Source organism: Amaranthus tricolor, chromosome 1 (genome assembly GCF_026212465.1).
Source record: "Amaranthus tricolor cultivar Red isolate AtriRed21 chromosome 1, ASM2621246v1, whole genome shotgun sequence".
Taxonomy (NCBI): Eukaryota; Viridiplantae; Streptophyta; class Magnoliopsida; order Caryophyllales; family Amaranthaceae; genus Amaranthus; species Amaranthus tricolor.
The window spans coordinates 43,467,172-43,611,350 of record NC_080047.1 but is presented as its reverse complement, the minus strand read 5'-3'; the positions used below and the strand labels follow the sequence as shown (position 1 = coordinate 43,611,350).

General features: G+C 31.4%; 13 protein-coding genes across 20 annotated transcripts; 3 read left to right on the top strand and 10 right to left on the bottom strand.

Moving 5' to 3' along the window:
- Positions 1-9,682: 9,682 nt before the first annotated feature.
- Positions 9,683-13,740, bottom strand: LOC130827831 (exocyst complex component SEC15A). Of its 2 annotated transcripts, none has more exons than XM_057693706.1 (2): positions 13,576-13,740; positions 9,683-13,187 (listed from the first exon to the last, which is right to left on the bottom strand). In XM_057693706.1, the coding sequence occupies exon 2, from the start codon at positions 12,396-12,398 to the stop codon at positions 10,032-10,034; it is 2,367 nt and encodes a 788-aa protein (XP_057549689.1). In that variant the 5' UTR covers positions 12,399-13,187; positions 13,576-13,740; the 3' UTR covers positions 9,683-10,031. The 2 variants fall into 2 exon arrangements, with proteins under 2 accessions (XP_057549689.1, XP_057549680.1); XM_057693697.1 differs by having other exon boundaries at positions 9,683-12,420.
- Positions 13,741-14,438: 698 nt separating this feature from the next.
- LOC130827824 (psbP domain-containing protein 6, chloroplastic) lies at positions 14,439-16,808 on the top strand. Its single transcript, XM_057693686.1, has 3 exons — positions 14,439-14,894; positions 15,839-16,155; positions 16,487-16,808. Exons 1-3 carry the CDS (start codon positions 14,522-14,524, stop codon positions 16,655-16,657), a joined length of 861 nt encoding a protein of 286 aa, XP_057549669.1. The 5' UTR covers positions 14,439-14,521; the 3' UTR covers positions 16,658-16,808.
- Positions 16,809-16,997: 189 nt separating this feature from the next.
- Positions 16,998-20,241, bottom strand: LOC130827813 (bZIP transcription factor 17-like). Its single transcript, XM_057693674.1, has 2 exons — positions 18,475-20,241; positions 16,998-17,571 (listed from the first exon to the last, which is right to left on the bottom strand). The coding sequence occupies exons 1-2, from the start codon at positions 20,153-20,155 to the stop codon at positions 17,132-17,134; spliced, it is 2,121 nt and encodes a 706-aa protein (XP_057549657.1). The 5' UTR covers positions 20,156-20,241; the 3' UTR covers positions 16,998-17,131.
- A 1,627-nt stretch (positions 20,242-21,868) lies between these two features.
- Positions 21,869-29,058, top strand: LOC130827806 (uncharacterized). Its single transcript, XM_057693663.1, has 4 exons — positions 21,869-22,326; positions 26,181-26,808; positions 27,472-27,751; positions 28,757-29,058. Exons 1-4 carry the CDS (start codon positions 22,194-22,196, stop codon positions 28,805-28,807), a joined length of 1,092 nt encoding a protein of 363 aa, XP_057549646.1. The 5' UTR covers positions 21,869-22,193; the 3' UTR covers positions 28,808-29,058.
- A 10,037-nt stretch (positions 29,059-39,095) lies between these two features.
- LOC130827796 (transcription factor MYBC1-like) lies at positions 39,096-41,703 on the bottom strand. The gene has a single exon (XM_057693651.1). It carries the CDS (start codon positions 41,280-41,282, stop codon positions 40,242-40,244), a length of 1,041 nt encoding a protein of 346 aa, XP_057549634.1. The 5' UTR covers positions 41,283-41,703; the 3' UTR covers positions 39,096-40,241.
- A 12,716-nt stretch (positions 41,704-54,419) lies between these two features.
- Positions 54,420-67,331, bottom strand: LOC130827775 (calmodulin-interacting protein 111). 3 transcript variants are annotated; one of them, XM_057693632.1, is made up of 12 exons: positions 66,840-67,313; positions 63,256-63,414; positions 62,014-62,885; positions 60,888-61,092; positions 60,551-60,758; positions 59,775-60,274; positions 58,825-59,251; positions 58,160-58,240; positions 57,775-57,965; positions 57,504-57,691; positions 55,479-55,556; positions 54,420-55,110 (listed from the first exon to the last, which is right to left on the bottom strand). In XM_057693632.1, exons 1-12 carry the CDS (start codon positions 67,161-67,163, stop codon positions 55,107-55,109), a joined length of 3,237 nt encoding a protein of 1,078 aa, XP_057549615.1. In that variant the 5' UTR covers positions 67,164-67,313; the 3' UTR covers positions 54,420-55,106. The 3 variants fall into 3 exon arrangements, with proteins under 3 accessions (XP_057549615.1, XP_057549606.1, XP_057549623.1); XM_057693623.1 differs by lacking the exon at positions 54,420-55,110 and having other exon boundaries at positions 55,173-55,556; positions 66,840-67,331; XM_057693640.1 differs by lacking the exon at positions 54,420-55,110 and having other exon boundaries at positions 55,173-55,556; positions 63,261-63,414; positions 66,840-66,976.
- A 1,827-nt stretch (positions 67,332-69,158) lies between these two features.
- On the bottom strand, positions 69,159-73,862 carry LOC130827764 (G2/mitotic-specific cyclin S13-7-like). The gene is made up of 9 exons (XM_057693613.1): positions 73,573-73,862; positions 72,777-72,912; positions 72,611-72,668; positions 71,643-71,864; positions 71,132-71,257; positions 70,780-71,028; positions 70,122-70,280; positions 69,843-70,024; positions 69,159-69,511 (listed from the first exon to the last, which is right to left on the bottom strand). The coding sequence occupies exons 1-9, from the start codon at positions 73,607-73,609 to the stop codon at positions 69,361-69,363; spliced, it is 1,320 nt and encodes a 439-aa protein (XP_057549596.1). The 5' UTR covers positions 73,610-73,862; the 3' UTR covers positions 69,159-69,360.
- Positions 73,863-76,486: 2,624 nt separating this feature from the next.
- Positions 76,487-84,233, bottom strand: LOC130827735 (stomatal closure-related actin-binding protein 3-like). 4 transcript variants are annotated; one of them, XM_057693594.1, is made up of 14 exons: positions 83,749-84,233; positions 83,042-83,107; positions 82,109-82,407; positions 81,869-81,997; positions 80,826-80,918; positions 80,408-80,548; positions 79,733-79,801; positions 79,502-79,585; positions 78,772-78,952; positions 78,203-78,319; positions 78,025-78,083; positions 77,651-77,785; positions 77,418-77,564; positions 76,487-76,821 (listed from the first exon to the last, which is right to left on the bottom strand). In XM_057693594.1, the coding sequence occupies exons 3-14, from the start codon at positions 82,391-82,393 to the stop codon at positions 76,795-76,797; spliced, it is 1,467 nt and encodes a 488-aa protein (XP_057549577.1). In that variant the 5' UTR covers positions 82,394-82,407; positions 83,042-83,107; positions 83,749-84,233; the 3' UTR covers positions 76,487-76,794. The 4 variants fall into 4 exon arrangements, with proteins under 4 accessions (XP_057549577.1, XP_057549570.1, XP_057549585.1 ...); XM_057693587.1 differs by lacking the exon at positions 83,042-83,107; XM_057693602.1 differs by having other exon boundaries at positions 82,542-84,134.
- A 15,643-nt stretch (positions 84,234-99,876) lies between these two features.
- On the bottom strand, positions 99,877-101,249 carry LOC130811141 (NAD(P)H-quinone oxidoreductase subunit J, chloroplastic-like). The gene is made up of 3 exons (XM_057677325.1): positions 101,186-101,249; positions 100,105-100,175; positions 99,877-100,047 (listed from the first exon to the last, which is right to left on the bottom strand). Exons 1-3 carry the CDS (start codon positions 101,247-101,249, stop codon positions 99,877-99,879), a joined length of 306 nt encoding a protein of 101 aa, XP_057533308.1.
- Positions 101,250-113,873: 12,624 nt separating this feature from the next.
- LOC130827709 (tubulin beta-5 chain) lies at positions 113,874-117,829 on the top strand. Of its 2 annotated transcripts, none has more exons than XM_057693544.1 (4): positions 113,874-114,052; positions 115,597-116,006; positions 116,138-116,407; positions 116,892-117,829. In XM_057693544.1, the coding sequence occupies exons 2-4, from the start codon at positions 115,613-115,615 to the stop codon at positions 117,566-117,568; spliced, it is 1,341 nt and encodes a 446-aa protein (XP_057549527.1). In that variant the 5' UTR covers positions 113,874-114,052; positions 115,597-115,612; the 3' UTR covers positions 117,569-117,829. The 2 variants fall into 2 exon arrangements, with proteins under 2 accessions (XP_057549527.1, XP_057549519.1); XM_057693536.1 differs by having other exon boundaries at positions 113,938-114,052; positions 115,608-116,006.
- Positions 117,830-119,114: 1,285 nt separating this feature from the next.
- On the bottom strand, positions 119,115-120,534 carry LOC130827726 (uncharacterized). Its single transcript, XM_057693568.1, has 2 exons — positions 120,177-120,534; positions 119,115-120,073 (listed from the first exon to the last, which is right to left on the bottom strand). The coding sequence occupies exons 1-2, from the start codon at positions 120,522-120,524 to the stop codon at positions 119,483-119,485; spliced, it is 939 nt and encodes a 312-aa protein (XP_057549551.1). The 5' UTR covers positions 120,525-120,534; the 3' UTR covers positions 119,115-119,482.
- Positions 120,535-120,566: 32 nt separating this feature from the next.
- LOC130827718 (protein ANTAGONIST OF LIKE HETEROCHROMATIN PROTEIN 1-like) lies at positions 120,567-123,189 on the bottom strand. The gene is made up of 4 exons (XM_057693557.1): positions 122,889-123,189; positions 121,584-122,108; positions 121,277-121,502; positions 120,567-121,199 (listed from the first exon to the last, which is right to left on the bottom strand). Exons 2-4 carry the CDS (start codon positions 122,103-122,105, stop codon positions 120,697-120,699), a joined length of 1,251 nt encoding a protein of 416 aa, XP_057549540.1. The 5' UTR covers positions 122,106-122,108; positions 122,889-123,189; the 3' UTR covers positions 120,567-120,696.
- A 10,697-nt stretch (positions 123,190-133,886) lies between these two features.
- Positions 133,887-138,518, bottom strand: LOC130827701 (probable mediator of RNA polymerase II transcription subunit 26b). Its single transcript, XM_057693524.1, has 9 exons — positions 137,026-138,518; positions 136,534-136,602; positions 136,342-136,424; positions 135,512-135,570; positions 135,250-135,365; positions 135,124-135,151; positions 134,688-135,004; positions 134,503-134,593; positions 133,887-134,418 (listed from the first exon to the last, which is right to left on the bottom strand). The coding sequence occupies exons 1-9, from the start codon at positions 137,548-137,550 to the stop codon at positions 134,294-134,296; spliced, it is 1,413 nt and encodes a 470-aa protein (XP_057549507.1). The 5' UTR covers positions 137,551-138,518; the 3' UTR covers positions 133,887-134,293.
- Between the last annotated feature and the right edge of the window lie 5,661 nt (positions 138,519-144,179).

Genomic DNA, 144,179 nt, shown 5'->3' with positions numbered 1-144,179 from the left:
TCACTCAAAAACTATCCAAGGACTTAAACCTAAAGCTCTAACACCAGTTGTTGAGCGACAACGGAAGTAAGGATCGACGAACAATAATGAAATAATAAAGAAATTCAAACAAAACAATAAGAAAAATGACAGAAGAGATTTAACGTAGTTCACTATCAATGTGATAGCTACGTCCACCGACACCGAGATTAAATAATTTCACTATGAACGCAAAGAATTTACAAGATGAATTACAATCACACTTACAAATTATGATGGTTTTCTTGTGATCTCTTTCAATTTGTGAATCATGAAACCCTAGCACTAATAGAAGGAGATATATATACTAAAACCTAACTGAATGATACTTGGGCTCCAAGAAAATCCAAATAATCGTCTAAACCCACGTGAAAATAAGATAAAACGCATAACCGTCAAAAGCGACGAGTCGTCTTCAGTGAGCAACGACTCGTTGTAACAAGCGACGAGTCGTCCCCGAGAATGACACGACTCGTGGCAAACTTTCTGACCCAAACATGCGACTTCAGAGAGGAATCCACGAATCGTCACTTTCTATACTCCAGAAGCGACGAGTCGTCGCCTAGCTCCTGACCCTCATCTTCAACCACGATCAAGACGCGATTTGAGTCACCAATCATCAACAGTGTCAACGATGTAAAATGACGTCACTTAAATTTTGGGGAAAAAAATAGTTAAAAAGCTATGTTGGATCATTTGGTGGGGTAATGCACATTTAAATCCCATTAAATCTTTTTTCTTTTTACTCCACATTTCTATTCCTTGTTTCATAATTTGTTTACTGATTTCTCTATTCCATTTCCTCTTTCATTTTACTTGTCTGCATAAATGGATTTCAAGAACTCAAAAGTTTTCTTCCTAGGGTCTACATAACTCATTGATCGAGATCATATATATTTATTGAAGTTTTAACCATTTTTCCAATTTTATGATAGTTTATAGTTTTAATGTAAATGAATTATTGAAGATTTCTATATTTCGGGCATAAATAATATTTTTCCATTCCCTTGTCCCCAATCATCCACTTAAAAATTTGGTAAAGTCGTAGTTCTTTTCATTGCTCATCAATCATCTACTTCTCTTTAGTTCTTTTTTCCTCTTCCCTTGTCCCCGATTCTCCTTCTCTGCTTAGTTTTTAGGTAAATTTGGGTTTTTTAAAAAATTAGGTAAATTAGGGTTTTTTTTAATTTGTTTATCTAATTAGGAATTTTGATTAATGATTATATTTACAGTTTAAAATTTATCCAACGATAACATTATATGCTTTTTTAAAATATGAAAACTCGGTGTGGACAATTGCCTTAATTAGTCGTTGTTGAATGCAATTTATTTACCATTCTTGATTGTATTTTTTAATTAAGGAATAAGGTGATTTAATTTTGGTAGAAATTATTTCATACTCCCTCCTATTCACCTTAGGTATCCTATTTACTTTTGAGACACTATTTATTTATCACTCTTAAATTGCATTTTATTATTAATCTATAAGTTAAAACATAGTCATGTGGAATCTTATTTGATTCGTTTTGATGTAAAGATTATTAATATTAACTTTTTATAATTTTTAATTATACATAATTCGATATATTAAGGATTAAATAAGTGCATTGGATAAAGTGCATAAAGTAAATGGGACACTTAAGATGAATAGGAGGGAGTATAACAAATCACTTTTACAGTCTTTTTATTAGATTGTATGATTAGAGAGGCTCATTCTTATGTGAGACTGTCGTATTGTGAAAAAAGCTAATTATAAAATAGTCCAAAAAAAATAAGTATATTAAATATCAAATAGTAAAATATTAAAAATTTATTTTTTAAATACGAAAACAAATATATTAATTAATTGGTGAATTTTTGCATCACGTATCTATTGTAATTTTATTTAATAATTTAATTAACTTCCCATAAAAAGCAAAAGCCCTATGTAAATATACCTCACCAAAATGGCAATGTCGTTTTCCTTTTGCAATTTTCTAAAGATTCTTTTGCCTTTTTAGCTATACTGATCCAAAAATTAATAATTTAGAATTGGTTAAACTTATTTACTTTCTCTATCGCATTGAAATTACAATATAAATGATTACTTTATCATTATAATTAATTATTTTGAGATTAATTATAAGTGATCATTTTAAAGTTACAAGTATGTATTCTAAACATATAAGTGTATATTGAATTAACCTTATAAAAATATGTCATCGTGAGGTTGTTTCATTTATTTTAATACTAAAACACGCACTTTTTGGAACATTGACTTCTTATATGATATTTTTCACCGTTGTACGATCTTATTATACAAGAGTTGCTTTGTTTCATTTAACCCTATTTTTAGTTGAATTGAATTTGTTTCACCGTCAAATAAATTCTTCTTTATGATTAAAATTAATTTTCAAAAAAAATCAAAATTTACTTTTACTGATTTAAATTTTTTATTGATAAACTATTATTTTTGTTCTAAAACTTACTAATTTTATTTTTTGTTTGAAACTTAATGATTTTACTTATTGAATAAAATAATTAAAATTTCCTAATTAAAATTAATTTTTATTTAATTAAATTATTTCTACATATTTAAAATTATTTATATTTAATATAATTTTAAAATAAATCAAACAGTAAATTTATTGCATTTCTCAAAATCTCCTTACACATCAATAATGAATTTTTGAACCTTTTTTAGGTAGTGTGGATTATGATTTTATGACTCCTTTACTAATATGACTGCTGCCAACTACCAAATGTCTGGACAATTGTTTGCAAGAGTTCAAATTCATCATGAACTTCTCTCTCATCCCTTTCCCTATAACTATTTTTAGGCTTTTTTTCACTGTTGTCATGTATATAAATTTATTTAAAACTATTATTTTATTTTCATAATTAACTTTTTTTTTAATTAATTTTCATAATCAGCTTATATATGTTTTCTATAGATATTAGGTAGCATGTATGCTAAAAATGTAAGTGAGACGAGCTGGCACGCAGTCTGCCTAATTGACAGCGACAAGACCTAACATACTATTATTCATTAATTTGACACGAGTCATAGCATATGGGCTCTCCAACACGAAATTATTTTCATGATAAATATTATTTTTGGGTGGTCAAGCAAGACACAACATGAAATTGTTTACGATACCAATTAACACGATACAATTTAAAGTGATATATGATAAGCACAACAGGCATATAAACAATAAATAAACGCTCTAATATGAGACGATTTCCATAATTAGGGCTACCCTTGTGGATATAAAGGGTGTGCATTGCCATTGAAATTAAAAGGAAGGAAGGTTTAAACTCAAAACCTATTGTTTTCAAAATGTTGAGGGTCTTCAGTCTTCACCTTCCATAAGAGTAACAATTAAAAAGTGAATTATTTTGATTTGTCTAATTGTTACCCACGTATAAATTATCCCATATTGTAAAAAAATAGACGTTCAGATTGGATTAAAAAACTGAAGAACATTCAGAAATACAGAAAAGTGGATTATACAAATACCATGAGCTAATTATTATTCAGCTCACAATTAAAATTAAAATGTCATTAATTTGGATTTTAATGTCGGTACTATTAAGAATGTGAATTTGTAATTTGGAATTTAAGGACAAATTAGTTAAGGATTATTACAAGAATAACCTTAGGGAGGAATCTAGTGTCTCCATTTTCTTACAATATTTTGTCACTGTCCATTTCTTTAATGCAATTTGTAGTAACATGTTGTAATTTTTACTATATCTATTTTTTTACTAGTTTTCTGAGAGGTTTTTAATTGTTCAATTGAAACCAATTTTTTACATCTGAATTTAACCAAAGGAAAATAATTTTTTATTAATTAATTCAGTTTTAGATTTATCAATCAAAATTGAGATTTGAGATAATCGTTAAAATTTTAAATGCCTTGAGTCAAAGAGACTCTTATTTTGAACATGTTGATATATTGAGGATGTGTCTTCTACATTAATGGGCCCTTTGTAATGTTAGTTAAAGAGATAGAAAAGTCGGTGGAAATGGTCCTGAAGTAAATTTTCGATAAACCATTGGCTAACTCAGCTTTGTTTAAAAGATCAGTAGTTGTGTGTCAGCAGCTAGGTATTTATAGTCGACTCGGCTTTCCTGAATAGCCGACTCTGCTTTTTTTTTTTTTTTTTTTTTTTGTATTGATTGTCTATGAGTGTATCAAGCTATAATAGGGTAATTACACATTAGATTAGTGTATATCTTATACTTCAATTGTGATCTTAAACATTTAGGTTAGGTGTCGACATAGTTTACATTAGGTGAATCTCGTTAATTCTTTTGTATTGCTTTATTGTTGATTAATTTTGCATAATTGCATAGTTTTGAAATTACTGTTTTTATTTGCATTTATCCCCAATTCAATTGAAGACTCTATTTATTAGTCCAAAACTAAATTAGATGTTCTAAACCACTTATATCATCTTGTACTTTTTCCGTTTTGGACATGTGAAAATAGATTGAGGTGGTTTGGAAATGTGCGGAGAAAGATTTTCGCCGCCCCGATGAAGAGGGTAGAAAGCATTATAGTAGAGGGTAAAAGGAGTCGGGGAAGACCCAAGAGAACTTGGGATGAGCAAATAAGAGTTGATTTACATGAGTTAAACCTCTCTGAGGGCCTGACTAGGAATAGGGGTAGTTAGAGGCATCATATCCATGTTTTAAACTACTGATGTCCCCTTAGGTTACCTTTGGGTGTTCTTGCCATCTTGCTTCTCTCGTTTCTTTTATTATTAGTTTTGTTTTCTTCTATAGTTGGTTCTACTTATTTATTTTATTTATATGCACTTTATTTATCTTTTCCGTGTAGCTACGCCTTATTATCTTTCTCGAGCAGGGGACTCCTTTGGTCGCGCTCTCCTATTTGAGTATGAGTTACCGTCGTCCTTCCCTCTCCATACCCTGTTCATAGTTTTTCTATGAGCGTGATACACTGGGTAGGATGATGATAACTTTCTCTGTTTTGATTTAGTTGATGTAATATCATTTACTTATTTACGGACACACAACTTTAATTATTACTTTCTTTATTGATATCTTTATTACGTAGATTCAAAAGATAGCGAGTTATTAATTATTATAATTATATATTTTTAAAATAAATTATAAATATAAAATATAAGTTAATTATAACTATATAGGAGTTTTCAAATTTAATATTACTTTTAAATAATATAGTTAGTAATTATATAATTCAAATTTTAATATATATTTTAATTTTAATATTTAAAATTAATTTATATTCTCTTTAATAAACGTTCATCTATGACTTATTTGAATCATTTATGATTCACCGATTGAAAGAAAATTTCGCTCTTGTCAATGATTATTGATAAGAGCACTGTTTTTAAGAAAAAACTGTGCACTCTTACTAACTCTTTGAATTCGTATCAGATCATATTTAAAATTTAAATATGTGAATATTTTGTAAGTGATATGAGACGGAGGAGATTTATTGTGTGGCTTTCATTTTCAGAGAGCACTAAAAGCTAAAAATGTCATGCTTCGAGAGATACGGATGAAACTATGTGTGGCCTTCAATTATTCCAACTTCACGCCTAAGTCAACCAAACAAACTTAGATATATGATAAGGATTTAGGGCGATCATTTAGCAAGTTTCTTAACAATTTCAATCATTCGCCTCATCATAACCTTAATTATTAATTAAGCCGTTGAAATTTGACCATTAAAGAAAAAGATCACAAATTTCAATATAGTCCACTTTAAATCAATCATGTTGATGTTGACAGGTTGAAAACAGATCTAACTTAATATTTATCCAACTTTGTATAACCGTTCGGATTTTGATCCAACTTTAAAATGGTTTTACATTGATGTAAAGAGCAACGTTAATATAAGATCTGATTTTAAACCAACCTAAAATACCTAATAGGAAATCTATATGATAACTTGAATTAGCACCTCTTAATGACTAATATTTCTATAAAAGAATTATGGTTCGATCTACTCCAACTAGCTTTATTAATAATGTTTTTTTATTATAAATATATATATATGTTTTTGCTTTTTTATTGGTCAATAGTCAGAAAAAGTGTTTGGGAATGTTAATAAGCCGTTAAAAAGTTAGCTTTTAACCATAATTAAGTTTATTGATTTTTTAATTTTTGCCTACTTTTTTTCTAAAAAATAATCAATAGCCAGCGAAAATCAACCTAGCCAACAATTGCCAGACAAACACTAAGTGTAGTCAAACTCTTCCCCAACATAAGCAATGAGCAACAACCATATAAGTTTATTGTGCTACTTCATCTATTATCAATGGATTTATAAATATTAATACAAAAGTCGTTACAAACCAAACTAGTTACCACATACTTTCTGTTAGTATAGGGTAGGCTGATAACGTGAGAATCGAACTTAGAATCTATCTGAAAAAAATGGATACATGCTGTAAGTGAAACAAAATTAGATTAACTGGTAACCATATACTTAAATGGTGCTTACATTGTAATTAGTTAGCAGTACATTAAATCAAAATGGATCACATTGGACCATGCACAAAAAGCAACCAAAGTGAACACTATATAAATTGATCTGGCCACAATAAAACCATAACCAAACAAGATCAAACCAAAGTTACTGGACCAGACTGTTTCAAAGTTCAAACAGACCCAAAAGTGTGCACTGTGCACCATAAAAACCCATGAGTCTCAATCCGATTTGCGGTCCGAATAATTGATCGAACTGCAAGATGAACACACGTATGTATGGTTGATGTTTCTGTGCGATATCAAGCTTAGTGTAGGCTGTAAGGTTGTCGTTATCGCAAGATAACAGAGGGGGAATGTGGGCACAGATTTCACACTACTAAGAAAAATGGTAACTTAGATGACGTAAACACTTACGCAAAACATAGAATCGAAGGACAAATTTAAACACTGATATCTTAATGTTGGGTATAAAGCTATCTAGGTGTTTATAACAGATCCGACAATCTGAAATTCATCTGATATTGTAACTGAACTTGATTTAACTCGAATTAGAAATAGATTTGCAATTTTGTAAAAATCAATGTGGAAACAAGATCCGAGTTTAAACCCACCCGAAAAACCTGAATTGAAATCGACCCGATGACCCGAATGAATATTTGTGCAACAGTTGCAGATTTAGGTTTTCAAAAGGCAGATATAGACAGTGGTCCATGACTCAATTATATTACTCAGGATTGCCCACTAATTTCAACTCTTTTCTCTTCTACTTCTAATCTACCCAACGCATTGTCTGATTGTCACATGTCAATGTTTCTCCCTAAACCAAGGTAATTGCTTGATTGAGTCGGGCTAACCGGTGGCGAAGGCTGCAAAGCCACACCGGAGCTAGGAGAGACAAGTCGAGACACGCTTCTGTTGTAATTTTTATCTCATCAACTTTATTATTTATACTATACAAGTATAACAGCTGATTAAATATCACAAAATCAAGTGACGTTCAGAATTATAGTAGTAGAACTTATCTTTAGGTTTATGGTTTAAAATTTTTGTACAAGTTATAAATTTAATATTTTGATATAATTTAATAGAATTTTGTCATTTATTATAGATAGTTGAAAATATTAGATTTTGACTTGTTTTTATATAATTATTTTGCTAGAGTTCGACTATTTAAACATGTATTATTAGTTTAAAATCCTATGAGGCTAACCCGATGCTTAGTGATTAGGACTATACTTGTACCCTTAGTTTTAAAAGTCACAATGTTCTCTAACGCCTAAAAATGTCATAAACTAAATAATAGACATAAGATGTAAGAACACAGTCCCACAAAATACATTAAAAACCTACAATAAACAAAAAAACACGAAAGAAGAAGAGATATAAATAAAAATAGAGTAGAGAGATAAAGAAAAAAAATAGAAAACACAATTAGCCATGCCCACAATGAGCTCTTGTGAGGCTAACACAAAAGGTGATTAAAGGTGCTACTACACTATAAGGCGTTCCCTTTGAAAATCAAGGAGCCTAGCACATTACTCACGCCTTGACAAAAATAGTCAACAAATTAACTAAAAAAGCCAACAGTCAATAAACATTTGTCAAAACACCCCGATACATTATAAGTATTTGGAATTAAGAAGGTTCCCACATTTCATTGAGTCCTCATGAACCCCTATGCAATACTTTGTGGCCAACGAAATTCAATTGATGTTTTAAGACAAGCTTCAAGACAAGATCTCTTAATCAGGCTGGGTCGGGCCGGTCAAAATTTTAACAGGTTGGGTGGCTCAAAGCCCATTTAGACTAGAGCAATATACTTTGAAAATTTGAAAAAAATAAGACAATTGAACAACCTTTTTCCCAAAATAAGCTCCGTAAAAACTTAATTCCCAAAATAAGCGTCCGTACATCCAAGCCTAACCTCGGGATCATTCGTTGTTACTAACAGCGACTTAAAAAATAATAATAATAATAATAATTTTTTTTAAGTTGTTAGTAACAGCGACTTAATGCGTTTTAAGTTTTCAGTTCTCAGTTACTTCCTTATTCCAGCCGACGAGATGAAGGAGTTACCAATTAACCTTAAAGTCGCCGTTACTAACAGCGACTTAAGGAGTTGACTGAATGCTAATGTAATATCTGACTATCTGTGCCGACAGAATGTATTCAAATAAGTTGAGAAGATTTACATACCATATCTCCTTCATAAGGAAACGAGGAGCATAAAGACAGTAATCAGAGTACAGAAGAAATATGTAGATGAGATAAAGATAGAGAATGAGTTTGTATATAAGATAGAGAGAATGTAAGACCAGTACCAAAAACAGAAATGGGTTTGCCGATGGAAAAACAACTAGCTTCTTGGGCTAAATTTATTGATCCTTTACAGCTTAGTGACATCTCGATTTTTCGTATGTCACCAAATTAAAAGTCAAAAAACAAACAAAGAAAGGACTATAGGGGGGCAATCCCTAACAATTCCAGTAAGGATTACATTGCGGAGCCACCAGTACAATTCTTCAAGACCATTTGCTACAAACTAAAACCTCCAGTTACTTGGTAGCATTTCTGCTTAGTGACCGGTTCCTATAGCCCACATCAAGCTTTACTTGGAGGCCTCAAAGCTTTACTCAAAACTCGAGAAAAAGTGTAACTTCAATAAAATTTAAAATCGGAAGAATACAATAGATGGTAAAGGAGATTTTCTCAAAGCTGCTGCAGAATGGGTTCAGAAAGAACTCGTGATCAAAGCATGCTTAGATCACATGGAAACTACAAAAGATGTTTACTACATCAATGACTTCCAGAATAATATCATATATCGTATTGAACATCAGATGAAACATTTTTATGAACCACGCAGACACAAGCCAAATCTCTCTTGATGTAGCTTCTATCAGACAGTAACAGATGTATGCACTGGAATATCCTTGTAATAGTCTAAAGTTGAAAAACTAGATAGGCACACATTAATATCCTTCCCTTGTCGGACCGAAAGAGGGAGCCCAACAAAACCAAACTTCAAGTTCTAAACATAGTTCATATGTCAATTTAGCACAGTAGCAAACTTCGGAAAATCCAATGCAAAGAACGAGAGAGAAAAGCATGAACCTTGAAGAGAATATTGATAAAACAAAAAGCTACACAACTAATCTAAATGTTTTCTAATGTTCAACAAACAGAAACTTATTAAATGTTCAAACATGATCCTTGTTGGGAATTTTCATTGTTGTCATATAATGATATAACAGTTTGTTACAAGAAGATATCATCTGAAGCTATTCTAAATTTGATAGGCATCAAAGATTAAGAAACGAGTCAAATGAATCTAATAAGCCTCTAATCTTTCAAAATCCACATTAACAGAACTAAATTCAATTAGAAAGGTTAAGAAAAACAAAACTGAACAGAGAGCATATAGGAATACTACTGCAGGGAGAATGGTACCTATTTCTGAGCTACAGACAAGGGGATGTATGTTGAAACATAAGAAGCTGAAAACCTTTCCGGGTCACAGAATAAGGAGCAGCCTGCTGCCTTAAGTGAAGTCACGTAATCTTCTTTTCAAAACGTCCATAGATTTCTTCCTGGAACTTTGATTTCGATTCGAAAGACTTCCAAACAGAGTATCCGCAGAATCCTTATATTTGTCGCAGATAACAGCAATCTTCCTAATGTCCAACGTATTGTAATTCTTTTGCCGGATAACAGGGTTCATAAAGTTTTCTGGTTGACTGCTCAACAGAAGGTTTACTAGTTGGCGTGCCTCAATCAGGTAACATCTAAAATTATCCTTGTAAGCTTCACTCAAACCAGTACTTACAAACCGCTCATCAGCAAAGTTCTCTAAAATCTTCAGATCATTGTTAATAGCCATAACTGCATTAGCATTGAACCTTTTGACACTATCACTGAGAAATGCACCTGTGATAGAATTGGAAATATGCTCAAGAGCCCCACTGCCAACCTTGTATAAAGCATCCATAGGTAAAATTTGCTGGGCAGTTGACAAAAGAGTGTCAAGATAAATTGTCACCTCATTCATAAAATCATGTCCATTCTCGGGCACTTCCTCTGGTATCCAATTAAAATTCTCATTAAGCGACATAAAATCATCCAGCTGAGAGTTGACCAAACTCAACATAGCAATATACGCTGCATCTCGTGATGTTTTTAGGACCACCTTAGCTGTTAAAGTAGCTTGAGGATAGTTCCTTGAATGTGCGGGAACTCCACAAAGTTGTGCTGCAATTTTGACAAAAAAATCGCAAGCTTTTTCGAGGAAAGCTACATTTGCAGCAACCTGCATTGCTTTAGATACACCAATAGTAGTACCACTAATTTTATTAAGTATGACTTCATTAAGCACATCAATTAATAGTGTATCCAGACATTTCTTCACACCATCAAAGAGGTTCAAATCTCCACCAGAAGATAAGTAATTTACGAAGTCCTTTATGAATGATTTAATAACACGGCAAGTTTCGGGAACCATGGAGGAAAATGGTGCAACATATGGAAAGGCAGGCATAATATCTGATGTCTGCAGCTGAAAGGAGAGAACGTTTGCCTGGTAGTCAGAATCCTTTTTCAATATCATTTGCTCATAGGTATCATTCGAAACTATATCATACATCTGCTTGCGACACTCATCCATAAGAAGCTTACTATACCTATCCTTGGTACCATTAATAGTCTCCAGAAAGGAAGTCACTTCATACCCATGATGTCTCAGAGTTGTGCCAAAAAGTGTCATGTAATCTTTGATGAGTAAAAAATGCATGGTATTAGTCATCTGGGAAAATTGACCCCCAACCACTGCAGTGAGCCTAGATACAGCAGTTTCTAACATTGTCTCAACCTGACTTTCTTCCAATAAACCTCCAGCAGTCCTGAGAACACGATCTTCCACAATAAAATAGCCAGCAACCTGACCCAAAAAGGCTTGATGAGATTCAACAAATGGTTGCGACGAGAAAATCTGCAAGTCCGAATTGAGCTGTGCCAGCCGATTATTATAGTAATATTCTCGAAATCGTTCCCCAATACCAAGACATTTATGGATGTGATATGCCCTGTAAATAGGAGTAAGATCAATCTTAAAACTCAAATCCTCCTCAACCTCTTCTACATCTAAACTGTATGCAACCTCTGGTAGCTGCGAATGATTGTTTTCTTCAAATTCCCTCTGACGGGACTTCATTTTTTCATCCCTCTGACAAACCAATGCAGTATGTGCTATCGCTGACTGTCCGATTTCCTTGGCCAAGCTTCGGATATGAACTAGCCATTCATTAACTTGACTGCACACTTTCTTCTCAATATGCAACTTGATGGCTGGAATTTTGTGCTCCACTACCATTCTTAGCTTTCTGACAGGGATGTTCTTCAAAAAATCCTTCTCAATTAGCTCAATAGTCTTCAGGGCAGGATAAAATTTCCCCTCAGACACAAGGGAATTACATTTTGCACAAAGCTCCAACAATTGAACACACATCCTAGACATCTTAATTGCTTCATTTATATTCTTCCTTATCGAATAAGATTCCAAAAGCTCATCCAGTTTAGACAAGAGAGAAGTCCCAACCTCTTGCAATTTGAAGTTGTCAGTTTGAAGCTCAGCTTTCAGCTCCTCTGCATCAACAAGCACTCCACGGAGCTCATCAACTGCAATAATGAATTCCTCATAGTGCAGCCTACATAAATCCTCAATCTCTGCTTCCTTCTTCTTCGAAACATTTCTCAACTGGTATAGAAGTGGCTCCGGACGCCCCGTTTCAAAGGCATGCCGAACAAGAGGACCCAAATCCTCCCCATTCCCTATCAATGTAGCAAGGACCAAATCCTCAGCTGTCCCAGTGTCACCATTTTCTGCAACAGTTCTCCTTTTCATTTTAGCATTCATGGTTCGTTCTACAACATGAAACCTGTCCAAAATTCAAACATGGGCTTGTGTAAAAATGCAAGGCAATGTTCAAAGGCTTCTTAAGGGCCAATCTATCGACTCCAAATTCAAATTTTTCCTTCTTATTTTCCAATAATATATAATCAAAACATTTCACGCCACAACATTTTGACAATTTATTCTAAAGAGATTTTATGACTGATGACTGTACTACTAATTAATGGAGTAATCACAAGCAGATCATCAAATCTAGTCAACTATGGTCAAATATTAAATATGAGATCTTGTGCAAAGCATCTTTTTCTATTATTATTCATTTTAATAACAGAATGTCCTTGGACTTCATATAATAGCAACAACAATAATATAGTCAAGGTAACCATTTGATTCCAATCACTCAACATTAACACTATTCTTTTCTCTCATTCATTCTTCCTGCTCTCCCCATCCCCACAATCAATTATTTTTTTGTATATCTCAAGAACAATGTAATGGGGGCAGTTTTTCGTATTTGTCTAATAAGATTGCAATAATGCAATACACTATCTTCTTATAAAAGAAACGTACAAAGGTTTGTTACATGCAAACATTCATATCAAATATTTTCCAGCAAGTTAGATTTTAACAAAATGATGACAAAAATACAACCAATAAACAATTCCCTGGACAACAGTCCGTTGCTCCAATGCGGATCCCAAATAAGCGGATTTGACTTTTGAGTAGTCGAATGTAAGCAACCTTACTATTATTATTAATGAAAAGAGGTTGTTCACGTATTAACCCTTGATACTGCATAAATACAAACATAAATATTATCCATCAATCAAAATCACAAGATCGTTTCACAATTATGAATAAACCCATGTTCGTATAATCAAAATATACGATTTCACCTTCAATTCAGCGTGCCAACGATTACACAATCAATACAAATTACTCTCCGAAACAAATTTCATACATAATGCATGGAAAAATTATCAAACATATAATTTAGCATACCCAATAAATTATTAAATCAAAAACATATCATTGAGTGATTCCCTTGATTCAAAACCCTAGATTCCTCCATCGAAAAAACTAAAACAATGCAATTCCGTTTTCACAATTAAATAACCTAGAAAACTTTAAAGCTAATGTGAAATTAAGAAGTAAAAATGAGGATAAAAAGAAGACGAACCTGAATCAATGGAAAGATCACAGTGGCGGTAGAGAGGAATAACGCCGGGCAGGAAACTCCGGAAGACGGTTGGCGAAAAGGAAAGTGTGTTTTGTGAGTGGAAGTGCAGAGAGAGAGAGAGAGGAAAATGGTATTTCAGAATTTGCTAAAAGTAGAAGTCATTTTTTGGCTTTTTGCCTATTTCATGGGATATCAAATTAGAGTAATAATAATAATAATAATTTCAATTACTTTGAAAATAATTTGATCAATGATCCTTAATATAGTGGTTTTGAATCATTTTTTCAATAAATAAGAAAATCACATTTTATTCTAATATTCAGCTCGTTTATAGAAATGGTAAAATAAAACAAATCGATAGTCTGTATGTATTAAGAATTTAGACATTAATCAAAGTTATCGTAAGAGTTGAAATGATAAGTCGATAATAAAAGTTACTTCAACAGTTTAGACGATAACAAGAGCTACCTTTATAATTTAGACGATGACAGCATTTATCTTAACAATTTAGTCGATAACAACGGTTACCTCATTTCCTTTATAATTCTAATTCGGTACGAACACATTGTATAGGCAAACTGGTTCACACACGAGTACACGACTCGTAGCGAGACATAACTCAACTTGACAGTCACTACAGTGAGCCACGGCCCACGGGCGATCCACGTTCAATATTCTTTAAAAGTGGCACAAGCACAACACGTCACAACTCACATATTTTGCATTTTTGTCTGTCATTTTATAACCAATTTTAATTAGAAAAAAGTTTTAATTAGATCATACCACCATGAATAGTCCACGTGTAAATGAAAAATCAAAATGCCACATCTCATTAGCAAAACCTTTTAATCTAAATTTCTCTAAACCAACCAATCCCAATTGTATTTCAGACCTCATCCAAAAACCTTCAATTTTTTTTCTTTGTCTCTTCTTCTGCAACACAAAAATGGCGACTGCTTCATTAGCCAAACTTCCCTTAACTCCATCATCATCATCCTCCTCCCAATCATCATCATCATCATCAACCTCCATCAAATCCAACCACGCACAAAAAATCTCCTACTTTTCCCTTCACAGATCTTCTGTAAAGAACCCTACATTGTTACAGCAATCAAATACCCAGAAACAAGAACAGCAAGGAAAGGTAATTATAAGAAGAGATTTATTGTTGGGAATTTCTGTTCTTCCATTTGTTCTAGAAGTTTCTCCTTCAGAAAGTAAGGAAGTTGAAGTGGGTTCTTATTTACCACCTTCATCTACTGATCCATCTTTTGTTTTCTTCAAAGCTTCTACCAAAGATACCCCTGCTCTTCGTGCTGGTCAGTCTGTTAAATTGCTTTTTATTTGATGGTTAGAATTATTTTTGTGTACATTTTATTTTGTTTTTCAAATGGAATATTTATCGCCCATAATACCATATCATGATTCTAGCTTAAAGGTCTGTTGTGTGGGTGCGTTATGGAGTATATAAAATATTACGAGGATAAATCATGTTAAAGTTTTGGTTGAGTTTAATTCATGTCAACAAGGAATAATTGGCAATTTGTCAATGGAGTTAAAAGAATTATTGTTCTCTAGTTTTAAAAATTGGATGACTATAGTAAACTATTCATTAGAATATATATGTACCGTGCCCGTGTGCAGTTTTATGTATATAAACGCTACAAAATAGGTAAAGGGCGACGGCACATGACATTGCCATTTTGTTGCTAAAATGAAAGAAGGCAATGGGGGATGGCCAGGAGACTGAATTAGAGGTCGACTTTAAAGATTTGGACGTTAAAAACAAAACAAACGTCAGCCCGTCGCCATATCCACTTCTTACTTGGAGACGACACGGGTAATATATGATCCACTAACACACTAACACCCGCTTGAATAGGAGCCATTTGGCATAGGGTAAGGCATATTTTAATGTGTAAATTTTACTTAGGTGAAAATTGATAACTTAGTTGAATTTGACAAATTAGTAAAAGTGGAACAATAAGGAAATATATTAAAACTTAGGAGTATCAAGCAACATTTGTTAAATTTCAAAGATTCAAGGGATATGGATTGATCCTCTTATTTTTATTTTACGAACCGAGAGATGAATGAATCCGATCTTGATGAATTTGATTCATAAACTCAAATTTTGAGGACTTGTTTCAAGTTATAGGTAAATACTATCATATTGAGTGATTTTGCATATGTAGAGACAATTTAAGAGAAATGTATGTTGAGTAGTAGCATTGAAAGCAAAAATATAGTGATGGTTTTGCAGGTAATGTGGCACCTTACCAGTTTATATTACCACCAACATGGAAGCAGTTGAGAATAGCCAACATACTGTCTGGGAATTACTGTCAACCAAAGTGTGCTGAACCATGGGTTGAGGTCAAATTCGAAGACGAGAAACAAGGGAAGATTCAAGTCATAGCTTCCCCGCTTATCCGCCTCACCAACAAGCCTAATGCAACCATCGAAGAAATTGGCAGTCCGGAGAAATTGATTGCTTCCCTTGGTCCTTTTGTTACCGGAAACTCTTATGATCCTGATGAATTGCTCGAGAATTCTATCGAGAAAGTTGGTGATCAGACGGTATAATAATTTCTTGTACTCTTGCGTTGCTTATCTTTTGATGTTGCTAGATTCAAATTTTCGAGTAGTGGGGTGAAAACTATTTAAGAATCGAGCCAAGATCAAGCTAAGAGTCTAAGACCTAGCTCAACTCGGGTCGCCTATGCTCATACACGAGCCAAGATCTAGCTAGGACCTTTCATTCAATTAGAACTACATTGTCATATTGCCATGCTTGAGCTCGAGCTTAGTTTTGACTGAAACAAGTTTGAGTTTTTAAAGCTTAATAGGCTTACTATTATCGACTCCTTTTTGTTAAGTAACTAAATCCTCTGTTTATGGTGCCTTGCAGTACTACAGATATGTGTTGGAGACACCATATGCCCTAACAGGAACGCACAATCTTGCTAAGGCAACAGCGAAGGGGAGCACAGTCATTTTGTTTGTCGCCAGTGCAAATGATAAACAATGGCAGACGTCACAGAAAACTCTGCAAACCATAGTAGATTCTTTCCAAGTTTAGTTAGTTCCTCTGTCATGTTATGTTAGTATATGTCCATTCTCTATGGAGTATAAGATTTCTTATTTTTAGTTTTAAATGTAATACATCTATCCGACTTTGTATGTTAAAGTCACACATTGAGATAATAGAATATCATTGTATGTTCTCTCAATTTGATTATAACGCGTTGCAAAAGGCGGAATCCTCGATTAGCCATTCGATCCAAGTACATCAAACAATATATTCTATCATATAGTACAAGGTATCAATAAATAGGTAAAGGTTCCCAAGGTTCTGTAAAATAAAACATTCTCGAGATAGGCCAATGATGTATGTTAGGCTTGTTAGCACACCCAACATGAAGACAAGAACTCACTTTACAGATGTTTCTTGGTGTAATTACAGAGTTTTAGTACATAACTATTAGAGTTTAGAACTGTACAAAACTGTGGAGGAAATGTATATTTTCACTCTGCTATTCTTATCTCGATTTGCTCAGGTGGTCATCAGATGATTGCCTGAACCTAAAAAAGGAAGCATACAAGAGTACGTAACGTACTTGATGCTGTCGATTAGAACCACCACAAAGATCCGAGACGTGGTCTTTGATCCAATCACCCTTTCTCCATCATCACCAGCTTCCCTGGGATCAATGAGAACAGAAACAACCATTGACCTACTAGATACATTGCCCCGAAGTCCATCATTCTGTCCATGTGACACGTGCTCTTCAGTAGAGTTTAGTTTATGGCCGTCAAGGGGAATAGTATGATCATGAAGAATCCTTCTATTCCTCGATTTGCTAGTATGAGTAGAATTCTGGTGGCGCTCTGAGGTCATATCAACAATGGATGAAGCTGGAACTATTGCTCCAGGGGTGGGTGAGACATCAAATTGGAAGACTTCAGTGCACATTCCAGAACTCAACATAGGCCCTGCACAAAAACAGACATAAACTATCTGAGATAGATAAGAGTTTCACCATACAGATTTACGCACACAAGACTTGACGCAATAATAACGCTATATACAACACACTCTGATACAGCCTTTCAAGCCCTAGTGCTCAAAGCATGCATGTTCACCAGCTATTCTGGCCTGCACTATTATATCATGCACTACCCTTAGGCTCTTCGATCCCTAGCAGACAAGCTGTATAGTGAATAAAAACTTTGCTTCCACCTCAGACATCAAACAGAACACTAACTCTAGCCTTCTTCACCAACCAACAGAACACTAACTGTGTTGTCCTCATTGCAGGTGTAACACCATCATAAGATCCCTCATCAAAGTGTTGACTATACAGCGGTTAACAAATAAACCAAACTTCTACACAATTACACACATGCACAAAAAATACTCAGGTCAAACATAGCACCACACACCAGTCAGAGTGTCAGACTACAACTCACACAGAAAATGATGATTAAGATTCAAATAATTATATCCTATAACGACTTGAACAAACAGCAGCTCAAGTTTAGCCCAAACTTTTGTTCGATGATCCATACACATGATACATATCCATTTCCCAAGAGAAATACTTTTCGGTTTCAAAAAATCAAAGTTTAATCCACCCAATCTAATTAATAAGTTGGACAATAGTCCATATGAAGTCAAATACAGAGCCATGAACAGGAAAACAAATCAAATCCCTTTCCAAAATGCCTTTAATTTATCATCATGATTAGTCTTGACTATGGTAGTGAACAAAAGTTGAAAAGGTAAATCAGCACCATCAAACAAATATAATTGAAAATTCTTAGATCTGCATGCTCTTCAACAACAAAACTAAACAGCAGAATAGTCCTGGAACAACATGAATTCAAAATGATTACCTGCAAGTCCCTCACGAAACCATTGTTGAAGCTTGCCATCAGATTCAGCTGGTGTAAACTCATAAGAACCAGAACCAAGAGCCCGTTGCCTTCCATTTTGATTTGTGTTTAGGTGAGGGCATCTCCAATTATCACACCCAGGTCCAGGAGTAGGATAAGGTGGATAACTACCATGGATAGCCAGGCTTGTTTCATCAGTAGGACTAACTCCCTCAACCGTTTTGAACGCTATAGCCTTCTCACTGGAAAGAACCGAATGAATAATCAAGTTCCCATCAATCTTCACCAACTTATCATTCCTCGGAACATACAGTGACGCAACCAGCTGCTCACTCAAATTACCATTTGGACCAAACCCCTCTAAACTATTTGACTGCTGAAATCCTCCCTCGTGACTATTACTAACTCTACCCTCTGAAACCCCCACATGCTTATCAACCATAAAAGCACTTCCCTTTTGTACATGATTAAACCCATTTCCAACTCCACCATATTTAAAATTGACCAAAGGCACAAGCCCTCCAAAGAGCAACATGAAAAACAACAATCCCAAAAAGCTAACACTCGCCACCTTCTTCGCCTTCCCCTCACCTTTCTTCCCATCCAATTTTTTCTTATTAAGCTTTGGAGCCGGAACAGGTTGTTTAGGCTTATTTAGTCTAGGTATCGGAACCAACGGAACATGAGATCCTTGAGGCTTAACCATATAAGGTGTATAAGGCATCCATGGATAAGGCATAGGAGGCATGGGATACATCCCCAGAGGCGGTGGAGGGGTCGGACAAACCCCAACACCAACCAATTGCTGCCTCAAACTCGCATTTTCAGCCATCATAAACGAAATCTTCCCATTCAAATCCGTAATCATCGAATTCATTGATCTAACCTTCTCCTCAAGCTCCTCAACATACTGTTTTTTCCTCTGCCTAGAAAGATGTGCACTTTCTCTATTCCTCATTAGCCTAGCTTGCCTCTTATCATCTTCATCATAACCACCCACATCAATACTTCCATTTTCCACCATTGATGACGATGATTTCCTAAACTTATTAGTTCTACCATCTTCAACTTGTTCATTTTCATGCTCATATTCTTTCTTTCTCTTAGATATTCCACATTTTTTATTACTATTGTTACTCTTTCCAACTAATTCTTCCACATTAATATTCCTATCTTGCGATAAATTATTATTATTATTATCAACAAAAGAACTCGAAGAAACATCATGATCATTAGAATTACGAAAACACTGCGAACCCGCAGAATTACCAGAATCCGAAGGACAACTCAATTTCGCCAAAATATTCGACTCTTCTGATGAAATTGGACCTTGATTAGCCTCCGAAGACGAACAATCGTAAACCCTAAGATCTGGATTATCATCAGAATCGCCGCAATTGGGATTCTCTAAAACTTCAGAAAGACCTGAATTATGGTTTTCTAAAGGCGATGTATCCAAGAGAATGTCGTCGCCGAAAGAGAGATCGTCAAGATCGAAGTCGAAGTCAATGTCGAAAGCGAAGTCATCGCCGGTGATTGCAAAATTTTCCTGAAAGAAATCGCTAGATAAGAGATGCAATTCGTCAATTGGAGGTGTGAGAAGAGGATTAAAATTAGGGTTAGGGTTAGGGTTAGGGTTAGGGTTGGGTTTAGGATCGAAGGCAATTGGATCTTCTTCCATTGATGAGGTTTGAAGAGAACATAGAAAATTAGAAGAAATTTAAGGAACGGAAAATTGTTACTCTAAAGTCCAAACAAAACAATGAGTTATTTTAGGCCAAATCTTTGCCTTATTTTTTCCATGTGCTTGAAAAGATTGGTCAATAAAAGTAACTCTTTGGCTCTTGAAATTTATTTATTTTTTCTCTATTTTGATTACAATAAAGTTAGAAAATTCGTGAATATAAAAGATGAAAATCTTTTTTCTATATATTATGAGAATTATTATGAAGGTAGTTGTTTAAGTAAGTGAGAGTTCTTAATATTAAGTTTCTAAACTAATATGAATGTATTTAATGTAACAGTTTAAGTAGTTATTATTGATTTAATAAACCAAAACATTACTTTACTTTATAAAAAATATTAGATGTCTACTATATTATTTGATATACATGATTAAAAAATTATCAAACAAAATTTAATAAGAAATTATTATTTTTTTTAAACTACATTTTAAAAAGTTAAATTTATTACTCCTATCTTTTATAAAATACTACCCCAAAACGGTAAAAGTATTACAAGAGAAATATATATATATATATATATATATATATATATATATATATATATATATATATATATATATATAAATAAAAGTTAATTTCCAAAGAAGAGAAATAACTATACTACTCTTAATTACTTATGTTTCCAAAGTAGCTAAAATTGATTTTTAATGAAAATTCTCTTATATCATTTGTTATACACAGCCCTAAGCCATTACTTGATATTCTCTAAGTAAGTATATAAGTATAAGTATCACGTTTTTATAGTATGACAATAGGTTTAAATTAAACCCTTAATTATTCAATAAGCTTGCGTTTAAAGCCTAGTCATTCGTATCATCAGTGGCTCAGTGCTGACCCCTGGAAGATATTGTCTTATTAATATTGTGCAAATATTATGAGATCATTGTATAGTTGAGATTGTTCGGTGAATATTATGAGTTCATTAGCTATGAAATATATTGTCTTACTAATAATGTGTAAATATTGTGAGATTATTATGTAGCCGAGATTATTCACTGATATTGGCTTACTTTCATATCAATTATGAATAATAATTTAAAAATAAATGGCAAGTCGCACATTTTTGTGCTATTTAGACATTTTTCTTTCTTTTTATTTTTCAAATTAATTCATAATTAAATTGATCGACATTTTTAGATTTGTTCCACTATTGAGAGTACTTTGATCAAAAACAAAAAATATAGTTTTTTCATTTTTTTATAATTGAATCGAAATTATACGTTTATTCAAGTAATTTTTTATAAAAATTCACTAATATTTTAGATTTGTGGCCTTTATACGTTTTTATTAATCAATCAATATTAATAAAAAGGAAATCCATTGTAATACATTCACGTTCAATAAACTCATGATTTTTCTCGAGTTGGGGGATTTATTGACCGTGTTTTAGAGTTGTCACTGTCATTTTCTCTCCAGACTTTGCTCATAGTTTTATGAGCGGAATATGTAAGATGATGATGCTGATGACATTCACATTCAATAATTGTTTATTTGAGAAATTTAGAGAGATAGATAAGTTTAGAGAATTTTTGAAAATTAGGGATAAAATTTGAAATTAAAATAAAAACGACGAAAAAAAAGGCAACAAATAATAATAATCCTAATGCCCTAAAAAAAGCACATAAATAGAGGCAAATCACCAAAATTGCTGATCCTTTTTATGGGTGGGGAGATAACAAGAGAGTTTTTCTCTTTCTCTCACCATCTCTATTTACTCTCTTCTCACCTAGATTCTTTGACACCCAAGTTTCTTCTTCGTAAACCCTCAAATCTTTCAATTTACCCATTATCCACAATCAAACAATTTCCATTCAAGAGGAAGAAAACTTATATCTTCAGCATCTACAGTTTGTAGAGAGATAAATTGAGATCGTATATTTCTGTAATTTTTTTGGGTAATAACAAGAAACATCAATTTCTTGTTGCGGGAATTGTTGTTCATTTGTTTGTTTTTCAATCTAAGTTTTTTTTGTAATGGAATCTACTCAAGTTTCATCTAATGGGTTGTTAGAGAAGGAAAAAGAGATGGTATTGGTCAACAATGGCGTCTCTTTGGTTGACCCTTTTCTTATTGAAGCTCTTCAAAACCCTCGTCATCGTCTTACCAGTTGAGTTTCCCTCTTTTTTGCTTGTTATTGTTTAGTTTTGCATTTATTAGTGTAATTTCGATTGATTTATGTAATTTGGGGTTGTGGGTGGTTGTTGAACTTTGATTTGATTCTTGTTGTTTTTGTGTTAAATTAAGTTTGAATTTTGGTGGGTAGTTTAGGTTTACCTTAGATCTGATTGATTTGCTAGGGTTTGAAGCAGACACTTGGGTATTGAGGAAAAATTGCACTCCTATATGTTTTGATTTGTTTCTGTGTGATGTTGGTATGCTTAATGTTTTAAAGATTCGTGCTGATTTTCGTGAATTATGTCTGTAATGCGGCCGATGAGCTTATAGATTTCTGATGGACTTGATAGGTTGCATCTGATAAGGTATGGGCATGAGGGTGGAAATTAGCAAATCTGAAAATTATTGTGGAGCTGTACGAGACATTATTATGTAATGTAAGTACTGGAGATGTATCAAGTAGGAGACTGGGAATCAAGTGAAGTAGGGAAGGCTTAATCTAATAAGGTATGTTGATGAGGATGGGGAATGGGAAAATTGGAAAATTATTATAGAGATGCTATGGCACACGATTATGTTAAGTTCTAGGGGCGCATTAGGTAGGGGAACGGGCATCAAGTGAAGAACTCATGCTATATAGTACCTTGCTAGGCTATTGGTGTCGGTGTCATGTCATAGTTCAGTGATTGTAGACGGGCTGATTTTGACTCTTTGAATAGGAGTGATGTTTATGTGGAATCATCAATGGATGAATCAATCTTCCAGTGAAGATCGTGTTTGACTAAGGATATTGATCTTGTGGTTTCATATTCATTTTAATTTTTTTGAATTCATTGAATTTTAGTGCTGCATTATGATGCGTTAGGACTTGTGACTGGTGAGGGGTTAGGCTATGCACATCTACATGAGTTATGAAGTCAGGCCTGTTTGTCTTTCACAGCTGTATATTAATGCTTTTTGTAAAGAAGATGGTCACTGCATGTGCTTTTGTTATAAAGTAATCTGCGTTTCTGTTGGAAAAAGGAACATGAGCTTAAAAGTTTTCTTTTCCAAGCTCTTCTCCTTGGCAGAATAGATAATGAGGGGTCCTGATGGCTTATACCTGTGCATCAAGCGGCTATCATTCTTATATGATAGAAGGGAGCGAATTTCTTATTATATCTAAGTAGAGTTGACGTTAACTTACGATGTGTGTTATTGGTGATAAATGAACACTTATAATTATCCTCAGAAAACTCTCAGAGTTGCATTCTTGATACTTGTGGTACTTGAGGAAATTAGGATTGTGGAAGCCTTTCCATTTATTCTCAGAGAATACTTCAGAGTTTACAATTTCGTGAGTTTTGGTACTTGAGGAAATTAGATAAGTGTCCTTCTCTATGTGAGGTTTCTCTTATGTCATTTGGCTGAAATAATGTTCTTGGAGTTCAGAGGCTGTCGTCTGTAGTAGCTGAACTTGGCAGAGATATCAATTTTAGTGATGAAAATGTGTTGTAGAGTGTAATGGTGCTAATTACTTATTAAAGATTCAATGGTGCTTTATGGCAGAGCCTATGTCAGATAGAAAGTCATTGGATGATCCTCAATGGGCTTAAGTTTTGGAGCTAGAAGTTGGGGCAAATAGTTTCGAAGACTTAAAGTGCTGAATTTTGAATAAAAATCCAGATTAGTTAACTTCTATTCACATTATGACGTGCTTTATATTTCAGATTAAAAAAGGATTATGTATTTTATATCCTATAAAAACTTGCAGTCAAGTAACCTTAGTCTTAGAAGGGGTGAGGCTCCCTAAGGCACTTAGTTTCTTCACATTGCGAATACGCTCTTAGATGTTAAACTATGGTTTGCATTATTTTAATAGTAAACTGTCTACATTCATGCTTCATTTTCTTATAATTTTAAAGGACCAATCAGTGTTTCTTTTATCTTTTTTTTTCCTATTATGTTTACTAACATTTTAGGGGGCTGTGAGACTGTGTAGGGCTTGTAGAACCCATAACTCTTTTATGGAATTTTTATATAGGTAGAAGTAATAGACAATTCATTTTAATTTCCCCATCATTTATTTTGATATTTTACCAAATTTTTTTTTTCCTGACTTGGATATTTAAGAGTATTTTACATATTAAATGTGGTTGTTATACTTTTGATGCGTATCTTGAACTCAAATTTTGTGGAGGTAATGTTAGGGTGGGGGAGAAACCGGGGGAATGATTTTTGTGATAGTATCCCGACTTTGTTGATTGTGCAACTGGGGATGTAATTGATGCTTATTTCTCTAGTACCCTTGATCTATTCTTTCTTATAGGCTGATTAGGAGTAGGCATTCACTATTCTTATGCTTATAATTTCTGCTTCCGTTTGCTTGTATTGTTATAAAGAAAATTTATTGCCAGATCATGGACAATGATTTTTAAAAACTATTTTTCACTTTAGTTTTATTGGTATATCATGATTTGAACGGGAATGTGTGTACTAAGAGATCATTCTAACATTTGTGACACAGTCATCATACCTTGATGATTCTCCTTTACATTTTTCTCGTAGCAGTGAAGTCTTTTATTCTCCAATGAGATGATGATTTTCAATATTTTTGCATATCCCTTTCTGGTGAATGAAAAGTATGCTTTTTACTTCATTCTTATCAATCAAGCTTTACTATGGCTGTTGATATGCCTTGACGTTTTAGCAATCTTGTTTCCCTACTTATTTGGATTTTGGGGATTTCATCTTCTTTATCACCATATATGAGTCCGTTGAATTTGCCTGCAAAGTAATTTTTTAAGTCGACAATCTTTCAGAATATCTTAGAACCGTTAGCAAAACTTGCTTGAGTGTTTAAAGGCCTTGTATCACTGGACTGTGGAGCAAGTATTTTTTATTTATAAATATATTATTAGATAAATGGAGATTTCTTTTCTTTTGTGGATTTTTAATAGATGGCCTATCATTTACATTTAAATCCGCTTATGGGTTCTTATTATGTGGTCTGATATGTGATTTTCCTTGTGAATTGATATTGATCGGATATACTTTAAACTGGAAACTGAATCTTTGTAGTGTTCCTTTTTTTAGAAAATAAATATTTCTAGTTACTACTTTTCTATGATATTGGTCTATTAGCTTGTTTTTGCCTTTGCACTGTGCTTCTTGATTTACTTCATATTATAGGTCTTCAATAAAGAATCGAACCTGAATTTGACAACCTTTAAAAATAGATTTACAATGGAATATAAACCAATGTGTACACAAGACCCAATATTAAACCGACTCAAAACTCACGATTGGACTCGAAAAGGCCAATCTGATTGCCAGAATTAACACCTCAAATGTTTACTATTTGGATCAATCTGCCTTATTATATTTTTAGACAATCTCGACTTGGCTCATTTCAAAGGATTGCTGTAGAAAGGCCTTTAAGTCTACTTTTGTTCATGCTCTATTCACCAACATTTTTTTAGTTTAGCTGATAGCATGTCTCCATGGATAGTCCTAAGCCAACTAGCCAAATAAGGAAATTAGATTCACTCCTTTGTCCCACTTGTTTTGCATCATTTTGGATTATGGTGTGAGCTTTTTCACGCAACATGACTGTGACAGAAGAGTACATTCAAAGTGATGAATTGGACTTTTGACTCTCTTGTTGCCCTTGCTTTAAATTTAAAAGCTAGTGATTTTCTTGCCTCTTGCCTCTTGACTATTTCCTGTTCTTTTCTATTGTTTCTGGTTTTAACGGGATATTGTTGGTTTTGAATCGTATGATGAATCACGTGGTATGTTTTTTCTGCATAATGTGGTTGTATTATTCATTTGAATAACAAGTTCTGTTTTGATTGTCATTTTAGTCCTGCGAATGGAACTTGATATTCAGAAGTTCTTGCAAAATCATGAGCAGCTGCAATTTGAGTTTCAACACTTCCCTACTTCTTATCTACGACTTGCAGCTCACCGGGTTGCTCAACATTATGGCCTGCAAACCATGGTGTTGGACAACCTCACTGATGGGGCTGGATCAAAGATTATGGTTATGAAAACAGCGGAGACTAAGTATCCATCTGTTTGTTTATCAGACATACCTGCTAAGCAGCCAGAGAACAGCAAACCTGAGCAGGTTAAAATTGCTATAAGGCGTAGACCTTGCAGGACATCTTCTGGTGACGGATCTGACATGGGTCTTAAACGAAACTCTGTGAGGAGTGTAGAGGAGAGGAAGGAAGAGTATGATAAAGCAAGAGCCCGCATCTTTAGTAGTCCAAGCAGTCCTACATCAGATGAGACAATGTCTCAGGTCTCGGCGGAAGGAAAAGGGTTGTGTCCAGGCAAGGATGAAAATGGAGGTTGTAGCAATTTCGTCAATGAATTAGAAAAGAATCTTGCTGTCAGGGACGCAGGGAATTCTTCTCGAGTTGCTGCTATATTCAAAGACAGAGAAAAAGATCGTTCTGATCCAGATTATGACCGTAGTTATGACAGGTACACTTCACTGCTGGTTGCTATGATTCTTACACTTTTCCTCTTATCATTTCCCCTAAGCTTTTTACTCTTGAGATAGAGGAGTATATCTCGAGTTTTTCTTTGTTTGGATAATGTTGTTTAGAAAATATGAAAGCAGAGGTTGAACATTCTTCATTGTGGGTTCTGAATTGAGCTTAGTTTTCTTAAAGTTAGATGAATTCTGTTAGGTTGTTAGGTGGTATTTGGGAATAGGTAATTCATTTCAAATTATAGCTTTCAATTATTTAAACATAAATAAAGAATTCGAGAATGACGAGTTATGGGTACTCAAGTTCAAATTCTCAATTTTAACTACTTTAAAAATAAGAATGGAATTGGCTCAAATATAATTTGAAATCTTTTTGATTTGTCTAACATTGAATTTGAGCCTTTTTTTAAATTTTCAAATGAAAGTTATAGTTTCTAAGTACAACATTAGCTAAACATATCATTTATTAATCCTATCCATCTGTTGGATTATGACTATAGGCAAGTTCTTTAGTCCTTGTTCTCCGGTGCAATACCCTATACAACATAGGGCAAAAACAAGTCCGCATCATATTGTATGGTTGTATCGTAAAGGTTTTCAACTTTACCGAACTAGTATGAGTTCAATTGTTAATATTTTGGTGAAATCTGTAGGTATGTTAAGAGCATTCCCGCTGGTCAGAGGTTTTTACCACCTTTCAGTATGCCCAAGTTTCAACCTCCCTTTGTGCAGTACGATGCTGCTTTTCCACAGATGGGTCAGATTCCCAGAGCACAGACTGCCCTCAATTATGCTCCTTCAAACCCAAACATGAATCATTATTGTGCCATGGGATTGAATCAAGCTTCAAGAGATGCTATATATATGCAGTGGCCTAGTCCTACTATGATGTATGCACACTCGTATGAGCAATTCAGGCATTCTGTTTTCCAGGTACGCTGCAATTCTGATGTTCAGCTCTTTTTATGTCCAATCTGCCTTTTTTTTAGCTTGAAACTTTTTGCTGGTGATAACTTAGAACTGTTGGGTTAGAACCATCAACTTCTTAGCAAATGCACAGTATTTTTGAGTTCTGTCGGGTTAGAACTCGTAAGTCGTAAATGCTACTATCTTAGTTTTAAGATACATGAGGAACCCTAAAGCTGTAAAGGGTCCTTGGTGAGACTCTAGAACACCCTAAAAAAATTAAACCCTAAAAAAATAAATGTAGACAGAGAATTCAAGAAAAATAAGAACAAAAGAGAATTTAAGAAGAGAAAACATATATGGTGAGTGCGCACATTAAATGGTCTTCGAAGGCTTGAACAAAAGGCGCTTTAGAGCGCTCATAGGCACTTGTCTCTAGGTGCTTTGAGGTGCTCGACTCAAGGAATAGCCGCGCCTAGTCCAATCGAGGAGCTCTACCCATTGCCCGGTGCTTGGCGTTAGGTGCTCCTAGGCAAGCTTTTTAAAACTAAGCTACAATACATAGTACTTTTTGGTAGAAATAAAATTTTAATAATTAGCTATTCATAGATCTTGTTTGATATTTCTCATCATATTTTTTAGTTAAGGAGATATGTATTTTCTTATTCATAGGAAATTAGTCGGGGATCTTTATTATAAAGAGGTCATAGATCAAATACAGAAACGCAAGCAATAATATAAATTGTAAGTAGGAACTTGCATATCGTTGGTTCGCCATTTTTCATGATTGTTCATATTAATCTCATCAATACATTTGTCATTGTGTAAGCATACACTCCTATCCAGTATTTTGGTTAAGATCTTCTGTTTTACCCATACATCATCCATCCCTATTCTTTATCGTTTTTCGTATATATATCTACAAAACAAACATAATACGTTGTATGGGTTTATTTATTTTTCCCCAGTTCCGTAATTTAATTTTAATACGGCTATTTCTGACGTTGGGAATGTGTGAACTCTTCGTTTCAGGCTCCATTCTGTCAGCAGCCTTTGAGCTTCGACTACTCTCAGAACCTCTGACCGGTATTGCGTGATGGGTGTATGGCTGTTTCGATTAGGTCTATATCATTTACTACTATGTGTTTAGGGTCATTGTATTTGTTGAAATTTACGTGAAAAACATGGTGTCTGTTGTACTGGTTGAAGAATAGGAACTTGCCTAGTTTCTTTTGGTTGATACTGCCTACTCAGCCATCTCTTAGTAATATCTTGTCTAAACTCGTTTTAGACTTTTATAGCATCAACAACAACTCCAATTTGTTCTTCGCCCATTGCTTGCCCCTTTGTTGCTTTGGATTCTATTTTGATTCCTTGACGATTTTCTCTGTCCTTATTTTGCATTATTTTTCATTTTGGGTTACACTCTTTTAAATTTATCTATACAATTCATCTTCTCTTTTTAATTTTTATCAAATATTCTATATTTTTAAATAACATTAATTTTCTCTCTTAAAATTTTGCTTCACAACCTTTAGGGCGATTTGTTTTTGATCAAAATGACGCCTTTATAGTTCATATGTAGTAATTAGTAAAATGATTGCAATTGAGGTAATGAAAAGAATGACCTACTCATAAACTTGTTAGTTTGTGCTAAATTGTTTGTAATATAAATGTTTTCTGTAAATTGAAATAAATAACTGTTCTTTTTTCAAAAAATAATTCTCAGATTGAACTTGAAAAAAAATTTGATTCTTAAAATAAACGTCTTTAGTTTAGACTAAAGGTTAAAAGTAATAATTTTAAGATGATCAATTTTTACATTTTAATGATTACTTTAACATTATAACTGAGTATTTTAAGGTAAAAACTAATTACTTTAAAACTATAAGTAAATATGTGTACGTTTCTTTGAAGAAATTGCTAATAATTAAGGACTAGGTAATTAAAACATTTTGTAGATTAGAAGTTGGTTTCATGATCCACTTCCTGAGTCGGGTTAGACCAATAGACACCTCAACTCACTAGTTCTATAGAACATAAAATAAAAGCTTTCAACCATTAAATTTCAACTTCAACTTGAAAGATTTATTTTTTTTATTATGCTCGTGCTTTTATTAGATAAGAATCATATATTAATCTAGTTGTAGAAACTATATTTCTTTCATTCTCGTTAATAGTTTATTTTCTCTACACGTAGAAAGATTAATTCTTCCTTTCCTCAAACTCATAATAAATTTTTTTCCGTCAAAAATATATTAAAAAAAAATAATAAAGTAATGGATGATTGTGAGTTATGAATTGTGATATTGGCCATGATGACATTACCCAAAAAGTGCCAACATAAGTTGCTAAAGATTCTGTTTTAAGGCAAAAGAGTTTCCTATAAGTTGAAGTAATTGGTGATACATGAAGCCACTTTTTCTCTGTTTGATCTTGGAGATCTAAAATTGTTCCCTTCAGGTTAAGGGTAGTCAAACCCCTCTTTTTAAACTTATTGCCCTTCTTTGAAGTGACAAACACTTCATGCCAAATGAGTGCACTTTTATTATCACATGCAAAGGAACTTGTAAAGTTACACCATCAAAGTGAATGTTAAAGTTATCTTCATTATTCTTTGTCTTATTGGTTTCATATTGTTTTTAATCTCTTTTAGATTAATTGAAAAGGTAAAAATCAAATTATATTTTTTGATTTTTTTTAAGTTGAATACAAAGATCTAAATCTAAGGATGTGTTCAGCGTAACGTTTTAATTAGCAGTCTATTTAATAAAAAATTATTAATGTTCAGCATTAGTAGCTATGTAATATTTTTCTAGCGATACTCAATTCACTTGGTCATATAACTATTGAAATTTGATAAAAAAAAAAACTAATATTTTAGGTTGCAAGTTAGACATTTATTGCTATCCATCCATAGCTACCTAGACAGAAACTGCTTCCCACATCTAACCAGAATGCTAATAACTATTCACAATTATTTTAGGCCGAACAAACCCTAAATGGAGGTGATATTTTCCAAATTCCAATGCAAACTTAAAAGTAAATTAACTTTGATCGTGGGAATTTAGAAGTATAAAAAGTTAATATCTAGAAAATACATATTGAGATAAATCCATCAAGATCCCACAAATATATGTTTCCGATATAGATGGATGAAAATTTCTTGACAGAAATATTTAAAGATTTTATCTGAGAATAGCATATGAAAATAAAAAGAGTAATTATCCATATAAAGAAGGGTAACTTGGGTACTAAAGTATGGGCTAATTATTAGTTTAGAAGTGATTAGCCAGGTTGTCCTAATTAATGTAATAAATACCCAAGAATAAGGCCATAACAAAGATTACATTATTCCTTATCCCATAACTTAATTTATTAATTTGCATGGATGGTGGAGCTTTCATAACTTATTATTTATTAATTTGCATGCTTAGTGGAGGTTTCGTGCGTCCCAACTTCTGAGCTGTCTAAACCAAGCAACGGTTTGTTCCATGTTGGGGTTAGATCCAACTTATATTGTACTTTTATTTGGGTGGGATCTAAATTATTTTATGAGAGGGTGTTGCTTTGCGATACTATTTATATATTAGTTATATAGTTTAATTAATAAATTATGAGAATATGAATTTTTTTTTTAGAAATCGTATCATAAAAAGGATAATATTATATAAGCTTTTCACTTTGATGATAAGGATATGAATTTGATTATTTAATCATCAAATACTTCACTTTTCAAATTACTAAAATTTTATCATATAAATAGTAAGTTTAAAGAAGAATATGGAGAAGAGCTAGGAATTACATATAGCAAACATGGGTCATATATGATATATTAAAATATAGAGTAAGCAGAATATTTATCTCTAAAAGTTTACCTTTAGTGATGATGTAATAGATGCGGCAATTTTGATACATAATTAATGTATATTTAATAATAATGTTTAATACAAAAATATTGTGGAACTCTCAAAATGCCGAATTGTTAAGACCTTTAAATCATAAAAACTGAAACTGTTTAAAATAAAAGTAAAATTTTACATCTGATAAGAAATATTGTTTGCTCAAAATGAAAAAAAATACATCATCATCAAGTCATCAATAAAAGCAGCTAAGTTCTCGATAAATAGTAAATGTTGTGGTCTGGATCGAAACCTGAAACCTGCAAAATGCTGTCATCCATGATACGGATGACAACCGATTGAATTCATCAGCGTTTAACGCCAAGCATAACTTCCTATCCAGCTCAAAGCTATATTTACAATATAATAATTTAAGTACAAACTTATAATTAATTGACACCACTGTATACTTTTACTATATTCTTTTACTATTCCATACTTTTAAGTCATTAAGATACCATTCTCAATCCTGACAGAAGTACGTTACTTCCACTTATACAATTCGGTAATCTTAACACTTAAGAAAGTTCATTTGGTTAATACTCATAACCATACTGTGATTCATAGCATCAACACTAATCAAGTTCATCACTGATCAACAAGCACAACAATATGACACATGATATATGTAACGGTCTGGTTAAGTGAGGACCGTAGTCCTAAACTCTAATTGTTGAGGGAGTCGTCACCCCTTCAATACAATTTAAACTTGAGCTCTACAGGATAGGTAGCTAACCCCCTGTCTTACACTGCATTTTATGTGCCGGCTAACACGGGCGCCGGAATTTTATATGCCGGTTCATGGTTCGATATTACCTTACTATCAAGATCGTTCAATCAATATTTATTCACACAAGTACATCACATTTTTATTACTACAATATGACATTGACTTTAACTTTGATCAACTTAGGTGATAACCTCTTTTATTTAATAAAGTTCTTAATCATTATGTTAAATTAACCTTTATGTCTTTATATATTCATTATTAAATTTTTACACATTAAATTTTCTTTATAACTTTATTTTTAATAGTTCGCTTAACTAACACTAATAACTTAATATTCTATTAATAGTCTCCAAATTAATATTTTTCATAAGTAACTACTAAAATCTATTTCTCTTTAAATAAGTTCCCAAAATCAACACTTCCAACTTTACAAGAAATAAAATTTTATTCTCTTCAAAATAAAATCAAATATTCTAATTAAAATTCAATTTAAAATTGCATCATTTGGATAAGTTTACAAAATTCTACAAGTTCACCAAAAATCAATATTTCAAGTTTAGAAAAATAAGTAAACTTATTAGGTTTGCAAAAATCAACATTTTAGTTATAAAACAAATAAAACTTATAATTTCTCAAAAATCAATATTTCTCGTTTTAAAACAAGTCAAACTTATAATATTCACAAAAGTCAATATTTCTAATTGTAATCTCACAAAAATCAATATTTCACACATAGTTTGAGCGGCAAGTATACTAAAAATATTTTTACATCATTTTACTTCAAATTTGGTCAAAATAATTAAATCTAAACTCCAAAATAACCCAATAATGCTCCATAACGATGATGATTTAAGCTAAATAAAGAGTGTTCTAAGCTCCATGTTCTTGAATTTCTTCAACTAATAATAAACGTATTAATGTAGTAAGATTTTAATACAGTGAAAATATAAGAAAGAATGTTAGAAAGATTTGATGATGGTGGTGTAAGTGATCTCATGGCTAAGGGGAGTATTTATAATGGGTTTGGGCAACTTTATAATTCATTAGATTGTATGAAAAAGAATATTAGGAGTATAGAAGAAGGTTAACTTGTGTAAGTGATTTAGAGTGTGTAAGTGAATGTGTAAGATCAGTTTGAGTGTGTAAGTGAATGTGTAAGAGTTTGGAGTGTAGAAGAAAGTTAGCTTGTGTAAGGAAATGGTGATAGCTTGTGTAAGTGATGAACATCATGGGTTACTATAGAAAGGATTTTAGTTCATCAAATTTTTGTTCTAATATGTACAAGTAAATATACTTTAAAATAATGGGTAAATTTGATCATGAAAATATGTAGTTTACTTAGAAAATTTTGCTTAAACTATAGTTAATGTTAATAAAAAAATACGACTCATTTTTATATATAAATTAATTAAATCAAAGTTATAATGTTAAAATAATAAGTAGTAATGTTAGTTCAAGAAAGAAAGTTAAAACGTAACGTTTTACAAAATCGTGAATATAATAATAAAATTTTACTTTTTGTATTATAAAATAATAAAATAATATTTTAGTGCTTATAAAAAGATTTTAAACAAAATAATATTTTTAAGTTTAGTATTTTAAAGAAATTACAAAATCAGAAAAAGTTTAGGATTTAAAGATGATTTAAAATGGATAACCAAAGAATTAGAAATTTGAATTGAAAATTCGAAATAATTAATCGAAATATTAAGATTAAGAATTTTGAGTCTACTACAGATCAGAATTTAAATCTTCTCGAGTTTTGCTATTAGTCTGTAGTTAGAAAGGTCTTATAAGGGGAGCGTACACAATATATTGCGAACTGTCAAACTCTTAATTGCTAATTTATGTGAAGCTGTTGTGTTCTTCTAGTCCTGTTCAAATCTTTATCATTTCAAATTGTGATGGATCAATCCCTTTGTTATTTCTATTTATTACAAGTGATTAGACTTATATATTATATTTTAAAAGACGATCTTTTATTTATTTGTACTTCTAAAAAATAAACATAACATGTTATATCACTTACAAATACAATTTTACAATTTAACGTATATCAAATATCTATATTATATAGTTCGAATCTTTTAAACTCAGGGCTAACTCTAAGCAATTTCTTATTGTGTACACATCTCTGCCTTTTAAACCTATCTATTTTTAACATAACCTTGTTTAAGAGGGGTGATTTTAATCATGGTCCCAATTGAGTGGCTTGATTTTGTTACAAAATATAGTAATTATCCCATAAGATTCCCCATTAAAACAAACATAATTGGAGACAAAATAATAGAAAATTAAAGGAAGTGAGTATAATATTTAAGATTGCTTTCTTGGAACCTTCTTTATCCCTCTTGATCAGATTTGATTCAGTGAATCCTAACCCTTGGAGATTAGTAAATGATTAAGATTTAAGATTTCTTAGAACATTATTGTAGTACTCTTTTATTAATTTTTATTATTTTCCTTAACTTTATTTATTATATTTTAATTTATTTATGTTGGGTGGTAGGGTTACCATTGTCTATCTGTTCCATGATCATCCATTGGCTAATCAAGATTTTAAAATAAAATTATGCCCAAAGAAAACATAAACTAATCAGTTTGATTAGTAGTTTAGTGTGATGTATCATGTATGGGTGAATTGTATAGGTGGATTTTGATGATTATGAGACAATGTGGATGGGGGTCATGGACTTAGACATATCATGGAAAATGGTGTTTCTTCAAATGAGTTGGAAATAATCCTATTTCATTTAATATAATTCAATTATTGTGTATTTTTTACAGGTAGTCGATACTTACGAAACACACATTAACTGTTTTAGGAGTAATTTTCTGGAGAATGACACTCCTAAAGCAGTTAACGTGTGTTTTGTATGTATTGACCACCAATAAATTAAATATCTTCATTTCAATTGGAAAATATATAATTAAACACGATAACTGCTTTAGGTGTTGTGATAGAGACTAAAATTAATAACGTGTAGTTGCGGAAAACTTGAGTTGTGTGTGTTTTGAGGAGAATGAATTGGTTTTTGTCAAATTGTTGGCGTGATAATGCCTTACGATATTATTCCAATAGTGTATGTAAAGCTTGAGTTGTAGTTATATTATATATATTTGAGTTAAAAAGATGTCACCTGATGCCTATAGCTTATAAGCACTCAATTGTTCAATTTTCTTGTGAGTTGTGATTAGTGTAAATTTAATCATAATCCGAAAATTTTAAAATTTTCAGTATCAAGTTAAAAACATCAAAATCAAAAATAAATCATGATACTTAAATGAACAATTGTAAAGCCTTTTAATTATTTTGATGGAATAATTCTTTCTCTACTCTCAAATCCAGATGAGATACAAAACACACGAGGCCAACTTTAAAGTCATGAAATATAAGATATAGTGGAAGTATAAGAATAAGACCTAAAATTCCTTGTGGCCTGTTTGGTCCCAAGCTTAAGGGTGGTTAAATGTGAGATATTATATTTGGATCATAATGGGGGGAGTGGGGACCCTCCAAACAATCCTTAACCCTAAATAATATAGAAGTATATAACAAAAATATAATTATAAAAAAAAAGGTGATATCCTAAGTTAAGACTTGAGTGTCCTTTCATGCCTTTGTAAATTGTCCCTTTTCTAGACTCCCATGTGAAAATTCCCAGCCCTACTCTTGAGTCCTACCATATGTAGTATCTGTCCCTTTTCATCTTGTTTGCTTCTTGCTAACTTTCTCATTGCCTTCATCATTTGGTTCAACCATGATTTATAACATTATTATTATGATATTTAATGAATGGATGATTCATTCCGGTCATCAAGTCGATTTTGAGTTAGGTGTTTCGAGTCGTTTTAAACTCAATCTTGTATCCATGTCGATTTTTACATAATTTTAAATTCATTTGAAAACCAAGTTAAGTCGGATTTGGATACGAAGTAGGGTAAATATCGGATTATCTGGTCTGTTTTGAACACTTCTAGAATGAACGAACTTAAGATACTATTATATAGTTATTGAACACTTATTTTTATTTGTATTAAATCAAGTTGATTGTCATTTTTCTGTATTATATGTTACATAAATTAACATTAGTATGTTTATTATATAGTTAGCGAACACTTATTATCATTTTTCTATGTGTATTATTTGACTTAAAAAAATTTCATATACTTAAGTGATATAATGTAAATTCAAAAGGACAAACCAATTATACCATGTTAACATATGCTACATGCTATATAGGGACAATTACTTTAGTGAGGCATGTTTGGTAATGAACTAAGATTACTACCTAAGGCAAGCTTGTACGGTTGGCTAGTTATATTAAAGGCTAACAACTTTTCAACAAAGATTAATTTCCACACTTACTTAAAATTGCTATATAATCAATTTGTTTAACTATTTGTATAAAGTAGTAGCTTATTAAGCGAAAGGATATAAAATAAATGGATGATATAAGTGTGTAAATGAAATTAATGAAATAGTTATAATTTTGTATCAAAGACTAAAAGAGAATATAAATTTATTAAAAAAATTTAAAGTGTAACAAAAAAAGACATGATTTATTACTCTGTCTATATTATTTTATTAATTACATTTACTTTTGCGCAATTTTTAGGTATAATTTAAGTCTCAATATTTATACATGTGTTTCATAAAAAATTTAAAATTTATATACTAAAATGCTACACAAGACAAATAAAACAACAACACACATATATATTTTTATATATATTAAATTTTTTTGTATTTATAAAATCTCATGAAAATGTAATGTAAGTAGCAAAATGAAATGGAATTATAGTGTAAAGAATTGAAGAGACAGATGGAGTATTAAGAGTTAAGACAAGCAAACCAAGGACATCCACAATATGTTGTTTTTTCGGAAAATGCTGAAACATTAATGTTTTGTGTGTGATATTCCTAGTGTCTTCCCTCATGCTAAATTCATTAATAATAATACAAAAATTACCCATTTAAAATTAATTTTAAATTTCAAAATTATAATTTAGAATTTAAAACCTGCATCAACATCGGAGCGTCCACATTTTTTAAGATGATGGTTCATCATCACTTATGAATGAGTGATATTTCAGAAATAAGATTAGTAAGATTTTAATCAAAGTAACATCCCTTGATTATATAATTTAATTTATATACTAATATACTTTCCTTGCTTTTCACTTTTATTGGAAAAAGTAATTTAGTTTTCACAAATTCCATTCTCACGTTAGTAAGTTAAGATAACTATCAATAAAAGGTTAAAAATCGGATTTTATCTTCGTTTCAGCAAATATCACATTTATCGGTTAAGATCCTGGGATCGATTATCATCTTAATGTCAATAAAGTTCGTTATAATTTAATAGAGAAAGCTAAAACATATTTTCTTCCGTTAAAACTAATTTTTTTAGGTTCGCCCTTCAACCTTTAAGAATATTATAATAACAATAATAATTAAGATATATACCATCTTAAGAGTTGTATATGAAAAAAAAAATCTTGTACTTTATTAATGTAATTTAATGTTATTTTTTCTTTAGAAATATAAGAATTTAATTATATTCTAATAATTTAGCATTTATTCTTTATTGGAAATTTAAAAATAATAAAAAATATTAACTATTTTTTAATTTTTAGATTAGATTCTCTTGAAAAGTTAAAATTATTGATAATAAAGAGAAATTTGTTAACTTTTATGTACAGCTAGCCCCTAAGAGTCGTAAATATAATTACCCAAAAAGCGAAGCAACGCAAAAACTCATCATCGTCATTTCTATTTAATACAATAAACAAACGTATAATTAGCATATAATATATATATATATATATATATATATATATATATATATATATATATATATATATATATATATATATATATATATATGTCACCCCACACAAACGATATTCAGTTCCTGATTCCAAGGACAGGGGAAGTTGGAACTGATACTATCGAACAGAAATGATCAGACAATCCAGTTAATTAGTTAGATTAACCATCGAGAATTGAATTTTGTCTCAATTTAGTAAAACTAAAATCGAATCTTATTTCGTTTTCGCCTTCACTCGGCCTACGATCTAAAATAATACACAATTTGCCAGATCCTAACACCATGAACTTGTCTGTCTGTCTAAAAAACTGTTTAATATATAATGCAATTAATTGTATGATTCAAACTAAGTTTTATTTTAAGATTGCTACAAAACACGAAATAGATCCATGGATCTAAATTTAGATACATAAATATACTAGATAATAATACTATTACAACATTAACTGTTGGGAAAATATGTTTATTTTAATGCGATTAGATTCACATTGTCTGAATATGTATCTTATAAAATCCAATACTAAAATGTTAGAGAAGTAGAAATTCTTAGTAGATCAATTCAACTAAGGCGTTATAGTGATGGTTGTACTTTATCACGCGTTTTTACATAAGATGCTATTGTCTGGCCCCTATAGACCAATACAAGACCTTTTTAGCGCACTTTGGCCTCACTCATGCACACTCGGGAAAACTTCTTTCCCATGAGGTTATCCACCCTAACACTGCTCCCCACCAAGCACGCTTAACTGTGGAGTTCTAAGTAAATAAACTGGAGATGCACTTTGTTGATATAATTAGTCTATCAATCATTTTTAAAACTAACTCGTGTATCACAAATCAGGTGGAGTACATGAACCAAAGATTAAAATCAACATAAAACTGCAAGTATAACAGCAAGGTACGAATACAGAATACAGAATGAATATATGATCATGAACTAGTACATAAGTACACATTAGTACAGAACATAATACTATAAGTTATGAACATTAGAGGTTTAAAATATGTTGGAATGGTAGACATAATTTACAAATTACAACACAAGAAAAACAACATCTACATTGGCCAAAAACTACACTTATACTGTTACAATACACTAAATGAAGGCTGTTGAAGCACCCTGCACTGATGCGCACATTGTCGGAAATAGTCGGGATTAAGACTTTGACATTATCAGAACAAAACCCGCATTTGTTTCTGGTGCATCGTAATAATTGGGATTAAGACTTCGACATTATCGAGCAAAACCCGCATTTCTTTCTAGTGCGTCGGAAATAATTGGGATTAAGACTTTGGCATTATCGAGCAAAACCCACATTTCTTTCTGGTGCGTCGGAAATAACTGGGATTAAGACTTTGACATTATCGGAGCAAAACCCGCATTTGTTTCTGGTGCATCGGAAATAATTGGGATTAAGACTTTGACATTATCGAGCAAAACCCCCATTTGTTTCTGATGGGCCCAGACAAAGATGCCATGATCAAGATATCAAGAAAAAAAGAATCTTGATATAATTGAATTCCATTATGTGATACTTCTTCAATGTTGAATGATAATAATAGAAAGTCTCAGATAAGAAAAATCAGAACATGATCATCACACACTCAAAAACCACAAGAATGATTGCAGGTTGCCTATAAAAGTGACATCATGATCAATTTACTCAGTCACTAGAAATGCCCAATAAAAAGGGGTCAAAAAGATTTTCGGTTTCACCCTTAGTAACAAAAGTTCGATTTTCTTACTGACCTCAACTCGAAAATGATCTTAACAACTCTATAAGATTACCTTAAATTTTACCACCAATAATAACAATAATTATAATAGAAGTTTAATTATGTTCGGGGATGACAATTTAATTCGAATCCGACCCTGATTGGACTAATTAAACACTAATTTGGCCATAATTAGAAACAACAATTAACAATTAACAATAATGAAAAACACCCTTTTCCCCAAGTTAATCATAAAAACTATAATTCAAATTTTTTTCCTATTTTTGGGAATTGTTTGATGAAATATTTTGTCAATATTTTTTTTATAAAAAATATTAATCATCTCCAGTAGGAAAGAGAGTAAGGACTTTCCTGCCATTGTTGGCTGTTGCAGACTCCAAATCTTCAACATACCCTGAATTATTCTGCATCATTCCATTTCTGTTTGGGCCCAATTGGGCTTGTCTTGACAAAAATGGATGCTCAAATTGCCCATGCCCACCACTTTGGGCTGACCCGAAATGGCCCATTTGTCTATGATGTTGAAATTGGGCTTGAATCTGTGGGTGACCCGCCACAGCAGCCGCCATATGATGGTGGTTTAGGGCCGTAACCGGCATGTAAGGCATAAAATGATCCGAACTCGCTCTACCACCACCACCACCCCCGGGCCCACCTTGGTGTAACAAATGGGCCGGAACCGGTGAACTAGCAAATAAATGATCAGTAGCAGGATCACCGGATCCTCCAAGCCCAGCAACAGACCCGTTACCAGGCCCACCACCATTTCCAGGCCCACCACCATTATTCAAACTCTGCATCCTTTTAAGATACAATCTATACTTCTGTAAATGACTAGCAACATTTTCTCTTGTTAACCCATCAACACTCATCAACTGCATTATAGTCTTGGGTACAGCATTTTTGATACCCAAGTGGGCCACAGCATCAACAAATCTTTTGTGAAGTTGTGGGGTCCACACAAGGCGTGGCCGTTTTAGAGTCCTAGCTGGCTCATCTGCCCCACCACCACCCCCACCTGAAGAAGCTCCACCACCACAACCACCACCCAACTCGGCTGAAGATGAGTCAAACTCGGACGAGTTAGGCTGAGGAGGAGGCCCTAAAGGGGCTGAACTGCTCTGTTGTTGCTGGTTCTGATGATGGTAATGGCTAAACAACTGTGGGGAAGATGAAGAATGAAGATGAAGAAGAGACGTTGGTGTATTATTTCCATTACTACTTCCATGGTTTTGAATATCAAAAGCAGAAGCAAGATCAGGTGTAATTAAACTCTGAGAAATAGAGATTAATTCATCAGGTGTTGGAAGTTCTTCTTCCCACTTTGAAAACCAATTTGAATCTTCTTCTCTCATTATTTTTTTTCACACTTTTCAAAAATTCAAGTCTTACCCAACAAAATTAAGGCACTTTTCTCAAATGGGTATGTTTCAAATTTTAATTTTGATGAAAAAATTTGTGTATTTAGGATAATTGAAGGAGAATTATATTCTATAAATGGTACTTTTATTTCTTAATAAACCCATAAATAGGAAAAGATAATTATCCATGAAAAATGGTTGATTTATTGGGGGATTTTTTGAGGAAGAAGAGAGAGAAGTAGAGAGAATGTAGTGAAAGGGTGGTGGATGGTGGATGAGGGGTGTTCGAGGTGGATCTTGTTGGTGCTAATTTTCAGCTTTTTAATATGGGGCACTGTTTCAGAACTATAACATGAAAATTAACGAAAATGAAAGAATTTGAGGAGACTTTTCTTTTGAGTTTTTGAGTACAGTTATACTAGTATCAAGTGAAATACATCCCACTTGTAAATTAGAGAAAATCTTCTAATTAGCTTGATTCACAATATTTTAGTATGTATTAATTAATGTTAAAAAGTATCAAGTAAGTATTTTTATTTGACAAGTATAATTATTGGAAAATATTTGTTATTATTAGGTTGATACACATTATTAAAATAGTGTGAACCAAGTCTATACAAGACTTTTACGCAAATTTGAGCGTCGAATCCTTTTTGTAAGAGCAAAGAAAATTTACAGTGTAATCCTTTTTAATTTACACTGATAATTAAAAAGATCGATTTGATTGATTGGCTGACTTAAACATGCAACTGTGCTGAAATAAGATAAAATTGTCCAACAAATGATTTTGACAAACACTCCCATTGACTAGCATAAGCTTGGTGTGGGCTACTCTTACCATCATATGGCTTTGGAAACAAACACTCATTAAGTTCGTGTATAGTCAACACCCTTCTCATATACACTTATACATACAAATCCGCTAGTAATTATGGGCTTGTCTACACAAGACGATAGTAATTTATCAAAAAGGAAAAACTTTAAATCACAAGATCAACTCATTATTCTCAACTTCATCGATTTCTAATTACTAATTAGGCTAAAAAAAGTTAGAAAAAGAATTTTCTTAGTTTTGAAAAAAAAAAGGGGGGGTATTATAGTCTTTTTGGGTTTGAGTTGAGCTCTTGAGGAACAGGTTTTTAACGTTTAAAATTTTGGAAAATTGATAGATCGTAGATGTATACTTCTAACTGTAAGAGTACATACATGGATATTTAGACAAAATTGATTAGTTAGTGTAACTATTACCTGTGCATAGCATTGAATACAAGAGTTACAATCTAATTATAAATTGAAGAGTTTGAGAATTATGGTTTAATTTTGTGATATTGCATAAAAGTTTAATTATTATTATTATTTATTAGAAGGATTAATTTCATTTTTTCCTAATAAAAAAATTCATTTTTTTGTCTGTAAAAAAAACAAGCTAAGAACAATGAACCCCATCTTATTTTTAATACCCCTTAATTTTAGCAACAACTTTCTATTTTTATTGTTAGGTTTCATTTTTATTTGGATAATTTTTTTTTTACCATGTTGGATCAACTTATTCTACATTGGAGTCACTATTAATGTGGTTTCCATACTTATCTCTCAATTAACTCTTCATCAAAAGTGCATGAGATTACTATTTATGTGATCCCCACATTTTTCCGAAAACAAAATTTAACGATAAAATAATAGTGAAGTGAAGAGCTATACTCCTCAGTCATTTTGTCCCACTTATTTTATATTATTTAGGTGAAAAATTTTTATATTATAAGCCATGTAATAATGCAAATTGAGTGAAAAAGAAAAATATATTACTAGGTCCATTTCAATAACATCTTTCCATTTGATTTTTTTTTTTGGTTCCAAATTCCAATCGTCAATCAAAATCTCAATTTATGAAGTATATTACTTTTATTTTGTTGGATTTGTTTTAATTTAAAAAAATTTAAATTGTTCACATATACTAATATTAATATTAAATGATATAGTACATTGTAAAAGCAAAGGAGAAAACAAAACTGAAATACTAGAGTTTGTATTATATTACTAGTATTACTCTTGTATCATTATACTTGTAATTAATAGTAAAATTTATCATATGATATATTACAATTAATTATAAGTCTTCTTAACAAAACTATTATAATATCTACACACAAACCAAAGAGCGCGTGAGACTGACACTCAACCAAACACCTGGATCAGATTCTAATCTGCTATGCGGTGTCAAGTACTGACCTTAGCTCTTAACCAATAAGGCCATAAGGGTCATCAAGGGTCTTTATCTTTCTACCAAACATGTGAAAAAAAATTCATACTGAATTCTCTTTGGGTTTAATTTGGTTAATACTGAATTTGTATTAATTATTCAATGAGAAGAACACTTCTATTTATACATTATTTGACCATTTAATAAGAAATTTAAATATTACGAAATATTAAGATTAAGGAAATTAAATTAGAATAATATAAAATATAAAATAAAACATTCTACTAATACTTCTACGTTCCTACAACATGGCTAGATAAATTTAGTTTGTCTCGGTTATTTGGTCTCATTTACTTTATTATAAAAACTAATAAATTTAATATAGTGAGTTAAAATAATAAAATAAAAGTACCGAGATCATATCTGCAATTTAAAATGAAACAATTAATTCTTGTAAGAGACGATCTTACCCTGAGATATATTATCTATACATAGGTTGAATGATCCAACAAATAAAAATGTTAGCATATAAACTTCTTGTTTTGAGGTTGTCTCATCGAGACACAGTCTCTCACACAAAAATTAAGAAACGATCCCTCAAGAGAATTGTTCATGAAAGAACTAAAGTAGAAAATATGACAAATTTAATGGAGTAGAAGAATAAACAACAAGAGGCGCGTGTAAATCATGTAATTGTTGAGTGAATGGTACGGAATTATGATGAGATCTAAGGACAAAGAAAGCTTTGGTTTATAATTTGTACTAAGAAATTTAAAAGAGTGGGGATAAAGGGGTTGGGGGGATTGGGATTAGGGAAGACTTTCAAGAAAGTTTGTATGAGTGTATGATTGACAAAAAAGATGTGTGAAATTTTATAAGAAAATCTAAAGAATTTGCAAAGTTAGGTCACTTTGAGAGTGTTTTTTTCTTTTGAGTTTGGTGTTTGGAGAATCAAGTGGGAAGTTGTTCCATTTTTAATCTTAAAAATACAACTTTTTTATATTACAATTGGATTCTTCGAACAATTGTGTATTCATAAACTCTCTAAAATTATTAATGCAAAGATTTTTATTTTAAGGGATAAAATTTAAAACAAACATATAATTAGGAGTCAAAATTATGAGGAAAACATAACAGAAAATAATCATTTAAATGGTCTGAACATGTGCAACGATATGGTCATAGCGATAAAAGATAAAAAATCGAAACTCATAATAAGAGTAAAAAAATATATGAATAATTTAGATTTAGGGGTTTAAATGGTAGAAAGTTAAAACTAATGGAGAATGAGATTTCAGGTGGATAAATACTGAAAATCTGAAACTGATTTTATAAAAACGAATTGAAAAACCTTATAACTTTAGCAATTTTACTTTTAATAATATATATTTTTTCTTTCTATATGAGAAAATTGTGTTTGATATTATACGCTATGTTAAATTAGGCTGGACTTATTGTGAATGCCAGCATATTAACGGGGGACACAAGTGCACACATTTCATAAGCCAAAGAGATATATACCATCCCAAAACCATATGGCTATGGGAAGAAGGTCTCTAATAGCTTATAAAGCGTGCACACCATTTTCAATTTATCGATGTGGGATAACTCATCCCAACACACTATTCATTTACACTAAATATTAATTATAGATATAGGGTTGATTGAATTTTTGCATGATTTTATTTTTCCTCATTTATCTTTTAAAATGTATATTGGTTGTGTATAGTGTTGAGCCACTTTGCTTGAGAAGGAATCATTTTGTGTGCTCAAGGTGTGATTATAGATGAATGGGGGCCATTTTTGTCTTTTTGCTTCCCATTGTAAGTGCTTTGACTAAGATAATATTGATTCCAAACTTTTCAAGCTTGATTTGTGTTTAAATAGAGCTTTCTAGATTCGATTTGTTGCCATGTGCCTAAACATAAAATTCACTATTAAAAAAAGGGATTCATAGAATATAAGAGCTAATTTACCTAACTATGAGTAAGATTACCCAAGTGATAAGTGTCTGTCCAATGAACAAATTACAAACTAATTTACACATTAATTAATTTAAAAATTTATCCAATAATTAAACTTGTTAGTGGTGGAATAATATTGCATGTGGAGTCCAACCAATCACATAATTATTTAATGTAAAATAATAATAATAATAATAATAATAATAATAATAATAATAATAGATAGATAGGATAAAAAATCTTACAGGCAAAAGAAAAAGAAAATTAATCCTTTATATAAGCGATGAAATAAAGCAAATCCTTATCATAAAATAAATAACAAAACTCTACATCACTAAATCAACTTATAATTCTCAATAATTTACTCTATACAAGTGTTTGAAATTTAATAAAAAATATAAAAGTAAAATAATTATAAAGAGTTTATGTAAGTTCATAGTATCATCCTTCAACATAAAATAATATGTTCCTAGAGTCATTATTGGTGATAGCAAACTGTGACTTGTATAACACAAATTCCTCATTTTAAATTTTGCTTGATTCGTAATGGATCAATATATTAATAAAATCGTTAAACCTAGTAATAAAAAAACAATAATAAAATTCTCCTAAAGTTATATTTCACTTTCATTTTACACAGTTTTTTTAACATACAAGTAAATTATGTAAAGTCCTTATATAAAAAATAAAATATCAATAAAAATCCAAAATAATAAAGAAAGTAGATTATATACTCATTACTCATATAATATTGATAAAATAATAACAAATATACACATTTAATTTATTTATAATCTTTAATGCTAAGAAAAATTCTTTTTGAAAGAACACAAACGATATCCGCTAAGCAGTACCCCAAAATCAATTATTATAAAATAGTAATCATTAACAAGATGATAAACGATTATTAACTATGAAAATATGTTGACATGGATTATAACGACAATGACTTACGGCATATTGCTTTTCTAATCTAAATGCAGTTTAATTTATTCATTTATAATTTAAAGATTTAAAAATATATTTTTCCAACTTGAATATGATTTTTTTAAGTAATTTTAAATTTATTTTAGACCGTTTCACTCTATAATATAATATTGTTTAATTAAGTTATATAACACTTAATTTTATGTTGAAAGCAACTCAATTAGATTAGTTAAATGGAGTTGAACTAAATTAAATGAAACTAAACTAATTTGGACGAATATTTATGAATTAGTTTAGTATATGGGGAGCTTTCTTTTTCGGTTCAACTACAAATAACAACAACGTGTCAACGTGACAATTTATAATTTTCCAATTCTATTTTGTTTGATATTTGTTATTTATTTTATTTACGAATTTAATTATTTGTTATATTGATCTCCTTCATATGTAATTATTAATTCTAAGTAATAAGTTATATTAATATTTTTACGTTGACAAGTAGAATTTTAGTAATAATTAAATAGAAATAACACAAATATCCATTATTTATAAACATGTAAAATTTTCAAACTTTTTAGTAAATTGTATAATATAATTATTAATTACTCTTATGATTGCAATGAATTTATAAGATGCCATGTACTAATTTTTTTTTTTTTTTTCATTATGAGCATTGGAAAGTATTATTGAGTTGACTCTGAGTCGTTGTCAACCTTCTAAATTACGACATAATTACCAGCAGAAATCGTTGGCAAAACATGATGTAATTTTAATGTTGGTTACTTTAGTCTCAATCTTTCTGAATTATTTGACTTTAAATATTTGAAATTATTTTGAGCGATAAATCATTCCTCTGGATCTATCAAATGCAATACTTGATTTTTTTTTACGGTATTCATTTTGTTAATATATATTCTTAACTAATTTGTTCTACTTCTAAGAAATTGTATAATTAAGTGAGATTTTATTCGATTTATCTATAAATTGACAACTACGAGTTAAATAATATATCTTTGTGAGATTTTATTAAATTTATTTTAATGTGTATATTTTATTCTATATTTCTACCTTTTATAATTTTATAAAATTGACAGAAGTGTGTGATTAAATATAGTAATAATTAAAGCATTACATATTAAATTTACGTGAAAACAATAATGTTACATGTTTTTATGTCCGGCGTAAGTATTTGTTAACAAAGTTAATAAGCGAGATAAAAGAAATAAAAACTTTAGCAGTTAAATGATTTTGCTTAATTTATAAATTTAACATAGCAAACGAAGATTCTAATATATAGCCGTCTCCCTCTCTTTTTCTCTATTCTCTCCTTAAAAAAATCCTAATCACTATAGTTGGTTTGGAGCTATCATTAACCTTTTGATTGATGGTAAGTCTTTAATTTCTCCGTTTTAAACTTTTTAATATGATTAGAGTAATATTTGCCCTCTCTGTACAAGAGAGTTATTTTACCCATTCATTGGATTGATTTTACCTATATATTGAATTTTGATCTTTCTCTTCGTGAGAGTTTGAGGTTATGAATTTTGGTTTCTAATTGATCTGTTGATAGAAATTAATGCGATAATGGAGTAGACACTAAAATTAAAATTAACATCAACTACATCAAATTATTCTATCTCAAGACCACAATAGATCAAAAGGCCCCATCGTAGAATGTTGTATCAAACAGTAATGTGGAAGAGAATATTCAAAATTCTCAGATTTTCATACACGATTGTAGTTTTGTTAATTTTGAATTATATTTGTTTTAAGTTATTATGTATTTGCTAATTTCAATCTATAATATAAATATCGTATAACTCTTTATTAATAAATTAGGTATTATTCAAATAAAAAAAGGAAGATTCTAACCTCATAAATTTTATTCGTTTGCACTTCTTTTAATTTGACCGTTCTTATTGTTTGTAATATCTTTTTGGTATAGATAACTTTTGCTAACTTCATTAATTTCGTACTAATGCGATATATAGAAGCTACTTTTACTACTTTTATTACAAAAAAATTTAATGATACTTTTCATATTTTTATTTAAATTTATCTCTTTTTATGCCCTACTATATCATTTGATGTCATTTTAAGCAAGTTTAAAAATTGAAATATTTCAGCATTTTCTTCGCTACTTTAATTTGTGCGTAATTTTATGTCTAATTGCACTCAAGTGCAAAAACAGACTAGTGAAATAACACATTTACAATTAGAAATTTGGACGACAAAACACTAATACTGCCATTTTATAACCAATTTTGAAAAATAATTTTTAAAAAATAAATTATGATATGGGAATGTGGCCGCAACACTATTTGTGTGCTCTATATTGTGTAATGAGTCATCGTTTAAGAGTGATCATGTCACAAATTATTTTAATTTATATTATGTTTCATAAAAGCACCGAGGTACTACCCACTAAATACTTAGCTCACTTTGGTATTTATTGACACAATACAAACAATTCAACACGATACAAATTTCATATCTAAAAGAAAAGAAAATAACAATAATAAGAGCAGTAAAAAAATTACTTCCTTCATTTCATATTAGTTGCAACATTAGGATATATGACACTATTCATTCATCATTTTTAATTTGTGATTAATTTGTAATCTATAAATTAAAAATAGTCAAGTGAGATCTTATTTGATTCGTTTTGTTGTAAAAATTATTTATATCAAATTTATATAATTTTTTATTATATATAATTAGAGATATTAAAATTTAAATTTATATATTAAACAAATGTCGAGAGGAAATATGAAAGCAACGATCACTTTACTTTAGGGATGGTTGAGAAGGATTGATTGGACATGCAAGTGCCAACAATACTATTCAGTCTTCACTCTCACAAATATCAAACTTCAAAGGTTGTTATACACTTGCATTTTCAAGATTCTTTCTCCACAAATGACACACCACAACATTATTTAATACTCCATCTATTCCAAAAGTTTAGCAATATATTTGTATTTTCATGTTTCTTAATGTATAATTCCAATTATTAATATTTTAATTGTATATAACTAAAAGTTATAAAATTTTTTTAATAAAATATATATTTTAAGTCAAATTAAATTAAATTTCATTTAATTATATATTAACTTATAAATTAAAAATAAAATATAAATCAGATAAATCGATGAACACTAACCAAAACCTAAATGGGACTAAAATTATGGGACATAGGCTATTTATTTCTATTTTTTCTAGTCTTTTTCGCTTCAATTTAATACAACTTTTATTTTGTTTCCATTTAATTTTGTATTGTGGCCTGTGGGCCCCACACTATGGGATCAATTTTATACTTTGGCTTCCTTATTTTTTCGTACGGACTTCTTTTTTATTTCATTCCTATATAAAGAAAATAACATTTTAGATTTTACTTTATTTACTATGACTTATAAAGTACATCATAAAATCATTATATTATTAATTGAGTGAGAAAAGTACAATATATTTATATTTTTTGACTCTTATTTAAACTTACTTATATTTCTTATCTTAACTTACTAGTTTTTATTTAAATTTATATTTTTAAAAACTTCATATAAGATAGAATTTACAATAAGTTTAGATGATATGGTTTAAGGTTTTTAATTTTAAACAAAGGGTGTGAGGTTGGTCTCATTAATCACTAAGTTTGCTCTTAGCCTTGGAAGATTCCTTTATCGCTCTATAACTCTTCGCAGAAGTGAGACCCATAATTAGAAGAGTGGTACGATCAAAATTAATTGGATACGGAACCAAATCATATAATATAGAGCTATGTGAGCTTATTTTTTCCAACAACAAATCATTTTGTTTAGTTTTTTGGGTTTAATTTAGCTCATCAGATTTTCTTGCATTATTTGTACTCTAAAAAAATTTAATCTGATCAACCATCATTAATTGTCTTTAAAAAAATATCTTATTTAATTTTATTCTTATCTTGATGTATACTATCAACAATTTAAATTTGTTCGATAATGAATCAACTTTAAAAAATTTAATTGATAAGAAAATTTAGGTAAAACTCATACAACTTAAATTAAATTAAACCCAATTAAAGAAGGACAATGATTCTAACTTCCAAATGGCCCAAATCTGATCCAACTTAGTCCATTCAATCACTTCAAACTTTTCAAAAGACACACGCATATATCACATTTCAATATTATTATTATTATTATTATTATTATTATTATTATTATTGTTATTATTATTGGAGTATTACATACTTGGCTTTAATAGTATATTTATTTATAAATGGGATCCTCTTTATACGCATGAATATTGGAGGGGGAGGGAGGAGTTGTTTCTTTGGCACATCAATATTCGCATGGCGGAAAATGTATTAGACATGTCAAATTGGTTTGATGGGTTGGTTTTGAATCCGTGTCGTTTTTTGATATTTTATAGATTTTAGGTAAAATGAAAAAAATGAATGATTTCGGTAAAATGTTGATTTTGGTTTTTAATATGATTTTGGAAAAATAAAAAAGACAGACCTTTATATATTATAATAATTATTATTATTATTATAATTGTACATAGACATGTTATATAGAAGTATTTCTTAATTGATAAAAGAACTAACAATAAATACAAAATTTTTAAGTGTCTATTTTATCAACCAAAGTTTTCTGTTAATATCAGGATAAACAAAGTGTCACGTAAATGTAAAAATTATCAATGGTTCATACTTATGGCATATGGACACAATCTAAAACGAATATTATCGTCTTATTTTTACTTTAATAATAATTATTATTTTGTGTATGTCTTGCATATTCTTTGCTTTAAATATTATACTTGGTAAAATGTATATAGCATATTATGATCACATGAAAATAATATTTTTACTTTACGCAATAATAATAAAATTTACATATAATCAATTTAAAATAATATTTTTACGTTGAGTAAGGACTTATTATTCCTTATTAGTGAAATGGAGGGAATATAAGAATGTTTCTGAGCAATAGTAGATGCACAAAGTAAAAATAAGAAAGACAAGACATTATAAATTATTTCAAAATGTAATAATGATTTTGGTGTCATGAATTAAAAAAAGTTTAATTCAATAATTTTTATTATCATAATTTATCTTAAATGTTCACATATATTCCATATTTATTGATATATCAAATTAAAAATTTGCATCTATGTTTCAAAAAATTAACCTTTTAAATTAGTGGTTTAGGAGGTAGGTAATATTGTCAAAGTTCCAACCAAACAATTGGTGTTTGGCTAAAATAAGAAAAAGCAAAAAAAAAAAAAATAATTATAGAGAAACCCATAAATAATCATGAAAGCCAGCATATCATTTGTCTTTTACAAAAACAAGCATATGGCCATTTGGATGACTTGACATCATAATTCAAAGATTATTGCTCCTAATCAAGTAAACTATGATTTCTTAGGGTTTCACAACGTAAAGTATTTTTGTCAAATTTGAGCAATCTTATCTTTTATTTCATCATTGTATTCTAAACTACTAGATCAAAGTAGACATAATTATTAGGGATTATCTCATAATCTTGAATAAAATCTTAATTATTGGTGTTGAAATAGTCGCTCTCTTCGTTCCACAAAATTTACCTATTTTTTAATTTATTTCATTAAATTTATCTTATTTTTATTTTCTTTATCATAATTTATTTTCTTTCTTTAGCTTACTTTTTCATTTTAATGCCACATTCTGTCACCTCACAACAGAATTTATTGGAGGTATATATTTTTAGATGAGATAAGTTGAATGGATGAATGAAAATTAAAAAATAGAGTGTAAATTATGACATAAAATAGAAATAGATAAATTTAATAAAAATAATTAAAAAGAAAAATGAAGGAAATTTTGTGTTAAAGAGTAATACACATGTTCATCAACTTGATTATATTCTCCTAAGTTGGATTGGATTTTATATTGTGTCAATATCCATAAAGAACATTCTCTATTTGTTTAGATAATAACGCCAATCTGTTTTCATATTTCATGTGTTGCATTTGGATCATCCAATTTGTCCTCATAGACAAGGGTGCCAAAATGTAGATCCTTTGTTTAGAGACAAATAATAATGTATTGTTAGGAGTAGCTTGTTGGATGTTTGTAATATTTGTTGGCAATTTCTTATAAGTGATATCATAATATATTAAATGAATGGAGAAACAATATTGAAATTGATTAATTGATTCATATTTTAGCATTTCAGTTCATCAGACCGCCATTGACTATCCATGTATTGAGGTCGTAGACTGATCCCACAGACTAACACAAATTCTTTCAGCACACTTTCGCCTCACTTGTGCGCTCTGTCGATATGTGCAATCTACAATCCTTTTAAAGCTCACTTAGATATCGCACATATAACTCTTTTCAACCTTTTGGGATTAAAAAATTTTACCTTCTTGTTGTTCTAATAGATTAATGAGGTATGAAGTATGACATTATAAAAAAAGTACATAAATCTTGAATTTCGATATAATGTAACTTGAATTCTCATAATTAATTCAATCTCTATTTTTCATTTTTAAAAACACGAGTTTATAAAAAGACATTACTTTATTAGTTATCAATTATCAATATGATGTTAAGAGAAATAAAGGTGGTGGGAGCCAAGAAGGGTACAACACAACACAAGTACACAAAATTTGATCATGTTTATTAACAAGTTGATTAAACCTTGGCCATACAATAGTCATAGGATGCATGTTAGCAATTGCAAATAGCAATTTGGTAAGGAAAGTTTTGAAATTCAGAGGTAAATGAATCATTGCATTTTGATCCCACCACCATCAATCCAACTTTATTATTTTTAAATGGACCCTCATTATACCTCTTATTTGTAAGTCATGCATTTTTTTGAAAATTTAAAATAATTAAGACAAACTATCAATAAAATAAATTAAATAAGATAAGTTTCAACTTATTTTCAAAAGTAAGCGTGAAATTCTCAAACATGTAATTTGAGGCTGTTTGCAGTTACTAATTGCGAACAGGTTAAAAAAGTCAAAGTTGTTCGCAGTTACAAACTGCGAACAACTTTGACTTTTTTTTGACCTGTTCAACTGCGAACAGCTAGCTTCACAAATACGCACAACAGCTTCCACCGTGAATAGGTCAAACTGCGAACAGGTTAAAAAAAACTCAAAGTTGTTCGCAGTTAGTAACTGCGAACAATTATTGTGTTTTTTTTATTAGCAGTTACTAACTGCGAACAGTCCCAAACTACAGGTTAGGGAATTTCACGCTTACTTTTGAAAATAAATTGAAACTTATCTTATTTGGTTCATTTTGTTGATAATTTATCTTAATCATTTCAAATTTTCCATTTTTTTATAAAATAAAATAAATACAAAACAAGCAATTAATTATTATATTTATTTTCACAAGACTAAAATTTTAGAAATGCAAAGCAAAGTTCAACAACTAACGTAGTTTTTCACTCATATTTATGACAAATATTATCCATATAAGATAGTACAAAAAATATAAAAAGTATTTCTATATATAAACATTACCCATTAATTTATTAACATTTTCTTGTATGCTAAGCCTATTCGATGCAAGGTAGAGAGGTAAGCAACTTCTAATTGTCCAAATAATCTTAAAGTGATGATATAAGCGGAATGCTCTGGATATGATGATAATGAGTCTTAAAAAATTACTAATAATCTTAAAATGATCACTTACAATTTTAAAGTGATCAATTAAAAAATTAACTAATTATATAAAACCATCTCATAGTGAGACGATTTCATATAAAACTTGCAAAAATAGTTGTCGTGAAAAGATATAGATATAGAGCTATAGTTATAAGACATTTGACTATTTAATTACGTGGATAAATAATATTATTTGATAAAAATAAAAATGATAACTATTTGAATATAATTTATATTAAAATACTAGTTATAGTTTTAGAATACGACAATTTGTAACATTTTAAAAATAACTACCTACACTAATTACTATATAAACACTTACTTTGTCGAATAATAAGATTTTAAATAAAAAAAACTGGTACGCCAAACATGTTAACCATAAAAAATAGCCAAATGTAAATTAGTAAAAGTATAACATTATTCATTTTACCATGAATATGAAATAATGAGTGCATGATTGTTATATATTCTTTTATCTTTATTTACTGTAGGAAGAGATTGATAAATAGAAAAATGGCAGCTTTTAATCGGAACCGTACACGAGACATGAAATATGGTTAAATGATTCCTTGATAGTTGATCCCCTAAACACTAGAAAAACAGATATTGAATGATGAGGATTTTGAAAAATGTGAAAATAAAGCTACAAATTCCAAATATGTGAATATTGACAATAGGGACCCTACAAATAGACCATCCTAGCTGTAGGACAAATCAATCCAAATTCACTCTCAAGCTTAACATCAATCACCCACATAGGGATTCGAGCGTCACTCGATTCTAGCCATGGAAATCATGTCATGTTACACGTCAAAACGTATCCTGCTATGCAGTGTCATGTTGTGTTTTGTCGAGAATTGCGTCGCGTTGGGATGCTCATTAGCCATGTCTGTAGTGCCTCGTGACAAATTGTGTTGTGTTAAGTGAATTAGTAAAATACGAGCGTCGGGCCGAGTCGGGTCAGGGCAGTTGCATGCCAGTCCGACCCTAATCATCTAAGCTTGCTTCTTAAATTCCGTTCGTATGAGTTTGCCTCGCCCCAGACAAGACATATTGTGAGGAAAAATATCGTTATCTGAGTGCAAAGGAGTATCTATCAATTTCTTAGCTAGGCTAAAAGTATGTGCACAAAATAAAATAAAAACATACTCATGTCTTGGATTTATACATTATACAGTCCCCACCAAATATAACAAACTACATTTCATTTTCTGTATTTGTCATAGTATCTGTTTGTTTCCTACTCTTAGGAATATGTCATACATTTAATTCCCATATCTACTAGTATTTTGCTATGATTGGAAATTGTAAACTGCACAATTCCAGAAACAGAACTGTCGGGTTTGTGTCTTACGTGCAATATCAGCAGTAACAAACCTGTGTTATGAGCCGGGAAAGAACATTTTCATGCGTATGGTTGCGGAATAATTTAGCTCCGCTTACCTGTCAGAAGATGTGCTCCGCCATGGAAAGCCAGTGTGGAACCAAGAAGCGAGCCGGTGAATCCACATCATCGGGTTCCTGTTTATCCATGTGAATGCAGATTAGTTCATTAATTATTTACTAATCATGTCGTGCTGCTGATTAGGACAACTTCATATAAGACAAAATTTTTGTTACGGCTGATATATTATATAGTCAAGCAAAGCATCTGCAAAGTTTATTCTCCTCTATCATAACACTTTTTTTCATGCTTTGTTTTTAATATTCTCAAATTTAATGTTATCCTTGAGTCAAGACAACGGATACCCGGTAACAGGTCGGTACAGAAACCGCAGCAAGGAAAAACACTTGGTATAACTCGACCACTAGAAAAAATAAAAACAAGGGTTGAAGAAGATCGCATTCCGACCCATGTTTGTGAAAAGTGGGATCTACTAGTAAGCTCAATCAAGTCATAGTGCAAAACATATTTCCGATGGCAATTGAGGTAAAAGTCATAGTCATGCAGTAACAAGAGTGATGCAGTTTTCATACCACCAGATATCGTCCGAGAAAACAAGATATCCCTCAAACTTGCCGAAAACACTTTTTTTGAACTTTTACAACTCGGCCGATATGATATGATACAATCCATGCTTGTTTTTACGGTATGTGACTCAAGATGACACAACATAATAAAAGAGTAAAAAGGTCATAACTAGAAGAAACAAGCCAATCCTCATTCAGTTGTGATTCAACAAAATCAATAATTTTTATATATTACTCGAAATCAACACCATAAAGGATGAGAACAGACCCATAATGTCCACTTTAATCACAAAAGGAAGCAATAACCACGACAAACAGTACGATTATATTCACATCGAAGGCAGTCTATAAGTTTAATAAGATAATCGCATGACAATAATATTTTGTTATCAACACGTCCTTGTCAAATAGCCGATAACAGCCTTTTAAAATCTAACTCAAATGTGATAGATCTCCACTCAGTTAAGGGTCAACCGGATATTGTGAGGTAACAGGCCAAATACCAGTTTTAAATTCTACAATTTCACAATCAATGACGACAGAATTCCATTCGGTAGCGACTTGCAAATATAGATTAAAATAGGCGTACCAAACAAACAGTCAAGACACAGCTTAGATAATGCTATAATGCTTATTATCAAGTAAGCAATGAACCTGTAAAATCTAGACGGATCAGTGAATAGGGAAGATCAGTTCCGTAAAACGATTACACTAAACAATATTCTGATGCATGAATAGATTGTTTTCTAAAGAAAATCAAGCGACTTAAACTCCACCCAATTTCAACAAAGAACAAGTCTTCTTCAGTATAGCACACCAAGAACATTCAATTGAGCAAACATGCGATCATGAAATATGTGGTCTTAAAGTACCAAATTACAAGGTGATTGTTAAGAGCTCTTATCATAAGACAAAAACAAGGTTGTATCGCATTGCATTGGTTGCATTGTAAAGGTTTTCAAAAAAACAAACCGATATTTCCTATGTTGTAAAAGCGTTAAAAATGCATTTTGACTGTTTCGAATGAATCCCATGTTTTGTAGGTAGATGTTTGATGTTATGATAAATCATGTTACCACATCACTGCTCCGTGACCGTGATCGTGACTGTTACTGCATTTTTGCACTATGGCTCATATCCTACCAAGAACTACCTATTACAACTGGATTCAAAAAACAACTTGCCCTTATAAAATAACAATTTCCTTAACATTACAGCATTCCTAAAAGAACGGCTAATGAATAATAAATTGACATGATTCTGGAACCATACCAACTTGCATCCTGATTAGGTAACACCACATTATGCACCAGATTCCCTAAAACTATATAAATATTTGACGAGAAAAACAAAAGATTGTTTATTCGGGCAACAGAGAGCATATATGGAAGCAATAGCAGGTGAAACCTTGGGTCAAAAGCAAACAAAACTCCAAAAGAGCATCACAAGTAATGAGGACAATTTAAAGCGGGTTGAGTTGGCATAGTAGAACATTACCAGGATGATGTCACGTTGGGTCCATTCAGCTGCCGTTGGATTGCAATGTTATCTGATTGAGACTTGGAACATACAAGCCGTTGAAACCGGTCTGACAAATCTTGATACGGTTGAATCTCAGATGGTCGTACATGAAGGATTGCGTTCTTCAAATGTTCCATTTTAATCTCTGAAGCGTTTAGATTTTCCTGGTTCCAAAAAAATTCGCACATAAAAATTGCAGCTCAAAATGACTGAATTTCTATAACAAGAAAGGTATAGAATAACGTACTGCAATCGCTGAGATTGCAGCTTCTCTGCAAATCAATGATATATCAGCACCAGTGCATCCTTCGGTGAGACCTGCTAGCTCTCTGACATTGATATCGGAAGCGCAAAGCATTTTACGCAAATGAATATGGAATATATCAACACGATCAGATGTACTAGGGGGTCCAACATATAGCAGCCGATCAAACCGCCCTATCAAAAAATAAGAGGAGGATCATCACATATATATTCCGAAGGGAAATTAAATTATCGATAGTATCCTAGTGTTTTTGCACTTTATCAATGGTACTCCTAATTTTTTGGATTCTTGGTGGTACACCCCCTATTCTGAAATTAGAAACATGGGATAGAAAGCTATATAAGTTTATAACCATCAGGAGGATCACCTGGTCTAAGCAGTGCAGAATCAATCTTGTCAGGACGGTTTGTCGCAGCAATAACAGTAACTGCAACTCTTTCATGCAATCCTAAATGAAAACCAGTTTTATTAAGATCCCAACCATCATATAACATTAAAAACAGCTCACATTTGCAAAGACAATTACAGGCAAGCTTGATTCAGTCTTCCATGCACAAAAACATCATTTATTACACAAACAAGAAGTGAGGACATTGTTATTTCTAACGTCGTTTAAATTTGCAAAAAAAAAAAACAGACAAAAATAAATAAATAAATAAAATTGCAACTTGTTCCTGTTCCAAATGTAGAAGCTATGTTACTCGGACTTTTCATTTTACTTCACGTACCTGTGTCCGACCATTTATGCTCTGACATTGGTATGGCACTTGGACACTTCATTTTAGGCGTAAAATTGAATATTTAGATGTATCTGACACTTGGACACGTACCAGTATCCGACATCAGTACCCGAGTCCAAGTAACATAGTGTAGAAGTAAATTAGGATGGACATAATTGAGGTGCATAAGAATATAGGGGAAAGCATAAAAGAAAGGACAGAGAACACGACAAAATAATGAGAATATAATGATAGGGGAGTAATTCAAATAACCTTCAAGTCATTTGAAAAATAACACTACTAAAACACTCACCGTCCAATTCAACCAGCAGTTGACTCATGACCCTATCTGCAACTGAAACACCATCACTTTCCCTTCCACGAATCACAGCAAGACTGTCTATTTCATCGAAAAATATTATCGATGGGGCATTTGCCCTTGCTTTAGCAAACAGAGATCTTACAGCCTTCTCTGATTCACCAACCCACTTGCTAAATAGTTCAGGCCCCTTGACAGCCAGAAAATTCAGTCCAGCCTCAGAAGCTACAGCACGAGCCATCAAAGTTTTGCTGCATCCTGGAGGGCCGAACATCAACACTCCCGTAGGTGGGCGAGTCCCGATTCGCTTGAATGCATCCTGGTGCTTCTGAGGCCATTCAACAGCTTCCATCAGTTGTGCCTTAACCTCGTCCTGCCCGCCTACATCTTCCCACTTGACCTTAGGAACCTCAAGAATAACCTGCAGAAGCAAGTTTACCAAAAAAGAAAAAAAGAATCTTAAGAGTTCCCATTTGCCATTTTGGGTATTTTATTTGTTGTTCCCATGAAGAATCTTTCTATATTATCACAAATTTGGGACAAAATACCTTGTATATCCTCATTTTAATATTTTAATAATGCTAATGGTCCCCACATATATTCCATTAACTTCATTTTAACATTTTTATGTGACATTGCTTAGGATTAGCAAAACAGATAAAAAAAAGGGCTTCAAAATAGCTCAGCAACATAGTAAAACATGGCACAACCAGTAAAATGGAAAAAGAAACATAAATAATTTATATGCCGCAACACTAACAGAGATACTTGATAAAAATCTCAAAACTAATCAAATAATCAGCAAGCCGGATTCTAAAACTTCATTTTGATTCAAATAAACAATCTGAAAATCTACTGGAAGTGGTACTGTCATAAAAGTCAAGAGCCTGACGCATTTAGCCCATGACTTTAACTGAACGACAAATAAAAAATAAGCAGCATACCTCACGCATAGCACTAGGACGTATCTTCATTCTTGCCCTTTCAAAATCTTCAATGGTTATTTTCAACATATAATCTGTTGTGGAACAACACTCATAGCTATCTGATGTCGGTTTCCCGTTGTCATGTCCAAGTGCTTCTCCAGAGCTATGGAATTGCACAGAATTGGTTGAGACATTTGACTTCAGATCTTCTGAAGACGAAGAACTTTCATGATCCTTAGTAAACAATTCTGTGTCATCTCTTGCATGATTACCTCCCTTCATCACATTAGATCGATCATGAGTAGAGTTAGAATGCGGATCACCTAGAAATTTCTCTGCTTGGATACAACGCCTTAAGCAGACCATAGCTGCTTCATTCGATAGTGCTGCCAAATCAGCGCCGACAAAGCCATGTGTAACCACAGCAAGATTCTGGATTTGAGAAGATGAAAGGGAGTGTTCCATTTTATCGAGAAGAGTCGTCAATATATCAAGTCGTTGATCTGGTGATGGGACACCTGCATACATACATTCAGTCATAGTAAGCAAGTTACCAATATTTTATTTTACACTAATTCTTTATTGAGGCTGTCTCACCGTGAGACAACTTTAATTGGGTCAGCCCAAACTATTTTTAAAAAAAACTGCTTCCTGTACAAGTGCGAATTTAAATTTCATTTTTTTTATGTTTTTTTTTTACTAATGGACTGCTTGTATGGGCTAGTCTCACGATGAGACGGTCTCATAGAAAATTTTTGACGTTGCAGCATTAGAATAAAGAGCAAACAACTGACCGATTTCAACTTCTCTATCTAGTCTTCCGGGCCGTCTAAGGGCGGGCTCAATGCACTCAAGCCTGTTAGTAGCAGCAATAACAAGAACAGCATTTGTTCTACTTATTCCGTCCATTAAATTCAGTAGTGTTGCAACCATCCTCTGAGATAGCTCTTCACCGCCTTGTTTCCTGGCTGGTGCAATGGCATCCAGTTCATCAATAAAAACCTATGCAGAGTAATTTCAAGCACATATCATGTAAGTAAGTCAAGATTTAATATCATACAAATTTCAAACGATTCATTAGCTAGTCATCAAAAATCTCTACAAAACCATAAGTCGGGAAACAGATCTAACCACAGCTGGGGAAGCTTCACTGGCTGTCTTAAAAACATCATGGAGTGCCTGTTCACTCTCCCCATGATGTTGGCTGACAATCTCAGGCCCATTCACTTTAAAGAGGTTAACCCCAGCATCATGAGCACAGAGTTGAGCCAAGGACGTCTTTCCTGTTCCTGGTGGTCCATGAAGCAGCACTCCTTTTGTAGTTCGTAAACCGAGACTAAAATAGTTAAATGCTTATTAAGATACAATATTGACTATAGGAAAGGTAAACAAAATGAAGGGTCTGTAGTTTAGAGTTTATACAAATGAATCCACAAGGAAGCATCTAAAAACATGATTTCATAATATAAGCAGAACATGAAAGTGCCACAAAAAACATGCATACAATGGAAAAACAGATATTTTCGTTAAGGTAGACATATACGAGGTGATCACAGTAGAAAAAGCACACAACAAATAATCATACAGCAATCAGATCAGATAGTCAGCATTTAAACAGATTTTCTTTTCTAGACTCGATTATCTAGAATTTTGAATGTCATATACTCTTGTACCTCATTTTATCCACCTGTTCTGGAAATATGCCAACATTTTGTATAGAACTTACCGAAAGCTGAAAAATTTTAACTATTTCGACACCATTCAAACAAATTTAGATCAAGTGCTCCGTGTTCTTGTTATGTTATTAGCTACAAGATAGTGAGCTGTGTTAATCAATGAATGGGGTTCAATTGGTAGGTCGGGGCAGGTCGGGTCCGGAAGGGTCAAAGCCTGTTTAATCCGACCGACTTTGACCCGTTTTTAAAAAGTTCATATAATAGTTTTTTATTCTACTTTATGACCCGTTGGGTCGACTCACCTATGTATATAATAATATCATATAAAGATATAAAAAAGTGGTAAATTTTCAAAACCAATTCCTATGATTATCCGACCCGGCCTAACCCGACCCTTTACACCAAGACCCGTTAATGAACCGACCCACTAATGACCCATTTTGACCTGAACCTTGACCCGTTGGGTCGACCCGCCCTGTTAAACACCTCTATACATTATAAGAGCATGTGCCACCATTAAAAGTTGCAAGTGGGCCGAACGAAAACTGGACAAAGATCACTAGGCTGAGAAGTAATAACACCTTGACAAAGCATTCTTCACTGAAGCAGAAATTATGTCTCGCAGAAGTGAGTATTCCTTCAATAGTCCACCCAACTTTGAAATTTCATCACCCCTTTTGAAGTTAGCTTCCTTGGATTTGATTTCACCACTAATCAATATACTATCATTTGGAGTCCGGAGTGGCAAATCTGACTGTAAACGAATATTTATTTTTGTTGAACGGTCTATGATGAATGCCTCATCATTACAATGAACTAAAGAAGTTGGGGTAGAATCTTTGTCTATGCTGTCAGTAGTATCAGATGACAGCCGTTTCAAACCTACCACTTCAAAAAGGTATAGTCTGGAGAGTACTGGAACCGTCACAAGATTTCCGAACAGTAAAACACGAGAACATAACCAGGAAATAGCAGTACGCTGCAGAAGTTTACTCGCATCTTTATCTCCTAGGATTTCTTGCATCTCAACTGCATCAAAAAAGGGTCGTTTAATGCTATTATCATGAGAAATAGATTCTTCAGATCCCAGCAAACTGAATTTGCCGGGACTTGGAGAGCACAGCCTTGAGCGTTCCAATGCGGGTGTCCGAGGGGAAGAATCGCTGCCATTTTCACAACAATTCAGGTTAATGTCTGTCGAAATTTTTGATGGGAAAGTCGTATTCATACTCAATGCTGAGGAACTTTTAACAGGTAGCAATCTAATGTCTAATTCCTGGCAGCGTATTACGGAAGGGCAATCCAGAGGAGAGCTATGAAGCTTTCTGTTGCTATGTGCTAAACTAGTCAATGATCCACCCGGAATAGGTTGCACAAACACAAATCTCCCTGCGGCCGGACAACCCAGCGAGTACAATAGATAGGACGAGATTCGAACTCCATTCTTTACAAGCTGCAAGGACAATACAAGATAGAGTTAATAAAGCGTAATAGTTTCTGATTCAACTATTCAAGTACATCATAGATTTGAAGAATACAAATATGAAAGTACATCATAGATTTGAAGAATACAAATATGAATGAAATAATCTCTACAGGTGTCAAAAAATTCACCCCCCATCCCTGAAATGATGGCTAGCATCGAGTACAATCCTTTTTCAGATGATCTTTTCTTTGTCAAATTCAACAACAGTAATGACAGAGCCTATTGGGGTCGGCTACATAAATCATTTTTGATCTTGGTCGAATTCCACAAATCCCAACAAACCAAAACTTAGAATGAATTTCAGATGCAATCCCATCAAAATATTCTCAGTAATGACCTTACTGGAAGGAAACGCTGTTGCAAAGGCAAAATAATTCCCTGCTTTGGTGTCCAAGTCCCCATCCCAATCAACTCCAAACTGTTCACAGCATTCTACGGCCAATGGTCTCAGAGGGAAGCCACTCATCAAATTTTGACCAACAGGAGTAAGTGATACCTGCAGGATGATCCAAAAGAACAATTACAATCAAAATAAACATAGACAATGCTAAACAATAATTAAAATCAACAACAGACTAAATTAAACCACACCCTCCCTTTCTCTCCTGCCACACACATACACATGCACTCATGAAAGGAGAACTGAAGATAAAAACAAGATTTCAAAAGTACTTGACAAAAAATGACGCATCATACAAAAATCACTAGATCTAAAAAATATAAGTACAGAATTGCACCAACATATGACCAATCTAAACTGTAGATTTTATCCTTTTTATAAGTTACAAAATTTCAGTTTTCACCATTTTTGACACACAACTTTGACCATAACTATCCCTGCATTTTTTTAGTAAAAAAATTATGAAAAGCCAAAGATTCTAAACAATAATTATAAATTCTATAAGTTTATGATGGCGAGCCAAAGATTAAGAAAAGCCACACGAGAATACTTCTACACCTATGACAAAATAGGAAGAAATATGTAGAGCTTAACACAAAAATTCATAGAAAGTATAAAAAAGTACTTCAAGTGAGACATCATATCTTATTTCGTCAATATAAAAATAAATACACTTCAAATAAAAAAAATAAGGGAGTAATAAAATTCATTTAAGAGGAATAGGGGTTGAAATAATGGCTATAAGAGGTGATTTTAATTGTACTTAATGGAAGAATAGGCACCTCTATTCTCCATTGTAAAGTAAGTGATCCCTTAAGAAGGGGTAAAGAAACTTATTACCCCATTATAGAGGTGATCTAATACAAAAGCTAAATACTTTACTTGGTAGTTAACTCACTCATCACCTTGGTCAGGAGACTTCATGAGCTTTATCTTTTTAAGGGGGAAGGGGGCAAGTAGAAGAAAGATATGTATTCAAATATTTGGAATTTGGATAGAAACCAAAAGGGCGTCATGTCATCCATGTTCAAAAGGAGGGCCAAGGAAAAAACATCCATGTCCTTGACATATAGCATTTTATCTACAAAATCAAGGAAATTCTAGGTATCAATTCAAAGTCAACACTTGACTTCAACTACCCAATAGCTTATGAAAGAACTTTCCAAACCTCAACAGAAAAATATTATACCATCAAGAATATGTTGGTTAATTTATGAAAAAGTACACCATAATGCCACCATATTGATTACAAAACCATATCCAACAATTCAGAGACGCAATCTTATTTGTTTTTTTTTTTTTTTTTTTGAAATAGACGCAATCTTACTTCATCCTTCTTTTCCAAGCTACAAGAGCATAAAAAAACTTAATCCAGCTCATCCTTCCAAAAGAAAATAACCTAGAAAGTATATAGAAAAAAATCTAAGACTCTTACTCAACTGAACAACTACACAGTCCAAAATGGAAAAAAAAAAAAAAAAAAAAAAAAAAAAAAAAAAAAAAAAAAACCATCAATAGAGATCTTTTCTTTGACAGCCAACCACGCAAAGAAACGAGTCGAAGAGCTTTCAACTTCAAATCAACAATAGCAGGGAAGATCAAGGATTATTTCTATCTAGTAGATTACAAAAGATCTTGGCTGAAAAAGAGGCACTATTAACTTGCAGTGAGAGTTCATTCGATAACAAAGACATTCCAACACAATATCCAATCATCATCTTCAACACAAGGACATGGTAAAACCTTGGTACTGTTGATTTTTAAGCCATTGTTAAGCCTTGCAGAAGCAAAGTTCCAAAGCTTCAAGTTACCCTTCCATACTGACACGTTGAAGACCGTAATCTCCTTATATAAAGAAAATTATGAGCATATCTAGACATGGAGCATCAAGAGATTTAAGCCCACACTAAATGGCTTACCAAAACAAAGACATTTACCTAAAGTTACTATGAGACTAGCCAAGAACTAGGAAACCTAAAGCATGTGAGAATGGCTTTATCTATGCTATAGAATGAAAAAGTGATATTTTTTCTTCATCATTAAAGGTTTTTCAACAGTAGCTCCTTACTCATAATCCCCAAGAACCACTTAAGTTTAAGCGCTTCATCAACTCAACCGAAAAGACAAGACGTCCAACATATGCTTATGGCAACAAAAATCTTCCTATTTAACCCAATGAAAACCCATACCAAAATCAATTTTCTTTAGCTTTGAAGCCACAAAGCAGAATTCAAAAGGTTAATAGACATGCTCGAAGTATCATGTTCCATTCTACGGTCATGGGCATTGGTGGACAGTGGGCACATTTGAAGCTCCCCACATCACCTCTCTCCTTCCATCTTATTTGCTATTTCCTCCACCTTAATTTTCACTAATAATACAACTAAACTTCCCCAGTTAATAAATCAAAGGCTAGCATGATCCTTGCCACCATCAATGGGGAGCCCCTAACCAAGAGTGCTAGCTTTTGGTAAAGTAATCTCCCCACCATTGCCATTGCTCTAAGATAAATATCAAAGGAAACCACAGCTAAAAGTCCAGGAAAAACATACAACTTCCTAAATGGGAACGTTTTGTTTAGCTATCACCAAATGCATAAACAAAGATTGAATGATAAGAGGTAGCAAAGGCCTAATCTAACTAAAAGTCTAAAATAAATAAGTAAAATTGTGTAACCCCATTGAATAGATTAGCTCAATGTGAATTGCTTCATGATAGCGGAATGCTTATATCAACAAAACATGTTTTCCAATTATGAACTTATTGTCAAGAATTAACAACGCGTCATAACCCCATTGCCAAGAAGCTCTCGTGAGGCTAAGGTTTAGGGGGTCAAAATACTTGCAACTTTACTCTTGTAAGAGCAAAGAGGTTGTTTCCAACCATTCATTGCAAATCATCTCTAACTTCACATAGATAAAAAGCATAAATAATTTGATGCGCTATTATATTATATTTCATTATAAGCTTAAACCTACAAAAACAAAGAGTACCTAGAATACTAAAAAAAACCAATAGAGTACTCCCTCTATCCCACCAGTTTTGCTCCATATTCTTATATATGTCCCATAAGTTTTAGTACTACTTTTCATTTTATGGTCATGACTCAGTCTTTTTTCTCAATTCTCATCCACACATTTTAACTTCAAATTTTATCTCATCCGTATATTTCTCCCACTTCCTCCTAAAACACTCCAAAAACATTTCTTTTCCTCCCTGCTCACATGTTATACTTATAGCAAAAATAATGGGATGGAAGGAGTACTTCATAAGCATTTCACAAGCCTAATGTATCATTAAACAGTCCCTGAAAATTTGAACAACCAGCAATTTAACAATAGAGCAATAAATACTAACAAAACCAATCAGATAACCGAAACCCAAAAAAAAAAAAAAGACCAAGAATACCAAAAAGAACAGTACTTCAAATGCATTTCACAAGGCCATCAAACCCTCCAAAAGACCAAAAAACTGAGCATAAAGTGGAACTAAAATAAAAATAGTAGCAGAAATATAATTACCGAAACAAGGGAACCGGGAGAAATGGAAGAAGAAAGCATGGAGGATTCAGATAGCCAGATTTTGCACCCTTTTTGGTGGGTTGAAGAATCAAACTCAGAAATTTGAGCAATAAGAGCAGATTTAGTAATGAAAGATGGGAACTTTGAGGAAGCTTGTAGAAGAATATCCTGGAAATCATTTTCTGAAAACGGGGGATTAGTAAACGATTGAGAAGAAAATGATGGAGAAGGAGAATTGTTGTTATTGTTACAGTTTTGAAGTTGAGATGATTTAAGGTTTGACAATGGAGTTTTGGATGATTTCTTTTTTGACTTTGAAGACATTTTTTAGAAAAGAAGGAAGCTTTTTAAGGTGAATTAATGGTGATTTTTTTCAGTATGTACGAGAATGAGAAAGGGGGAGTTGTGTAAAGGAGATGGCGGGGATTTAATTTGGGGTTTTTGAGTTAAACCCTACAATTTTTTGTTATTAGAAGGAAAATGAAAATTTTGATTAGAATAGTGGAATAATGGAGATATTGACTTGATTTAAAATTGACTGGAAATTTGATTTAAATTTTAAAAGAAAACTTTAACCTTAGGTCTTTCGATGATGGAATTTTAACCTTTACTGTTTCATTGAAAATTAGAGGTATAAATAATTTGGTGAAAAATCAAACACCGAACCAAACCAAACCAAATTGAATAAGTAATTTGATTTGACTATATTTTAAATTTGGTTTGGTTTGGACTGAATTTTAATTATAATTCGGTGTTTAGTTTGAACTCGGTCTAGGGTCTAACAAAATCGAAATGTTAAAGGCATGTTATATCTTCCATTTGATTTGTTTGAATTTTTGCCCTTATTTTTAGATTTTTGTAAAAAGTTTTTTACTTGTTCAAATTAAAAACCCTAAAATTATTAATATCTATTTAAGAGCTTTAAAAAGAATAAGTTTGAAACAATACACGCAAAAATGATTTTCGGTGCAAAATATACAAATATGTGCAATTCGGTCTATTCGGTTCAATTTGGATTGGTATTTTAAAATTCGGTTTGGTTCAATTTGGATTATAAATATTATAATTTGAATTTGAACTGAAAATATCAAAACCAAATTTTATTCAATTTGATTTAAATTTATATCAAATCCAAACTAAAAATCAAACTTTCACCCCTACTTAAAAATCCCTATTTTTTGTGCTACTCGTTGTAAGGATATTGAATAGGGTGTCCAAAAAATCCGTTAAAGCATGTCATGTGGAAGACAATGGTCTAGTATAATATTTACAACTAACAAATAAACAAAATGAATATTAAATAATTTAATTAAGTAAATTATGAATGATTAGAGAAATAATAAATCAAGAGATAATTACATTATTTTATTAGTTAGCAAATAATTAAATTAACTCAAATAAATAAAATGACTAATTGATTAAAATAATAGACATATTATTTAATTAATTAAATTAAATAATTTAATTATTTAATTATTTGATTTTAAAAATAATTCATATACATTATTTAAACTTATCATTAGTAAAAAAGTTTAATAAATAAATTATGAGTCGGAGTAAGAAATAGGTTATGCCATTAAACATGAAAGAATTTGATATATCTAAGCATTGCATAGAGGTGACAAAAATTTCGGAAGATGGAAAAAGTTAGTAGAAAATATGAGAAAAATTTAAGAGTTGATAATACATAGATCCGGTTGAATGATTTCCTTTTCACCCTTGTGGTAAAGATTCTTTTATTTTTTTCTTTTCTCACTTGACAAAAAAAGTTGTTAGTTAATCCAAAAAATTATGCGTTAATAATAAAAGTTCAATGAATAATCATCATTTTCAACAATAATGAAAGTTATAATATTTTAAGGGTCTGTTTGACAAATAATCATAGTTACTAGAAACCCAAAACTTGCATAGATCAAGTTTCAGAACCTTCGTCTTCAAAATTCTATATTAACTTTTTTTAAATTTCCCTTTATATATATAACCCCAAATTATGAGACGGTTTCACCGTAAGACGTGCCTCATATTTGGGTTAAATAGCCCAATAATAGAAACTTTTAACATATTAGAGCTTTTGTATAAACTCGTCTCACGATAAGACGATCTCATACAAGAGGAGCTGTATTTACAAAACCCTTCTTTTCTACCCTTTTCTTTTTTCTTATCTTCCTTTTTAATCATTTTCATTTTACTTATCTACTCATTTATTTCTTATGGTATTCAAATTTTCTAAGTTTTTAAAACTCTAAAATTAACATTTAAAATTAACATTTCTAGTTTCCATTTCAAGTGAATTGTATTTGTAGCCTTTGAATGAGTTAATGAGCATAATAATAATCTTCTCTAATTCATCCAATAATGAACCAATCAATCGACATGAATTTTCTTCAACCATACAAACAAATGAGTTGATTTGAAAAATTATTATACACTGATGAATTATGAACATTCATCAACAGAAGTAATAAACATACTTCACTAAATTGTTTTTTGTGTCATCGGCAATGACAAAAATCCAAACCCATCATCCATTAAAAGAGATTGAATTCAAACTTAAAGCTGGTGAACACAAAGCCACTGCATATTTCTCAGCCTGAGAGTATTTCTTATACACAGTCTGCAGCTTGTGTCCTGGTGCAGTTTCATGCAGGCTCACCAACATCTTTGCACATTTACTGAAAAATATCAACAATAATACCAAAATTAATCATACTTAAGCTTAAGCTGATGGTTGAGGCCCGATAACCAACTCTAACACGTCCTCTCACACAAGAGCTCATAGAGAAGGGTGATAGATTCAAACCCGTCTTGTCATGTTGGCATCTGATACATCTGATACCATGTCGAGAAACCAACTCAACCAAAAACTTAAGCTGATGGTTGAAGTTCCAGGATATGTTATATACTCTAACACGCACAGGTTAGGGTATTGGGGGGGAGGATAAATCAAAATTATAGTTGTACTAGCAAAATATCCGATGTATTTTTGTGACTAAGATTAATTACTTGAGTTGTGACTCGGAAAACCCGGTGTGGATCCTCAAAGTTTCGGTCCAAGCAGGCGTCTTGAACAAGGTATGGCGAGCTACAAGGACTGCGGAAGCAGCGATCATGGATGGCGAAAAGGAGATGGAGCAATGATAGTTCATCAAAGCAAGCTCAGCTAGGAAATAGACTAAGTTCTCCATCTGCCGGTTTGTGCACAACATTTTACACAAATCAGATCAAGTATGTAACATTTTCGGTATAAACTGTAGTGTAACGAAACTCGTGATCAATACTCACATCATTTTCAGGAATGGAAGCCTTGATGTAGCGCGAGAGGAAAACATATGGTGTAGGAACTGTAATGTACCATTCTAATTTGCCTAATATGGCCTTCTCCATCTTCAGAATTTGTTCGTTGTTGTATGCCCTTTCACATATTGCTACAAAATCATTAACCTGAAAATTTGGAAGAATTAATTATTTGAAGAATTTATCATATGACCTATTCGATTAAAACAACGAGGAAAACATACTCGTCTGAGCCTGTTTTCATTTTCATAAAATCCGTTCCGTTTGAGTCTATTTTCCGGTTTCACAAAATCCGTTTTAAACCCATCGAATTATAGTGCATAAAGAAGTATTATAATACACTGAGGTCTGGGTTAGTGCATATGGTGTGACTCGTTTGAGCCTGTTTTCATTTTCATAAATCCGACTCAAGAGTCTATTTTCCGATTTCACAAAATCTGTCTAGACCCATCAAGCCTCTTGAGGATTATAGTGCATAAAAGAAGTATACAATACACTGAGGTCTAGGGATCATATGGCTCGACTCGTTTGAGTCTGTTTTCATTTTCACAAAATCTGACCCATTTGAGTCTATTTTCCGATTTCACAGAATCCATTTTGACTCATACTTGCATAAAAGAAGCATATAATACAGTTGTGCAAGTACCTCAGGAGCCCAGATTTCTTCATACTTGCAGGCAATTAACATAGCACCGATACCCACAAGCTGCAATTCTCTTCTTGGGATAGCTTTTATTGAAAGAAACCGATCGACCAAGTTAATGGTGAGATAGAGGGCTTCAGGCACAAGTTCAAATCTGCTGTGTACTTCAATCAACCAATCAACTAGAATTGCCCTCATTTTCTCATTGATATCGGGTTGTGAATCCATATACTCGCGAGGCCGACACTCATCCTACAATCCAGCAGAAGAAACAAGACAACACAAGATATATTCATTAGTCCCTTTTTCTACCCTTCATCCTACATGATTTATTAGTGTTGAAAGTAGATTAAACCTCTGCCTCCTTGTAATACTTGTAGATATCTTCGACATATTCAACCACAGCTAATTCATTATCAATATCAGAAGCATCAATGTCAGCTATCTCTTCCTTTGGCTTGTTGGACAACCCACAAGCAGCCTAATGAACACATCAAAATTAGAAAGACGCGGAGCAAAATTATACAATAATTTATAGGGGTGCACCATTAACTTCTGAAAAATATGCGAATTAAGTTTAGCACTTTGTGAATTATTATAGTCTCAATGTTTATTTTTTGAAAATTACAGCCACCAAAGGTATCAAAGTTTATAGGTTCAGGCCAAAAATACAACTCTGACCACTTAACCTTAAATTTCGACCACCAAAATGGTTGAAATTCCGTGTTTTATCAACCTGTAAACTTTGATACTTTAGTGGATGTAATTAGCAAAAATTAAACATTGAGCATGCAATTCGCAAATTATTCTTAACTTTAAGAACTATGAACATAAAAGAAAATTTAGAGAAATAATAAGCTTTATACCTTGCTCCTAGCAGTGAGGAGAGCAGTCATAGAAGGAACCTTCTTCTTTTTCTTCTTATAACCAGCTGAATTTTCATTTTGGGGCACCAATTTTTCCTTCTGTTTCTCATTTTTGACTTCCTCAGTATCAGGACTTATTTCAATCACTTCCACTGATGCTTTTGCTTTTGTTGGAACTGCCCTCTTTGCCGGTGGTTTTGGCACTCCTGCCACTTGCAATTTCTGAAAAGCCCAATCAGCATCAAAATTAATAACACAAAAAAAAAAAATTAAACAAACCAAATCAGAAGACTTTATCAATTAAAAATAGCATCTGGGTAAAATTGCACGGGTTTTGCACTACACCTGCCCGGATACAGTATGATTTTCTTGGGACATGGTTATGAAAACGCCTTACCCACACCTGCATTGCCATGGGTAATGGGTAGGCGGTGGGTAGGTAGCCGAAATGCGTGGTATACACACCACGAGTGGTGGTGGGATATGGGGGAGGGTTACCTGCACCCGACCGCCCATTTTGAAATCCCTAATCCAAGACTCCTAGTTATAAAGAGTAGTGGATAAGGCGGTGGGTAGGTAGCTGACATGCATGGTATACACTCCACGAGTGGTGGTGGGGATATGGGCGAGGGTGACCTGCACCCGCCCGCCTATTTTGAAATCCCTAATCCAAGACTCCTAGTTATAAAGAGTAGTGGATAAGGTGGTGGGTAGGTAGCTGATATGCATGGTATACACTCCACGAGTGGTGGTGGGGATATGGGCGAGGGTGACCTGCACCCGCCCGCCTATTTTGAAATCCCTAATCCAAGACTCCTAGTTATAAAGAGTAGTGGATAGGCAGGTAGCCGATATGCATGGTATACACACCACGAGTGGTGGTGGGGATATGGGTGAGGGGTATCTGCACCCACCCGCCCATTTAATCCCTAATCCTAGACTCCTAGTTATAAAGAGTAGTGTACAACCTTCTTGTTATCTCCTGCTACTTGTGCATTAGCAGCAAGTAATCTGGCACCAAAACTCCTGTAATTTAATCAAACAACAAGAACAAAAGTGTCATAATCACAAATTTTGGGAACAATCAAAGAAAATTACCAATATCATTGAGAAATTTCAAGAATTAAGAAAAACCTTGTGATGGGTCTTTGTGGTTTGGTTTCAACATCTCTGACTGTAACTAGATTACCAATATCATTGAGTGCTTTCCTGTTTCTTCCCTGTCCTGCTGCTACATTCTTTTGTTTGATCCCTCCATCATTACCTTCAACTGTAAAATTTAAATTCCAATTTTTACATTGTAATTTGTAGTGAGTGAAAAAAATCTTGATTGTTGATTGTAGTTTTATACATTATGCACACATCAAACCAGATAATTAACAATCAAATACTAAACAACCCACATAAAATTTGGGTGAAATAGTTGAAACCCAGAAATTCTTTTCACATAAAACTATTTAAAGATCAAAAATTTTCTCTAAGATGCAAAAAGTGGCTGAATAATTCATTAATAGTTTCATGAAATTAATAAAACCCATAAAATCTTTTAGACAAAACTAATTAAAGATCATAGCTTTTCATTAAGAAGGAAAAGAAAATGAATCTCAGAAAGAATAAAATTACCTGCTTTTGCACCCAAAAAAACCTAGATCATTCACTAATATACCCAATAATCAATGAAATGTATGAAAAACAGAAGAAAAATAAGTGAAAAAAGTATCATTGTTATGATTAAAACCCAGATGCTAATAGGAGTAGATAAGTAAAATGAACCCAAAAAAAAGTCAAATCTTTACTGAAAAAAGTTATGAATATTCTATTGAGAGTCAAGAAATAATCAAGATTAACTGTGATTTTATGAAAGATCTAGGTACATAAACCCAAATGAAATTGCAGAAAATGTAAGAATTGATTGAGATGAGAAAAAAACCTTTATCAACTTGAGGAACATTTGCTATGGAAGCCATGGATTTTGATTGTTTGAAAAAAGATTGACAGAGAAAGGAAATGCAAAAATTAGGGATTATTTCTCACTTTCCTTGATTTTTTTCTTGTATCGTCTACGTCTGTTGAAAGAAAAAGAAAGATTTGGAAAGAAAAATTAGGAATGAATTTCATACTGAGAAGCGCCGTGTTTTGTAAGAGAAAGAAGGGTTTTTTGCTTCTCTCTAACGGTCAAAATATTTCAAAATCCAGCCGTTGGGCAGCTTTCTTCAAGATATCCTAATTTTTTAATTCAAAAAAAAAATTACACAAATCCGACACCGTTTCATGGTGAGAGCATTTTTATCGGGCGATATAGTGTAAAATCTAACCTATAAATAAAGGAGAAATGGAAAAAATTCTTATTTTAGGCTATAGGGAGGGAAAATTGAAATTGTGCTAACAAGAGTAAAAGAGAAATACCTTAACCACTAGGCTTACTCATAATTCAAATGTCAAAAATCATAACTATGGGGGAAATCATTAAAAAATTATATGTGCCAATTGCCATTATTAAACAAGCCACCAATGAGGTAATTTTAAGTAAGAATAAAATAAAATAAATTTTAAATTATTGCATAATTGTTTTAAGAATTATTTGCCTAAACAATGTTGGAAAAGGAGATATTAGAGGTGTCGATGGGGAAACCAAAAGTGTACTAAGAGTCGTAGTGGTGGAACGAAGAAGTGAAAATGAAGATAAGGGACAAAAACAGGAGATTCAAGGAGCTCATGACTTGCATAGAGGAGGAGGATAGGACAAATAAGGAGAGGTACAAAAAAGCAAAACGGGCGGCAAATAAAGTAGTAACAGAGGCAAAAGATTGCGTGTTTGAAGCCTTTTATCAAAAGCTTGATACCAAAGAGGGGGAAAAGTATATTTTAAAGTTGGCAAAAGCAAGATCTAGGCAGATAAGGACATAGGGACAGTGAAGTTCATTAAGGATGAAGGTGGACGAGTACTCCTTAAACAAGAGGACATCAAAATAAGATGGCATCAATATTTTTCTCAACTGTTCAATGAGACTAGGGATCCAACGGAGGAAATTTGACAAACTTCGGACATCCAAAGAACACAGGATCATGGGTCGATTATTGATATTACCACAACGGAGTAGTAGGAGAAGCTCTCAAAAAAATTGGGGGGATCAAAGGCGGTTGGACTTAGTAGTAAATTGGAAGAGTGCAAGGAAGCCTTGAAGGGTAAAGGGTTGCGCATAAGCCGTACGAAGACATAATACTTGCGATGCAATTTCAAAGGGACAGAATCGACAGGGGAGCTAGAGGTGACCATAGGGGGAGAAGTTCAAGTTTAAATATTCGGGATCGCTGATTCAGAGTAATGGGGAGATTGATGGAGACGTTACTAATCGTATATAAGCGGGTTGCGCGTAAGTTCAAGTTCAAGTTTCCTTTTGATGAATTGGAACAAGTAGAAATTTAATTGAGAATTATTTTATAATGCAATGGAGGTATGTTTAACGTTCTCGGGTTTTTCATCTCAATTTTAGTTGTTCTTAAATTAACAATAACCTTGTATGTTGATTTCAATTGGTTCGGAGTTTGTGTTGTTACTTAATTGACATAATTCAACCAAATTATGAACTTTTAAAATGCATTCAGTTTTAATAAGTTAGAGATTTTCATATGAATACTTATATCTTAATGGTTGATAAAAAATTCAACCTTACTTATGATAAAACTAAGGAAATGAATAATTATTTTTAATTGTGTTTTTTTTTTGTTTCAAGTACATTTGCATCAACTAAATCTGAAAACTTAAGTTTAGAATTTTCAAAGCCCAATCAAATAGCTTGGTTTAATTATTTTTCTAAATAAATACTAGTTTAGGAAATAAGTTTCAGTGAACATCAAAATGAATTTTCTTTTCTAATACTAATTAGGCAAATCATTCTGTTTAATTAGGATTAATCCTTTAGTTCAAAACAGGAATTATAATTGATACATAAGCAAAAAAAAATATGTAGTTAATAATAAGTTAGCAAAATAATTATTAAAACTAGTTTATATTTTACATATTTTATAATTTAGGTCAAAAAGTATGTTATGATAAAAATTTGTATAGCTCGTAAAATTATTTTATCCACAAAAGAAATATTTTATATCCACAACTTTTGACCACTGAACTTTACTTGATTTTATGATATTCAATTAGCTTTATATCATGTATTATAAATTAGGATTCCTAGTCTCTAAAAATGATTTAAATTAACAACGTATTCAAAATCATTTGGTTAAACCTATTGATAAACCAGTTAATCAAATCAATAATTCCAATCAAGTACTAAATATCAAATATTTGCAGAACACTCATTCTTCTCCAATTTAAATTTACTTAGGTATGTCATCTTTGCACAAATAAGTTCAAGTTTCAATTTAGACAACTATACAATTCACCTTTTATACAATTTAAAAATTTTGTATAGATTGAGTCCACACTATTTTTTAGTATGTTTATATCTTTTAATGTTGTTGCACGCTAAAATATATAAAACGTTCAAAAAAATAATAATATTATAAACCAAGTTCATATAAGACTTTTTCTAAAACAATAGAAATAGTATTTAGAATTACATCCAATCCAATTCCATAAAAATATATCTAGTTCAATGTCCTGAGAGACGGCTCTCAAAGAGACGGTCTCTTCTCAAGAGATTCAACTAGAAGATGATAATAGGTTGAGCACATTAAGAATGGTATCTCAAAGAGACCGTCTTTTACCACAATTTGTGTTAGATAATGGTGTAAAAAATAAAGATCAAAAACAGTTAATAAAGTTTAGTTTTAAAAAATCAATGTAATTGGACCTTTAAATTGCATAGGTATTCAAATTAAGCAAATTGTGAAAAGGGCCTCTTGATTCATATTCATTCATAAAAAGACTAATTCATCTCATAGGAAAGGTTACAACCAGAAATCAGGCAAATAAAAAACACTGCCCAAGTTAAGATTGCAGCCCGACTAGTCGTACCAATCGATACAAGCCATTCATCTATACTTCATCTAAAAGGACACAAATATACAACAAAAAATGATCACACCACGAAGGAAAGCCATAACAAAAAACTCGAGAAAAAAATCAGGTTAAACTCGCATTCGATTCAATAAAGGCTTCAGATTCAGTTAGGCTTGCTATCAGTTTCTGTCATCACTCGTCAGGCCCAGCGAGTACAACCTGTTACAAAGGAAAACAGTCATAAGAGGAAAGAATGAACGTTACAGTTCGTTTGGTCTTTTTCGTATGGGGAAGCCGGAAAGTGATGAGGTGTTTAACGGGGTGGATCGAACAACGGGTCAACGGTCGGATCACATTTTAATGTGTCATTAGCAGGCCGGGTCAATGACGCGCCGGGCCATTAACGGGCCTTGGAGTAAAGGGTAGGGCCGGATAATTATAGGAACTGGTTGCTAAAAAATTTTACCACTTTTTCTTTATATTTTTATGATATTATTATATACATAGGTGGGTCAATCCAACGGACCATTAAGTAGAATAAAAAAACTATTATATGAATTTTAAAAAAACAGCTGAAAGTGGGTCGGATTTAAGCAGGATTTGACCCACACAAACCCGTTTAAATTTGACATGACCCACCCCGATTCGACCCGTTGAACACCTCTACTCATGTGCACTTATTCATTTGAAGTTGTAAAAGATGGCGTACATCCGAACACTCCAAACCCCAGCTAGGTGGGGTCCAACAGAAAGTCACTTAATGGTGTTGAAGTAATCGAATGTTGCATTAGCTTAAATAGACGGGAAAGACTTACATGGCAATCGAGAGCATATTTTCTGGCGATCATAATGGCAGCGTTTCTATCTCTTTCTGATTCGAACGTCAAAACATAGGAAAGTCCCTTCCTTGCTTGCCAAAACAAGGATTTTGAAGCAGCGTTACCTCCTCTTACACCGCATAGCTGTCCACAGAAATTATTACGACCAAATGATTAGCAGTAGTTACCCAGTGATGGTAAAGAATGGAAAGTAACTGTCAGTGATGTACCTGCATTGAGTTAGAATAAGACTCTCTGGTCTTATTTATCCATCCTCTACTGAGTTTTAGTCTTGATTTCCCCACGTGAAACACGTGAACAGAATGTGACGGATAATCTTGTCCATTCATCTGTGAAATCACCACCTGCATATGTTCAAACATGTGTTCAAAACAGGGCCGATGACCCGATATTCGCACGACCTTGTAATTGAACCTGATTTGATCCGACTTAAAAATAAATTTACAGTTACGTAAAAACCAATACGGACACAAGATTCGATTTTGTACCGACCCGAAACAGTTAACCCGAAATCAACCCAATGCCCCGATTAAACACCTCTAACTGCTACCAACAGAGGTAAATAGCGTAAGATATAACATACATGAAAATCAGCATTGGATCTTCGTTGAAGTGATTGCACGTAGCTTGTTAATCCAGGAGCTGTCACAAAACGAGAAGAATCTTATGGGTGAGGGATTAAACACTCCGGTGTGTGCAAGTAGTGTATTATGATTTGGTATAATGTGCATGTGTGCGTGTAAGGGAGGAGGAATACAAACCAGGATCAATGGCAGAAACTGTTGTCACGGAAATTGTGTGAGTATCGGAAACAACATCAGCTTGCAAAATTTTGCCCACGTCTAAGGGTTCAGGTGCATAAATTGGTTTATTGGCACCTAGAAACGAGAGAAGTAGTTAACTCAGCAAAATGACCTACAAGATAGAGCGCTTCAGACGACAAGACTCATATTGCCAAAAGACGAACATCGGAAATTAGTAAGTTGGTTATTTGACTCCTCTTATCAAAATCAAGCCAAGCCGACTCCGAACTAAAAGTGGGATTATTCCTCTTATGAACTATCTAAAAAAACGAATAAAAATAGGGCCACCGAACATTCACGAGGAAACAAGGTGATTTTTTGGCAGTATAGTTAATTTTCTTTGCTTAAAAAGCTTGAAATGAGATAAAAGAACACAACAATACCTCTAACAACAAAAAAGAGGACGTTCCCGAAAGAATTTTATTGGAGACGTGAAATGTTTTTTAGACAAATGACTTCTAAAAATTGAAGTACAAAGCTTTCGACACATGTAAGAAGTTCACAATAAGCATATAGTAAATACTCACCTGATATAATGTCTTTATGATCACCCTCAAACGATACACGGTACCATTGAATTGAGCATTTCAAAAGATCAGGAGCATTATTAGCACGAGGTCGGATCCTTATACATGAACCTAAGGTTTGAGCACCTTCCAACTGGTACACGCATAATCTGCTCTCCTCTGCTCTCTTACTCATTGCCAACTGAGAAGCAACAACAATATTAAGTCACACAAAAATAAAATATCTTAAAAACATAGTTGCCCAATACCAAAAGCCAAACTCGACTTTCTACGCTCCTGAAGGAAAGCCGACTAAGCTTTTCCTTCTACCTTCTAAACACTCCTGCATAGCCTAACATACCAAGGCACTTAGAGCCATTTATGCCCACACATGAACCGCCGCGACTCAAGGCACATATAATATTTAGTAATCGTCATTTTCTGTTTAAAGTCTCATTCCCAATGGTATATTTTAAATCATACGAAACAAAGTAGTCCCTTGTTTCACATTTTCCATTTTATGAAGCCCCACGAGAATTCGAACATACAATTTCTAGAAGATTTCCTTGTCATATTTAACAGAGGGTGCAATGCAATTCTACATTTGAAAAAGGATCACTTTTTAATCAAGGGCAATTCGGAATATGAAATTAGAGGGTGCAATCTAATTATCTTCATCTTCAAAGGAATCACAATACCATGGGATGAGCTTATTTTAGTATAGCAGATTTGCGAAAGGAATAAAACAAACCTCTTTTTGAAGCTTTGCTGAAAATATAGATTTCTCTCGTAGTTGAAGTCTAAGAGCTCGAAGTTCATGTTCCATGTCCATCACCTGTGGAAGAAGAGAACACATTAGGCAGAATACAATATTGAAAAGAACAGAGTGGCAAGGGGGAATATCTCCCACGCTAACATCTGATAGAAAGATGAGACAATGGACAACTAATCCATATAATGAAATAGTTGCATTTTGGCATACCTTGCATGGCTGGTGCATCATTTTGATTCGTCTGGCTTCCTGAACTTCCTCCACCAATTTCTCGACATCCTAACACAGTTAATAGAAAAGAATAACTAAAACGAGCATTATTCATCCAAAAAATTATAATTCACCGTATTCGGTTTCAATCCTCTTGTCTATTCATTATATTCTCCATTTTACATTACCTATCTTGTTACAAGAGAAATAAATTGAGTTTAGAGCCTAAGTTGACCATCAGCACAACAAGCGTAAACTTAGTTTGATGTACTTCTTGTCATGGAACCAACTCAACCAAAAGCTTAAGCTCATCGTTAAGGCTTCATGATATGTTATATACTCTAACACACACCCTTGCACAGAGCCCTTTGGGCTTGAAGTGTGGATGTAGCACAAACCTTCCTCATATTTGGCGCTAAATATTTCATCTTAAATGAAGAGTAGTTGAGATTCGAACTCGTGACCTCTTGTCACACTAGCTTCTAATACCATGTCAAGGAACTAACTCAACCATCAGCTTAAGCGTTTGGTTGAGTTTGTTCTCAACAATTCTGTCACTTCAGATTTGACAAAATTATAGAACATCAATGCCACCCTTTTTAAATGCTGATATTCAGAAATAGTAATAGTAAAGCTTTTGGTAATCATATATGAGATGGAGAACCCTTTACAAACCTGCTTTCCTGAATTTTGAGCTAGTTTTTCTTCTTCTTCAAGAGCCTCCCCAAACCTTTGTACTACAGCTCTAGCACTCTCAATTTCGGCACAAGCAAAAGACCTTTCCTGGTTTACCAATCTTTTAGCATCTTCCGAAGCCTGAAAAATGACACCAAGTAAAATGTCAGTGCTGGTTGTCCAGACCAGAGCATGTTCTGCAAAAGCTCTCGTTGAACGAGTAGGATAGCTAACACATAAGAAATAGACAACCAATTATATCAGCAAAGAGTTCACAAATTGGTCAGTCCAAACAAAAGGCTCGGGTCTCAGAAAGGGAAAAAACAAGTAAAAAAGATCATTCGGATGGGTTTGATATCAAATTTTCTTTGAAGTCTTGATTCTAGATAATAGAAAAATAATAAAATGGATCCATTACCTGCTTAAGAAAATTTGCTAGCTTCGTCACTTCGAATTTCTCTTGAACAAACTCTCCTTCTTGTTGAGTCAACTTAATTGCCAAAAGTTCAACCTGCATAATGGAGTGTCGATAAGAAGAAGAGATAGAAAATGCGGAATATAGTTCTCAAAGAACTAGCTCAACCAAAAGTTTATGCTCATGGTTGGAGGCTCAGCATTGTACTTATACGAGATCACACATAATGCAAAATGAATCATATAATCGGTTGAGAAGCTTATAAAAATCTCCTCGGTTTTTAATGAGACTATCAGAATCATGTACCATACTAAACCTAAAGCTTTTTATTAAAGGAAAAAGAATTGTTTTCCAAATACAAGCATGCCAAAAAAACTTCGCCAACATAATATTGTTAAATAAAAACAGCATCAGCGACACTGCGACAGAAAGCCGATGAACAAAATCTTCCCATTATGAAAGGAAAATTTTCCCAATAGAGCACCACTTCCGTAGTACCTATTTACCCTATGTTAAGAACATTTAAGATTACTTCGAGTCAAGTCATTACGACTTGATTATTTTCAACTCCAAATTGAGTTAACTAACTATAGTTTATGTCCTTCCAACTTTACCAGGCAGAATGAGAAGTGTCGGAAGAGTCGAGCTTTTTCAACCTAATGCAGAAGGGAAAATCCTTAAAAAGCGACAATTACTCTAATTACCCAAGTTGAAAAAATTATAAAAATAGTAGCTAGCAGTTCAGCATAAGGTAGAAAACATATCAAATTACAACATAAATGATTGTTCTTTATGCTCTTCCATCCATTTTTAGTAACACTATGTTACTTGGACTCGGGTACTATGTTGGATACTAGTACGTGTCTAAGTATCGGATACGTCTAAATATTCAACTTTACGCCTAAAATAAAGTGTCTAAGTGCCATACCAATGTCCGAGTATCAAAGATCGAATACGGGTATGTGAAGCAAAATGAAAAGTCCGAGTAACATAGTAGTAACATAATGATGTATACAATCTGATTATTTAAAGTATAAACGACTAACCAATGATATTGCCTGCTCAACTTCGTCCTTGTTTATGCCGGTTATGCAACCTTTCATTAACTCCAAAGCATCTCTAAGTTTCTTCAAAAGAACATGACCTTCCAAAGAAGGTTTATCCCTGAGTTTCGCCTGAAAACAAAACCAAAAAAAATTTACATTGCCTTGATTTTCCCGAATTAGTTGCTCTTCCACCCCTTCAATAAACAAAGGTAAACAAAAGCAAAGAAGCTAAAATACAACCTCGTCTGACAGCTTAGCAGCTGCAGACAGATTATTATCGAATTTAGTTGCAAGATCTCTAACAGAAAGACGGTTGTGTTGCTGTGTTAGCTGCTGAGTTTCTTGTACCACAACCTCCTTAAGAGGCGGGGAATACGAATTGCGATTAGGCTCCTCCACAATCTCATTATTGGGTCCAATCTTATACTTCGGGAATCCATTAGAAGGAAAGCTAACATCCACAGAAACTGATAGAACTGCATCATTGTGCACCTCATAATCAAGCTCAGGACTCACCCTTGTCATTGTAAATCAGGGTTCTGCACACAATTAAGGATCATCAAACACCATATTGGGGTTCAAAACAGACCCAATGACCGAAATTTACCCGACCTTGAACCCAAACCATTATGTAAAAGATTAATATGGACACAAAACCCGATTCCAAACCGACCTGAAACACATAAACCGAAATCAACCCGATGACCCGAATGAATACCTCTAACCACCTTCCAAAACCATGTAACTGGAAACACCCAAAATCACTTTAACCAAGATTATCATATTAGATATATGATCATCAACTGATAACAATATATATTTGCAAAAAATATATAACAAGGGTATTGTGAAATTCTTAATCTGTAGGCCAACATCCAAACATCAATGTATAGTAATTAGTAAATAATCTAACAGTCCATAAAACCAATTTTTAGGCCTCAAGCATCAAATCAAAGAAAAGAGAAAATAGAATAATTGATATAACGTGTCCCAATATGTTTCTCATCTTATCCATATAAATAGAAAAGCAAGATATTATCACAAAACACAAAGCAAAACGAAAACTAAAAAAGATTTTTTTTTTTTCATTTCAGAATAGATTAATAAACATTTTAATTTTTATTAATGAAACTTAGAACTATTACAAACATAAAAGAAACTAAAGCTGCTTACTTGCAAATGAAAACTTGGGAACTAATTAATCTCTATTATTTTGCTAAATTAGTGTTGTTAATCTCACTGCAAAAGAAGATCAAAGATGAATAATTTCCATAAATGCATGCATAATGCATAGATAAATACATACACAAAAAAACAAATTGCCAGATTAAGCAGAAGTAAAGTATATTTAGCAAACAGCCAAATTACAATCATTCTACAAGAAAATTATTCAAGCCCCTCACCCAAAAAAAAAAAAAAAATAAATAAAAAAACTTAAGAAAAAACCCATATAATAGAACACCCAAAAAAAGATCAACAAAGACTCAAACTTCACAAAGCCAAACTACAATGATACTAAATAAAATTATTCACCCCTGAAAAAACCCATCAAAACTAAAAACAATCAACATGAAAGTATGAAACCCATTTAATAGAACTCCCAAAAACATGAATAAAAACTACAACTTTGGACAAAATAGTGAAAAATAAAAATTAAAAAAACTTAATTGCAGTTAAAAATGAACAATATAGGAATATCATAATTTACTGGGATAATAATTAATAAGAAAATTCATCACCCCTGAAAAAAAACCCATCAAAAATAAAACAATTAGAATGAAACCCATATGATAGAACACCCAAAAACATGAATAAAGACTCAAACTTTGCACAAAAAATATGATCAAAACCCCAAAAAAGGAATCAAGAAAAGGACTTACTTGAATTGAATTAGTTGAATAATTAAAAATTATCTAAATTAAGTAGGACAATAAAATAAGATGATACAACCAAGTAATATGATGTTGTTGTGCTTTTAGAAAGAAAAGGTGAAGAAGAGGGAAAAGGAAAAGTGTGTTTTTGTTAGTGTAACGACTAAAATGAATATGAAACTATGAAAACAACATATCTTTCTTTTTCATTCCATTGTTGGAAGATGAGGGACTACAACAAGAGAGAAAAGGAAAAGCAGGGGATGAAAAATAAACAATAAGTAAAGAGACTGAAAGGCTGCTGTATATCACGCGCTGGACGAGTAAGCATGGCCCACTACGCCCTGATGATGGGACCCTGGTTCTATGTGCAGCGTGAATGCCGTCAGCCGTTCTGATAAATAGATTACTCCGTCCCTTTAACAGGGTGGAAATATAATTGAATTTTGTCTCAGTTTGAATAAGTATAATCTCACCTAATATCCCGGCTATCCTAAATTTATCATATGTGATATGTAATTGTTGCAATTGCTTAGGGACCGACAAAGTAATAGTTGTTGGCTTAAAAGTTTGGACTTGGACCCTAATTTGACCAAAAAAGTCAATTGTTATGAAGGCATTTAGTAAAAATTAATTATTAGTTGAGTTATTTATTAAAAAAATAGTAAATGACTTAAAATTATTTATCAAATACTACTTTTTAACTATTTAAAAAATTATAAAGTCAAAAGTCAATAATTAATTACAATACAATTTACTAAATATACAAATATACCATAGAAATTAGAAATGTGTAATTGTGATGGGTTTGTCTTGTGACCTCTAGGAAAACATACTCTTATGAGGCTTTGGTATCTTATTAAGGGCAAATTTAATTCTCTTTATGAAACTTTGATAAAAATAAAACATTTTATTATTTTAAGGAAAATGATATATACAGCCCTAAAGGTTGTATATAAGAAACAATTTTATATTTAATTTATATAATTTAATATTATTTTTGCTTTGAAAACATAAATATTTAATTATATTTAATTGTTTTAACATTTATTTTTTCTTGAGAAGTTAAAGTCATTATATAAAATATTTATTGTTTTCAATTTCTAATTAGATTCTCTTGAAAATTTTAAAATATTAATAATAAAAATAATTTATTGATTTTTATTTAATATCATTACCCTTATTTTAATGTTATTAAGTGACATACATTTATTCAAAGCTGTCTATGAGAAATAAAAATTTATGAAACATTATGATCTATAGGGCATATAAAAGTTTGACTATCGTAATTATATATATATATATATATATATATATATATATATATATATATATATATATATATATATATATATATATATATATATATATATATGTATATATAATTTCATAGAATTAATACTATATATTTTACACAAAATAATTTTTATTAGTATTTTTGGACACAAATTTTTGTAATAATAGTGTATCAATCAATCAATCTACTAAAGTATTCTTATGGAGGACTATCTAGTATGGCGCTATTGGTATTGTATGATTGTGGTCCTAATTAATCTCTAACCTATATAGATAGTTTCTGAGTTAAAAAGTTGTCCTTGATCTTTAGAGATAACTATACATTGCTTCAATAGCGATTTAGATTATTTATTAATTAGAACAATTATTTTGCATTTTTTATTGAATTTCGACATATTTACCAAATTTAATAAACTAAATCTTAATTTTAAAATTTAAGTGGTGTCAAATGACTTCATTGCACACTATGTGACTCCGCAACAATATAGGTGAATAAAGTTGGCATGATTATGATTGGAGTTTAATATAATTGAATATTACTCATCTGTCTCAATGATTTTGCATTATTTAAGGGTAAAAATTCTTATATTGTCATTGTAAATCATAATGAATTGAGAGAGATAAGAGTATTTATGTAAGTTGGTTATTGAATTGATGCATCAATTATTCGTTTGATTGTTAATATTAAATGTTGAAAATGATAATGAAAGTTTATAATAGTGATACTTATCCTAATCTAATTATAACTTTTTCACAAAATTTAATTAATCTATCGTCACTTAGAAAGTGGTATTAGTTAGTACTAATAGAAAATTAAAAAGAAAAAATATACTTGAGCTTGAATATCTATTACCTAAGAAATGGCATACAAAATTTCATCAACATGTGCACTAAAACTCATTTTCTTAACCACCATTTATTTCCATCAATCAAAAGAAGCATAAAAATAATTACTGCATTTATGGATAAAATTAGGATTTGCAAGACGTCCGATAATTGATAGGAATGAATTAATGGAAATGAGGATAAATAAGTGGATGTTTATTGAAGTTCATTACCTTTAATTTGTTAGCGACAATAATTAAAATTTTGATATTGTTATTATAAGCTGTAAAATATAAAAAAAGAAAAAATAGCTACCCCCAATAATTATTCTTTTATTTTCTGAATACACCCACTTGAAATTATAGTACAAGCAAATAGCTTTTGTTTGTATATATGTGAAATCTATGTATGAGCCTGTTAATAAAAGATGATGAAGCTTTCTTAAAAGGGTTACTAGGCCCGTCTTATTTATTTTTAGGCCTTAATGCAAAAAATAAGAAGGAACTTTAAAAAATTAAGGCCTAATAATAATATAATATCCCTATTTGTTTTTATATTGTTGATATTTTAACTATTAAAAAAAATTCCCTAATAACTCCATTACATAGTAAAAAATGTGAATTATATCTAAATAATATTCAAGTTAATATCAAACTTACATAGAAAATATATATTTTGGGCCTTAAAAATTTTGGAGCCTTGATCAATAATCTGTTTTACCCTTACTAATCGATGGCGATTGGAATAGTATAACTTTGCATAATTAATAATGAGAAATTATAATTAGTCCAATTTGTAATCATTAGAGATGTTCTTTGAATTCTATTATATGCTTGTGACATGCAATTAGCCTTGAATTTATTGGATATATTAGTTGGATGAGTAAGCATAAAGTATGATGGTGATGTTTAATTTTGATTTTTATTTTCTAGTACTAGTAGATGTTCTCTTATCTTTGACTTGTTATACTCCCTCTCCTTCTCATTTAATATTTATTTTTTTTAAAATTATTAAAAAGAAAATTAGATTGGAATATAAAATAATAAAATTGTATGTAAAATGAGTAGTTAAGATAAAAAACGAGAATATATTTGTAAACTGTATTATTGCTCAAAAAGAATATTATACAAAATTAATATAACAATTAAAGTAAAAATTAATGCAAATTAAAAATTACTTATTAATTTTCTATATATAGTCTATGGATTACAGCTTATAACTAAGAAAATTTTGAAAAGGATAGGCTTTTCCTTGCTTTCACATAGAGGGCGAGAGATCCCATCTTAAATTCTTAATTATTCAGTCTTTCATGTCTTTAAGTTTTTTTTTTTCTTTAAGTTAATTTCACTATCATTAACTTTTTTTCTATTCCTATTATGATATAAAAATTATTTCCTACATATAAGAAAAAAAAGGGAAAATAATCGTTATGTAGAAAATGTAATAGGAAATACCTTTAACTACTAGATAATTTATAATTCCAACTTTCCTTCTAAATTAATTATAGCACTATATACTCTTGTTTTATTTAAATTTAATTTTTGAAAAAAAAATATTACAATCTCAATGCGACAAAAATGATAGTATGTTCTTTGATAATTAGGCTCATACATACTTTTTTAAATTTAGACTGAAAATCATAATATTTCTATTTTTTATTGTTATTCTTCCTATTTCTTTTTATGGCCGGTTTAAATGAAGTGAGGAAGATAAAAAATAGAATAAAAAAGTAATTTTTATTACTCTACTCTTTGTGACTAAGTTTGCTCCATGTTTTAGTCTATGTTTTGATAATTGGGTAAAATAAAAACACAAATTCTTATATGAGATGGTTTCATCGTGAGATGCGTCTTATACATAAGTTATATAGTTAGTAATAATACTAATTATCAGCACATTAACTTCTGATTTTGAGGTCGTCTCACCAAAAGATGGTCTCTCACAATAATGACTAAAAAAATAAAGTAATTGTTATTACTATACTTGATACGAATATTCCACTTAAAATGAAAGTTGATGAGATTTGAATATATAGCCTCTTGTTATATCGGCTTCTGACTACACTATTTCAAGAATAATATTTTAACTAAAAGTTTAAATTTTATGATTAAGGTCTCAGGAGAATTCAAATTATATTTTACCATATTTAATCTTTCATTTCATTATTATATTTTATATTTCTAATATTGTTTAAGTGTTTTCTTCTTATTTTCTCATAATTTATCACTAAATTACATTCAAGGTATTACTTGAATATAATACTTTATATATACTTTCTAAACCAAATAGGTGATAAAGTGTTTTTTTTCCAACTAGGCCTCAACTATCAGTTTAAGCTAATGATTGAGGCTTTAAAATATGTTATATATACTTTAACACATATGAGTTCCCTTTAAACATAAAAGTAGTTTGCTTTTCATCTTAATTTATTTATTGTTAGGTAAGTAAATAATTATAATATACACATTAAAAAAGATTGTTAATAAAAAGTACTTTTAATCTTAATTAGGGCTCAGTTGGTTTTACATCAAACACAAATGTGTATTTTTTGCTATGTAATAATGTAATCATATTATACTTCTTACTTCATATATGTAAATATAATTAACACTTGATTATGACTTTAATCTAGGACAACTATTGATTGATTAGAACTCAAGAAACGTTTATATATTAGATTATGTATTAATTAATTAAATCCATTGTATATTTAAAAGTACTAATTAGGCAATGGGAAAAGCTTGAGTTTGGTCATTGCCTTGTTGTAGCTTCCTTTTGTTTAAATATAGAAGTATTTGATTATCTTGGAGGACTTCTATTGTACGCCGTCTATTGCTTTTTTATTTGAAAAGTCTTATCTTATCTTCTACTAGTAGTTCATATTAAATCCAATAAAGTTTTCCTATTTTTTAAAGCTAATAAAATAAAAGGTGAGCGTATTGAATTTTGTATCAATTAAATATATTTTTTTATGTAAGAATATGAGTTTGATTTTTGGTCCTTTCCCTCATTCCTCTCATGCCCTTTTAAAAATGAATATAATAGGTAAAGCATAAAAATTGTAGCTTCTAAGAAGCATAAATTTTAGTTTTTAAGTTTTGAATTATAGTGCTTTAATATGATTTTTACTATGTTAATATTTTTTTTATGTATGTGAAGTTATAAATAATATTTGCTTATAAAGATATTCAATCGCTAACTTAATTAGCGCCTTTCAATTATTAAAGTAATAAGAGTAAATTTATGTAAATCATATATCCAATCCTAAATTTTTTAATAAAACATACCTAGATCACCTAGATTGTCATGTATGGTCTGAGTCATATATATATTAAAATTTTTATTAAATTAAAAATATACTCCATATATAACATAAAAAATAATAGATAATTAAATAAATTTAACAAACATAAAAATTAAAATATTTAGTATATACTTATATACTAAAATTTTGAATTCTCGCCTTTAATATATAATTATTTAGATAATAAAATGTTGTTTTTAACGAAAATGATAAAACAAAGAAGGTGAGGAATAGGATAGATACCCCCGACATGCTCAATCCACGAGCGGCCATCACATGCTATGTTATTGTTGGTGTTGACTGCTCTCTTTTGTTCTATTTCTTCGTTTTTATTCATACTTCTATTTTATATTAATTGGACAACTATTATTTATTTTCGTCTTATTTTATTTTTTATATTTTAATAATAATAATAAAAAAACATATTTTTTATTTTTTGAGTATTGGTCCATTTATTTGGCTAAGATTTTTTATCATAAAAAAATAAAATATATATATATATATGTATATTTACTAAAATTACTATTGATAATGATATATTACGAGTCAAAATATCATTATGAGTAGCAATTTAAATGAAAGTGGATAGAGTACAATAATATAATCCTATTACCTACGAGTAATGTGAAAGCACTAAAAACAAAACCAAGTTGATGAGTAAATTTCCAAGAATTGATATTTTACCTTATTATATGCATTTTTATGATTGAACGAGTAACTAACTCGTCTTGCAAATTATTTTGTGTAATTTCCTCGCACATGTATCTCTCTTGATCTTCACGAGTGATTATTATATACATAGTATGATTTACTGTAATCTTAATCTTTCTCAATTTTTAATTATAGCTTACATGAGCAGAATATACTAGGGGGTGTTTGGTATGGAAATATAAAATATAATAGAAAGGAAAATGATAAAGAAGAGTAAGGGTAAGGGTATGGGTTGTAGTTATATGTTGTTTGGTATGAAAATATAAGGGAAACACTTAATTGATCATAGAAAGAGAATTTGTTACTTGACATAAATGGGTGGTAACAAAGTAATGGTATCCATTACCCTTAAGAAAAGGATTCGGTTAACCTAATATCATACCAAACAAATATGTGTAGTAATAATAATTGAATTTCTTACTTAGTATTAAAAAGTTCATACCAAACACCCCTAAGCATATGATGACAGGGACGGACCTTACTTGAATGTCTGGAATGGCACAGGCAACCCATTAAAAAAAAATTGCTTTTATAAAGGATCGAACTTGCAACTACTGCGAGCACAGATGCATGATTCACGCAATACGAACCACTAAAACAGATATAATTCACTTAATTCACTTATTAACATGTCGAACAATTAAAGATTAAAACTACTATTAAATGCATTATACCTTCAACTTCAATGCACGCAACCAAATTTCAATACAGTACATGAATTTGCCTTGACCCTTGACAAACAATAATATTATACATCCTCCAATTCAAAGAAATAATACTCCCTCCAAACCAATTTAGATGTCTCATTTGCTTGAGCACGGTTATTAAAAATGGTGTGGAGTCCATTAAAAAGGATAAGTAGTAAAGGGTAAGTAGTGAAGGGTAGTTGGATAAGTAAGGTATATGGGGGTATATTCGTAATTACTTGTGTGAACTAAGGATATTTAGGTAAAAAAAGATTGAGAAAAATAGAAATGGAACAACTAAAAAGACTTTGCCAAATAAGAAATTGGGACAACTAAATTGGTTCGGAGGGAGTATTATATATATATATATATATATATATATATATATATATATATATATATATATATATATATATATATATATATATATATATATATATATATACATATATATATATATACATATATATATATATACATATATATATATATATATATATATATATATATATATATATATATATATATATATATATAACATTGAATTAATGAATTGGATAAAGTATAAAAATCAAATGAAACAATTAGTATGAATAAATAGTTATAATATCAAGTTTATTTAAATAAAAATAAATAAATAGATGTAAAAATTTGTTTAGTTTTCCTAATGTATTTTTATAAAGCAAGCTTTTTGTTAAGAAATAAATTATACATTGTTAAGAAGTAAACCAAGAGCACATTATAGTTTATACATTCTTTTTCACCCTACAAAATTATATTTGTATTAAATTTTTTTCTAACATGTTTATTTAATTTTAAATAATGATCATATTTTTTAAAGGAAAATAATCAGTACCTATATGATGATCGAATTTTTTTTTTTGGTACAAAAGGACCTTCAATAAATATATTATTACATATTCTATTATCTCATGCTTTATTGATGTAATGCAAAAAAATAAAATTTTTGATTTTATCATGCTTTAAGATACATATTAAAAATATTGTGCAACTCTATTTCTAAATTCCTGGGTCTACCCTTGTATGATGATGAGTTTTCTTAAAGTCAAAAGGCTAAGCCAAGACTTTAAATGAGTGGGTTGAAAATGATAAATTAACATCGTAAAAGGACTTTTAGGTAGAAGGTGTTGAAAACCGTAAATAGATAAAAAGTCAGAATATGTGAGTGATTTTGTATAGCGACTTGGCAAATACATCGAAAGAATTTAATTCTTAACTTTAAACTTTACGTTTATCCAACTTAAATAGTTGATATAATTTTTTAAGATTTAAAAATTCTCCCAACTTTATGACTTCTAACAAGTTAGTATTGGAAGTGTCTCTCTTTACACAATTTCTATCCAAAAGTAAAAATGAAACCATAGTAAGAATATGCCATCTAAATTGTACATTTTAGTGGAATAAAGTCTTCAAATAGCTCATTATATTGCTAATCTACCAAACAACCACTACTTTACCAAATTAAACTGATTTGTCAACATTAGAAAAGAATTAAAAAACTTATTACATGAACAAAAGAATTCCATGACTAAATTGGATTCCAAGTTAACATGATGATCAAGAAAAGAAACCCAAAAGCGGTTGCTAAATATATCTAGAATAATTTGGAACACTATTTAATATTTTTATTGATATGTCCCTTTTCTAATCCACTAACTAATCATAGGACTAAATGACACGTAAGAGCTAGGAAAAAATAATTTAATATAATTATTTAATACTTTGTGTTCATTTGCTTTTTGCACAGATTTTAAAATATGAGTTCAAAGCTCAATGTCTATGTACGTATTTCATGAAAAAATAATTTAATATAATTAATTATATAAGCTAAAATATATCAATGTGAAAACTTATTATATTCATCTTTGTGTATAGAGGTTTAATATATAATTTTTATAATTTTTTATAATATATATATATTAATCGAGACTCGAATAATACTTAAAAAGTATGAAAAAGCAAATGTAAGTAACAAAATGAAACAGATAATATACTTTGTTTAATTTGTTATTCTCTACTCCTAATACTTTTTGTTTTAATTTCATTGAATGCGTGGGTTGAGAAAAAGACACTTGGTAGGTGATGTTGGTATGATTAATTATCTTTCATGATGATCAAACATTTCTTGTTAGTGTTTTATCAATGATTAGAGTTCTAACCACTCAAATCTAATGCAACTTAAGCTTCCTATGTTATTCAACATAACCAGTTATTACAAGTGTTGAAGTTGCTTAACAAATCCACCCCTAATTTGATTTTTGTACAATCTAATCCATATATCTATCCAATAGTAATATTACCTCTGTTTTATTATATTTACTATTGATAGTAATATTTACTCACATAATAATATGTTACAATCAAGGAAATATATAATAGTAATTCTTATACCCTCCTTAAATTGTTACACTTGGTATTTAAGGACATTCAAAATTTAACTATATACTTCCTCTAACATGCATTTACCATGTAGAAAATAATATCCCAAATTAGCTTAGTATTAATTATAACTTGTACCCAAGGGTGAAGTTACCTACAACTAAAAGAAGTTCAGTTATAACACATTCTAAAAAATTAGTAAAAAATATGTATATAAGAGACTGCAGATAACTCACAAATTATTTTTATTATTCTACGTCTTTATGTTTTCTCTAAGTTTTAATTATAATATTACTTGTTAGTCTCGTTGTCAACATATACAAAATTATTTAAATACTCTATCCCAGTGACAATATTCGACTACTCACCTAAAAATCCTTTTTATCGTTGATATTATATTTTTCAACCCCTTGCATCAAAAGTACCTAATTTCGCCTCTATGTGTACCTGTAATTAACATAAATAGTAAGAGTACTTGCATAGATGAAAAGTATGAATACAAAAAATAAAATGCTTATAGTTGCTTCTTCAAGCTCTTGGATACCTTGCAACAAGAAATATTTAAGTAATTCATTAGAATTTAAATAAGTGAATAGCTAACTCATTCTAATAGGAATAATTTTGTAGCTAAGAAGTTCATTAGGAGCCTAGATTAGACAATTCAAATCCATCTTATCCCACTAATCTAGAAGATTAAAATTTAAAAGTATTAAACAAGGAGTTTTTTTTTTTTTATATAAAAATGTGACAAATTTAATGAAGCAGAGTTTTTTTATAATTAACTTAATGAAGATTAGAAGTATTAAATAAAATGTGAAATATTTTATTTGTATCCTTACATCAACTTTAATATGTGGACTCTTTGATATTATACTTAATGTTGATTTTTTCCAAATAAATATGAATCACTTTAATTATAACTCAATAATGTCGAGTTCTTTCAGAATAACAGTATTAAATAAGTTCAATTTTAATTTATATGTATGTTAAATCAATTTGAATATCATTTATAGAGCTATATGCTTTAATTCAATATTAATAAGATAGAAACATGAAAGCCTTGATTCTCTAGTAAAATCAATAAATGTTAGTGAATACTCATGATCACTTCAATTGGGCGGCACGTGATCAAGTAGTTATATGTATGGTGAAATTAATATACTGTACTTTGTATTCTGATTTCCTGGTATAAACAAGTCAAAGATGCTAGTAACTAAGACTGATCACCAATTAACCCTAGCTAACTGTAAAAAAAACCATGGAAAATAGAGGCAACACAGAAAAATTCCATATAATAGTAATAGTACATTCTCTAGGAACTGGTGTGTCCAAAGCTGTACAAAGTCACATGGGTAGGACCATTTTCGACCCATGCAACAGCTATTAAACAAATTTGAGTGACTTTATAATTGAATTTGATTTTGATTAACTTAAAAATGAATTTAAATAAAAATAGGCGTAAGATTTGATTTTGAACCGATCATTTTTGATAGACTATGAAATATTTGTAAATATCTTGTATTAGCTAAATATAGCATGAGCTACCTAAATTATAGCCCTACCATTTATAGCCTAGATTATAGCCTAAATTAATGTAGATTATTGTTTGTATAAATATGGTATATGATACAATAAGAAAGGAGGGGAATTATATTCTTACATGGTATCAGTGATTATATTCTTCACGTTTCCGCATCCTTCTTCTTCTAATCTTCTTCTTCTATTGCTTTGTATTAGTGATTGCTGTATACCATTTATTTTCCGTGAACATGGCCCAATCGAAATCCTCACACTCCTTCCACCCGGCTCTTGCCGTCTCGAACATCAAGACCCATGTTCCGATCACCCTTGAGATGGAGAACGTTCAATATGCGAATTGGGCTGAATTATTCAAGGTTCATTGTAGGTCTCATCGCGTTCTTCATCATATTATCAAACCCAAAAACCCAGATGGGACAGAGAAAGAACCAGATGATGACCAAGATATGTGGGATACTCTTGATGCGGCTGTAGTTCAGTGGATTTATTCAACAATCTCCACGGACCTGCTCAACACCGTCATTGAAGCAGATGTTTCGACAATGACTTTATGGAACCGGCTTCGTGATTTGTTTCAAGACAATGAAAATTCACGTGCCGTTGCTTTGGATCATGAATTTAACAACACCTATTTGAGGGATTTTCCATCGGTCTCGGCGTATTGTCAACATCTCAAAACTCTTGCTGATCAACTCAAAAATGTGGGAGCCCCGGTATCGAACAACCGTCTGGTGTTACGTATGGTAGCAGGTCTCACCTCAGCATATCAAGGGGTTGCTTCTGTCATTCGCCACAAGAAGGTTTTACCCCCATTTTATGGTCGATCAATGTTGGCATTGGAGGAGGCTAGCATGAAGGAAGTGACGGCTGGGGGTGATGAAGCAATGGTCGCCGCTGCTAAAGACACCGATGACTCCTCTGAACATGGTACTCAACGTCCTGGGCCCAGATCATGGTCCTCTGATGGCCGTGTCAAAATAACCAAAAACCGCAACAAAAACCACAACCAAAAACACACCAGCAGTGGTGATTATGGGCCCAGATCTGGTGGACGTGGCAGCAATGGTAGCTGTGGCTCGAGGGGTGGTCATGGTGGCGGACATGGATCCCATCAACAGTGGCAGCAATGGTGGTCTTTGATGCAACGTTTTCCGTGGGCTATGCCTCCTTGCCCATACCCAACTCAACCTTGGGGAAGACAACCTGGGCTAGGACAATCCGGAATATTGGGCCCAAGACCTCAGCCACAACAAGCCCATGTAGCAGATTCACAGTGGGCTCCAACTGATATTGAGTCCGCCATGCACACCATGACTCTTTCTCCACCTGATTTAAACTGGTATATGGACACTGGGGCGACGTCTCATATGACATCCACACAAGGTAATCTCTCGTCTTATTTTAATATGAGCAAAAATAATGGCATCACTGTTGGTAGTGGTCAATCAATTCCAATTCGTGGTTATGATCATACTCACTTATCTTCCCCCAACCCGCCTTTATCTCTCCACAATGTCTTACATGCTCCAAATCTCATCAAAAATTTAGTGTCGGTCAGGAAATTTACTACTGATAATAATGTGTCTGTGGTGTTTGATCCTTTTGGTTTTTCTGTGCTTGATTTACAGACCGGGAGGCGGCTAATGAGGTGTGATAGTACGAGTGACCTCTACCCCATTACTTCCACCAGTCAAAATCCAGTTTCTTCTCAAACTGCTTGTCTAGCATCGACTCTTTGGCATAACCGTTTGGGTCACCCAGGAGCCTCTATTTTAGAAACTCTTCGGCATAATAAATTGATTGAATGTACTAGTACCTCAAAATCTAATACGTGTCAATCTTGTATTCTTGGGAAGCAAATTAAGTTGCCTTTTGTTTCATCTACTTCTACTACTTTTATGCCTTTTGATATTATTCATAGTGATCTTTGGACATCTCCTATTTTGAGTTCATCAGGACACCGATATTATGTATTTTTTTGGATGATTATTCAAAATATCTATGGACTTTTCCCATTGCTAATAAATCACAAGTGTTTTCCATTTTCTCATCACTAAAAGCTCATATTCATAACCAATTTGAACGAGATATTAAATCCATACAATGTGATAATGGGCGGGAGTTTGATAATACTTCCTTTAAGTTATTTTGTGAGTCTAACGGCATTTCATTTCGACTATCATGTCCTCATTCTTCATCCCAAAATGGAAAAGCCGAAAGGAAAATTAGATCGATAAATAATATCATGAGAACTCTTCTTATTCATGCTTTCATGCCTCCATCTTTTTGGCATCATGTACTACATATGGCAACATATCTTCTAAATATTCTTCCAAGTAAATTATTAGCCAATGAGTCTCCTCTAAAAATCCTCTACCGACGAGATCCTTCATATTCTCACATTCGCACTTTCGGTTGCTTGTGTTATCCTCTTTATCCGTCTACTACAATACACAAATTACAAGCCCGCTCTACTCCGTGTGTTTTTTTGGGGTATCCACCTAATCATCGTGGTTATAAGTGCTTTGATTTGTCTAAAAAATAAGATAATTGTATGTCGACATGTTCAATTTGATGAACACGTTTTTCCATTTGCTAAAATACATGCACAAAGACAATATAATTATGATTTCTTGGATGAGGGTATGTCGCCATATATGCTTCATGAACTCCACAAAAACATCTCCCAGCCGTGTCCAAAACAGGAAAACAGCCCAACACTTGAGGCCCAATCCCCCACGGCCCATACTCCATCGCTGCCATCTCCTCGCTCTCCGTCCCCTTTACTCCCTACCACTACAGCAGGTCAAGCCCAAAATCCACCAAGCCCACATACTCATCACTTACAAACATCAAATACCTCACCACAACCCACTTCCATTCAGGTACAACGCCCCATAACCCGAAGTCAACATGGTATTAATAAGCCAAATCCTAAATACAGCATAAACCAAGCTCATAATACCACGGTTACGAGATCACCTATCCCACGTAACCCTTTGGATGCCCTTCGTGACCCGAATTGGAAATTGGCTATGATAGATGAATTTAATGCTCTTATTAAAAATGAGACGTGGGAATTAGTACCGCGTCCACCCGATGTCAATATTATTCGTTCTATGTGGATTTTTACTCATAAAGAAAAGTCTGACGGTTCTTTTGAGAGGCATAAAGCCCGCCTTGTAGGTAATGGTAAAACTCAGCAGGTTGGTATCGATTGTGGAGAAACTTTTAGTCCGGTGGTCAAACCAGCAACGATCCGCACCGTTCTCAGTCTTGCTTTGTCGAAAAAATGGCAAATTCATCAACTCGACGTCAAAAATGCCTTCTTACATGGGGACCTAAAGGAGACAGTTTATATGCATCAACCTATGGGGTTTCGTGACAAGGTGTATCCCGATTATGTCTGTTTACTGAAGAAATCTCTTTACGGCCTTAAGCAAGCTCCTCGTGCATGGTACAAAAGATTTGCTGATTTTGTGTCTGCTATTGGGTTCACTAACAGTAAATCAGATAATTCCTTGTTTGTTTATCGGAAAGGGTCTGATATGGCCTACTTATTATTGTATGTTGATGACATTATATTGACAGCTTCATCTGATGATCTCCGTCGATCTATAATGGATCAACTAGGTGCTGAGTTTGCAATGAAGGATCTGGGCTTCTTGAATTATTTTCTAGGCATTCGTGTAACTAAACACAAAGGCGGATTGTTTCTATCACAGCGCAAATATGCTAAGGAAATAATTGAACGTGCTGGTATGGATTCGTGTAAGCCGAGTTCGACTCCAGTAGACACTAAGTCGAAGGTGAGTGCTACAATGGGGGGTGAATATGCGGATCCTACAAAGTATTGCCGTCTTGCTGGTGCCCTGCAATATCTCACCTTTACTAGACCGGATATCTCGTATGCAGTTCAACAAATTTGCCTACACATGCATAACCCAAGAGACGTACATATGCGTGCTCTCAAACGTATCATACGGTATATTCAAGGTACTCTCCATCTTGGCTTACACCTTTATCCTTCCTCAATTGCAAAAATTGTCTCTTATACTGACGCGGATTGGTGAGGGTGTCCTGATACGAGACGATCCACATCGGGATACTGTGTTTATTTGGGTGATAATCTGATCTCGTGGTCGTCCAAACGTCAACCTACCTTATCTCGATCCAGTGCCGAGGCCAAGTACAGAGGGGTGGCAAATGCTGTTTCAGAGTCTTGTTGGATTCGGAATCTGCTCCTTGAACTACATTGTCCCGTTCAAAAAGCTACTATGGTGTATTGCGACAATATAAGTGCCATTTATCTTTCCGGGAATCCCGTTCAACACCAGCGCACAAAACACATTGAAATGGATATTCACTTTGTCAGAGAAAAAGTTGCACGCGGAGAAGTACGAGTTCGACATGTGCCTTCGCGTTATCAGATTGCAGATATTTTCACTAAAGGGTTGCCCCTTATTCTATTTGCGGACTTCAGGAACAGTCTCAATGTTCGTGATCCTCCCGTTTCGACTGCGGGAGTGTGATAGACTATGAAATATTTGTAAATATCTTGTATTAGCTAAATATAGCATGAGCTACCTAAATTATAGCCCTACCATTTATAGCCTAGATTATAGCCTAAATTAATGTAGATTATTGTTTGTATAAATATGGTATATGATACAATAAGAAAGGAGGGGAATTATATTCTTACAATTTTGATTAAAATAGAGAATTCTCGTGTAAGAGAATGTTGAAGAATTTCAATTTTAGAATTGGAATTATGTTGGTATAATTTATTTAATTCTAAAAAAAATAGATGGATATCCAAAGTTTTTAAAAGTAAAATGAAAATAACGAATTTTTTTATGTTTTCGATTTTTTTTATTTGTTCATATTGTGTTTACTCTTAGACAAAATGCATATTTAATACTTTATACATATTCTAAATATTCAAAAAAAGTTGAAACACTTAAATAAAAAAATAGAGTCTCGAAGAGTTAAAGGATGAAGATAAATAAGAATTATCATAAATAAATTCCAAATAGAATCAGATTCCCTTTGGTATATATTTCTTGATTTCCTAATAATATAAGAATTTATAGGTATAGGACTTTCTGACCCCTCTAAGTAAGTAATTGATGGATACAAGGTACAAAGTTCATAATACATAACTTTTTTTAGTTCATTCTATCGATTCTTAGCTCATCCAAAATAAAACTTTTTCAAATCTCAATGAATTCATGACTTGTCTTTTATTTTTTAATCTATCCATATTCCATATATAGAATACCTGCGGGACATCAGTTACTCTATTTAAACTAAAGCAGAACATATATAATATAAAAAGTCTTTATGTCGTAGAAGTGAAAATAAGTTCCTTACCATTCAATAAGCATCTTGTATTTCATAAAAATTGGGGACAATATAATGCTTACGTAGGGGCCATCCTATCCAACTTTCAGGCATTAAAATACGTTTCAAGCGTGGATGATTATCATAGGAGAATCCCAACATATCATAAGATTCCCGTTCTTGAAAATCCGTGCTTTTCCAAACCTAGAAAACGGACGAAATTCTAGGATTCCTCCTTGAAGCAAATACTTTTATGCATACTTCTTCTGGTTGATCCACACCGTATTCTTTTCTCGTAAGATGATACACACTAGCTAACAGCCTGCCTGGTGCTACATCATAAGCACATTGAGAACGTAAATAATTGTAACGATATACATATAAAATAACAGCAATGGAATGTCAATCTTCGGGCTTTATTTGTAAAGTCTTTATTCCTTGGTAATCGAAGCCCAAAGATCTATGAACTAGCCCGTGTTTGACTAGCCAAGCAGACAAACGACCCTGCATCTTGTTTATATCTCCTTCCTTTTTTGTATAAATATTTTACATTGACTTTAAAAATACGATGAGATTTATCAAAATTGACTTGCTACTTACAATTCCAAAAACAAAAAAAAAGAATCCTGTTTAATTCACTAATTCATGGGAAGATGATGAGCTTTTGTACTTGAAAAATGTTTCATGAGGAATCTCAAAAGTAGATCGAATTTTATATTTATAAAGCAATTCTTGATCATAATTTCCGGTATGAATGCTACACTCAACACGAAACTTGTGATTGATAGTAAAACATCGATTCTTCTGTTGAGACTATTAACTTAAAGCACAACACAAGCACAAATCTAAAATGCCGATCGATTAATAATTTTGTTTTAGTTAAAAATAAAATCAAATATCAGCAATTTGCTCATATTTTGAGACTCAGCCTAAGTGTTTGACTTAGCTTGGGCCCAATTACACATTTTGTGCGATTTACTCATTAATTTTTTATTTTTAATCAAAATATGATTAGTTTTTGTTTTTTTTATTTAACATTAAATACTTATATTAATAATATTTTTAGGTACAATGAGATCATGTTATTAATTGTATGTGTTGAGAGAATTTATGTTAGAGATGCGTTGAATAGATATAGATTAAGGGCAAAAACGTTGAAAGAGGTGTGACTACGCAATGAATAAGGTCGCGAAATAGTATTGTCCAAATAAAAAGATGTTTAAATGGGCTTGGTGGAGTTCTCGATCCCTATTAATAAAGTAATTAAGTTGTACTGCATTATTAAAAAAGATAACTGATCATAACAAATTGCGACCAAATGGCGACGAACTCAGTGACCTACCAAAAGTCCTCGCTATTAGTTGGAAACCGAAAAATATTTCAATAGTCAAAGAGTCGAATTTCATGTTGAGTTTCTATTTTCTTTTGTTGTTAACTCATGATGATCTATCGTAAAACATTATCACCAACATCCATATGGAAAGAGTGTAATACATATATTAAAAAAACAGCTAGTCTCTTGAGAGACTGTCTTTTTGATATATATATCTCAAACTCAACTCATTAAAGATTAATACCTATTTATCGTATTCTTTATGTCTATTTATATTATCCTTAATGCTTACTTACCGTATCTTTAATGCCTACTTTCAATATCTTAAATGTCTAATTACATCATTCATAATGCCTACTTAAAATATTTTTTAAAAAATACAATGAGTCGGCCCAATTAAAAATGGTCCCGTCTCTCACAAAAATTTGTGAAAAAAAATTCAAAACTACATGGAATTGATTTCTAAAATAATCGTGAGTTAAGGAGTTAGACTGGGAAGAGATGAAATGGAGACCTTAATAGAAAATTTTTTCATTTTACCTTTATTTTTTAACGACGAATAAATATTGTAGCTAAAATTATCAATGAAAAACGTGACATCTTGGTTCTTTGTTAAATTACAATGAATATTTTTAGCTACCCTTGAAATAACGACGATTAAAATATCGTCCTATGTTATCGCCGTTGAATATATCGACGAAATAGCAACAACAATAAAAATGTCTGTCACTATTTCATCGGATTTTTATAGTGATGTATGCTAAAAGGGATAAATACTCTGTTAAAGCTCTTCAAAAATCTCATCATATTAAATGTGAATTTTTTTTTTATTTCGAACCTTGTAGATTTTTTAGTTGTATATTGTATTTATCCGACTCTTTTAAATTTTGATTTTCTGATTTGCTCTTGGGCCCCAATTATGGTAAATATGACATTATATGTGTATGTAAATCCCAAACCCTAGAAGCTGATCTGATCAATTTTAATACATGAAAATGGTCAGGCCCGGGCCAACTTATGATGGGTTGGAAAAGGAAACAATTTCGTCAATTACGGAGCATCAACATGAAGCTTTATTATCATCAATAGATGTTTCCCGTGTGTTTGGAGATTTCTTTTTGCTAAATCATTTCTTTTTAGTATTAATGATAACTTTTACTCTATTAACTTTTCTGTCTCTCTTAATGAACACTTTATACTTTTTAGATAAAAATAAATGAAAAGAAAAATTGTATTGAAAAATAAAACAAAAAACAAGTAGACGATAAAAAAATTGTACAAAATCAATAAGTCAAACTAAATGAAAATTAAGGCTATTTGAGAGTGGCAAAAAAAATATTAGCTAACAAAAAAGTTAGATTCGGGAATATCACTTGATTTTTATTGAGTCGAGGGACTCAACCGCGCTCTCCTTTATGAGTTTGAGTTATCGCCTTTTTTCCCTCCCCAAATCCTAATCATAGTTTTCTATGGGTGGGATATATTAGGTATGATGATAAAGATGATAAAAGGTTAGATTCAAATAAAATAAAATTTAATTTAGAGTGTGATTGAAGGTCACGAGTTTGAGTTATTCAAGCGTTGTTTTATAGAAATTTATGATAAAATTTGCATATATTACATCTTGGTGCTGTGGCATTGAGACTTTTTTCCTAAAAACTTTTTTGCAAGAACGCTTTGTACACCTTATCAGAAGTCTTCAATTCTAAATGAACACAATAATTTCCCAAGTTTAATTTAGAGATGCGCTTCATACATAGATTAAATAATTCATCTGATACATATTATGAAAATATAGACTCTTTATTTAAGATCGTCTAAAAAAACGATATCTCAAGTTGGTCTTTGATGTTTGCTTTGAACTTTGAAGCTAGCCCGTAGAATTACAGTGATACAAAACTCGTTGAGTCCAATAATCATTTCATTGCTGGGCCAAAGGCCAACTGTACGATAAACTTTTTATCAAAACTATTAAGAATTTTTGAAATTCTTAAGTGAAAAAAAAAAATTAATTAAATAAACTAACTTTCAAACAATTTCCAAAAGTAAGCGTTCGTACCCCAAAGCTGTGCTTTGGAGCTGTTCGCAGTTAGTAACTGCGAACAGCATATAAGACAAACTAGCTGTTCGCAGTTACTAACTGCGAACAGCTATTTTGTCTTATATGCTGTTCGCTGTTACTAACTGCGAACAGACCTGATTTACAAAATCAGATCAGTTTCTGTTTTTCGCAAAATCCCAATTCAAAAACCCACTTCACTCGACATTTCCACCTTCTCCCTCTAAAACCATTGATTCATTCCATCAAATCGTGCAATCCTCTTTCAATTTGGCACTTCAAAATTAGTGTGGGATACTATAGCTTGCGCAAAGGTAAATTTTTTTGTGTTTTTTTGGTGTATATTTGGATTTTAGGGTTTTAATCAAATTTGTTTATTTATTCAAATGTAGGTTTGTAGTGGTTAAATCAAGACTAATCTTAATCATCCATAAGCATTGAAGGTAATTTCTAATTGTTTTTATAGCTTTATGTTGGATTTTGAAGTAATGTTGTTGTATTATTTAAATATTATTAGAAAATGTTGATGTTGATGTTGGTATTAGAAATGTTATTTGTGAACTTATGAATTGATTTATTATTTGGATTATGTGTATTATATATGTATGAACTTGGCTACATTATGGATTTGAATAATTTGTAGACCAAAAAAGATTATAATCATTTCGCGTCACTATAGTATGTTGGGGGAAGACGTAAGTTGTTTGCTTGCAATTCGAACATGGATTTGAACATTACTAGTCAAAGTTATGCAAGTACATACGAACATTACTTCATGCCCATGATCGATAAGAGGTCATACGAACATAATAGTAATATTAACTAAAACTAACTCGAACACAGGAGTACAGGAGATGGATCCAGCAGCTCCAGGACCCGTAGACCCTAGTGTGTTAACCATGCAGCATGAGCACAGCCCTGCACAGGAGTACTCCTCTTTGGGATGCCCAGGTTAGTTTACGATAGTTATGATTTACATTTTACTATTGCGTACATACAAGTAACTTATTTATATTTCAATATTCTTAGGTGTCTGATGCGAAAACGCTGGGCACCAGGCATCCAGATTCTGTTCCATGGGTGATCGATGATAGGATCATCCCATACTTAGAGCTAACGAGGTTATACGACTTTCACCTCGTAGCATACGGCAGAGTTGACCGTGCCATTTTCACGGCACTGGTCGAGAGATGGCGTCAGGAGACGCATACATTTCATCTCCCTCTAGGTGAGGCTACCTCCCATACGCACATGGCATGCTCTCCTTCTTATGACTACCATTTGGAGGAGATGGATCATTCATATCCCGTTGACGCTGCAGGGACCTCACAGGCTGGGCCATCACAGCCATCACAGTACCAGTCCCCTCCACTGTCAGAGCGTCACGCGAACGACTCTTTCTATCGTAGGAGGCGAAGGAGACCAACCCAGTTGGATAGGGTAGATGAGGGTTCATGAGCGTTAACGATTACCTTTTGTGTATTTGGATCGACTATGTACATATATATATATATATATTTTAATTGACTTGTATATTTCAAACATTTGTATATATTTTGTTGCATATATATTTAATTGACTTATGAATGATCGGAGTTTTGGCGATGAATCATGCCGCCTTAAAGATACATCGACTTGTAATTACCTATTTTAATGTCTCTAGTGCAATTACAATAACAAACAACTCAAAAATAAAGGAAAAAAAAATTTACTTAGCTGTTCGCAGTTAGTAACTGCGAACAGCATATAAGACAAATTAAAATAGCTGTTCGCAGTTAGTAACTGCGAACAGCTAGTTTGTCTTATATGCTGTTCGCAGTTACTAACTGCGAACAGCTTCAAAGCACAGCTTTGGGGTACGGACGCTTACTTTTGGAAATTGTTTGAAAGTTAGTTTATTTAATTATTTTTTTTTTCACTTAAGAATTTCAAAAATTCAACTATTAAATGGTGTGGCCCAAAGTTTAATAGGCTCATGAAACATTTTAGAAACTCCCACTAACCAAACAAAGCAACTAAACTGTTAAACTAATCTATTACAACTAAGTCTTGTACATTGTATGTGACCATCAGCATCATTATACGAGCTTATATAATTAGTTTATTTTTCTAATTGATAAGTTTAAAATTATACGTGATTATTTTAAGGTTATAAGTAAACACTTTAAAACTATTAAAAGTGATAATTTTAAGATAGTAAATATAAATTGGATCGGTTCAATAGAAATAGTATCACCGTAAGACAGTCTCATTTTAAAATTTGTGTACTTATTTAGACTGTGCATCAAATATGATAACAATATATTTTCAAAAACATTTGAATGCATGATAAGAATATATGGTCAAAAACATTTGAATGTATTACTAATGTGATTTTCAGAAAAAAAAAAGTGTTTCATATGTCAAAAAACCAACACAAAGAAAGCTTAATCTAATGGTCATAGTCATATAATATATTATATATGTTAGTATTAGAGGTGTTTAACGGGACGGATCGATCTAACGGGTCAAGGGTCGAGTTACATTTTAACGGGTCGGGTCATTAACGGGCCTTGGCGTAATGGGGTAGGGTCGGATAATTATAGAAATTAGTTGCAAAAAAATTACCACTTTTCCTTTATATATTTTTGTATGATATTATTATATACATAGTTGGGTCGACCCAACGGGCCATAAATTAGAAAAAACTATTAAATGAACTTTTTAAAACGGGTCAAAGTGGGTCAGGTTTAAACGGGCTTTAACCTCCGACCCATTTAAATTTGACATGACCCACCGCAACGGCCCAATACGATCCATTTAAATTTTGACTCGACCTGCCCCGCCGGTTGAACACCTCAAGTTAGCATAATTGGCTATCATGTTTATAAATTATAGTTCTGTCATAAATTTTACCACACCAAAGTTTTCACATATTACAAATTGATAGTAAATTTTTTGATACTTTACGCAATTGTATGTTGATCTTATTTTGAAAGGATGGACTAAAATCGAACCTATTTAGGATTATTTTTTCTCAAACTTTAGTGAAGTTAGTCATTGTTGACTTATGATTAATTTTGATGACAATAAATAAATGATGATTATTAAATTAATATTTGTGTTAAGATGTCCATGAACAAGTTATTGGTTATGAATATAAAAGTTTCCAAAAACATTAATAACTTGAAAAGTTATTTTAAAGCATACAACAAAATAAATAAACAGTTTATTTTTAAGAGATCGTACAGGAAAGATATCCGATCTGGAGAAGAATCGTTGATGAGACTACGTAAAGACTTGGTCAAGGAAGTTGTGATAATCTGTGATACCAGAAAAGTTGAAATTTGTTGAGGATGTTAAAGGGTAGACAGGAGGTCTACTGTTCCCGGCTAATAATTTGTTATTTTCTTGTTGATAAGTCAGTGACAATGCAATGTTCCTAAAAATCAAGTCTGAAAGCTTAAAGTCAAACTGAGAAATTCTGAAGAGAAGCTTCAGAGTCGAAGTCAATCATCAGAGACATGAAGATTCAAGTAGTACTAGGCTTCATGTAAGTATGATGAAACATAGAATATGTTAATATACGGGAAGAAACAAGAGTCTATTCTGGAACAAGTCAGTTTAGGAATTAGTCAGTTTAGGAACAAATAAATCACTGTCCCTAACAGAACGAGTATAAGTCAGTTTAGGAACACTCTAATGAATATATGGCTAATAGATCTGCGTAAAACACAATAAGGTATACAATGATAAAAATCAGTAATTTAATAATTTAATTATTATTAAAATGATTTTTTTTAAAATAAGAAGTTAAAAAGATAAAATTTGCTATAAATAGTCCACGTTTTATTAAGAGATTTTTTTTATTTGAAATAATCAATTCCTTTAGAAAAAACGTCCCTTAAAAAGTGGAGTGAAGATAGAAGATTTTTAGTCCATGTTTTGCTAAGAAGTTTTTGTTTGAAATAATCAACTCCTTTAGTAAAATAATTCCTTAAAAAGTGGAGTGAAAATAGGAGAGTTAAAGTGAAAATAATTATTAAAGTGGAGATATTTTTATTTTAGTTTGCTATTTTTTAGGAGAAAATATCTCATCTTTTTAATAGTTATTTTATCTAACTGTTTTATAAGAAAAAATATATCTTTTTAAATATGATTTTATTATATTTTTATGGAATTATTTGAAAAGAATTTATGTAAAACAAAATTATATTTTACAGTGAAAAGATTTCTTATAAAGCAAAATTATGTTTAACGTAAATTAAAATTGAAAAAGTAAAAGTCATAAACACCACCTTTAAATATAGGAAGATGGGTGTTAAGGGGAATACATTATATTTCCACTTTCCAAAATATAAATCATGAAAGTTATATAACTAATGAGAAGTAGTGGGAAGTTAACTGGTCGAAAATAACTTTTCTCATTCTTATATAATGACTTCCTTTAATGAATTAGAAAGTGAGTCTCCACAATTCCACCATGGGGTATTCACTCCTCAAGAGTGTTTACTTCATTAAAGAATGTGCTTTATAAGTATTGAATTTCACGTACAGTTTGAGTTTTATAATCTAAAGTTTCATTATAAGTAGAATTTTATACTCATCCAACGATGAGTTTGTACTTCGAGAGAGGTATAGAGAGTTTGAGAAAACTCTTGTAATTTAGAGAAGAGGGATTTGAGTGAATCCACACAAGAAAGCTGAGAACTTAGAGTTAAGTTCAAGATGTTTGTGTCTCGTGATAGCTTACTCGAAGCTGGAGACTGGGAACAAGGGGTTGTTCCCAGAGACATTAAGTTTGGAGAGGAACTTAATAGTAGGCCAGTGACTCGTGATAGCTTGAGTGAAGCTGAGAGAAAGTGAGCTTCGTGAGAAGCGAGAAAAAGAGAAAGAGAAAGAGAGTTGTTGGCCTACTTTTGTTTGTTTTATGTAATTGTAACGAATTGCCTAAAACATAATAGAGAATTTGAAATCCCGGGGGGTCGTGGTTTTTCCTTCTATTTAGACCTAGAAGGTTTCCACGTAAAATATAGTTTCTCCTTCATTTATGCTTTACAAGTTCAAGTCTTTAATTTTGCAAAAAATTTAAAAAACGCTATAACTAACTCATACAACAATTCAACCCCCTCTTATAGTATCCATCCATAAATAACAATCATCTTATACGAAGCATTTGAAAGGTTCATATAACAAGATGAGAAAAGATAAATATAAAAATTTAAGTTATTTGCTAGTTACTCAAATAAATAAAAAATTCACATATAATATACATTAAACTTTTTAGCTTATTATTCAACAACAATCATTCAATCATCTCAAATCTCATTATATCTCGACTTTACTTTACCTATATCATTGTGGGTCTATTATAAAGACTATGTCTTAAAAATGGTTGGTGGATTTAGGGAGCACTTTCTATAGCATAGTATAAGCTGGCCCGCCCTCCTTAATTTTTGCTTAGGTCTGGTATTATTATTATTATGAAAAATTATTAAAAACTGTCTTATTTATAGATATATATGTAAAAATTATCTTATGATAGTATATATTTCTCTACAAATAATTACCACTTAACAGAAAACGTTAATTAACTGTTAAGTTTGAGAGTTTGATCAATCTGAGAGGTTAAGTTGTCTATATGGTAGTATATCATTAGTCCTCGTATTTTTAAATAATTAAAAATTAAAAAACATAAATTAACAGAAAAAATAAAAGATACTTGATGTTATTTTTACTCATCATAATGATATTTATTCAAAAAACGGACGTTGCGATTATCCTTATGGGGTAACTCTTTCGAAACTCCGATCGGAACAAGCACTTATTTACGAAAAAGTTACCCCATAAGGATAATCGTGATGTCCGTTTTTTGAAAATATATCATTATGATGGGTAAAAATGGCGTTAAAAATCTTTTCTGATTACGTGTCGGAAACAGACGAATAAGTACTTGTTTTGACTGTTTTTTCAAAATGACGTCCGTTTTTTCAAAAATCATCGTTATGATGGGTAAAAATGATGTTAAGTATTTTTTTCGGTTTACGTGTCGGAAAATAGGTGAATAAGTACTTGTTTAGACCGGATTTTCGAAAGAGTTAATCTATTAGGGTAATCGCCACGTTCATTTTTTGAAAAAATATCGTTATGATGGGTAAAAATTACTTCAAATATCTTTTTATTTATTTTTGTTAATTTATGTGTTTTAATTTTTATTTATTTAAAAATACGAGGACCAATGGGATACTGCCACATAGACAACTTTTAACCTCTCAAATTGGTCAAACCTTTAAACTTAACGGTCAAGTCACGATTTTTGTTAAGTGGTAGTTATTTGCAAAGAAATATATTACATTAGGTAGTTTTTTGCAAAAAAAAAAAAATACATAAGGTAATTTTTTGCAAATAGACCTATAGAAAAGGTAGTTTCTTATAATTTTTCTTATTATTATTTTCAGCTTGTGTGGTATTATTATTATTATTATTTTCAACTCATTTTGTATGAGACCGTTTTATCACGACACAAGCCCATATATTAGCCTATTTCTTCAATTGATTACTTTAAGATCGTAAGTGATTGTTTTAAGGTTATAAGTAATCACATTAACAACTACAAAAAATGATTATTTTAAAATTATAAGTGATCACTTTAAAACAAAAAGTGCGTATTAGACCAGTTGAATAGTTGCAAATTGTAATTACTAGCCTTTCGGATTATGCACAGGTAAAACTCAGGTTTATGAATCTTGCAGGCAGAAAATAAAAAATGATTTAATCAATCAAGAGTCGACTGGCTGAGTTCAAATGATCAGAATATAACATTCTCACCTTTTTAATAGACCTACGTGTAAGAACTGAGGAATAAGGCAAATGTCTATCCCTTAATTCAGTCTTGAGAAATCATGAAAAAGTCTCCCTATATCCATTAAAGAAGCTAGCCATTGCTGGGTAGGCTTGGTATTAAGACGAGTAAACGCTCATTTTTGCATGGGTATTGAGTAGTTTTTTCTTATTTAAGAAAAAAAATTATCACAAGAAACAAATCACAATTATTAAATAATCTATTTTTTCTATTATATCCGATTGAGTGCAACTTAGGTCACAACTCAGCTTGATCTCTTCCTTCCAACATTGTGGACAGGACATCTTAATCTAATATGACAAATTAAGAACAGATCCATTCTATCCCTTAGTTGTTACTCCCTCCTTGTACGAAAATTAATAAAATAATAAAGTGAAATTTTTTATAAAAAAGTCGAAAACGGAAAGATACGTGAATTAGATGTTAAATATTTGAATAAGAAAAAAATAAAATAAATTTATTGAGACAGACTAAAAAGGAAATTTGGATATTGTTTAAGTAATAACAAATTCTAGGGCTTTAATCATCAACCAAAGCTTTTGGTTTAGTTGGTTCTTTGACATGGTATCAAAGCCAAGTGACAAGAGCTCACGAGTTTAAATCTCAACCACCTCTCATTTAAAGTGGAATATTAGCACCAAATATGAGAAGGGTCTGTATTATTGCATCCACAGTTCTAACCCAAAAGACTCTCGTGTGAGGGGACGTGTTAGAGTAATAACATATCTTAGGACCCAGCTATCAACTTAAGTTTTTTGTGAGTTTAGGAGAGTAACTTATAAAATCATTTTATCTCTTTTCAGGATATTATATTATTTATATCCAGAGAGTATTGAATATTGTTTTCTAAACCACCTATTAGGTAGGAAATAGACAAAGAAAGATGCTTAAATTTAGAGTACAAGCAAGGGTCGCTATCTATAATCTAGCTTGCTACTAACAGGTTACCTACATCCCATGGTTAAATATCAACTTGGGTTAATGGATGCTTGTATATTACAGAAGTAGCAAAGAAACCTTTAACTACAGATGTCCTCTAAATTTAACCCGATTAATCGAAATTGAGTATATATAATTTAATTTTACTTGAAAATAACTCATATCATATGCAAATATCAAATTAGAATGACAAAATAATTATGTAAGCACAAGTTTCTATATTAACTTGGTTTGAATTATCATACTCAAAATCTGCTGACCATTCACATATAAATAGTATGGTACTTTAAACATCAACTAGGGTTATTAATATATGCTACAAAACACAAGTAGCAAAAAAGTAAAAAAAACATTTAAAGTAGAGATATTTAGATTGGTTCCGATTAATCATAATTATCGAGTATATCTTGACTCAATTCAAAGATAATCCACATATATTTAATTCAAATCTGATTGACAAATTCACTCCGCTTGAATTACTTTACTCGAAACTCGCTCAAACATTTCCGAACCCTAATTTTATACGGCTGGCATTACTTTCATAACTGTGTAATGAAAGATGAACAGGCAGGTTTAAGTTATAGCAGAGGCATGTGCAGGTATCAAACATGCATGTGTCCAGCCCTTCATATCATGTGGTTGTTTTGCTACATTTGCATATTGGATTTTGTCCTCTATTTTCATAACAAACTAGATAGGTAGTTATGGGATGTGCTACCATGAAGCATTGGAACTTTTTCATTGTGTTATGTAAATATACTCTCTGTTTATCTCAATTAGCACTATTTGTTTTTACATGAAAGAAAGTTTAAGAAAAAAAAAAATTTGCCCATTGCATTAAAAAAAAGTAAGTTTATAGTCAAAAGTGTAAAATTAATAAGACTGACTAACATAAAAATCGATGCTAAATTAATTGTAATTTATAACATATATTATTATGTATTGTTTTAATTGTTACTCTTGCTAAATAAGTAGTACTTAACAATATGATTAATATGAAATATTTTAGTGTCAACGAATCATTGGAATCAAATTTAAGTTGAATTGTTCTGAATCTATTTAAATTTATGGGTTGAAAAATCAAATCATATCGAATCATTTCTATTTAAAAAGTATTATTTTCGTGATACTAAATAAACAATGTGAAGATTCAACACTACTTAAAAGGTTTATTATTGTTGTTATTATTCAAGGAAAGAGTAGAGAACTCCTACAATGAAAGATGAGAAGAGGAAACTTGCTCAGTAAGTAATGAGAGTTTCCATAAGTATTAAGCTAACTCAAAATACCCAAATATATTATTTTTATGTTATTAATTAACCATTTAGAAATGAACAATGTGAAAATTAAGACATATTAATGGGGAGTATTTTCTATCTCGGTAATTTTGAGCAATAATACAAATTCTGTATTTATTTTAGTGTACTCGTATGAGTCGTATACTAGGGTATATTGGTATTAATGTTGGTCAAACACAAATTGATGGTCAACTTTTATTTATAGAATATCAAAAACATAAAAATAGAAATCCTTTTGTTTTTCTAAAGAAGTTCTCATAAGAAATGTTCATAAAAATTAAGAAAAATAGAATTCTTTAGATAGTGAATATATTATTTTATTACATAATAAATTTAATAGAAGAAATAGACATAAAAAAAAGAATTATAAGAAAGTTAGTGAAAAAAAATATAAGAATCACAACTAATAATTTTTTTTCAAAGATTTAGTCGAAAATATATGAAGATTATAAAGACATAAATTGTTATTAAAGTTAATAGAAAATATGTGAGACCAAAAATATTATTAAAATATTAAATAAAAATAAATAATACTTCATATTTATTCAAAATTTGTACTATAAATAAAAACACAAAATAGAAAATAAAAACTTCATAAAATTTGTTGGCATATCAAAAATAGAAATGGTTTTAGTATAAAATAATTCAAGTGATAACTCCATTAGACCTACTCTGCAGAAACATTTGCTTGCCAGCTTGCTTCACTGTACAAGAGATCTCGAATAAACTTTGCAATAATACAAATGCGCGTGGCATTCAAACACTCTTTGTCCAACGGTTGATGATCTTAACGTAAGAAACGTTGAATAGTCCAACTATTATAATTTATGTGCCCAAAAATTAAATTTTTGATACTAGATCTTGTTTAAACAAATACTTTATTTGGTTTTGAATAGTTGCTACACTTTTTTTTTTCACGTTATTCGATATACGATTTTAATTTTTAATATGTTTAATTTCATATGATACTCCATCTGTTTCTTTTTGTTCTTTACTTTTTGTACAGTTTTTAATGTAAATTTTAAACCTCAATATTTCTAAATACATATAATAAAAAATTATAAAAAATACATAATAAAAAAGTATACATTAAGGCGAATCTAACGAGATATCACATAGATATATTTTATCTTTTAAATATATGTCAAAAATATTAATAAATTTCTCTCTCTCCTTATAACGGAATATCCCAAATAGGAAGAACAATAGAGAAGGGAGGGAGTAATAAATTCTAAAAAGTTAATATTATTAAAAATTATGCATTAAGACGAATAAAAAAAAATCTCACTTGAATATGTTTTACATTATACATAGAGAAATGTATACCCTATAAGATCAATTGATGAACTGTAATTGCTACAGGAACGGTAGTAACTATTAAAATCCAATGGAAGCATATCCGTATTCTGTATATCTGGTTTATTTTAATTGACCCGGATTGTAATTTTCACCCGACAAACCAGGATATCCGAATCCGGATAATTTAAACCATTATATTTCGATAATGGCTGGCAAACTAAAACAAAATCGCAACCGTCGGTTGAATCGAATCGACGGTATTTAAACTATGATGGTTTGAAAAGGAGGGAATAATTATAAACCGTACGATCCAATCCCTTTTCATTTATAAACCTTGAGAAGGAATTGATATTTTTCTCACTCTCTCACTCTCTCACTCTCACTCGCTCACTCTTTCTCTCTCCTCTCATTTCGTTACTATTCGCTTGATATTCAGTCAGGTATCGATCAACATTTTCAACAATATTTTAGGTTTTTGTCTTTGTTTGCAGTAATTTTGATTTTGTTTCTGAATTTGCGTTGATTCTGTAAGTTTTTCTGTTTCTGATTTTTTTATTCTTTGATTGATGAATGATTTTACAGGATTTTATTGTGAATTATGAGTTTAAGTGGTTGTTTATAGTTGGTTTGTGATTTAGAGTTATGTCTACTGATTTTGAGTTGATTTTATTTTTGGAAATGATGATATAACGCTTTTGCGATTACAACTTCGTCGTAATTGTAGTGAGTTGGTATGAAAAACTGGTTGATTTGTGCTTTGGAATTGAGATGTGATGTTGAGTTGAATTTGGTTGGTAATGGTGAGCAATGGAATTTGCGATTATGATTTTCGTTAGATCTGATGGTTTGAACGATTTTGATTGTACTGGATTTGAAGATACGCAGTTATTTTGGATTAGATCTATGTAGTTTCAGTCAGGTTTTGCATTTTGCAAATTAGCTCGCTGGTCTAGGTCACGTGGACCAATTTTGAAACATTTCATGTCTTGGTTGAATATAAGAGTTGAGAGATGCCAACTCAAATAAATATGTTGGGATCTGCTGATTGATTTTGGTGAAGTTGTTTGATCTAATGAAATGACTACCGTTTTAAGCAATGGAAGCTTGTGCTACATAACCAGAAATTTACTGATATGCGGTGAACTTTGTCTAACAACTTAGGTAGTTCTTGTTGCAATTTGGAAAAAGTATGTTGCTGCCTAGTGCCTTGCCACCGTATACAATAATCAATAACATATTGTTGTCAAATTGTTGTCTGGTTAACTATGTTGCCCGGGGCATAAGCTACTGGTTAATGGATCTTACATTTTAAACCTTTTGATGAGAAATGTTTAAGTGTGTCGAAAATTGAGATACGTATGAATTGGAAATGTTGAATACTTCTGCTATCCAATTGCTACATTTGCTATAAAAAAACTCGCGTTGAAGATGTGCGAATTCAATAGTACATAGGAGTACTTACAAGGATGCTTGTTACATAATTCTACTGCTTTAATTCGATTAACAGTAAAACATTGCAGCATCTAATACCATTTACTATGCCTGATTTCTCGGATATTACGTCTGCACCTTACTTTCTATGCATAACATGTCTTATTAGCTTTTACTATTCTTGATTCTACTGTGTAAATTATGAATGGATACATAATTACTAGGAAAGTATGCCATACATAATTATACTTTCTAAATTTGTGTGCACATGTTTAATAAGAACTTATGAATGCTTGTCTTACTTTTATTATGCTTGATTTGACTGTTTAAGTCTATATCAGCTGTAATTACTAGGAATTTACCTGGTAATTATATATTTATATGGCTAGAACGGTAGAACCTTTTTGAATATCCTTGATTGGGTTGATTTGCTTCTTTATTTTAGTTTAAGTAGTTAATTTTGTAACTACTAACTAGTATGGGCTTACATTAGTTTGCTTTCTGGATGGTTGGAAGTCGGAACTTTAACTAATCCAAGTTTTAATGATCCAAGTTTTAATTTAGGGAAAATGAGAGAAATCCTTCATGTCCAGGGTGGTCAGTGTGGTAACCAGATTGGATCTAAATTTTGGGAGGTTGTATGTGACGAGCATGGCATTGACCCCACTGGAAGATATGTTGGTACATCAGACTTGCAATTGGAGCGTGTCAATGTCTACTACAATGAGGCTTCATGTGGAAGATTTGTTCCTCGTGCTGTGCTGATGGATCTTGAGCCTGGTACCATGGATGCTGTCAGAACTGGTCCATATGGTCAGATCTTTCGCCCCGACAACTTTGTTTTCGGGCAGTCTGGTGCTGGTAACAATTGGGCCAAGGGTCATTACACTGAAGGTGCTGAGCTTATTGACTCAGTTCTCGATGTTGTGAGGAAGGAAGCTGAGAACTGTGACTGTTTGCAAGGTATACTATGATAACTCTTGCTTACCATTGCGAGATTGTACACCCTAATACTTGAATGTCTACACGTCCAAGATTTATATTGTTTGGTTGTGATTTGGCTCATCATGCTTCTACTTCCATTTGCAATGCAGGATTCCAAGTGTGCCACTCTTTGGGTGGAGGAACAGGTTCTGGTATGGGTACTTTGTTGATTTCCAAGATCAGGGAGGAGTATCCCGATAGGATGATGCTTACCTTTTCAGTTTTTCCATCACCTAAGGTTTCAGACACCGTGGTTGAGCCATACAATGCTACCCTCTCTGTTCACCAACTTGTTGAGAATGCAGATGAGTGTATGGTGTTGGACAATGAAGCACTTTATGACATTTGTTTCAGGACTCTGAAGCTCACCACACCCAGCTGTGAGTATTGTTTTTTTCTTTAATCACAATGCCTTTCTAGAGATATTGTTAGTATTATTTGTTCAACTATATTAGTATTTGGCTGTCTTTGGTAAATTTAGCATAGTGCACTAGTGTCCCCCTTCTATCATTAATGATACTATCATAACAACCAAGTGCACATACCACCAAATATCTTCCACATTGTGGACTTTTGGTTATGTTTGTTTAGCCCGAGACTGAGAGTAACTGTGGCTGCCAAATCTCTTCTACATTGTGCCAAGCTGATTAACACTTTTTCTGCTATGCTTCCTGTGAAATGATTACTAGTGCGTGATATTTGACATTGAAAAATCACAGTCGCACATGCAATGCTGACTTGTCTTGTGCTTCTAAATGAATTTTTGATTTCTTTTACAGATAAAAAATATATCATTTGTGATGCTCTACTGTGGTGGCGTCAATTTTTGAGTAAGCCACTGATTTATTTGTTATTTGGATGCAGTTGGTGATCTTAACCATTTGATCTCTGCCACCATGAGTGGTGTCACTTGCTGCCTCCGATTTCCTGGTCAATTGAACTCTGACCTTCGCAAGCTTGCCGTGAACTTGATCCCTTTCCCCCGTCTCCACTTTTTCATGGTTGGGTTTGCCCCCTTGACTTCACGTGGATCCCAGCAGTACCGTGCCCTAACTGTCCCTGAGCTCACCCAACAAATGTGGGATGCTAAAAACATGATGTGTGCTGCTGACCCCAGGCATGGACGGTACCTCACTGCCTCAGCCATGTTTCGAGGCAAGATGTCCACCAAGGAGGTAGATGAGCAGATGATCAACGTCCAGAACAAGAACTCATCCTACTTTGTTGAGTGGATCCCCAACAATGTGAAGTCAAGTGTTTGTGACATCCCACCCCGTGGTTTGAGCATGGCCTCAACCTTCATCGGTAACTCAACTTCCATCCAAGAAATGTTCAGGAGGGTGAGTGAGCAATTCACAGCTATGTTTAGGAGGAAGGCTTTCTTGCATTGGTACACTGGTGAAGGTATGGATGAGATGGAGTTCACCGAGGCTGAGAGCAACATGAATGATCTTGTATCGGAATACCAGCAGTACCAGGACGCCACTGCTGATGATGAAGGTGAGTATGAAGATGAGGTGTCTGATCAAGAAGAGGTTTAAGAATGAGAGCTTTTTAGCAAGTCTGCTTGGATAAATTCGCAACCTCGTGTAAGTTTGTGTGTTTACTATCAGATGATTTGTATGTATAATGTGGAAAAGAAGGGGGATATGTGATAAGCTGTGGAAAGTATTTGGTCATATTATGTCTTACTAGCTTTGTTATTTCTGGTATGTAGTCATATTTGATATTATTACATGGTTTGATGTTGCTATGTCCAATTTACTTTCTGGGAGTAGTTTGTTTTAATGGCCTTTAGGTTATATGTTGTGTTGTAGAAGTATATGCCCCTAAATGAGTAATCTTTTTGGTTGTTAATTATGTATTTGTTTCACATTTGTTTCACATTTAAGACGTTCATCATATCGTAAAACAAATCATATTTGATATGGGTTGAATAGGCCAAATAAATTAATTGAAACATTTAATTTTGTAATTAATATACTCACTTTTAATTTTTAATGTATAACGCATATGTTAAAGTTAATGATTTAAATATTAAAATAAAACACTTATTGTTTAAATTTTAAAGTCCTTTGTGTGGGCTTGTCTCACTCTCATACCAAGAGAAGAGTAAAAATTGTTAGTACGGAATGTTTGGACAATATTTTGGGCTTTTAGCAGAAATGCGTGGAGATATGGGCTTCAAGATGGTAAATATTTGGAACAGAAATTCTTTGATCCTGATTCTTGTCTCCTTTTTGTCGTGTAATGAATTTCCAGAAATTCTTGTTTCATCGTGAGAGATGTCTTATAATTGGGTTAAATAACTTAATAATAGAAAATTTTAGTTAAATGGCTTCTTGTTTTTAGATCGTCTCATCCTGAAACGGTCTCATGCAAGATGGGCTGATAAATCTCAGCTCGTCTTGTATGAAACTGTTTCACCATAGGATGTATTAATATTATTAGTTCATTTTTTTAGTTGATCACTTTAAAATTCTAAGTGATCACTTAAATAGATTAAATGTGAATGAGCCAACCCAATAAAAATAATTTCACAAAATCTTGTATGCGACGGTCTCATCGTGAGACGTGTTTCATACTTAGGTTAAATAACCCAATAATAAAAACTTTTAACTTGTGCACATCTTGTTTTAAGGGTCGTCTCACTGGGAGACAGTCTCACACAAAAATAACTCTAATAATTTATCTAAAATTATCTCATTTAAGAATTTCTGAATAAAGTTTGTACATCAGTTATACGCCATCAAGCTTAGATAGTTAGATATCATTGTTTATGACTTTTGAGGATTTTTTTTTCCTAATTATACTAACTCTGGTTCAAATTAGCAAGGTTAATCTTCTTGGGGCTTTTAGCATATGTGATGGGCCAATAAGTATTAGGATAAGGAGATTTAGAAGTGGAACGGACTATTACGTGGGTGCCTAGGTACAAGGCACGAGGGACATGATATAAGGGCTACTCGAACCGACAAAACACAACTTTTATCGTTAAATCTTATTTTAAGAAATTCTTATACAATAACATAAATTTATATAAAGAGTTTATTGAAAAGAGTATTTTAATATTTAGGGGCGGTTTGGTTCGCACAAGGGAATCGGAATGGAATCAGGAAAGGGAATGAAGGAGAAAGAAATGGATTCCCCTAATTTAGCCTAGTTGTTTGGTTGTGTTCAGGAAACGGAATGAACTGCTGAATGATTCCCTTTGTGACTGTTTGGTTCAAGCTAAGGAATCAAAATTTGATTTTTTAAATTCTTTTATATTTTCTCCAAAAATAAGTAGTTGTTATATGATAAACTTGAAAAAATTATTTTTTGAAAAAACATAACTCTAAATAATAACAACGTAGCTCGATTAATTACATATAATGACTTGTTTGTAGATCAAAATACATACGAAAAGTGTTCTAGTCCTTTTCAAAATCATTCATGGAACCACAACATTAGATCTAAGCATTACTATTTCCTCCAAGAAGACTCTTAACATAATCACTTTTCAAAGCGTCGGGACACTTTGAAAATATGAGGAGCTTGTTTGGTTGTGAGGTTAGAATGTTAGCCACTTCAAAAACTTGGTTAGGAGTTACACCTTCTAAATTAAAAGATAGTAGTTCCTCTAACACTTTCTCAGTCTGTTCAACTACTTTTTGCTCACGATCATCAGTGCGGGCTATCACATTTGCCATAGTTGAAAGATGAACATTCATGTCTTTCATGAATGCTTGTAAGCTAGCCAACTCATTAGAACTACCTTCACCAGCATTTCCTCTCTTACTTCTTTTATTAGAAGTTTTTTCAGTTTTAATTTTTTTAGCAGGAGGAGAAGTAACAGTTTGAGTGGCATTACCACTAGCATCAATTCCCTCATCATCACTTGAATCAAGTGTAACTTGTGGAGGGGCAACGTTTTGCAAATTCTGTATTGCTTCAACATAATCTTCAGCTGGTTTTCCGGTAGCGTAATCCTTGCCGTAAACATTCATTAGTTCATGAAAGTGCGGAAATGAAACTCCAAACAGGTTTTTGCAATTCGGATGATTCTGAACCAAACATTCAAATGTACAACATCATCAAAAAATCTCAAACATAATTGAACCATACTGTTCAAAGTAAACAATGTCAAATGTACAAAGGTTGGCATACCTTGCAATACTCGTCATAAACAGCCCGATCTACAGAAATCATTTTTTTTTCATCATCCCAGACGAATCCACTTGTATTTAACATTTGAGAAATAGCCCTAAACTTGGCTACAAGTGTCTTAAGTCGAGAATCAATGTGTGGCAGAGCCTTCAAACCACAACCAGGAAGAGCCTTACCTATGAGCTCCTCTAAGCGAACCATGTAGCCGCTTCTAAATCCATTTTCACACCTCCAGTGAGGATCAACAGCTAACTCTGACAAGGCTTCCACAAGAGCCTTATCTTCTTGGGCAGTCCAAAATCGTTTGTTTTTTCCCCTTCCACCTCCACTAGCACTACTTTCATCCATCCTCTATAACATTCAATACAAATAAACAAAATTGAACTATACTGATCATAGTAAACAAAATTGCATGTATATAAAAATGGAATGAACCAACAAATATTCAATACAAGAAATAAACATACAAGTCTGAAAATCAAATACAAGAAATGGAGGTTTTAAATAAAAATGAATAACATCACAAAGTAAGTCTGCGTTGTCTAGCCCTCCAATCATTGAACATATGTTGGGCCATTGTATTTCGGAAATTCGTCCATGGATCGGTTACAGCAATGGAGGTTATGTACTCCACATCATCTTCCTCATTAACATCACCATCATTATCATCACCATCATTATCATCACTATCATTTTCCTCAAACAAGTCCTCATCATCAAATTCTGCAAGCATGTATCTCTTTACCAAATTATGTAATAAAGCACAAGCAAGTACAATTCGACCATGTGTTTGTAAACTAAACCAAGAAGGACTTCTAAGAATCCCCCATCTTCCCTTGAGTAATCCAAAGCATCTCTCAATCACATTTCTAGCTTTTGCATGCCTTAAGTTGAAATATTCTTCGGCGGTTTGGGGTTGTCGGGGGCCATTATTCCATTCTCTAAGATGATAAAGATGCCCTCTATAGGGTGCAAGGAATCCTTCTCCATTAGTATATCCTCCATCACATAGATAATAACAACCTTGACAAATTAAAAAAAAAATATTACTCTCTTACTAAGTTAATCTCAAATAAAATCTAGTACGTCAATCAAATTACCTTTTGGAACTTTCAACCCATTAGGCCTAGAAATAGCATCTCGAAGAATCCGACCATCGTGTGCCGACCCCTCCCAACCAGGTAAGACATATATAAATTCCATCTCGGGTGAACATACTCCTAATACATTCATAGCAAGGGTACCTTTTCTAGTCCGATATTTGGATCGCTCATCACAAGGAACATTCACTAGAATCATTGTACCATCAAGGGCACCTAATGAATTCTACAAAACAAACAATATCACTTTACAATATGTAATAGTATCTCCATTTTATCTCAAATTAAAGTGTTGGTTTTTATTTACCTTGAAATATTTCCATCTTTCATCGTTGCAATCCTCTTGTATTGGTGTTGGTTTCTTAAGAAGAATATCATGTAACTTTAAGATTGCTAACAAACAAGCATGAAATTGTCTACTAATAGTTTCACCACTTCTATAAAAATGTGCACCCATCATTCTATTTTTCTTATGGTGAGCTAATGTGTATAAGAAACCCGCAACCATCTCTTCCAAACATGTGTTTCTTGTTTCATTTAATCCACCAATATCTCTAACCATCTCTAAAAGAACACCAAATGTGTATCGATTTATACGAAGATAGTTCCTACACAAAGTGTCACTTTCTCTAATCATTCTATTCAAGTTGTGCAATCTCATTTTTCTCCTAGTTTTTTTATCAAGCTTAACATAATGGGAATCGTATATAGTTTTTCTCATCGAGTACAACATCAAATGTAGCAACACAACACAATTAATCATAGTAATTATGAACCGAATACAATCCCAATTTCTCTTCCTTTTCAAAGAAGTACCAATGCTAGCCATTTTCTGTACAAATGAACATCAATAAGAACATCAAAGAATTACCAAGCACCTTGTTTCCATGTATTCTTGAAAACCAAACAAACAAACAAACAATGATACATAATCAAGTTTCTAAAATCCCAATTTTTAATCATACTAAAACAACATCAATAATCCCAATTTCTAAAATCCCAAGTTTCTAAAACAACATCAATTTGGATATCAACAATCAACAAGATTCAACAATCAACAGCAACACGATATAGTTAATGATACAGCAACAAGATTCATCAATTTAATCATACACCAATACTGCTTCAACAATCAACACCATACAAGATTCAAACATCAATTTAAATGGGAAATCAACAAGCATCAACAAGCATCAACACAGTGAACTCAAATTTGGTTTCAACAGCAACAAGATTCAAGCAACTGAAAACGAAGATTCAACTTTTAATGGAACAATACTGTTAATGAAAACGAAGATTCAAGCAACAAGATTCAAGCAACTGAAAACGAAGATTCAACTGTTAATGGAACAACACTGTTAATGAAAACGAAGAATCAAGCAACAAGATTCAAGCAACAGCATCAATAGCTAAATCTAAAACGAACGATTTCAACAGCATCAACAACATCAATGGAACTCAAATGGGAAAACGAACGAAGGAGCAGAAAACGAAATCTAAAACCTAAAATTGGAGATTCCGTTAATGGAGAAAGAAGAAAAAGCAACAAAAAAGCAAACGAAAACAGCAGCAGAAATCTAAAAAAGGAGAAAGAAGAAAAAGGAAGACTCACCTGTTAATGGAGATTCCGTTAATGGAGGCGCAGCAGCAGCAGCAAGGAGGCGCGAGGAGGGAGGCGCGAGGAAGGAGGCAGCAGCAGCAGTAGGGAGGCGAGGAAGGAAGCAGGAGCTGAATGGGGAAGGGAATGGAATGGGAAAGTGGAGGGGGAGGTGGGGAATGGGGATTACGTGATTTAGGTTAACCAAAACCTAAAATTGGGTAAACGGAATGATTCAAAATGCGAACCAAACAACATCAAAGGGAATGGGGTATTTTCATTCCCTTTCCCTTTCCTTAATACCCCCAACCAAACGCCCCCTTAAAGTATCATTTTTAATATTTAAATAACATTATAAATATTAAACAATTAAATCTAAAAGTTAGTATTTGAAGTATATAGGTGGATATATAATTATTTAGTTGGACTGTATAGCCTAATATAAAACCGTATCACAATGAGACTGAGGTTTTGTGCCTCATTTTACCTGATAAGTACGTCACGATAATATGTAAAATACTTTTTTGTGAAAAATAATTTTCTTTAAAAATTACTTTTTAATGGAAAATAATTTCATTTTTCATGAAAAACTATCAGTCTAGGAGAAAAATGTAGGGAGTTAAAATAGGAGTGTGAAAGAAAATTAATATCTTTGAATTTTTGAGAAAAGCTTTTTAAAAATGATGGCTAGAGAGGAAAATTTTATAAGGGAAATACTCTTGAACATTTTATTTTAATGTATAATATTTTAAAAAGAAAAGTAGAAACTTAATAAGACGAGAAAAGTACAAAGAACCAAAATAATATAGTGATGATAACACTTAATTGGTTGTGGGCCACTTCGATCTACTTGAATTTACGTATTTCAAAATATTACTTATGAATTTTTGATATATTGAATTTAGTTAAATAAAATTAAATGCTAAATTTAAATAAAAATGAATGATAAAAATTTCACTTCAATATGCTAATATATTTTCCAAAATACCATTCAAATGATGCCATGTCGACCGACCCGAATCATGAATAGTTAGTGTCCAATCAAGACAAAAAGGGGGCCCAATCGTAGTGGTATGCATCAATTGGGCCCACATGCTAAATAATCGATGTCGAGCGACAGATTTCTCGTGGTACTTGCAATTGGATGTAAACGTAACAAAGCATTTCCATTTCACAATTGGATGTAAAGGTAACAAAGCATTTCCATTTCACAGTGAGAGATGGTTTTATATTATTTTTATTAAATTAGTTTAATATATATATTTATTATTTTAAAGTGATTATTTATAATTTTAAAGTGATTATTTACAGTTTTAAAGTGATCATGTTTTATAGTTTTAGAGTGATCACTTATAATCTTAATGTGATAACTTACAATCTTAAAGTGATTAATTAGAGAAATTAGCTAATTATATGAGTTCGTCTCATAATACTGTCTCATACAAGATTTGAGGTTTCGACAAGTCTTGTGTAAAACAGTTTCACCATGAGATGTACCTATATAAAAACCCATCAATTTAATATTATAAGCGTTTAATTTAAGATTACAAATGATCACTTTAAAACTGTAAGTAATCACTTTAAGGTTGGAATTTACTACTTTAAAATCATAAATATATACTTTAAAATTATAAGTAATCGTTTTTAAACTATAAATATATATTGAGTCAGCCTAAAAAAGACAGTCAGATCGTTTTTTGTTTGACACACTCGCATCATTACATTTCCATGATGTTAAAATTATGAACATTATGGCCAAAATGGTTAGATTTAGTCCATACAATTTCTATAAAGAATGAGGGAAAATAAAGTTTGGACCACAAACCTTGTGATATTATTATGACCACCAATAGCTTATTATTTTTCTTGTTCATGAATCATATGAAAACTTGAATAATATTTTCCATTTTCCAATTGACATGTATAGTTGTTTGATTTGGATGAATTTACCAATTTATTCATAGTTTTGAGTAATTTGAGAAGTGCGACATCTATGAATAACTACAACATAATGGTGTGACCTTTTTCTTTTGGTAGGTAAAGTAGGGACAACTTAAAAAGGAAGAAATATTATTGCTAGTTTTGTTCACCTTAGCTTAATCCAATAACATTTATTAAAAAATAAATTAAATTTAGTAGTAAGTTTTAGTAATGCAAACAATAAATTACAGTATAAATGAGTGAAAATATCTATTCGAAAACTTAGTAGTTTAAGAGTATTTAGTCGTGTATGTAATAGTTTTTAGAACATTACAACTTTGAGGACATTAAATTTTAAAAAATGATTATGAAGAAATTAAATTTAAAAAATTGTAGTATATTTTTTAATTATAATTGCGCATGATAATTAGCGACAATTTTGACAATCCAAGTGTCCTTTTGACGTTTGCATATGAAGACATTAAATTCAAAAAAAAAATGTTATATTTTTTAATTATAATTTCATATTAGATTTTTTTTCTATTTATTTATATACGGTTAGCCACGAAAAGCAAAATGCATTTGATGAGGTCTGAAAAATGAATAGTGTATTAAAAATGTTGAATGTAAAATAGTTTGTTGGGGTTTTTGGACAGCAAGTATGGTGAATGGTGAATGGTGAATGGTGAATGGTGAATGTGTGGGTCAAGTGTGGGCAGCCCGACTACAACAGAATGCGTAAACATTCATTGAATGCTTTCAACTTTCAAGCAAAAAAAAAATGACCAACGCTATTTTTGACATTATATGCTTTATGTTCTTAGGCCGTTTCGGATTGATATGAAGTATGTAGGTAGACTTGCTAAGTTTTAATTTTTGAAATTTAGTTAAAATTGGATCAGAAATTATTAGTGCGTGGGTTATAACTTAAAAGTTTTAATCTGTGATTGAAGATAACATAAAAAATTATCAAGAAATTAGGTCAAATGACTTAAATCCAATCCAAACTTAAATTTGACCGTTTTTACTCGTTTTTAGTTACACATTAGCATTTTTAATTTTACGTCAACATTTTTAGCTCTATGTCTTCATTCTTAGCAGGATTCACTGCAAAACCAAATTATTGTAACATATACTTTTACAAAAATAATGATACGGAAAAAAAAGTAAAAGTCAATGACCTGTTGGGTTGATCCAAATACGTCCCTAACCTGTTAGAATTTGATCCGAAATTGATCCCACTCAAAATTGATACGATCGAAAAAAGACCTGACTCGAAACCTGCTTGACTAAACGTTTTGACAGGTATGTGTATAAGATATATGATTGTACATAACCTTTAAAATGTAGAGATTTTGAATATTAGGAACAATTTATAATAGTTTTTTTTTATCGTGATAAGGTTAAAAAATTATCTACCGACTACAGTCTTTAATCACTAGGTCAACTTATGATATACTAACTTCCATTCTATAATATTTGTACTAATTCGACTTGGTACATGTATTAAGGAAATAATTAATTGATAACAATTATTATTGTTATCCTTAAATAATGACAAAAGTGTAAGAATTTAATAAGGTATGAAGTACAAAATAAGCGGGGTAAATAGGACAATTTATAAATTACTTTACAAAAAAGTATATGGTAATATAACAAGTGTTGTCAAATAATTGGTCAAACCAGTCAATAATATAGTCATTTATCAAATATGACCAACATCTTATACTACAATAACCTCTCTTTTTCTTCTTTTATTTGATATAGTTAGGTTTAGACCTTTAAAAGAGTGATTTTTATAACTCCCTTCTATTCTTTTTATTTGTTCATTTTAAGTTTTACACTTTGATTCTTTAAGTATATATTGAAGACAAAATATGTTCATGTGATATCTTGCTAGATTCGTCTTGATTCAAAGAATTTTAGTATAATTTTACTATTGTTTATTGTGCGTGCTTAGAGATAATGAGACTTTAAATGTACTTTAAAATGCGTGTAAAAAGTAAAGTGGACAAACATAAAAAAACGGATAAACTAAAAAAAATCCTTTACAAAGGATTTGAGACTTTAGTTAGTACACTAGTCAGTGAGAAAGAAAGTTCCTTTTCACTCCTCACATCTGAATTATTAAACTAATACTCTCTCCTATTCATCTTAAGTGTTTCATTTACTTTATGCACTCTATCCAATGCACTTATTCAATCCTTAATAAATCGAGTTATGTATAATTAAAAATTATAAAAAGTTGATATTAATAATCTTTACATCAAAACGAATCAAATAAGATCCCACATGACTATGTTTTAACTTATAGATTAATAATAAAATGCAATTTAAAAGTGATAAATGAACAGTGTCTCAAAAATAAATGGGACACCTAAGCTGAATAGGAGGGAGTATTTTATATTGCATCATTCATTTTATATCATTTTTTATATGAAATTAAATTATTTTGTTTTAAACTCATTTATATAAATTTTCTATTAATATCGTTGATGCAATTTAATTTTTATTTTGTTTAATATCATATTTACTATATAAAGGATAAAATATTATAACTGTCGCACTCTGTTTAATCACTATATTTGTTTTGGTGCAATCCCATTGATATGAAAGTCATTCTACTTATTTTATATTTTTTACCATTATTTCAATTATTTTATATACACCTCTTTTTACTTTTATTTTAATATTAATTTGACTTTCTTAACCTTCTAAATTTTTGCCCAATTATTTTTGCTACTAATGGTAAAAGTGGAATATTCCTTGTAGGGAGGCATTTAGATTCTACTATTCTACTGATTAACTCATTTGACACCGTTAATGTGCACGTGCACTAAACTTACTTAGCCAATCATGTGGGTCCCTTACAGCTTACGTGGAATAGTGTATACAAAAATAAAACATACTACGATCCCTCTCAATTACTTTTCTCTATTAGTTATTCTAGGATTTTGACACATATTTTTTTTAAAAAAATTAAATGTCAAAATCCCCCAAATTAAAACTTTATTAAGCAATAATTGTCATTAGATTAAGTAATAGACACTTCATTACATTTTTAGTAATGGAGAGGATCCTAACTCAGATAGAACACACCAAATTTAATACTCCCTTCATTCCAATAAAAATGTCCTATTTACTTATTCGCGTTGTTCACCTATTAATCTTAATTTTTATTTTATTTATAATCAATAAATTAAACATAGTCAAGTGATATCTTATTTGATTCACCTCAATGCAAAGATTATTAATATCCACTTTTTATAATATTTCATTATCTATAATAACAGATATTAAGCATTTAATAAATGCATTAAATAGCATAAAAAAGTAAATAAGACATGTTCAGTGGAATAAAGTTAGTATAATAGTGGTAGCCTAGTGGGGGAGGAACTATGCTGAGTCAATAATGTCAACTGATAGCATTTAAGTTATGTTGCAACCATATGTCTAGAGATAGTAATTTATGTGTTAGTTAAGTTAATATGAGTTTTGATATGTGACAACATTAATCCTAATTTAAACCTTATTAACCATATTTTTTTTGAATATATATTAACGATATTATTTGATTTTGTTCTAAATTTACCACCGGATAATAATGCTTCCTATAGTCGAGTGTCAAAATTGTGAGATAAAATAATTTTGCATTAGATAGTATGAAACCAAAATTATTTCAAGTGATAAACACAAGTAATTTGCAATAAAGTTTGATACTAAAAGACGTTAAAATTATAAGAAAATTTTAATGATGTAAGAGCTTAATTTTTTGGTCTCCACCTATTTAAGCGTTTTCATTTTTTGATATTTAAGGGAAATTTAAGTGATGAAAAACATTAATTTTTAAGAATAGGTTTAAAATGGATTTAGTTTCTAATATTTTTTTGTGTAAATCTTTTTTTAATCTTTTATTTATAGGTCTATATACTACTCACTCTCCATTCCAATTATTAATACTTTCTAACTGACACATTAAATTTAATATTTAGATTAAATGAATTGAAAATAAGAAATAATGATTTCAATTTAATGAGTAGTCTTATAAAAATACCATATCTAATATTTTTTGAAAATTAAAATATTTTATTAAGATCCAAAAACCAAAGATTTTAATCTAATATTATATATGCAATTAAATTGACTTTTTTTGTGTGTCAATCATCAATGAAGAATAATATATTATGTTTTACAAAATTACTTCCTAATTAATACTTCAACAAAATGACATGATATTATTTCATTATGTTTTAATATGGAGTATTATTTTGCGATTGATTTTTAAGTTTGCAAGATCATTTAAATGAATCAATAATATTAAAAAATAATTTGTAAATAACACAATATTGCTACATAAAAGATCATGCTAAGATTATTCTCACATCTTTTTCTCCAATTTTAATTTGGAGAATATTTACAAATGCTTTGTCATAATTTTTAATAATATTAATATTCTTTGAATAATACTCTAGAAAAAGTGGGCCATGGAGTTGCCTATAATTTGTGGTCATATGCTTAGATAACACATTGAACACGAATTTCTTTTAGGAGTATACATACGCTAACAGTATTCAGGTTCTTGCATTTCAAGATTTGTGTGAAGGTTCTCATCATCTAAATAAAATAAAGAAAGAAAAAACAAAAGAAAAAGCCTTTTGTTTCAATTTGTTCTTTCCTTTTATTTTTTAAGCATATCCTAATGTTATATGACGATGGTCGGTTAGGGCCTAAAAAATAAGGGGCTCTAAATATTAAATGGTGCTATTCATGCCCGATTCTAAACAACATTTTTTAAGTGATTTGCTTGTAAATTTTTTTTTTATGTTTGAAGTAATTTTAAAATATAATGTTATAATACAATTTATCTTTTGATATAATAAAGGACCCTATTTTAAAGATATCGTAAAAATATATAAAGCCTTCAAAATTTTTGCTCCGTCCCTACATATAACTTTAATTATTAATTTCTAAAAATAACAAAAAGTTATATATATATATATATATATATATATATATATATATATATATATATATATATATATATATATATGAAAAATTCTCAACCTTTGATTATATACGAAGATATGGAAGTCAAGGTATACCCTTGAATACACATTGTACGCAACATGATACTATGTCCAACCATGTATTGTCTCCTCGCAAGTATGAAAAGGTGGCAACTAGCTAATTTAGTATTTTTTTTTTATTTCTTAATAAAGTCTCAATATATAGTCAATTTAATATGTTTTTTTATGAAATTATTTTAAAAAGTAAGTAATTAGCTTATAATATGACTAGTATAGCTAGAGTATACTTTGTTTTAAATATCGATTGGTGATATCTTATATGGATATTTATTTTTCTATGTATTTCTCAAAAATTGTAGTCAAATTTTTCTCTTCTTAAAGTAAAATATTTTAAATGAGAAGAACATTAGAGAATGGATGGAATATTCTGATTTTCAAGAGGAAAGCTGAAACATTCATTGAAATGTACAAAGCATCGATCCATCAATATGTAAATGCTACTCCTTTGATTTTTCTATTCTTCTCATTTACTTTAACACAATTTTCAAAGTAATTTTTAAACCGTAATATTTCAAGATAGACATCATAAAATATCATCAAAAATGCATGAAAAAACTACTATACGAAAAGGAATATAACGATATCTCGCGTGCATATATATTTTATCTTTTATATAATATTTCTCATAAAGCTTATCAGTGTTATTTGATCCTTTAAAAATTATGAATCTCATTAATATAAATAGTACTGTCAATTCTATTAAAGCTCATTTAATTTTAGTGTAACTTAATTAATTAATATTTAAAGTAATGGGATGTAATTAATTTGTTGAGAAGTGAGGGGTGATTGAAAAAAATAGGGTGATAATGATAGTGTTGAAATTAGTAATAGACTGACTAACATATAAGATTAATGGGCTATTCTTTTAATTTTAATACCAATTTGGTATAAGATGAAATCTATTAGATTTGTGAGCAGTTAATTCTCCTCTTATGTAGAACTTGTTGTATACAAGTATAATAACGAATTTATCAGATAGGTCAAAGTGTAATTGTTGTTTGGGACCCGCCTAATGGTAGATAAAAAAACAATTAGAAGTGGATTAGTATTATATGTTGCTTAAGCAATTAGCTTGAGATGAGAGTAGGTGTCTACCAACAACACTTGTTCGCATTACTTGATTAATATTGATGGAAATTAGATTATACTTTTCTTTGCTTTGCATTTTGTTAATAATCTCTAATAATAATAATAATTAATTTGCTTCTCTTTAAAGTTGTCTGTTACCTCCTAACTATTCAAAATAGCTCACATTCTTGGCATCTTTAGCATGCTTTTTTTGCATTTCCAGCTCATAGATAACTGAATTTTCCTAATTTTTTGTTGCATTTATTGTTTGTTTATTTATTTATCTCTTTAAAAAATATTTTATAACAAGTTTTTTATTTTTCATTTTTTGGTTATATTATACTCCTACATAGTAATATTTAATCTTTAATAAGTTTTTCAGCTCAAGTCTCGTATAAGAGGTCGAAAATTTAAGGGTTGAAAATTCAGAATTGTTACACTCACTCTTGATCTTACCCGTTTTAAAGTTTCACTCTTTAGCCCTTCAACAAAAAAAATATATATAATTTTTTTCAATTGATATATTATTTGATTTGATAGATTTCAAAACCATAAAGAAATAAATAAAACGTACTAACCAAATAATAAGAATAAATATGATCAATTTATGATTAAATAAAATTGTTGGCTCAATGTAGGCCTGTTAAACAAATCAGGTCGGGTTGGGTTGGGTTCGGGTTCGAGTTATATATAAATAAGTCAGAAAACCCTTGACCTAAACCGAACCCATTAGTTAATAGGGTCTAAAATCACAATCTTGACCCGACCTGCAACAGATCAAGTTGACCTGATTTCAACCCACTTAACCCATTTGTAATTTTTTTGTTTTCGTTTTAAGCTTTTTAACATTGATTAAATCTATTTTTTAGGCTTTAATTTTAACTTTATGTTTTTTGTTCTTTATTTTGTATTTACTATGAAAAATAAGAAAATATTAAATGAACTAAGTTTGGCTTATACTTATTGATTTAACTCGAAATTAACACATTTAATTAAATGGGTTATACAGGTTTTTTTCATGTTTAAAGTTTTTACCTGAACCTAATTCATTTAATACACAGATCATGTCGGGTCGACCCATTTAATTAATTGGGTCAAAAGTCTGAACCTAAACCTACTTATTTCGGATTAGGTTCAAGTCGGGTTAGCGGGTCGGGTCAACCTTTGCCAGCCCTAGCTCAATGGCACAGTTTTTCCCGGTGATAATGGATGTGTTTCTGCTAAGAAACTGTCGAATTTATAAAGGGGACTTTAAGAAAGAAGTATTTCCGTATTAAAGGAAGTGAGATGATCTGACCTCCGTGAGTGGTGTACCTGCAACCACAAAGAAAGACTAAACTGGGGGCTAATGTCCCGGAAAAGCCCTCCGATGCTTAAGTCAGATCGAAAAATGTAAGTAGTAAGTGTAAGTATGAGTATGAGAGAGTAGAATTGTGTAACCCTTATTTCTGTAGAAGGATGATATATTTATAAGAGTCTATGTATGGAAGTTGTAACTGCCCGTTGGTTATCTATGTAGTGCTTCCTTATGGAGAATATGATTATGGAAGTGACGTAGTGACGACGGTTATCTTGAGATGGTAGACGGTTATCTATGGAAGTGTGTTAGTTGAAGTGAAAGTGGGAAACTGTTGTATGATGTTCTAATTATGTGACTTTGACTGTTATTGACTTTAAGGGTCGACATTGATTTGTAATCTTGACCCATTGACCCATTAACCAAAGGTATTTTAATAATGTTAAATATTTGAGATTTAATCCCAAAATGAAAATAATTAAATTATGATAGTCATGATCATAATTCAATATATTGTCAAGTAACTTTACAAGATAAATAACATTAAATTTTCATCTATCATTTTCACTATTTACGATCATTAATAGATTTCCAATAATATATATATATATATATATATATATATATATATATATATATATATATATATATATATATATATATATATATATATATATATATATATATATATATATATATATATATATATCCAAAAACTCATAATTGTAAAAGTAACTATAAGTTATACAGAAAGGTAACTATGAAATATTTTTTAAAATATTCTTAATTTATAACATAATATTTTTTTTTGTATATATAGTAACCAAACAAAATCAAACAAAAATCCTTCTTACCCTTCTCATTTTAAAATTCTTCTTATTTGATCCTATATATATATATATATATATATATATATATATATATATATATATATATATATATATATATATATATATATATATATTATTAAGTTAGGTCATTTTCAAATTTGTACTTGTAGCCCTAATATTACAACTCCAAATAATATTAGGGTCCTTGAGAGACAATAAGAACCACCTAGGTAAAGGCATTTAAAAGATTACAAAAAAAGGAAGGGTTCTTTGAAAAAAAATGAATGAAAGAGTACAAAAATGTTTATTCTAATTTATTTTCAATTAAGTTCCAATAAATTTTATTTTAAACCCAAATCATTTATTTTCAATTAAGAAGTTGTGTTTATTAATTATTATAATCAAATCCTAATTTTTTAACAAAATAGTAAATTTATTTATTTTTGGTTCTATTGAATGTCCATTTTGTAGATTTTACTAAATTACATTTCCTTTTCTGAGTTTGACCCAACACCTTTAAATTATCATTCACACACTTATATTTTCACTCCATCAATACATTTTTTCCATTTTTATATTCTTTTTTTTTTTTTTTGTTTTGCACCAGAAAAATGTTACAAAACCCACATGACAAGAGCACTATATAATGTATATTGAATTAAAAGTTTTTTGGATGTTGTACAGCAAATCCAAAGTGACAGGGTGAAAATAGATTAGCCAAAACTCCAAAAAAAAAAATTAAAAAAAAAAGTGGAGATTTTTTTTAGAATGATATACTCCTATAAAGAACTTGGCAAGCTGCATAGAATGCTTTTTTTTTTTTTTTTTTTTTTGGTTTTATTTCCCTTTGCACAAATATATAAGGTAACATATGTACTTCATTTTTGGTTACATATCTATGTGAGCTTAATGAAGATGCACATTAGTTTTTGTGCACAATTTAGATCAAAGAAACTGTACCAAACAGTCACTAAAACATAGCAAGTTATATCAGCACTCTTAGTTCAAATGTCTGCTAAAGCAACTGCTCAAGAGAGAATGTTTCCCGGAGAGTTGGAGACCTCATTCCCCTAGATTATGGGTACTGAATACCCATTTGAAGGATTCATCCGATCCAACACTCGATTATCAGCACGAAGCTCAAACTTCCGCTAAAGTACACTTGCTATCGGAAATATGTCAGCCATGGTGAAGCGAAAAATTGGGGCTCATGGATTATTATCTCCTTCCATTCGCCCAATTCCTGTTGTTGTTACCGAATTTGGCAAATGGGTTAGGTCTCGAAAGCCCTTGCTTCGGAAGGTCTTGTATCTCCATCACTTGTATAGTCCTCTGCCTCTTTGCTGTTTACAACAGGAAAAACATGTCAATTTACGCACACAACTTTAAACTAGGTAGGTATTGCCGTATTGGGTGTATAAAAATACCATTCTCGGCTTGTTGATACCGCTCTTGAAGTTTCCTTTTTGTGGCTTCTAGTTTATCTTGTACGGTATTGTCGCCTGAAGATCGTATCTTCTGATAAAACAAGCACACCGAAACACAATTCAGCTCTACATAGTCAAGTAAATTTATCCGAGTTTAAATGGTATAAAATTCAAAATTGTTATACCTCAGGTTGAGGAGGCGGTCTCCTTTGATCCGAGGGCTTCCCGAGTTTCAGCTGCAACTTAGATTCTTTTACCATTTTCAGCTCACCATTAGGCTTTGCAGGTCTACCAGGGCCAGATTGTGTGTTTACGGGTTTGATTGGCTTCGGAAGGGGCTCTTGCCTTCTTCCTTGCTGCACCTTGTTATCCTTTGCGAGGGGAATCGCCTGTTTTAGAGGTTCTTCCCTTCGCTTTGGAGGGTCTTGTTTAACCGTAGAGGGCCTCCTTCCAACTTCCCGAACATCCTGGTTCTTGTTGAATTCCCCACAGTTTCGAGGATCTGAAAAAACATTTCCCCGGTCATCATTATCATGATTTTTGTAAGTGGGGAATCCAAAAAAAGAACCCAAAACCATAATCTATATAAAGATAGCCTAAAGGAAAGGAAGTTTGACTCACTTCCATCATCATCCATGCCATCAAAGAACTTCATATCGCACACGACATCCAAAATAACAAGATGTGTCAGTTCCGTAAGATGATCGATCACAAAGAATGACAGATATAATACTCTTAGTGAAGTACCTGTGAAAAGTCCATAGTTTGTGTCGAGAAAAACGCTCCTTCATCCATAGGAGGAGAAGGAAGCCCTTCTTCTTCATCAACTGTGGATGGGTTAGCGGAATCAGGGGTACCTCCTTCTACAAAAACAACGGGATAAGATAAATCAATACGTAAAAGAAGAGTCGTGACACAAGACACAAAAGAATATCTCGAAATATCATATACTCTAGCTTCTATCACATAAAATAAAAGAGCGATGACAAAGGAACAGCCCGAATGATACCTGCTGCGGCAAGCTCTTGCGTGGCTTTCACCCACTCGTCAACGATGATCTTCCACCCACTGCCAACACAATTTTATGGAATTGTAACACTATTAGCAAAGGTATATTGGGTGCAAAGGAAAATATTACAAACATCACATTATGCATCAATTTCATGATTGCGTCCACACCCAAAGGCGAATCCAAAATACAACAGTATAGGATACGCCGAACACTCATCTCTTTATGTGTATAGAACTAGAGGTGTTCATTCGGGTCAGGTGTTTCAGGTCGGTTCGAAATCGGGTTTATGTCCAAATTGATTCTTACAATATTTTAATCATGTTGACGTCGGGTTTAGTTGGGTTCGGCTCCAAGGTCTGTTTCGAACGCCTCTTACAATCAAACCAAACATTGTTTTGTATTGTTACACAATTCAATATCAATGGTATTTTTAATCGAATGATCTAGGCCTAAATTCCCCCTTGTCCACAACAAAGACAATATCAAAAAACTAAAATTAAAATAACCATAGAGTTAAATAAAGTACAAAGAGTTCTAAAGTCAAACATGAAGCCACCATATAGCACTCTAGCCCACTAATTTCATGTCATCTTCATCCTTCATATAATTAAATAGACAAAAGATGGGTCTACTAATCCATTTTCAACATACTTTTAACAAACATGCCAATATCCAAAACAAAGCAACACCACTTAATACAGATCAATGTAGTGGCAACAGTATTAACCAATATGTTAAGCTCTGAGACAAAAACAGCACTATTCATCATTCCTCCACAATAGCAAGAACTCAGAAGACACTAATGTGCTAAGCGTAAGGTATCATACTCTATTAATCCCCGAGCAAGATGACGAATCTCCTTCGAGTTGTGTCTCCTAATCCGGTTAACCGCCTTCCCAATCTCCGTCATCTGAAATCGACACAATCTCGATGAGAACATTCAAACACAAGCAAAATTTAAGTAACATAATTGAAGAACAACCAATTGATCATGATCAGCAAAGGAATTAAATTCAAACCTTTAAGATATCAACAGTCAAAGCCATCAATTGTAGCCTCCTTAAGGACTCAAACAACACTGAATCAGACTGCCAAAAGATTCAAATGACAAGAACTAGATGTTAGAAACTCAACCTAAAAATCAAAACCCATGTCAAATTTCTCATCAAATAGCTAAATTGGCCATCAAAACACTCAATTGCCCATAAAAACAATATTCTCTTTCTAAATTCGGGTTAGGCTAGAGAATCCGTATAGGCAATAGGCAATTGAAAGAGGGAATTAATCTTCCTTAACGCTTGCTCGACCATTAGGCTAATCCAGTCTCACGTGATTCGCTAATCTCCTCGGAATCATAAAAACGGTCAGTTTTGGGCTATTCTTGGGGGCAAATTTGAGCGAATTGTGAATTTTAAAAGCAAATTATCTAGCGAATCATGTTCGCTAACCCATGATTCTCATAGAAACAATATTTCAAAACACAAAAATCTAGGGATTATAGAAAAACCAACCTCATCTTGACTATTAAGAAGTATATCTTTGATCCTAAAAACCTCTTCAATAACCCCATTAGTTTCTTCAATGGCATCAGTTAAAGCCTCAGCATCACCATAACTAAAATTACTTTCATGATTTAACATCACATCATCACCAGCATCAACTTGATCATAATCATCCCTAGTTGTACTATTAACCTTACTTCCTTTACTTCCATCACCACCATTAAGATGATCATCATCATCAACATCATCATTAAATTGATCAACCCCTTTAATAACAACTTTGACATCATCATCATTAATATTATCAATCTCAGAAACAGCCAACTCAACTCGTTCACACCCTAAACACCGAGTCAATTTACATGTGAAAAGCAACTCAGCGATTCTTTCCCTCCTAACTCGGAACTCTTTTGGACAATCTGATGATGCCACCATTATTGCGTGCTCAATAATATCAAATATATCAGAGTTTTTCGCGTTTCTAAAAAAGTCTCTCCAATTATCAAGCCCATGACCACCTGATTTTGAGGTCATTTTTGATTAAACTCTCACAAACCCAGATCCTAAAAACTTGTTTTAATCAAAACCCAGTAGTTAAAATCTCAAAATTCTTATTTCTGAATTAATTTTCAAGGAAATTAAAAAGCTGGAAAAATGCGTAAAAAAAATCAGAGAATTTATTCGATCAAATCAGAATCTGAATAGAATAGAATAGAATAGAATAGAATAAACTCGATGGATTTCTGAATGGGAAATGAAATGACGAAATCCCAGAAAAACCCACTTTTAACGCAAGAAAATCAAATAAAAATATAAAAATCCTCACAAAATCCCAACTTTATTTGTGAATATGGAGGATTGAAGTGACTTTCAAGGGATTAACAAAATAATTTCCAGAAAAATAAAAATCGGACAGGTGAACAACAAATGTAAGCAACAAACAACCCCAGAAATTTATTTTTTTTTAAAAAAAAACTACAAAACTTTAATTACTATGATTAAGTTTGTAATATACCCAGTTTCAGAACAGAAAAAAAAGATTGGGTTTTCTTTTTCTGTAAGAAAATTTTCACTGAGTTTTGTAAGAGTTGAATAAGAAATGTGATTAAAAAGGTGGAGGATTTGATAGAGAAGAGGAAAATGATAGGAAGTGAGGAAGAGAGAAGGGTACAAATTAGAGAAAATAAACTAATTGGGAATTGAGAATTTTAGAAATGGAATTGGCCCATTTCTTTTGACTTGATCCTTTCTCTCTCTACAAAGACTGTATGCTCTATTCTTTGCTATAATAATTTATGAGAAAAAATAGGAATTTTTTAAGGGGATTTGTTAGGATTATTATTATTGAGGAAAAAAGGAAAGTATAGAGAGAGAAGATCTAGAGAGAGAGAAAGATATAGGGAAAGAAATTAGGAACAATCAACCCTATGTAAAAAACATACACAATGAGTGTTAGAAGAAGGAAAGTTTGGGAGAAAGGGAGAGGGAAGAATGGACTAATTTTGTTACAAATTTTGGAAATATTTTTATGGATTAAAATGCTATATTATTGAATTAGGGTGGAGGTGAAGGATAAAAGGATTAGGATGGATACTCCATCCATCTATCATTGATCACTCAATCCTTCTTTCGATTTTGAGTTTGAGTTCGAGTTCGAGTTCTTGGAGTTTGCTGTATTGATTATGGTGTTTTAACGATACGATAATAGATTTCTGACATTTTAAAGAGTGATTTTTTTGTAGTTTTTTCGGTTTGATTGTTTCAATTTTAAAAAAGATGTGCAAATCAATAAATTGGCTTAGCAGTTGAGACTTGAGTAAATAGTGAGAGCGCAAAATATAACAGAAATTTAAATTGGATGATACTTAACTTTTTTAGATTTACGCAGATGTTATAAGTTTTAATAGGAATTTCGAGTGTTTTGGATCAGTAATACTATAACTGATTTTCGTGGGAGTTATTTAGGTTTCTCATTTCTTATCAAATTAAGATAGTGATAAATGGGGTATTTAGTAGTCAGTATTTAATGTTGGGAATGATAATAAAAAATAAAAAAGTAGAGTAGTTTTAGTGGAAAAAACGCTAGGCAAATTTAATTTTCATACTTGTTCTACTACTCTCATTTTGTTTTCTTTACAAAAGTCATTTCAATGTATTATCATTTTAAGATGTGGTATTAGATGATTATGAAAGATTGTGAAAAAAAAAATACTCTTTTATGATCAACTTTTTCATTACCATGAGAATAAAATGGTACATTTAATTAAACAATTATACTACAGATGATTCACATTACTAGTTTACCACCATTTAATATCAACAAGTAAACAAATCATAACTATTTGATTTATTATTTTAAATTAAATAAATGTTGGAGTAGATAAGCAAATACTACGTACTATTAGTATTGAAGAATGAAGATATAACCCATCCAAATGCTATGAATTATGAATATCACCATTAATGTTAATTACCTTACATTTTTAATTTGCAAATAATTTTTTAAATTTCGATGATGAATATAAATCTCTCTCCGTATTTGGATCAATTTCAATAATATTCCAATCGAATCATATTTATTATAAGCCATTTATGCAATTATGACAAATAAATTTCAAAACATTAGTGTAAGTGTTTTATTTGATACAATTATTTATTAGGATATTAATTGACTACTCTTACGGAATAAAAGAAAAGATTGACTAAAATATTTTGTTTAATCTCGATGGAAGTAAGTTTAATTTAATATGATGAATAAGTTATAATACATAAATTTAAATAACAATGAACTAATAATTTAAAAGCCAATGAAAAAAATTACTAACTTTTTTCTTATATAAAAATGAGTAAATTTTTTATTATTTGACATTAACGTATGAACAAGTCAAATATCAAACTCAAACGAACAAGTTGATCCACATGCAAGTAATTTACCAAATAAGACCTTTGATTCATCAAATTATTTAGGAAATGAATTTTTTCATACGAAATTCTTTCTTTCTAGACTCATGGTAGAGAAAAAATACACAAGAAGTTTTAGGCCTTATACGTTTACGTATTTAGAAATTTTAATACTTATATAAAACCAATCTAACTAACCTAAAGCAAAAGCCATAAAAAAAATAATATAAAAATAATATCAACTAATATTTAAGACACTTTAAATGTTAATTCAAAGAACCCTATAAAATCAACCACATTACATAAGGCTAAAAATCACCCTCGATTTTTAGTAAGAAAAGTTAATTATTTAGGTATGACGCTTTCTCACGAAAAAATTTTTATATATTTCAAGCACATTGCCCTATTTAAGGTTTTTAAAACAAATTTAATATGTCATTTACTCATCTTGTATAATCAATCCAACTTTAAAAATAAATACAATAATACAAAAAAAAAATTGAACACAAATTTTAATTTTGATTCAGTTTCAAACATCTAATTTAAAACCAAACCGATATTAACTAGTCTCTTGAGAGACCGTCTCTTTAAGAGACGTATCTCAAGCCGTGTCCATTAAAGAGTGATGTCTACTTACCGTATTCTTAATGTCTGTTTACATTATATTTAATGCTTACTTATCGTATTTTAATATCTACTTTTAATATTTTAAATATTCACTTATATAATTTTTAATACCTACTTATATATTTACTTATATATTTTAAAAAATATATAACGAACCCGTCAAAGAAGAATTTGTGAACCGATATAACCGAATCAATAAAGACCTCTCATACAGCTCTAACAGCTAATTAATTACTTAAATTGACTTTTCTTGAAAATTTCTATGGGCTGGTCAATGATGGACTCGGCGGTTAGGTCTCGTAAATGCCCCAACATATGTGGTGTTGAGACTTTAGAGGCTATGATAACCGATTAACTATTTAAAATTCCTCCAAAGTCAAGTAAATCATTCTAAATTCAAACAAGTCAAACCGTCTTACCAACACATAAACAAACTTATATAATTAACTTATTTTTTTAATTAATAAATTTAAAACTATTAGCGATTATTTTAAAATTATAAATGTTCGTTCTAAATGCATAAAAAGTAATCACTTTAAAACTGTACGTGATCACTTTTAAGTTTATAAGTATTTAAATGTACATTGAATCAGTCAAATAAAAATAATTTCACTATGAAACTGTCTTATTTGAGAATTTTTCATTTGAATATATTTTACTTCTATTCAATACATTTAATTTTATATTTGAGATTTGAGGATGTAAAAGTGTATTTATATATTCACTGCTTTTGTGCCTATAAATTCATTCGACCTTTCATTTAAATAATCTCCTGTTAAACTAGTCGTTTAAGTTAACTAGTAATAGAAATATTTAGTTAAATTAGTTATTAGTTCATTATCAAAGAAAAATAAACAAGCAAATTAAGTAACGCACCATATAGAAATAGTTGCTCATAATTATATTTTCATTAATGATTTAAATATCAGGTTTTCAACTAAAATAAAAATCATTCATCAAGAAGTAAATATTCACTATTTTATCGAATAACATTGTATTAAAAATAAAACTAACCAAGAAACTTATTATAAAGGCAATTTTAAAATATAAGTTATACAATTTGTATATCGAATAATTTTCATAGGAAATTTTTAGTTGACCCAATGAATAAATTATCCATTTCTAATAAAAAATATATATATATATATATTTATTATTGGTGAGTTGAATCCCACCATAACTTAAAATTTATTAGTAGTAGATAGATTATCCGGTTGGCAGAGGTAGAAGCTACCTCCATAACACATCAAACTAGCAAATACATGATCTATTGCCACGTGTAAGTGTTAAATAATGAGGTCATTACGATGGTTTAGAAAGAGTCAAAATAAAACCTCAACATCTTTTTTCTCTGAAGAGGTAAAAACAAGCAGTTATTGGATGACAAATGGATAAAATTGTTACCAATTTGGAAAGCTGTTGTTGTTTTATTCTAATACTTAACCGTTACCCAATTCGCAACCAGAGGAAAAAGGAAATTGTTTTATCTATGCCAGGCAAACAACTTAGGACTAATAGATAATATTAATAAGTAATGAAATTTAATTTATCAATAAAAAATTATATTTTATATGTTTATAAGTAATTTAGTTACCCATTGAGTCAACTAATTTTTTTTTTCAAGAAAAAGTATATCAAATTAGCATTAAATCATCACAGTCAATCATTGTATTATAAAATTTTCTTGCCGGGTGAATTTGATATATTTAATATAAGGCGCATTGATATTAATTTTTTTATATGCTATATTGAGTAACTTAGGAGTTGATATGCAATATATGTTCATTATGTAAAGCGCAAAGTCAAAAATAAAAGCTTACATAATCTCTTAATATTAATGCTTTTTCAGTAATTCAAGTAACTCGTAAAACTTTAAGATGTTAACTTTTAACACCACCTTATGTGATCCATTTCGATAACTAAGCAAGAAATAACAAAATAATTTAAATTTTTTGCACACATTAGAGAACCGCAAACAACAAAATCGTAGAATTTAGTATTAGGATTGCAATCTTACCAATTATTCTAAATAATTTTAACCAATCTTAACGATTGTAACCGATTCCACTCTAGTATGATATCCTAACATCAATTCAACACGGCCGGTTGGACTATTATGAATCATAGAATGGTACGGCTCAATGATTTTGATCGCGATTTAAATAACATTGATTTAAACCAACTTAATTACTCCCTATTTAATATACAATTTAATTTTAATTATTTTTACTTAAATGATAGCTTATTGTCTACGTAGATTTTAACCTAAATTTTTATAAACTATGGGAAATATTTGAAATAATGCTAAATATTAGGAGTGTATATTGTTTCAAACTCAAACCATATTTATAATTGTAAATTTGTAATAGTAATTGTTTTGGAAAAGAATCGTATTAAGAGATCTTCGCTAATAGTAGTATATAAACTAGCATATAACTTTAAAATATTCTTAAACGAAGTTAAAAAATAATATTTTAAAAAAAATATCTCGGCACATGGATAAGAAGATTAATATATATTTTCTGCTTTCTGGATATTCACATATAAATATATACGTGATATATAATTGCAATTTTAATGGACAGAAAAGTATTTAGGTGATCAATATTCAAGATATTGGCATATATTTTATAGTCGATTAATCACGTGATTATCGCTATTAAAGAACACTTAATTTTTTATATAAACTAGTTATTGAGGAGGATTAACATGATCATGTGTTCACCATATTTTTAAAACATTTATTTTAACGATGATTTTATAAATGACTTTTAATTAAAAATTACTATTCTCTTTATGCGAATGGATTCCCATTTTTTTGTGTGTGTTTTTGTAGCTGTTTGGTAAATAATTTTTTATTTGTTTAATGATTTTAAGTAAAAAAAAGTATATGATATATAATGTAAAATTAATCAAATAAATATTATATGAGATCACTTCAGCATGAGATGAGTCCTATGATTAGCCAATTTTTTAAGACTATAAAAAATAATTAATTTAAAGTTGTAATTAATCACTTTAAAATAGTTAATGTATATTGAACCAACCTAATAAAAATAATGTTGTTATAAAATTGTCCCTTTAAAAATTTGTCAAATTAAAAGAATAAAAGATAGTGTAATTTGGATTTAGGTAGATATGAAATGTGTCAAATGAGAGCAAGAACATGTGGATTGGATTAAAAGGCGTATAATGGGAAATGGGTTGAGCAATAAACACGCACACTGCAGGTTTATCTCGATTGTGACACCACACAAATGCGTTTAAAATGAAGATAAAAACACTTCAATTCTCTATTGAATTAGAGCAAACACCACTAACATGATGACACAATAATCATTATCAGTTTCTACTAATATATTTACTCTACTTTGAAATATTCCTAGAGTTACATTCTATTATGACATATTAGTGTGAGAAAATATCACTATTTAATAGTAAGTATAATGAAACCAAATTAGTATAAAATACTCTCTTAGTCTATATGAATTTGCTAATATTTTTTTAATCGGTCTAATTTACTTTGCAATAATTTTGTATTGGATAATGTCATTACTATTTTCTTTAATTTTTATTTATATTTGTCTTTTTATTTTTTCACTCTTTTAATTGTATTTTATTTTTTAATCCTTATA

What these genes read in the sequence shown, in the direction of transcription:
- LOC130827831 (XM_057693706.1), bottom strand. Translation starts at nt 12,398, where the DNA reads ATGAATGCTAAAATGAAAAGGAGAACTGTTGCAGAAAATGGTGACACT.
- LOC130827824 (XM_057693686.1), top strand. Translation starts at nt 14,522, where the DNA reads ATGGCGACTGCTTCATTAGCCAAACTTCCCTTAACTCCATCATCATCA. An exon ending in TACCCCTGCTCTTCGTGCTG is followed by an intron (nt 14,895 to 15,838) that starts GTCAGTCTGTTA and finishes ATGGTTTTGCAG; the next exon opens with GTAATGTGGCACCTTACCAG. An exon ending in AGAAAGTTGGTGATCAGACG is followed by an intron (nt 16,156 to 16,486) that starts GTATAATAATTT and finishes GGTGCCTTGCAG; the next exon opens with TACTACAGATATGTGTTGGA.
- LOC130827813 (XM_057693674.1), bottom strand. Translation starts at nt 20,155, where the DNA reads ATGGAAGAAGATCCAATTGCCTTCGATCCTAAACCCAACCCTAACCCT. An exon ending in GTTTCGTGAGGGACTTGCAG is followed by an intron (nt 17,572 to 18,474) that starts GTAATCATTTTG and finishes GTTTTTGTGCAG; the next exon opens with GGCCTATGTTGAGTTCTGGA.
- LOC130827806 (XM_057693663.1), top strand. Translation starts at nt 22,194, where the DNA reads ATGGAATCTACTCAAGTTTCATCTAATGGGTTGTTAGAGAAGGAAAAA. An exon ending in CCCTCGTCATCGTCTTACCA is followed by an intron (nt 22,327 to 26,180) that starts GTTGAGTTTCCC and finishes TTGTCATTTTAG; the next exon opens with TCCTGCGAATGGAACTTGAT. An exon ending in TATGACCGTAGTTATGACAG is followed by an intron (nt 26,809 to 27,471) that starts GTACACTTCACT and finishes TGAAATCTGTAG; the next exon opens with GTATGTTAAGAGCATTCCCG.
- LOC130827796 (XM_057693651.1), bottom strand. Translation starts at nt 41,282, where the DNA reads ATGAGAGAAGAAGATTCAAATTGGTTTTCAAAGTGGGAAGAAGAACTT.
- LOC130827775 (XM_057693623.1), bottom strand. Translation starts at nt 67,163, where the DNA reads ATGTCTTCAAAGTCAAAAAAGAAATCATCCAAAACTCCATTGTCAAAC. An exon ending in TTCTGCACTGCTTAGACCAG is followed by an intron (nt 57,966 to 58,159) that starts GTGATCCTCCTG and finishes ATTTTTTGATAG; the next exon opens with GGCGGTTTGATCGGCTGCTA. An exon ending in CTGCAATCTCAGCGATTGCA is followed by an intron (nt 57,692 to 57,774) that starts GTACGTTATTCT and finishes TTTTGGAACCAG; the next exon opens with GAAAATCTAAACGCTTCAGA.
- LOC130827764 (XM_057693613.1), bottom strand. Translation starts at nt 73,609, where the DNA reads ATGGCTTCCATAGCAAATGTTCCTCAAGTTGATAAAG. An exon ending in TGTTCCTCAAGTTGATAAAG is followed by an intron (nt 72,913 to 73,572) that starts GTTTTTTTCTCA and finishes TAAATTTTACAG; the next exon opens with TTGAAGGTAATGATGGAGGG. An exon ending in AGTATTACAAGGAGGCAGAG is followed by an intron (nt 71,029 to 71,131) that starts GTTTAATCTACT and finishes GCTGGATTGTAG; the next exon opens with GATGAGTGTCGGCCTCGCGA.
- LOC130827735 (XM_057693594.1), bottom strand. Translation starts at nt 82,393, where the DNA reads ATGACAAGGGTGAGTCCTGAGCTTGATTATGAGGTGCACAATGATGCA. An exon ending in TAGCAAATTTTCTTAAGCAG is followed by an intron (nt 80,549 to 80,825) that starts GTAATGGATCCA and finishes GTCATTTTTCAG; the next exon opens with GCTTCGGAAGATGCTAAAAG. An exon ending in CTTATTCTAACTCAATGCAG is followed by an intron (nt 77,565 to 77,650) that starts GTACATCACTGA and finishes TTCTGTGGACAG; the next exon opens with CTATGCGGTGTAAGAGGAGG.
- LOC130811141 (XM_057677325.1), bottom strand. Translation starts at nt 101,249, where the DNA reads ATGAAATTCGACTCTTTGACTATTGAAATATTTTTCGGTTTCCAACTA. An exon ending in ACTAATAGCGAGGACTTTTG is followed by an intron (nt 100,176 to 101,185) that starts GTAGGTCACTGA and finishes CTTATGATGTAG; the next exon opens with CACCAGGCAGGCTGTTAGCT. An exon ending in GTGTGGATCAACCAGAAGAA is followed by an intron (nt 100,048 to 100,104) that starts GTATGCATAAAA and finishes TCCGTTTTCTAG; the next exon opens with GTTTGGAAAAGCACGGATTT.
- LOC130827709 (XM_057693544.1), top strand. Translation starts at nt 115,613, where the DNA reads ATGAGAGAAATCCTTCATGTCCAGGGTGGTCAGTGTGGTAACCAGATT. An exon ending in GAACTGTGACTGTTTGCAAG is followed by an intron (nt 116,007 to 116,137) that starts GTATACTATGAT and finishes TTTGCAATGCAG; the next exon opens with GATTCCAAGTGTGCCACTCT. An exon ending in GAAGCTCACCACACCCAGCT is followed by an intron (nt 116,408 to 116,891) that starts GTGAGTATTGTT and finishes ATTTGGATGCAG; the next exon opens with TTGGTGATCTTAACCATTTG.
- LOC130827726 (XM_057693568.1), bottom strand. Translation starts at nt 120,524, where the DNA reads ATGGATGAAAGTAGTGCTAGTGGAGGTGGAAGGGGAAAAAACAAACGA. An exon ending in TTTATGACGAGTATTGCAAG is followed by an intron (nt 120,074 to 120,176) that starts GTATGCCAACCT and finishes TGTTTGGTTCAG; the next exon opens with AATCATCCGAATTGCAAAAA.
- LOC130827718 (XM_057693557.1), bottom strand. Translation starts at nt 122,105, where the DNA reads ATGGCTAGCATTGGTACTTCTTTGAAAAGGAAGAGAAATTGGGATTGT. An exon ending in AAAGATGGAAATATTTCAAG is followed by an intron (nt 121,503 to 121,583) that starts GTAAATAAAAAC and finishes TTTGTTTTGTAG; the next exon opens with AATTCATTAGGTGCCCTTGA. An exon ending in TGGGTTGAAAGTTCCAAAAG is followed by an intron (nt 121,200 to 121,276) that starts GTAATTTGATTG and finishes TAATTTGTCAAG; the next exon opens with GTTGTTATTATCTATGTGAT.
- LOC130827701 (XM_057693524.1), bottom strand. Translation starts at nt 137,550, where the DNA reads ATGACCTCAAAATCAGGTGGTCATGGGCTTGATAATTGGAGAGACTTT. An exon ending in TTCTTAATAGTCAAGATGAG is followed by an intron (nt 136,603 to 137,025) that starts GTTGGTTTTTCT and finishes ATCTTTTGGCAG; the next exon opens with TCTGATTCAGTGTTGTTTGA. An exon ending in TGGCATGGATGATGATGGAA is followed by an intron (nt 135,005 to 135,123) that starts GTGAGTCAAACT and finishes ATGTTTTTTCAG; the next exon opens with ATCCTCGAAACTGTGGGGAA.